General features: G+C 38.7%; 2 protein-coding genes across 7 annotated transcripts in view; both read left to right on the top strand.

The window, feature by feature from the left end:
* The first annotated feature begins 4,091 nt into the window (after positions 1-4,091).
* On the top strand, positions 4,092-116,819 carry LOC136865935 (alpha-N-acetylgalactosaminidase). 5 transcript variants are annotated; one of them, XM_067142485.2, is made up of 10 exons: positions 4,092-4,369; positions 4,709-4,871; positions 32,668-32,842; positions 58,327-58,501; positions 73,434-73,528; positions 96,668-96,829; positions 104,469-104,666; positions 105,165-105,329; positions 114,257-114,329; positions 115,091-116,819. In XM_067142485.2, exons 2-10 carry the CDS (start codon positions 4,714-4,716, stop codon positions 115,213-115,215), a joined length of 1,326 nt encoding a protein of 441 aa, XP_066998586.1. In that variant the 5' UTR covers positions 4,092-4,369; positions 4,709-4,713; the 3' UTR covers positions 115,216-116,819. The 5 variants fall into 5 exon arrangements, with proteins under 5 accessions (XP_066998586.1, XP_066998587.1, XP_066998588.1 ...); XM_067142486.2 differs by having other exon boundaries at positions 4,092-4,331; XM_067142487.2 differs by having other exon boundaries at positions 4,092-4,304.
* Positions 116,820-139,328: 22,509 nt separating this feature from the next.
* LOC136866961 (alpha-N-acetylgalactosaminidase) overlaps positions 139,329-144,179 on the top strand; it is a 98,365-nt gene continuing 93,514 nt past the window's right edge. Inside the window, exon 1 of one of the 2 annotated variants that reach the window (XM_067144051.2) lies at positions 139,329-139,376. In XM_067144051.2, the coding sequence (XP_067000152.2) occupies positions 139,364-139,376 (13 nt within the window). In that variant the 5' untranslated portion in view covers positions 139,329-139,363. The remainder of the gene's footprint in view (positions 139,377-144,179) is intronic. The other variant, XM_067144050.2, reaches the window with a different exon arrangement.

Here is a 144,179-nt window from a genome sequence, read left to right on the forward strand (position 1 = left end):
TAATGAGTATCTAGGAGTTGGCAACCCTGCACCACACACAGGTTCAGTTGATTGCGAGCACTTTTCTCTATAGTACATTTTTCTTGCGATCTAGGATACATATCAAAGTGCCCTGTGGATTCTTTCTTGCTATTTAAGCAGTGACAATGTTCTCAAAACCGAAATATTCTTCAAGTTTCAAATCAGGAGAGAAACGTAAGCACGTAACTCTGGCCATCAACCAGAAACTGGAAATCATCAAACGCCTGGAGAAAGGTGAGAATAGAAATATTTTGTTGAATGAATTTAATAATGGCTCGTCAAAAATTTATTACATTAAAAAACAAAAAGATTTTACTGAAAAACGCCGTGTTACAGCTGTTTTCGCTGTACGCCTTAACCTATATCGTAGTAAGAGGTACCGCCCGATAGTCCGGCATTTTCGGTAATGCGACACTGGGCCGGTCCCGAACGTGCCGGACTATCGGACTTCTACTGTAGACAACAAAAAGTACCCGGGTCCAATGGATATAGCCGGGGCGGGGATTAGATATCAAAATTGAAAAAAAAAAAGTTTTTGCTGCTCTCTGAGCGAATTTCGATAGAGGCGTAAAAGTTGACAGTCTATTAACTAAAGTGCGGTAATAAAAGTACAATACAATAAAACGTTCACCACAGGAACAATACTTACGCATGTATTAAATGAGAGAGAGATTTAATGAAATAAATCGTCCTTCCTCCAATGAGGGTGACCATTTGGATCCGGAATACAATTTCAATTTCAATGGAGTTTAAAAATATCAATTTTATCGTTGAAGCTGTTATCTTCTTTTTTCCCAGGGTTAGTGGGGGAGGAATGTCAATCACGTTCTCAGGTGCAGATGGAAGTGAATGATTTGCAGAGAGTCCCTCAGTATCTATATTACTATTTTTTCTAACTCGCAGAATGGAACTTTCAAGTTTTGTAGGAAGTTCGATGTCTGACTAGGGAGGGCGCCTCTTGCTCCGAATAGCAGGCCTCTGACAATCCACCGATCGATAGGTATTTTATACTTAGATGAAAGGTAAAACAAGCATGGAACATAAATAGCTTGCTTTTCTAGGTCCACATCCCGAGCCTAATCCAGGTCCCTTTCAAAGCGAATGGTGGGATCTAAGACCATCGCTTTGTTGTCCTCTCTGTTGATGGCTACGATGTCCGCCCTCCGATTATAGAGACGCAGTAAACCTCCTCGTGCACCTCCCATCCACGGCGTGAATATACGATTAAAAGTATTTAGTACTGTATGTGGCTACACAGTAACAAAGTAACAGTTACTAGTAGAACTGAATAGACACATTGACTGAGTGAGAGTGTCAGACTGATGAAAGCGGGTAATTTTGCTAAAAATATACCCCTACTACTTTCATGCTACGCATTGCTCCGCGGTCTCCACTACTTGCTGTAGTGCTGTACAATTCGGTTAGCCGCGACGAACGACATTTTGTGCCCGTTTCCGCTAAATATTTTTCTTAATAAATTAAAGGAAAGAGCTGAAAAGACAACATGTTTTTGCACATTAAAAAATCCCAGTTTCAGGCGGCTAAAATGGAATAAAACTTTAATGTTTGTTCCACAAAGTGGGGGGCAACAGCCCCACTCACCCCCCTCCCAATCACCGCTACTGCTTTCTACGATTACGCCAGTGTTACATATTCCTGTCGGAACACTTACCAGCCATGTTGATTGTTATTATTTACCTATTAATTTTCATCAACAATACACTTCCAATGTCCATCATTTGTTGTCACTTATCTCCTCAGCTCGCCTGGTGACATGATCGTTAAGGCGTGAATTCTATATGGTCAAATGCACTATAGACAATACTGGACACTTCCGTATTCTCCCGTACCGTATCACTTTTAATTCATTCTGATTCGGAGACTGGGTGTTTGTGTTTGTGCTAACACGTTTTTCTTCATATTCAGACAACGTATTACACATTCTCCACAGAGACATGCAATAGTCATTAGTAGACCTCGGATTTTTAGGTGCTTAAATGTTACTTTAGCTATCTAAAACAGACTCACAAATAGGTTCCAAAATATTTTTAGGCAACTTCAATTGTACGTATTTTATTACGCATCAATTTACAGTCATGTTTATTTTGCTAAATCGACAATAACTCGTTAGGGGTAAATATAAAACAAGTTTCACTCACCTCTGCCGCAAACGTCACAGAATATAATTTTGACATCCAGTGTGAAATAGGGAAAATCCTGTAACCGCTTTTTAATTAAATACAACTTGGAACCTGATATTTTCGGTATAATTCATAGTGTATAGTGCACTACCACACCAGAATGTTGACCGACAGGGTAGATGTGGTGGTATACAATTTCTAATCACCAGATTACGTGCCAAGAGTCGGGATTCAATTCCAACACCTCTTTAATGATATGGGTTGAGGGGATATTACGCTGTTGATAGCTATTCACCTGTCGGATGGCGACGTTAACCCTTGAGCCTTGGTGCTATTCGACAGGAGTGGGCTATGTTCCCGCACCAGGTTTCACGCTCTCTCTTCCTACTATTCGGACACATCCTGGCACTGAAAGCCATACGCCATTCCATTTCATTTCTTCCTACTATCATATATCTCGTCATTCATTTTATGTGAATAATTCCTCTGATGAGTAACGCCAGGAAGGGCATGCGGCCGTACAACATTACTCGAAGATTCATCTCACTTCATATTTGACCCCGTAAAGAAAAGAGGATAAAGGTTAGATATACGCACTTATCGCTTCCTGTGTTATTACACTGTCTTCTGCTTCTTGATGTTCTTAAATAGCTTCCATTCTGATTCTTCCGCTAGAACGGTACCGGTACCTCACATACTTAAAATTTACTACGTCATACTAACATCTAATAAGGATTGCGGCTGGGCGAGGGTCAGACCCACTCTCAAACACGCAGGTCACACACACACACGCGCGCGCGCGCGCGCGGGAGATTATAACCTGCCGGATAGCGATAGTGCAGAGATAACAGTATAAAAGTGAAAGGTTCCATTTCAGTAAATTATATTTTGTTTGGTATCATTTTTCTTGTAATGATGAGTAGAACCGATATTTTTAAAATGTTAAGATAAAATGTTAAATAAAATAAATCAAGGTTCGAACTGTGGTCTACTAGGTGACTAATAGAACGAGAGTCCGGCCGGTCCAATCCTCTACGCTTATGTGTGTGCTAGTTGCGTGTTTGTGATTAGACCTGACCCTCGCCCAGCCGCACTCCCCTTGACAATACGGCAGTATAGTTACAGTTCACAGCTGTTACATACTATAAAACCAAAAGGTTTAAGAAGTTATGGCGTCGGCGGTTGCAGAGTAGGCTTCGGTCTACAAGTCGCCATGGTGGTACGTGGTCCGACAGCTCTGCACTCCGACCGACCAACCGAATAGAGGAGGTGCGGCCACGGCTCTGTCTCTGCATTCGGGAGACGGAGAGGAGCTGATCCCCACCGTCAGCTGCTCTGAGAATGGTCTTCCATAGTTCAGAGAGTATGAGTGCCGTAATTTCCCATTCTCCTGCACTAAAGCGAATGCCGGGACAGTTCCTATAGGCCACGGCCGCCAACCCCTTTACCTTCTTCGAACATCTTCACCGTATCACATCCCCTGGCCTGAGAGACGCCGTTACCGTCTAGGAGGCCCGCCGTCCCCTTCAGGGACGGAATGAAAACGTTTTAGTAGTAGCAGTAGCAATAGTAGTAATAAGTAGTTTATAGACCAGAGAAAGTAAAGTGGGAGTACACAATTTGGTGCAAAGAATTTAGGTAGTGTAGTACCTACTATCGCTGTTCAGCTGATTCTCGATACGAAATGGCAACTTGACAATGAACTCTTGCTAAGTGGTCCAAAATGCTACTGACATCAGCTGTGTTCCAAGGAGAGAGTTTTTTATCATTTGGAGGCATACCATTTGTACGTATCTATTAGAGCTCAAGTTCTAGGATGATTGATCAATGTTATTCAGCCACTGAAACCTGAAATTTACCGGCAGAAATGGTTGAATCCGTTATTAATTAATACAATATTGGCAGCACTCGTTTCGAGTTAGTGTTTTCACGGTGTTAGCTGTAAACGTCAGATTATTTCACGTGGCTGTTAAATTATATTATTTTTATTCATTTTGAGTAAAATTTTATAATTTAGATCGGATGTTAATCAGAACAAACGATGCATACTTTTTTATGTTATTTATGACAATCTGACATCTTTCTTCTCGTAACGTACATTTTTCAGGAATCGGAGTATATGTAAATCGTTGTTATTTGTCGGTAATTCATCCGTAACTTAAAGAACATGTAATATCGGAAGCAATAATGTTTTTTGAGTCTGCCTAGTATGTAAACGATAAATGATAATTTGGTCATGAACTTTGATATTAACCAAGTTATTCCTTCCATTGCCATATGTTACTTAAGTTAATTTCACTTTCAGTTACAGGAAGAATTCCTATATTTAATATGTCATTTCTTGTGCCTCTAGTTACATTTTCCTTGTGAAACTGGGGCGTTGGGTGAAAGTGAGGTTGAGGTGGGACTGTGGGAGGTGGCTTAAGGCTGCATGCTAGCAGCAGCAGTCAGCCAGCCAGCTAATAGCTCTCAGTCCTCATCTGGTTACATAAAGTTCAGTGTGGTGTGTGTTGTGCTTGTGATGAGTGCTCGTGTCTTGGTTGCAGGCAACATGAATTGTGCAGTGTGTCTTGTGGTGTGTGCAGTGTTACTGACAGTTACTGAAGGATTAGAAAATGGATTGGCACGTACTCCACCCATGGGATGGTTGTCATGGGAAAGATTTAGATGTAATACAGACTGTAAAAATGATCCTGAAAATTGTATAAGGTAGGTCCTTAAATAGACATATTTGTTAGATGTTAACTGGCTTCAGGGTCTGTTTCTTGCAGTCAGGGTGCTTGGTACTTTATGACTTTGAAGTCTATTGTAATTATATTTTTATTTTAAAATTGTTCTCTACGAAATTTCCTCCTCAAATTAGGCTTATCTTTTCTAGCATTATTTCCTGGTCTCAGCTTGTAAGACTTGCCCATCTAAAGTTATTTAGTATGGTTGTTTAACAAGTTTACAATTCAGGTTATTGATCTACTTGACTGGTGCATAACTTAGTTTTCAGAAAATGTTTAGGCTAAGATTTCTTTGGTAGATCTATGAATGCTGAAGACGTGCTGTTATAAGTTTTCTGTCAAAATGCTCCATATTCTCACTCAAGGGGTAGTAGTTTACATCAGTTAAAAGCATTAAATTTGAATTTCCAAGTTTCTCTTTGATGCTGACCTAAGTCTTCGATGAAGTTTGGATTCAAGGGATTTCATGGTCACATTCCAAAAACTGTAAAATGCAGAGACCTTGTGAGTCGTTATATGTTCTCTCCAGTTTAATATACCGGTAATGTGAGTTTTGAGCTTAAAATTTTGACCTGTGTAGGAAATTTTATTTTATAATGACTAGTGTATATTAATGGATGGGAGTCATTCAATCATGAAGAAAACATTAGGGACTGATGTTTCTGAGACAACATAACTTAGTAAAGAGTCCTAGCATAATGTACTGTTTGAAAGTGTTCCTTTCTCATTTTTCATTTGAATTTATCCAAAACATTTTTAAAGTGTCCAACTCGTTGGCTGAACGGTCAGCATACTGGCCTTCGGTTCAGAGGGTCCCGGGTTCGATTCCTGGCCGGGTCGGGGATTTTAACCTTAATTGGTTAAGTCCAATGGCACGGGGGCTGGGTATATGTGTTGTCTTAATCATCATTTCATCCTCATCACGACGCGCAGGTCGCCTAAGGACGTCACATTGAAAGACCTGCACCTGGCGAGCCCATCCTGGGATATCCCGGCACTAAAAGCCATACAACATTTCATTTCATTTCTAAAGTTTTCTGTAACTTGGTGCCTTTTTTGGTAAGACCTAATGTTTACAGTACACTATGTCTTCTGGTATTTGTTACTTTCATTGACTTCTCTGAGGCTCATTCTTGGCGTTGATGATATGAAAATGCTGGAGGTATGAGCGATGCAGCCAGTCCCTGTTATGAATGATGTGAAAATGTCACTTGTAGGGTGGGTTGGTATGTGCATTTCAGTGGGCTTGATAGCCTAATATGTAATAGCAATTTCTGACTTGGTGAAGAAAACAACAGCAAAGTACATACCTTGCTCTTCATTTACATAGTAGGTATGGCTCTTCAGTGATACCTAGGTCACTATGACAGCTGATTGCAGAGCTAAATTGAGGATCAGGCCAGTTTTCAGGCTGAATTCTCAACACCTGCAACTTGAAGTCAAGAGATGTGTGATGATTCGGGCCTTTATCTTCAGGTTTTAATACAAGCAATTTTAACTTTTTATCATCACAGATTAGCCTTTTTTAGGTTTCTAAAAATTGTTTTAGTCTTTTATAGAAGTAATGTAATAAATTCACTATTGAGACTTATGCAGGCAAAAAAATTAGGATGATATGTAAAGTCAGATAGATAATGCATTAGTGAAATTGGCATCGTCCCCAATCCACAGCCATATCAGCCTTTAGGCCTATTTTGGACAGTACTTTTGCAAGCCAAATATCCTGTAAATTCCACACACACTAGCTGAAGTAAAATGCTAGACAGACCCAAAAAGTGATATTTGGCCTAATGTGATTTTAATTTTTTTCAGAGAATACAGTAATGCATTTCATTCCTTTGTGATCTGTCAGTAGCTCCAAGAAGGTTGTGAACAGTAGGTACTATAGCTTTTATGCAACTGTGTAAAAATCAAAATAACTCTGTATAAAATCAAGAAAAGATTAGGATTTACATAACAAATTTTAACTGACCGTTTTAGTCTTTTTTTCTATTATTTTTTTATTTTATTTTCATAAGATTCTCACATTAGAATCTTATGGATATAGAACACAAGAGTGGGCCTACAGTGAAAATTCCTAAATACGTTGCAAGGAAAAGAAATACATTAAACCCTAAGATTCCAGACCTTAGTGCTGATTATAGACTTAAGTTCCCATTAACTGCAATAATTCAAACTGACAACAAATTAATGTGGTGTTTTTTTGTTTTTTTTTTTGTTTTTTGTTTTTTTTGGGCATCAGTAATGTAGGCTTAATGATGCTTAGATTTTTATCGTAACCAATATAACTTAAATCAAAGTTTATAATTTTCATGTTCCGTATTGATGACAGTATAATTATTGTAGACAAATGGGATGATCCATCTAGTCAATACAATATAAAATTAGTACGTTACTGTACTTCAATTTATTTTAATAATGGTACTAGTTTTGGCCTATTGATATTAGGCCATCATCAGCCATAAGGTAGGTATTAAAACACTTAAAAAGCTAATTGGCCATAGGCCCTACATATAATAAAAATTTATAGCATAACACTTGAAAATAGTTTGATCTAATATTCAATATACACTAAAATAAGTCACTGTCTTGAGGAGTAACACAACACTTCAAGAAGTCTCATGATCTGTTGGTATACTTCAGTAAATATAAACCACTGTCTTGAAGATATATATATATATATATATATATATATATTTAATATTTCCCTAAGTGATTCTAAAGAAGTTGGGACCGAGCTCGATAGCCGCAGTCGCTTAAGTGCGGCCAGTATCCAGTATTCGGGAGATAGTAGGTTCGAACCCCACTGTCGGCAGCCCTGAAAATGGTTTTCCGTGGTTTCCCATTTTCGCACCAGGCAAATGCTGGGGCTGTACCTTAATTAAGGCCACGGCCGCTTCCTTCCCACTCCTAGCCCTTCCCTGTCCCATCGTCGCCAAAAGACCTATCTGTGTCGGTGCGACGTAAAGCAAAAAAAAAAAAAAAAAAGTTGGAAATAAATCTAACATATCCGTTGGTACTTTATTCCATTCCTAATTCAAATATTTGTCCCAGTTTGCCTTCTTGAATTCTATGAATTCCATTTTTTTCATATTCCCTACTTTTAAAAACTTATTTCAAGCTTATTTGTTTACTAATGTCATTCCTCGCTATCTCTCCACTGACAGCTTGGAACATATTTAGTCAACCAGCTAATCTCCTTACTCCAAAGTCTTTCCGACCCAATGTTCACAACATTTTCTTAACCCTTTAACCGCCAACGTCCGATTGATCGGACGTTCGAGGTTCAGTTCAAAAACGCCATGATTGGACGTTCTGGAAAAAAATATTTTCCAAGTTATTTATTCGTTTTAATAATATATAATACATGTTTTGTACTAGTATTGGATTAAATAAGACTATATACAACCAATTTAGTTGACGAACTTGCTGCCGAGTGGCTTGATGAACAAGCGGCAATTCAGCTCCCACGGGCAGGCAACAAACCACTCCCTTACTCTTTTACCACCGAGCTCGATAGCTGCAGTCGCTTAAGTGCAGCCAGTATCCAGTAATCAGGAGAAAAATAAAGAATGCAACTGTTCCGTATGAAAAAAGATTAGTACTAGCCAATGTGGTAAATGGAAAAAGACCAGATACATTTGTAAACTGTGTAAGAAGGGTGTACACCCTTTGTGCCTCCTCAAGCACATTTGTTAGAACATGTCATAAACATTTTAAGGTAAAAAGTGAATTTTTCAGTGTTAAGTATGTGTGAAATAGACATTAGTTATCATGTTTTACTTAAAACGAACCAGGAACTGGAACATTTGCATATAATGTAAGATTAGAAAATTTCACGTTAATCGTATAATAATAATAATAATAATAATAATAATAATCAATATTGTAACTGTAATATTGTATATAAAGCTCTATTTTTTTATGTGGCATAGGAAAATCACTGCTCTAAAATAATGCAGTTTTTATAGTAAAAATCATTTTTCTTAGTGTTGTTTTTAATCATGAAATACTTTTTTCAAAGAAAGAAATTTTTTTTTTTTTTTGAATTATCACTTCATAAAATAGAAAATACAGCGTAATTGTAGAATTGACAAAACACAGTATCTTACCAATATCTGTAATGAAATAGACCACCATCACAAGTTAAATGAAACACGTGACCTTTACAAGAAGATAAATAGCATCACCCGAGAGTTCAAACCACGTACATGGGTGATTGAAGACACACAGGGAAATGTAATTGGTGACAAGAAAGAAGCATTATCCAGGTGGAAACAACATTGCGAAACCTTATACTGCAAAGGTAATAGCATAAGAGAAGAGAACAACTGCATGGAATGTGACATAGAGCCTGCTATCCTATTTAGTGAAATTGAGAACGCCATCAAACATTTGAAAAAAACAACAAAGCCCCAGGCATAGACGGTATTACTGGAGAAATGCTGAAAGTAATGGGAGAAGAAGGCCTCCATGCTTTACATTCAATATGTAATAAAGTGTGGAAAACTGGAGAATGGCCTAAAGACTGGACTACATCTGTTCTCATCCCCCTTCACAAAAAAGGGTCAGTTAAAGACTGTTCTAATTACCGCACCATAGCATTAATATCACATGCTAGCAAAGTTCTGCTCTACATAAGAACTTTCTTGCAATCTCAGATTTCTGCTGAACAAGCAGGTTTTGTGGCAGGTAAAGGTACACGAGAGTCAGTAACAAACATGAGGCAGATAATTGAGAAATGCCGCGAGTTCTGTGTCCCTGCGTATATTTGTTTCCTTGATTATAAAAAGGCCTTCGAACTGTGTCAAATGGGACAAGTTGTGGGAAGTATTCAATGAATGTGGAGTCCCAAAACACTTAACGTCATTATTGAAAGGTCTTTATAATAGTCATAATGCAACCATAAGAGTGGATGGTGAATGCTCAGAATTTTTCAATGTGACAAATGGAGTCAGACAAGGTTGCATAGTGTCACCCCAACTCTACAATATCTAAGCTGAGTATGTAATGAGAAGAGCACTGGATGGCTGGGATAGTGGAATTTCAGTCGGTGGTAGGAAAATCAACAATTTACGCTTTGCTGATGATACTACACTAATTGCAGGAAGTGGACAAGAACTTGATGAATTGCTCTCTAGAGTGACAATCATTAGTTCGGATTTTGGTCTAGAAATTAACATGAAAAAGACCAAACTAATGGTTATCAACCGACAAAGTCAAATCCCAATCCAAATAACAGGATGTCTGAAAGATCTGGAATTGGTGAATGATTGTGTATATCTGGGCTCCATAATCAGTAACACGGGAAATTGTGATAAAGAAATAAAACGACGGATTGTCCTCATAAAGATCTGGCAGAACCGGGCATTATCCAAAACAGTGAAAATAAGATTGGTGGAATCACTGGTGTTCTCTGTTTTCCTATACGGCTGTGAGACCTGGACTGTGAAGGCTAGTAACAAGAACTGAATAGATGCCTTTGAGATGTGGTGTTGGCGGAGAATGCTCCGTATACCATGGACAGAAAGAAGAACAAATGCCTCCATTATAGAAGAACTGAGCATCACAAAACATTTATCTTCCCGCATTAGTGAAAGTTACCTCCAGTTCCTGGGATACATTTTGAGGAGAGAAGGAGACAATTTAGAAAAGACCATTCTGCAAGGCAAAATTGAAGGCACCAGACCAAGAGGCACAACAACAAGTAGATGGATAGACCAAGCAAAGAAGATCACCAGTCTACCTCTTCACAATATCTTAAGAAGAGCTGAAGACCGCTGAGCATGGAAAAATCTCGTTAAGGATGCAGTTACTAACGAAGTGAAGAAATGAGGTCATGACACTCAGCAATGAGTAAACCGACTGATGATGATGAAAATAGAAAATTACAAAATAAAGGTGCATTAATTTACATCAATAAAATGGCCGAAGCATTACCTTCAAAACAAAAAATGCCCATCCAATTTACATAAATGGATCAGAAGTTATTACAAATAATTTACTGCAAGGTAAAAAGTACTCATTAGACCTTGGCGGTATAGGACATGGACACCGCGTATGAGGATGGTGGTCAAAGGGTTAATGCTACCTCTTGTCATAAATCACCCGGAACAAATCATACTCCTTTCCTTTGGATCAAGTTGTCAAGCTGACTGGCCTGTAATTAATTATCTGTTGCAGGCCTATGTTTTATTACCTTTTCCTTGTACACTGGGGGCTACTATATCAAACTATCTTTATATTCTGCTGACTAAATGGGCATACTTCAGCCTTTTATAAATCATCACAAACAACTTACTCTCTCCTCTTTCATTAATAATTCCTGGAATGTGTTGCAAAATTAGTAGTTAAATGATTACTAGATCTTCATTGTGGCTTATTTTAAAGTTGTATTTTAGAAAATAAAAAAGGAATTCAGTTCTTTATTATATGCATTTGTACCAAATTAAATTAGGAGGTCTAGATATTTGGTTATATCAAACTGCAATCTTATTTTATTTTGAATCACTTCATATCACTATAAAAAGGGAGATATTTCATAGCCAATGTAAAATTAGTATACAGTACAGATTAGTCACAGAATACAGTTGCAAAATGTTTGGTAATGACTGCCATTCCAGTGGAAAAAGAAGGCTTTGGACCATTTTTATCAAGTACCTAGCCCATCAACATTAGGTTCAGACATCAATGAACTGCATTTAAGGCAGTCACCCAGGTGGCAGATTCCCTATCAGTTATTTGCCTTATATTTATTTATAGTCTAATTGTTTACTTAGGTAGCTTTTTGTTAAATATTTTCAACAAACTTGGAAATGTATCGAACATTTCCCTTGATAATTTATTTCAATCTCTTATTCCTCAGTCTATAAATGAGTATTTACCCCAATCTGTCCTCTTGAATTCCAACTTTATCTTCATCTTTCCTGCTTTTAAAAGCTCCACTCAAGCTTATTCTTCTACTTATGTCATTCTACGCCAACTCACCACTAACAGCTCGAAACATACCACATAAATTAAGAACTAATGTTAGGTTTAATGGTCCACCCAATTTGTATTTTTATTTATTTTGTTATTATTATTATTATTATTATTATTATTATTATTATTATTATTTATTTATTTATTTATTTATTTATTTATTTATTTATTCAGGATCAGCAACAGCATAACGCCGAATTACAACGATCTGAGCTATGTACAATAGATATGAATCTAAAATGAAAGGTATATAAATACTTACAAAGGACATGAATATACACAATAAAAACTGTACAATCATATATAATACATATTTACATAAACAACGTTATTAACAAAGAAAAATTATTATTATTATTATTATTATGCCCTATTGATTGGGTGGACCATTAAACCTAACACTAGTTCTTAATTTAAGCTGTATCAGTACGGATCTAGGCCTATATGATGAAGTTCGTAAATTGTAACGCACCACATAGTCTAGCATCTCGTCTCCTTCCTCCCAAGTCTTCCCAGGTCAAAGTTTGCAACATTGTAGTAACACTACTTCTTTGTCGGAAATCGCCAGAACAAATCGTGCTGCTTTCCTTAGAATCTTGTCTAGTTCTCATATCAAGTAGTCCTGGTGAGGGTCCCATACACTGGTGCCATACTCTAACTGCAGTCTTAAGAGAGACTTATACACCCTCTGCTTTACATCTTTACTATAACCCCTAAATACTCTCATAACCATTTGAAGAGATCTGTAACCTTTCTTAACTAACTCGTTAATATGATTACCCCCATGAAGATCATTCTTTATATTAACACATAGGTAAATTTGTTAGATATCATGGAAGCCATCCTTTCAGTTTCGACCTAGTTAATCTATGACTGTGAGGTTTTTAGTCTGTTGAAACTAATGGATTTTAAATAAAATTAGATACAGTACCTGAAAAAGAAAACATATCATTTACTTTACAATGGCGAAAAATGAAAGTATCCTCCTATTCAATACATCATATATTCCGTCATTAGATGGAGTAAACAAGTTCAGACATGTTTCGGCTCGTTTGAGCCATCTTCAGTGAAAAAATTAGGGGGGTTGGAATAATTTACATAATATGAGTTGAAAAAATGCTAAAAAACATAATGAAAGCGCAAATGAAAAAACAAACAAAAGAGAGCCTAGGCTCAAACGAGCCGAAACATGTCTGAACTTGTTTACTCCGTCTAATGACGGAATATATGATGTATTGAATAGGAGGATACTTTCATTTTTCGCCATTGTAAAGTGAAAACCGTCAATACGGAATGATTCTAATATCTTGTAATAAACATATCATTTAATTAACAACAGAATGACATGTTTCTTTCTTGAAAGAACATCAGATCACACATTTTATTTTGTTGTTGTTGTTATTATTATTATTATTATTATTATTATTATTATTATTATTATTATTATTATTATTATGCCCTGTTTGGATGGCAAGAGAGGTGGTGGGAGACCAAAATAACAATGATTAGACTCTGTTTCTAATGATTTAGAGATCGAAGTATGGAACTAAACGAAGCCACAGAGTTAGATACACGTAGGAGATTGTTCCAGCATTTAGAAAATTTACAGAGGCAATAGGAAACCAAGTGAGCCTCCGTGGCTCAGGCGGCAGTGCGCCAGCTTCTCACCGCTGGGTTCCATGGTTCAAAATCCCGGTCACTCCATGTGAGATTTGTGCTGGACAACGCGGAGGCAGGACAGGTTTTTCTCCGGGTACTCCGGTTTTCCCTGTACTCTTTCATTCCAGCAACACACTCCAATATCATTTCATTTCACCTGCCATTCATTAATCATTGCCCCAGAGGAATGCGACAGGCTTCGGCAGCCGGCACAGTTCCTATCCTCGCCACAAGATGGGGGCTTCATTCCTTCCATTCCTGACCCAGTCGAATGACTGAAAACGGGCTGTGTATTTTCAGTGGGAAACTACCACTGAAATCATCCCAAGAAGTTCATGGCAATGGACCTTCATATAAAAGACTCCAGAGATAAAACTTCCCCTCAATCAGATCTCCGGGAGGGAAATACATCAAAGTTTTCTAATAGAGATGAGGGAAGGATGAGTAAAAGCCCTAGAAAAAATAAACAGATTTTGAGGATAGGTACATGGAATGTACAAACTTTATTACAGCAAGGAAAATTGGAAAATGCTAAACAAGAAATGGCTAAAAACAAACTTGACATACTACGCATGAGTGAAATGAGATGGGGAGGTAGTGGAGAACTGGATAGTGGAGGATGTTGTATGTATGTTGGGTATTCAGCCCGAAGGCTGATATTGCATATCAGTCTGCCAAGCCCACTGAAATGCGTGCACCAACCGACCCTATGAGCGACATTTTCACACCATTCATAGCAGGGACTGGCTGTATAAGGAATGGCATTACTAGCATCACTCATACCGAAGCCACTTTCATATTGTCAAAGCCAAGGATAAGACTGAGACAGGTCAATGAAAGTAACAAAATTTATTCTAGCCCATACCAGAAGACATAGTGCACTGTAAACACTACTTCTTGCCAGCACAATATTACTCAGGTGCCGGGCGTAATGGACAACATGGAGTAAGAATACTAATTAAGAAAGATATAAAGCCTAAAGTGTTGAAGATAGAATATGTAAATGAGAGAATAATTATGCTAAGATTGAAAGGCGATCAGAAAGATTTAGTAATAATTCAAGTTTATATGCCAACCAGTCAACACCCAGAAGGGGAAGTAGAGGAATGTTACGACCAAATAGAAGAGATTAGTAGAAGAGAAGTTAAGAATGCATGTGTGGTGATAATGGGAGATTGGAATGCCAAAGTTGGAGAAGGACATGAAGACAAAATAGTTGAGAAATATGGGCTCGGAGTTAGAAATGACAGAGGCCAGATATTAGTTAACTTCTGTAAAAGAAACAACATTGTTATTGGCAATACATTGTTTGAAAAGAGTAAAAGGCGGAGGTATACTTGGACATCTAGTATTAATAATGAAAGGTACCAAATAGACTATATTATGATACAGCAAAGATATAGGAATGGCTTAACAAATGCAAAATGTTATCCAGGAGCAGACATATGTTCTGATCACAACCTAGATGTTGCAGAAGTGTGCATTAAATTAAAAAGAGTTAGGATAAGTAAGAGCAATGAAGTGATATGCCTTGAAAATTTGAAAGAAAACTAAAATGTAGTAGAGTTTGAAGAGAGGCTTGTTGAAAGATTACAAACTGTGAATGAGGCTATGTTAATGAAAAATGGGAGAGATTTAGAAACCATCTTAAAGAGACAGGAAAAGAAGTTCTGGGAACAAAGCAGAGGAGAAAACTAAGAAAGGAATGGGTAACTGAAGAAATGTTGGACAAAATGGAAGAAAGGAGAAAATGGAAAAACATAAACACTCAAGAGGGAAGAAAGAAGTATAGAAAATTAAATAATGAATTAAGAAGGGAGACTGAACATGCTAAAGAAAAGTGGATCAGAGAAACATGCAGAAAAATAGAACGGTTGGAAAGTGAAGGTAAATATGACACAATGTACAAAGAAGCTATGGAATTAACATTCAAGGATAAAAGGAATGGAAGTGGAATGACTGAGATTAAAACATTGGATGGACAGTTAGTAAGTGAGCCTGAAAAAGTTAAAGGAACGCTGGAAAGAGTACATAAAATGGTTGTATGATGGGAACAGCAGACCAGATGTCCGACTCGTTGGCCGAATGGTCAGCGTACTGGCCTTCGGTTCAGAGGGTCCCGATTCCCGGCCAGGTCGGGGATTTTAACCTTCATTGGTTAATTCCAATGGCCCGGGGACTGGGTGTTTGTGCTGTCCCCAACATCCCTGCAACTCACACACCACACATAACACTATCCTCCACCACAATAACACGCAGTTACCTACACATGGCAGATGCCGCCCACCCTCATCGGAGGGTCTGCCTTACAAGGGCTACACTCGGCTAGAAATAGCCACACGAAATTTATTTAGCAGACCAGATGAGAGTAGTATAAATGAAGATCAGATTGGGTTCAGTATATAAGAAGGGGAAATAGAGGCAACTATTAGGGAAATGAAGAACGGTAAGGCAGTTGGTGTAGATGAAATACCAGTTGAACTTCTCAAAGTACTGCAGGGAAAAGGAAAGGATATATTTGTAAAACTTTGTCAAGAAATATATTTAAAAGGGAAATGGCCAAAAGATTTTCTGGAAAATATAATAATAATAATAGAAAAAAGGAAAAATAGTAAGAAATGTGAAGAACACAGGACACTAAGTTTAATTTCTCATGCAGCTAAAATACTATTAAGAGCAATAAACAGAAGAATTTACAGACAAATGGAGCATTATATTGGTGAAGAACAATTTGGATTTAGGCATGGAGTAGGCATAAGGGATGCCATTGGTTTACTGAAAGTCATAGGAGAAAGGTACATAGAGAAGAATAGAAAAGTATACACAGTCTTCGTAGACTTAGAGAAGGCATTTGACAACGTGAGGTGGGATAAGCTCTTGGAGATACTTAAAAAACATAGAGTGGAATGGAGAAAGAGAGAAGACTGATCAAGGAATTATATTACAACCAAACAGCAAGAGTGAGAATAAGAGGAGAATTAACAGAATAAATCAGATTGGGAAAAAGGTGTTAGACAGGGTTGCTGCTTATCACCAACTTTTAAAAATATTTACTTGGAGGAAATTATTTGTGAATGCTTGGATGGTAAGAGAGGTGTCAACATTGGAGGTAAGAGAATTGAATGTATAAGATTTGCTGATGATATGGCAGTAATAGCTGAAAATGTGAAGGACCTCCACAAAAAGTGTGAAGAGTATGGAATGAGGATAAACAAAAACAAAAAAAAATCATGATACTTGGAGGTAAAGGTGAAAAAGCGACAATCAAGATAGGGGGAGAAATTATTGAACATGTGAATAAGTTTAAGTATCTTGGAAGTATTGTGATTGAAGGCCTTCACTCTATAACAGACATAAAAGCTCGAATTGTCTTAGCCAAGGAAAGCTTCAACAAGAAGAAAAATCTGTTTTGTGGCCCGCTAGAGAAAGATCTGAGGAAGAGACTTGCAAGGTGTTACATATGGAGTGTAGCTCTATATGGCGCTGAAACATGGACATTAAGGAAGGAAGAACAGAGAAGAATAGAGGCATTTGAGATGTGGATTTGGCAAAGAATTGAAGGTGTAAAGTGGGAAGATAAAATATCAAATGAGGAAGTTCTAAAGAGAGTGGGAGAAGTAAGGAGCATGCTGACCGTAATCCAAAATAGGAAGAAAAATTGGATATGGCATAATCTAAGACACAACACTTTACTATGAGTAGCAATTGAAGGGATGATAAAAGGAAAATGAGGAAGAGGAAGGAGACGATATCAGTTATTAGACAGCATTAGAAAAAGAAAGGAAGATTATGCAGAAGTGAAGAAAAGGGCATAAGATCGAGAGATATGGAGGTCACAGCCATGATTGGACCTGCCGGAAGGCAGAACAACCTATGATAATGATGATGATATAGACGGAATGCTGAAAGGCATTATTGTTGTTATTTATTTTTCACAACGTTGTGCCCAATTAAGGAGCACAATTGAACTTATTTAGCAGATGAATTTGTTTTCTTTTCTTCACAGAATCTCATCGTCTCGCTGTGTTTTTTCTTCCATTGGTCCGTCCAGGCAGTGGTGGTTCTCGTCTTGGGTTTTTCAGCAAAATGATGTTTGTTCTCCAATGTTCTAAAACTAGGTCTGTCCCATATAATTTCACATTATTATTATTATTATTATTATTATTATTATTATTATTATTATTATTATTATGTTGAACCAGTGAGGAGAGATGAAGCACAGGAGGAGTAGGCTTATATCAAAGTTCAAACATTTCAACAATTGTTGTTAGTAAGGTGTATGCAGAATTTTAACATTTTAAAATGATTTTTACATCTGTTCATAACATCCATCAGTTCTTTAAAAAAAAATTAGGAAAGTGTGATTTGGTAGTCTGATGATGATCTTTCAAGAATGAAATAGGTCATTCTGCTTTTTAAGGAAGTTAGGCCAAACTGATATCTTTTTCAAGTATAATCTGTTATTAAATATTTTCTTTTTCAGGTATTTTCTAACTTGATTTAAACTGCATTAGTTTGAACAGACGGAAAAACCTTAGTTATAGGTCAAACGGTAAAAGTGCTAGCCTTCTGAGCCCAAGTTCGTTAGTTTGATCCTGGGTCAGTCCAGTGGTATTTGCTCAAATACATCAACCTCATGTTGTAGATTTACTAGCACGTAGAACAACTCCTACTGGACTATTATTATTATTATTATTATTATTATTATTATTATTATTATTATTATTATTATGTCGGTACAACACTCCCTGAATCACCATAATGAAAGAAAAGGAAAGCAAGCACATTAGTGAATGATACCAAATTAAGCAATGTAAATTGAGAATTTGACTGATGGCACAGCAAGGAAAACAGGAGTAATGAAAGAACACATGAATTCCCACCCAGGAGTCATTTTCAAAAAATACTGACAGATGTACAAAGGCCTTTAAAACATTGCCAGACCAGTCTCCATAGCATCTCTCTTTGCAGTCTATAGAGTTAGTTACTGGCTCTTGGATTTAACCTTTCATACGACTGCCACTGATATTTAATGTACTTTCTGGGTACTTTCTGACTAGCCTCCTAACTGTCTTAAGGGATTCAGCAGTGTTAGAAATATGGCCTGTAAGAAATCTTTAATGTGTCAGAACCCAAAGAATTTAAATTGCTTTAAATGCTATAATATTAGATCAAACCTACTATCTCGGTAAAGAAGAGGGCTGAGGGTCAACTGGAGCAAATATGGGACAGCAAAATGTTATTGTTAAAGTGGGACATCATCATAGCTCCTTACGAGTAAATTATCTCTAAGTTTGATTAGCAGCAAGAGATTATTTTGAGTTCATTGAATGTCAGACAGTGACTAATGACCAAAAAATACCATGTTATGAGCAGCAAAAATAATGAAAATCTAACCCTTATTTTCAGCATTAGGAAGTTTATTTTCTAGGTAGAAATATTTGTAATTTTAGAAAAAACTGTTGTAGACACAATTTCTTTTAATCGAAATTTAAAGAGAGCATTGCAGAAATTGTCTCTAAAGCCATGTATTTGTAGGATCAATATTAAGCAAGAAATTCTTCTTTTCATATTTGGGGCAATTGTGGGACATATGTTGGGGCAATTTGGGAACATTCATAGGGTAAAGACAGCTTTTGGTTTGGTGAAATTTGAAGTAGCAAGAAAGCAGAAAATCAATGAATTCAGGTATGCAAGTGTTGTGTTTGAATATTCAGGCCACATGAAGATGATGTGACATTAATTAGTCATGTGAATATTAAGAAACTGCCACAACCTAAATTTTTGTGTATTGGGGATCGTATCCGTTATGAATTTACTGAGGCCATAGATGTAATGGAGAAAAAGAGGTCATTGGATTACTGTGACATATTTTAGACGATAATGGTAGCCTATTCTTTTTGTCCAACTTATATTTTATTATTTGCCCTATGGCATTTCACATCGATGATGTGCAGTGAGTGAAGATTTTTATTTGAGAAGTATTTGATATCTACGTTATATATATGGACAGTGTTTATTATCCCAAGTTTTCTGTATTTTGGTAGTAAATAAGAGTGATTATTGTTGCCTCAAGTATCAGGTAATTTTTAACAGTAAAAAATCTGTTTAATTAATGAAAGTAGTTCAATATTATGCCAAAAAAGTTGTTTAAAAAAATATTACATAATATGAATAAGCTCTGTCCCACTGTTGCCTCTAACAAGCTTTCTCATTGAGTTAACAGTGTGTGCCTCTTTTGTCCCATACCTGTCCCAACATTGCCCCAAACCAAGGGGTAATTGTGGAACACAGTTTTTGCGAAATTGCTAAACAGTTTTAAGATTTTAATACAATTTCTTCCTGGAAATGAACCGGGTACCAAATTACAATAATTTAACATCATGCCAAATTTCCACTTTGAGATTTAGTGCCATAGAATTTGAAAGGTTTCATTTCTGTCCCATAATTACCCCAGGTGACCCTATAGCTAACTAACTGTCGTTAAGATCGACCTTAAAACTTAGATGTTGTCTGTGATGGAAAGAAAGGATAGACCTTGTGATTTTGTTTGTGGAGGCTGAGATATGAGTGTTGCTCTCTGTTAACCACTTACTAGCTGTAGTACCCGTCATTGACAGGACAATAATTACTTGGCATGTGCATGACTGTATTTTTGTCCACTCCTCATATTGTTCCCCCCCATTCTGAGGCGCATTAAGTGGGCATGCATCTTCCTGTCAGTGTCTTGTCATGATGTACTTGCTTCCTTCTTCTCTATGACTTTTTGCAGTTTCATATTGTTTTGTATTATTGCTAATCTTGATTTGATCTCTTCCTTCTGGTATAAAAGAAACCTGATATTGGGTTTGTTTTCAAAAAAGGCCTTTAAAACATTGCTGGCAACTCTCTTTACAGTCTGTAGAGTTAGTTACTGACTCGTGGATTTAACCTTTCATACGACTTCCACTGATATTTCCCTTATCTTTGGCTGTATTGGAGAAAGGTATAGAACAAACAATGCCGTGAGCTATTTTCTGCTAAGATCAACTGAAGGAGTGATACATCAATTTTTATGCTGTAAGCCCTTTCTGAAGTACCCTTCCTCCTGAAATTTTTTGAACAACTTATAGCTAAGATCAGATATGACCTTATTCTAAACTGAAATACCAAGTTTCATTAAAATCCACCTATTACAATGAAGTCAATATTCTTTTCAGAATACAATATTTACAGACTGGAATGTCACATTTAAGGTGACACTCCAGAGATAAAAATCAATATTTTGGTCATTTTGACAATATTTTTTAATGACTGAAAATGAAAGGATTGAGTTTCTTCTTTCTTGTCACAAAGTTATTTCGTTGAATTCAAACAATTTGTCACTTTAATAATTCTTTGTTTGCCAGTCTGCACACAGCAGAAATGAGTGTGGCATCTGCTGAACTGCTCTGTTAGGTAATGATGTCATTGTCATGTTTCGATTCAATCAGATATGCCTGTTCTTTGCAATTATGCATCCATGGGATGGGCCAAAAGCCCCCCCTCCTTCTCCTGATATATTTATACAGACTCAAGTGTAAGATCTACCATATTTCTGAATAAATTTATAAAGCCTGTTACGGACTAATATTTCAGCACTCGACTGTCATTGAGTAACATTTTATGCTTGTACTGGTATTCCTGACGGTACTACAATAGTGCCGACAACTATAAGTTCTGTTATTCTTGTATGTTTAATCAGTTCTGTTATTCTTGTATGTTTAATCATTTTTGTGAGTTCTGTGGTGGTAGCCAGTCTGTTTACTTTTGTGAAATACGCGCGCAAGTAACGTCTTGTAGTTGCGTATCAAGATACTGTTATTATTGAAAGACAGTGTGCTGTAATAATTGATAGCTTGTATTCAAGGGAATAAACAATATGTGTAACCATAAATCAGCCTTAGCAAGTGACAAATTGCTGAACTTTTGATAGGAAAGAGATGGGGATCAGCTATTACTGGACGGAAGTCTCCATTGAAGAAATCAGGGACAAAAGGTCATGAAATGTTATCAGAATCAGATTGTTCTCATCAGGAAAGTGTTGCATCAACTTCAAGCCATGTAAGTCCTGCACCTATACCCAACAATCATGACTTGACAGAAACTTCAATTCCCATAACTTCGACTCATGAAAGGTAGCATTGTGAAAAACAAAATGCAGGTGAATCATTTTCTGTTCTTTGGAGAAGGAGAAGAAGAAGAGACAAGCTTCCAGAGTTACCTGTATTCATACAGAAGCTGCTAAGAAAGGAAGGGAAGGAAAAACATACAGTTCTGGTGACTGTTAGGTAATGAATCAGGAAGAAAAAGTATCTTGAACTTTGATTTAATTTTCCCGCCAATTGTAATTTTTACACTTAAATCCCATTTTGCTTCCATAATATTCAGCCAGTTGTAACAAAATTTGCATGGTATATGTACCACAGCTATATTAAGAAACATGGAAAATTTGATTGCAGAATTTTTTCTAGTAGTAGAGATTTTTAAGTCCTAAATTTTAAAACGTAAAAATTACACAAACTTTAGTACGATATATCCTTATATAAATTATGTACAGAAAAATCGATACGTAGTGCTTTTAAGACGTATACATACATACATACATACATCACCATCATTATAGACTGTTATGCCTTTCAGCATTCAGTCTGCAAGCCTCTGTGAATTTACTAAACGTCGCTACAATCCTCTATTTGCAACTAAGTTAGTTCTGTGGCCTCATTTAATTCTATACCTCTTATCTTTAAATCGTTAAAAACTGAGTCTAACCATCGTCATCTTGGTCTCCCTCTTTCTCTTACCCTCCATAACAGAGTCCATTATTCTCTTAGGTAACCTATCGTCTTCCATTCGCCTCACATGACCCCACCACCGAAGCCGGTTTATGCTTGCAGGAGTCCACCCAGCTTTTGCTCCCGTAAAGCAAAGTTGGTCTGAAAAGAAACTGATATAAAGATAGTTTTGTCTGGGAGCTGACTTCCTTCTTACAGAATACTGTTGATCGCAATTACGAGGTCACTGCATTAGCTTAACTACACCTTGATTCAATCTCACTTACTATATTACCACCTTGGGAGAACACACAACCTAAATACTTGAAATTATCGACCTATTCTAGCTTTGTATCACTAATCTGACATTCAGTTCTGTTGAATTTCTTACCTACTGACACCAATTTAGTCTTCAAAAGGCTAATTTTCATACCATACTCATTGAACCTATTTTCAAGTTCCAAGATATTAGACTGCAGGCTTTTGGCACAATCTGCCATTAAGACCAAGTCGTCAGCATAGGGCAGACTGCTTACTATATTTCCACCTAACTGAATCCCTCCCTGCCATTTTACACCTTTCAGCAGTTGATCCATGTAAACTACGAACAGCAAAGGTGAAAGATTACAGCCTTGTCTAACCCCTGTAAGTACCCTGAACCTAGAACTCATTCTACCATCAATTCTATCCAACTCGTTAGCTGAATGGTCAGTGTACTGGCCTTCGGTTCAGAGGGTTTCGGGTTCAATTCCTGGCCGGGTCGGGGATTTTAACCTTAATTGGTTAATTCCAATGGCTCGGGGGCTGGGTGTTTGTGCTGTCCCCAACATCCCTGCAACTCACACACCACACATAACACTATCCTCCACCACAATAACACGCAGTTACCTACACATGGCAGATGCCGCCCACCCTCATCGGAGGGTCTGCCTTACAAAGGCTACACTCGGCTAGAAATAGCCACACGAAATTTATTTATTTATACCATCAATTCTCACTGAAGCCCAATTGTCAACATAAATGCCTTTGGTTGATTTTAACAATCTACCTTTAATTCCATAGTCCCCTAGCATGGCGAGCATCTTTTCTCTTTGTACCCTGTCATGTGCTTTCTCTAGATCTACGAAACATAAACACAACTGCCTATTCCGCTCGTAGCATTTTTCAGTTACCTGGCGCATACTGAAAATCTGATCCCGACAGCCTCTCTGTGGTCTGAAACCACACTGGTTTTCATTCAACTTCCTCTCAACCACTGATCACACCCTCCCTTCCAAGATGCCAGTGAATACTTTGCCCGGTATACTAATCAATGAGTTACTTCAATAGTTGTTGCAATCCTTCCTGTTCCCTTACTTATAGATAGGTGCATTTACTTATTATTCATTTATTTATCGTATGATGTACACAGAAAGATTATATAAATAAGTATGCAAATAAGTACACAATGTATACAAACAGAAGCCTATAGTTCCAAATCAAGTCCATTGATCCATTTTAAGGCCTCCTCAGTTGCGTTATGAATGTCCTCCAAAGGACCTTGAAATGCTCTCTGTGGACACTCGACAATTACATGGTAGATGGTCTGTGAGGTAGCTCCACAATCACACCCAGGAGACTTCTGCCAGCCCCATTTATAAAGAGTATAGCCGCATCTTCCTTGATTGACTCTAATCCTGTTTATAGTCCTCCATTGACGTCTGGGTAGATGGAATCCGGGAGGTTGAACATGAGGTAGGGTCACAAGATGTTGATTGGGAACAGAAGACTGTTGCCATTGATGTAACCAGGCGTTCGTGATGGAGAACCCAGATTCTTCCAGTGTAAGTGCAGCACGCCAGGATGGAGATCTAGACTTAAGTCGTGGAGGGGCAAATTGATTAATATCTTGATGAACGGGGAGGTTGGAGTCCTGGTTGATCTTCTTCCACAATTTTAGAAGAGCTTCAGACCTTCTTAAGCAAGGCGGTGGAATATTGCTGAGTGTAGGCAGCCAGGCCACGTTTGTAGAGCGAATGCAACCAGTTATAATGCGCATTGCTTGATTTAGTTGAGCATCTATCTTCGCAGTATGAGCACTGTTCAGCCAAGTTGAAGCGCAGTATTCGGCAACTGAATAGCAAAGGGCTAGAGCAGTAGATCTCAACACTTGGTTGTTTGCGCCCCAAGAGGTGCCGGCTAATTTTTGAAGGATATTATTCCGACTTTTAATCTTGGCGGCTGTGTTGTTAATATGTTGCTTATATGTTAGGGATCTGTCTAATGTGACTCCTAAATATTTTGGGAAGGGACAATGCTGTAAGGATTGATTTCTGATTGTTATTGAAGGCTTGTAGTTGGCAAATTTATTTCTGAGATGGAACACAGATACAACAGTCTTTTGGAGGTTTGGACGAAGACACCATTTTTGGAAATATGTGTCTAGCTTTTTTAGATCTGCTGTAAGTATTTGTTCAGCTTCTGGAAAGCTTGGTGTTTGACTAACCAGTAGTATATCATCTGCGTAAATAAATTTCCTGGACTTAGTTGCTGGTAAGTCAGCAGTATAGAGGTTGAAAAGTAAGGGTGCCAGAACAGATCCTTGTGGAAGTCCATCATTCAGTTTGTAAATTTTGCTTACTGCATCATCCGAGAAGATCTGAAAGTTTCTGTTGCTAATCATATTGCCAATGAGATTTGTAAGCTTGACACAGGGGATGGCAGAGATAAGTTTTAGCAGAAGCCCTTCTCGCCAAACAGTATCATAGGCTGCTGATAAGTCTAAGAAGACAGCCATACTAATCTTCCGATTCTCAAATCCATTTTCAATATGAGAAGTCAAAGCAAAAATTTGGTCATCGCAATTTCTTCCAGGTCTGAAGCCAGCTTGTTCTGTGGGAAGGAGATTATTGATGGTTTCTGAAATCCTATTGTATATTAGTCTTTCCAGGAGCTTTAGAGTAACACTTAGCAGTGCAATGGGTCTGTAGCTTTCCACTCTCAGAGGGTCCTTGTTGGGTTTCAAGATCGATATTACTTTGGTCTTCTTGAATAATGAAGGAAGGTTACCTGTCTCCAAAATATTGGAGAAGAATTTGGTGAGCCAAGAGATTGTTGCAGGTCCAAGATGTTGTAGGAATTCTGGGTAGATGCCGTCTATACCGGCTGCTTTCCCGGATTTTATGTTCTTTATGCCTTCTAGGGTTTCCTCTCTTGAGAAAGGGTAAGAGAATTGGGATGATTGTTGTTTTGCTAATTGCTTTTTATGTTTCAGTGCTGACCGGATTTCCCTTACAACTTGTTTATCTCTATTGATCTTTGAGATAGAGATCATGTGTTTGGCTAGATCGTTTATGTTAGCACTCAGCTTCTGTCCACCAGCTGGCTTTGATGAGTCAAGCTTTCTAATGAGAGACCAGGCCTTTCTACTTGAGTGGGTAAAATCAAGAGATGACACAGTGTCGATCCAGATTTGTTTTCTATTGTCATTCAGTGATTGAATAAGTTTTGTGGCTGTTTCATTGTTGCCATTTTCCTCAAATTCTTTAAGAAGGCTCTCGCTCTCTGCAGTCCATCCAGGAATATATTCTTTACGGCATCCTCTTGGAATGCAGCGCCGAGCAGCACCTTTTATAACTCCAACAAATCTGTCATAATTATTAAAGGTTGGCTTAATCCATCTTATATTTGCATCAGTTTGTTCTGTAAATTTTTTCCAATTAGCTTTTTTAAAGTTCCATCTAGGTTTCGGATAAGATCGAATGACAGGAATATACATGCCAATTCGGAGTATGACAGGCCGGTGTTGACTATGAGGGAAATTGTTGAGAACTGAGCGAAGTATCTGGTTTGGAGAGTTTTGGGATTGGGTTATGAAGGAAAGATCTGGAGTATATTCCTTACCCCATCGGGCAGAGAAGAAGGTTCCTTTTTCTTTAGCATCGTAGATTAGTTTAAGATTTTCCATATCCATCCAGTCAACAATTGCCTCCCCATTTAGATCACTTTGTTGATAGCCCCAACATGTGTGATGACTGTTGAAGTCTCCTATGATTACGGTTGGGTGTTGTAAGGATGGTAGGGGAGGAGTGGGCCACTTTGTGTTTGGTGGCTTATATACGTTCATTATTGTTAGATTATTAATTTTAATTGTGACAGTGAAAATGTCATCACTTGAGCTACAGTCGACTACTGCGTAGTTGGTAATATTGTTTCTCACATAGGTAGCTAAGCCATACATCTCGTGATTATTGTGAGCCACTAACTTGAAGCCTGGGATCTTGCCTCTTGTTCTTAGCTGCATTTCATTGGCTGTATGAGTTTCTTGTAGCGCAATGACATCAATCTGTTGATCTTTCAGAATTTTAGCTAGACATTCACATTTTGCTCTACTGATGCCTTCGATGTTAAGATGGCATATTCGAATTGAAGGTCCGATTTTTCGGCTATAGACTTCCGGGTCCTGATAAGGACCGGTTTCTTTATTACTCTGTGCATTATGACCGAGAGGTCTTTTCAGACAGTTCGATCGCATCTCTTCGCCGTTGCTTTCTTAGCACCACCCGGGGGACACGTGTAGGGTAATTTAAGGTTTCACCTACGGACGTGAAGCAACGCTCGTCCCCCGTGCATTTACTGCCTTTGTCCAATCTGAAGGTACCTTACCAACACTCCACGCTAATTTTACTACTCTATGAAGCCATTTCATCCCTGCCTTCCCACTATACTTCACCATTTCAGGTCTAATTTCATCTATTCCTGCTGCTTTATGACAATGGAGTTTATTTACCATCCTTTCCACTTCATCAAGCATAATTTCACCAACATCATTTTCCTCCTCCCCATGAGCTTGGCTGTTCGCAACACCACCAGGAAGATTTCCTTTTACATTGAGAAGAAAATGTACAATATATAACTCGGAATTACTGAATGAAAACATTCAATCACTATAAAAATCTTGCCTTCCTTACAAGGCACGTGATGGTCTATACGACTGACCCTGTGTTTATCAACACTTCACTCAGAAACAGAAGCTGCAATGGGAAACAACACTGTAGGAGACTTGAACCAGTATTATCACTCGGTTAAGGAAAAACGGCAGCGAAGGGACCAACACACAACCGAGAGTAATTCATAATCATTTTCATAGTCATCATTTCTTAAATCCCAGTCAGTGGATAATTTTACATTTCTAATTATAATTTAATTTTGTCTTATCGTGTACAATTAGGGGCCTGTACCTAGATGTTAGACCCCTTTGAACAACAAGCATCATCATCATCATCATCATCATCATCATCATCATCATCATCAGTACTTTATCAAGGCAGCTGTAATTGGCCCAGTGGCCTATATGTTAGGCCTCTTTAAACATCAGCTAACATCATTGCAGCCGAGATTCATATCTGGGTCAATGCAACTGTTACTTTTAAATTGAAGTGTGATGTCCCAGTGCATTGGATTCCATTTAAAAATTCTAGGTCCCTGGCTTTATGACTTAAAATTAATAAGAACTTAATTCTTCATTTGTATACTGGATGACTAACTTGCAACTACAGCCCTTCTGCGTATAACCTGCTTCTATCCATAGATGACCATTCACTTCTACAACAGGATCATAGTTATAATTATTATATTTAATTGGGGGATCTGCAGATTATGGTAGGGAACCATATGTTAGATTGGCTTGTTTGTAAAGTCTTTATGAAGTACTACAATAATTGCAGTTATTGCCAGTTGCAATAACTTATGTTCTAAAATAAAATTGAGATACTATACTATAGTAACTTGGATATCTGCTGTTCATATTCCAACTATGATGAGACTGGGTTTTCTTTTTTCCCACTTTCACTCCAGGTTTTGCTGGAATAACATTTAAATTTTACTTCCAGGACTCCTTTCCCAACCGTTGGCTTGAATGATTAAGTTAGTTCCACTTCTGGATAGCAACACAGGTTATCTAATAGTTCCTTCTCACGTTAGTACTTTGATAAAGATTGGATAATGTAGTGTGGAAGAAGAAAAGGGAATGTGTTTGTTTAACTGGCAGATCATACTGGATCTTGAATGCACAGGTGAAAATAATTAATCTTAAAAGGTACTCAAATGGATCATTTTATAATTATATTTTCAGATTCAGAGGATGAAGGTAAGAATGGGAACAAAGTAATACAGTAGTTTAAGTTTGTACCTACCAAATGCCATTGAAGCAATAGGGTTAGGTGAAATTAGATTTTTTAACTCATCGAGTAATTTGGGCATGGGGTTAGGGGCGTGCAGCTGTGAGCTTGCATTCGGGGAACAGTGGGTTCGAACCCACCGTCGGCAGCCCTGAAGATGGTTTTCTGTGGTTTCCCATTTTTCACACCAGGCAAATGCTGGGGGCTGTACCTTAATTAAAGCCACGGCCACTTCCTTTCCATTCCTAGACCTTCCCTATCCCATCATCGCCATAAGACCTGTCTGTGTCGGTGCGATGTAAAGCAACGTTTTTTAAACAATTTCTTAATGTTTGGTGTAGTCATAATGCAGGAATAAAATTATTTGCAGAATGAATGATTTAGCTCTGGGCATGGGTGCAAATGGAAGTAGTAATTGCATCAATATAGAAGCAACAATTTTAATGAACGTTTCTTGCGTGTATCCCAATTATTTCTGGCCCAAGCTCATTTTAGTTTTGAATGTGAGTTTAAGTATGTGCTTCCTCAAACCTCACTTTGTCTTCATGCCATATCACTAATCATGCCTTCCTGTCCGGATATTTCTCTAATGTATATATTTATTATTTACCATAAAATCAGTACGGTACCTACAGAAATTTTGGAAGGCCAGAAGAATAGGCAAGCCTGATACACAAATTATGTATCTAGTTGAAAAGAATCAAACCAAGCGGTATGAATCTTATAGTTGCAAGCTTGCGTTTGGCAGATGGTGGGTTGAAACCTCTGCCACAGGGGCTCTCAACTGGGGAGATGCTTGGTGACCATTGGGCTCTCGCCGAGTCTTACATTATTGCCACATAATTGTCAGTTTCCTCTTTCCTATTGTACCTAACATTGGTCAATTCTTGTTCTCTTCTAACCCCAACAGTATTGGATTTGTGAGGCCTAGAGTTTCTTTCATTTCATGCCATTTGTGATCCTTCCCTTTCTTTTGCCATTTACCTTTGTTCTCCAAAATGCTTGATGTGTTCCATTTTTCCTCTGCTTACTGTTAAGGGAGGATAGTTGCCCTGTTGTACTTCCTCTTAATTCAGTAACCACCACTTCCACCAAGCGTCTGGCAGCAGCCCTGAAGGTAGTTTTCTGTAGTTTTTCATTTGTACACCAGGCCAGAGATATGCCGTGGCTGTATCTTGATTAAGGCCATGGCTGCTATTTACTCACTCCTAGCTCTTTTTCATCCCACCATTGCTGGACATCTGCATGTGTTGTGGTTTCAAACAACTACAGTAGCAAAAATAGAAAATTCAACAGAAAAAAAGAACACCTAGCATGAACGTTTGTTAATTATTATTCCTGACTCTCTGACACTTGTTGCTAAGGATTTCAAGAATGAGACATGGAATAGCCTTTCTTCTTTTTCCTCCTATGACTTTGGCATAGCCTCCTAATCTTTCTCTCTTAGCTATGTTTATGCTGAGTCACTTATTCTTTGGAGGTTTGTTGTTGTTGTTAGTCGTTTAGTCGCTTTTGACTCTCCGTGACCCCATAGACCAAAGTGCGCCATTTCTTCCTGTCGTATACTATTTTCCGAAGTCTTTCTAAATTGAGAGCTGTGGCTTCCTTGATGCCATCAGTCCACCTCATCTGTTGTCTCCCTTTTCTCCTGTTACCATCAGTCTTCCCCAGCATTAAGGTCTTTTCCAGTGAATCATGTTTTCTCATAATATGACCGAAGTACTTTAGTTTTTGTCTGAGTATTTGACCTTCCAGTGAACAGCCTGGGTTGATTTCCTGTAATATGGACTTATTAGATCTCTTTGCAGTCCATGGAACTCTGAGGAGTTTTCTCCAACACCATAGTTCAAATGCGTCTATTCTTCGACGCTCAGCCTTTCTTACTGTCCAGGTTTCGCTTCCTTACATTGCTACTGGGAAGACCATAGCCTTCACTATACGAATCTTCGTTCTTAAAGTTATGTTATCAAGGTTGGCCATGGCCTTCCTCCCAAGGAGCAAGCATCTCTTAATTTCATGGCTGCAATCGCTGTCAGCAGTTATTTTGGAGCTCAGGTAGATGAAACTAGGAACAACTTCCATTGTTTCACCATTTATATGCCAGGAGGTGATAGGTTTAGTTGCCATGATCTTTGTTTTCTTGACATTCAAACTTAGTCCAGTAGCTAAGATTCTCTCTTGTTGGGCTGACTGTGTGACACAGCTAGTTAGGCAGTTCCCTACTTTGCCTTTAGGTTCTGGGTTTAGATTGTGGCATATCCTGCTTGAATATAGGAAACCCATCTTGTAAGATTTAATAGCACATTAAACAACCCTTAATCAAAGAAAACTCTAGCATACTCACATCACTGTATATCATCTGCTGTGTGTAGGTTGTTAAACAACAACAACTACTACTGCTGCTACTACTATGTTGAAATCACAAAAACAGCCTGCAAGACGACTATAAAACTTACTTCAATTCTGTTTGACCCCCAAAATATAAGGAAGAATGAGTGGTCTAAATCTCCACTTCGGGGTCTGATTGAAATCCATGACCCCACCATAAAACTAAATGGATTTCATCTCCCTCAGGCTATCTGGTCACGACTGAATAGAATTTGTTGTGGCACTCCCTAACTGGTGTAGTGGGGCTGGATAGACTCACCTCGTTATGACTATGGATATGTAGTACAAACCATCAAGCATATGGTACAGGAGTGCCCTCTACATAGCACTCCTGGGTCCTTGGAAAATCGTCATGCAGCCAATCCAGAAGCAATTGAATGGATTAAATATCTACCAATCCGTATTTAAAGTTATTTTCCTTTTGGTCCTAATACTGTAAATTGTATATATTTTACCAGTACATATTCTTTTAGTCTTACTGTCTTGTATGCATCATTTGCTAATAATATTATTATAATATAACTGGGTCTGCTTTTAGGGCTGTCACTGAGGTGGCAGATTCCCTATCATATGTTTACCTAGTCTTTTCTTAAATGCCAGGCGAGTTGGCCGTGCGGTTAGGGGCGTGCAGCTGTGAGCTTGCATCTGGGAGATAGGCCTAATGGGTTTGAACCCCACTGTCAGCAGCCCTGAAGATGTTTTTCTGTGGTTTCCCATTTTCACACCAGGCAAATGCTGGGGCTGTACCTTAATTAAGGCTACAGCCGCTTCCTTCCCATTCCTAGGCCTCTCCTGTCCCATCGTCGCCATAAGACCTGTCTGTGTCGGTGCAATGTAAAGCAAATAGCTTTTCTTAAATGGTTTTTCAGAAGTTATTGAGGATCTCCCTTTGTAAATTATTCCAGTCTCTTATTCCTCTTCCTCTAAATTAATATTTGCCCCAACTTGTCAAGTTCCAACTTTAACTTCATATTTTATGATCTTTCTTACTTTTAAAAATTCTACTCAAGCTTATTTTTCTACTAATGTCATTCCTCACCAACTCTCCACTGACAACTCGGAACATACTGGTTAGTTAAGGAACTCATCTCCTTACTCTAAGCCTTCTCAATCCAAAGTTTGCAATATTTTCATAACACTACTCTTTTGTTGGAAATGACCCAGAACAAATTATTCTGTTTTCCTTGGGATCTTTTCCAGTTCTTGAATTAAGTAATCTTGGCAAGGGTTCCATTCACTGGAACCATACTCTAATTGTTGTCTTAACAGTGACTTATACATCCTCTCCTTTATAGCCTTAATACAGCCCCACAATATCCTCTTACCCATATGAAAAGATATGTAACCTTCGTTCACAACCTTGTTAATGTGATTACCCTATTGAAGATATTTCCTTATCTTAATACCTAGGCACTAACAGTGATCCCTGTGAGGTACTCTGACACCATCAACACGAGATTAAAAGTGTGAGGACTTTCTCTGACTTTTCACCCCATTTACCGTTATACCAATGTATTACCATTGTAGGTTGCCAAAAAATAAAATATATAGTGATAAGTCGTCATTGTTATTGATACAGTATCTTTTTCCATAACAGTGTTATGTCAATGATCTTGAGCTCTTTTTAATTTTACATTATTATTTTTTATGTAAAATATGGTGAAAAAAGGCTTTGATTTTATTCTGTGTGAATATATTGTTATATCTTGTTATTTTCCTTCAGTATTGGAATGTTTTTCTTGAAATCTCTTTTGTGTGTCAGATGTAAAAGTTTTACTTCTGAATCTGTTTTTTGCAGTGAGAGCTTGTTCCGCACGATGGCGGATCTTGTAGTCTCGGAAGGTTATGCAGCAGTTGGTTACGAATATATTAACATTGATGACTGCTGGATGGAGAAAGAGCGTGGTTTTACTGGAGAGCTGGTACCTGATAGAGAGCGCTTTCCTCGTGGACTCGTTGATCTCTCTAATTTTGTAAGTACATGTGACACACTATGTCTTGATTTGATTGAGTTTTCTGTAAAGTGGTCACTTCAGTTGGCTGGCATATAGCACAGTTTCCTTTCACTAATCAGTTTGTTACCAAGCTCGATAGCTGCAGTCGCTTAAGTGCGGCCAGTATCCAGTATTCGGGAGATAGCAGGTTCGAACCCCACTGTCGGCAGCCCTGAAAATGGTTTTCCGTGGTTTCCCATTTTCACACCAGGCAAATGCTGGGGCTGTACGTTAATTAAGGCCACAGCCGCTTCCTTCCCACTCCTAGCCCTTTCCTGTCCCATCGTCGCCGTAAGACCTATCCGTATATACTTTTTTAATTATACTCATGTTTATATTCAATACTATCAATGTAATATTACTGTAGGAGTCACGATTAATGTAATATATCTTTGTATAGTGTCCTGGCTGATGATGACATCAAGCATTGTCGAAACCGGTACCAAATGTAAATAAGCGTGATGTTTTAAATGTAAACCTTCACGTAATATATTGTATTGAAAAGGTGGATATTAACTTTCCCATTTCTCTATTGTGCAACGTAAAACAACTAGCAAAAAAAAAAATCCGTTTGTTGAAACTCTATTGGTACAGTCTGTGGTAATTTTAACATATTGTTCAGCATCTTAAGACACCCAGGACTTGTTCAATTAGTTTTCAAGGGAAGTGCAGGCATTAGGAACGGCAGGGTAGACCACGGTATGGATACGACAAACATACTAGAGCAGATGTAGGATGTAGCTGTTACATAGAAAAGAAAATGTTAGCACAGGATAAGATAGCATGGAGAGCTACATCAAATCAGTCTATGGACTGATGACTCAAACAACATCTTTTTATATCAGTAGTTCTTTTCTGTGGGAAAACTCATGTTTAATTAATTATAAACCATCACCACATTAATATAGTACTACGATAACACTTCACTGACAGCTTGTAAAGTTTTTCACTCCAGAGTGACTGTGGCACCAGTGGCGTATCCTGGAATCTCCACTGAGGCATGCAACTAGTAACCATGCAGTTAACACAACGTATTAAGTAAATTTCAATTCTACTCACCCTAATTACATGTAGGTGAACTCGAGCCAAACAGTTTTACTGTAAGTTTCTGGATTGAACGTGCGTACACAATTCTTGTTTTCTGTTTTTAAATTTACGAGGGTCCGCCTCTGTGGTGTAGTGGTTAGTGTAATTAGCTGCCACCCCCGGAGGCCCGGGTTCGATTCCCGGGTCTGCCACGAAATTTGAAAAGTGGTACGAGGGCTGGAACGGAGACCACTCAGCCTCCCGAGGTCAACTGAGTAGAGGTGGGTTCGATTCCCACCTCAGCCATCCTCGAAGTGGTTTTCCGTGGTTTCCCACTTCTCCTCCAGGCAAATGTCGGGATGGTACCTAACTTCAGGCCACGGCCGCTTCCTTCCCTCTTCCTTGTCTATCCCTTCCAATCTTCCCATCCCCCGCAAGGCCCCTGTTCAGCACAGCAGGTGAGGCGACGTACTGGTCATCCTCCCCAGTTGTATCCCCCGACCCAGAGTCTGAAGCTCCAGTACACTGCCCTTGAGGAGGTAGAGGAGGGATCCCTCACTGAGTCCGAGGGAAAAGCCAAGGGTCTCCCGGCTTTTCAAACTGATTTACATTTATATACGTTTTAGACTCATCCATCGTTAATACCACATCTGCGCAAGATATAATAAAACACCGAAAATACAATGAATTAACTCACTAGTTAGCCACAACTCGAGCACTGGAGGTAAGTCACCCCAGTGGCATTGGTCAGTTTCGTCACGTTGGGTTCTCGCTGGGGGGTAATCTGTGGGTCCCGTTCGCTGTAAAGATGCCGACTTTCTCCAAGTTGCTAACAGATGGCAGAGGGTAGCACGGATATAGGGTGACAAATTCTGACCAAGTTTCAATTGCAGCGACATCGTTCGGAGGGTTTCAGAACTACGTCTGCCACCGAATGCAATTTTAAGATTGGATGCCTTTCTTCCTGAACTCGTCCATTCGCTGTCTCTTTCTTCCTAGAGTGGTGTAGACGGCGAGACTACACCAGCACCACACGTAGTCAAGCAACGGAACCAGTACAGTTGCGCGGACCTTTTGAACTTCTGAGAGATGAAGTCGTTAATATTCGACTTGAAACAACCTAAAATCGTACACCAGACAGTTCTTTGTGTTATCATAACGCATGCAATGAATGCCTTACATTCAAGGAGAATACGCCCCTGTGTGGCACCAAGATCCAGCCCATAAGTTACAATGCATTGTGTAAAACTGCAAGCTGAAGACTAATGAGGGAAATCCTAGTGAATTTCATGCTGCCACATGGATAAAGGCACTGAGCATTAAAAATCTGGTGTTGGTTTAAATACCTGTGTGTAGCCTTCATATGGTATTTACTTGTACATGTCTCACTATCATGTATACCACACACTCTATTTTCTCTTGTGGAAATAAGGGCAAAAAATAGTCCCAACATATCTCTGGTATAGGCTGGTCTTCAGGCATCAATATGTGTGTGTGTGTGTGTGTGTATATATATGGCAAGAATACACTACGTGGCATGCATACTCCCACACAGTTCAAAATCTAGTCCTCATTTGAATGAGAGTCAGGTACAGTTGGTATTTATAGCATTGCATGATCCGTCGGTATTCCCTGACTAGAATGTTTCACTATTGGACTCCCTCTTCAATCACCATGAGTCACCACTGATCTACAGTTAGGGCTGTTACCAAGGTGGCTGATTCCCTAGGGCTGTTATCCAGGTGGCTGATCCCCTATCAGTTGTTTACCTAGTCTTTAATTAAATTATTTGAAAGAAGTTGGAAATTTATTGAACATCTCCCTTGGTAGAAATTATTCCAATCCCTAACTCCTCTTCCTATAAGCGAATATTTGCCCCAATTTGTTCTCTTGAATTCCAGCTTAGTCTTTCATATTGTGATCTTTTCTACTTTTAAAACCTATTACTGCACTAGTTCTTAATCAAGCTGTAACAGTACAGATCTATATGATGAAGTTTGTAAATTGCAACATACCACTTAGTCAAGCAGATCGTCTTCTTTCTCTCAAGTCTTACCAGCCCAAACTTTGCAGTAACACTACTCTAGTTGGAGTTGTATGTGTGACTTGTATGACCTGCTGTGGATGGAGACAGTAGAATACACCCACAGTATCCCCTGCCTGTTGTAAAAAAGAAACTGAAAGGGAATCCAGGGCCTTTCATTTTGGGAGCATGGGTTGGTGTCCCTGGGTCCCATAGCTTTCACTTACTTGTGCCAGGCTCCTCACTTTCATGTTTCCTCTTGTTCTTTTCCAACCCGACAATATTAGGTTTACAAGGCGTAAGGATTCTTTCATTTTCACGTCCCTCGTGGCCCTTTCCTTTCTTTTGCCGGTACCTTCATGTTGAACCTCTTCCTTTTTCACTCTGATTAGTCTTAATAGAAGATGGTTGCTCAGTTGTACTTCTTAAAACAATAATCATCACCACCACCTCATCAGGGGGAAACAATTAATGCCACCTACAAGTAAATCTTAGGGCTATCACCTCAATGCAGTCTTTTTCCAAGGCCCTTTCAGTGCCTGCCTATTAGCTCACTCCTTTCTCCCACTGTGATTTAAATTAAACCATTTGTGTACTTAAACTACGTCCATTGTTGCCGACTTAGCAGATTTCCCGCTAAATCTGGCGAATTCTAAATTCCTTCTAGTGGCGAAAAAATTCATTTAGCGGCTAGCGTAATTTTTGGTGGAATTTTGATGGGTCAGAGGATTTTCTAGTGGCTTTGTAAAATGCAAACATAATGTCGCTCATTTATGGCATAAATATCATCGAGTCAAATTAATGGGTAAACTTGGAATGTACCTAGTTTCCGGTTGAACCTTTGCAGTAAATCACGTTCATCTAATCGGGAAGTGACTTTTTTACTGGATGAGATCTGTTTTATTTTGTGCGTGTGTATATCAGTTCAGTTCTTCGCTGGTGTGTGGAACTGAGTCATCCTACTGCAGCACCACAGGAGTCCTTTATTTTAAGTATTCAATATTTTAGTGACTTTGATCAGCGTGTTGTGCAACCATTTTGTGTTTTTTTTTATATGTTTAAACGACTTAGCCTGCTTTATCAATTTATATTACCTATGCGTTAATGACTCATTTGTACTTACTGTGTCCGTATGTTTAAATATCAAGAGTGTATCTATTCCGGAACACTAATTTATTAACTACTAATCACTTTGCCGAAGTTTGCAAGACAATGTTTACAGACTCGATTGTTTCCAGAGATTTTCAGATGCATGGAATGAAGTGTACTGCAATAATTAAACACACACTTGGCCCTCATTTCATACATAAGTTGAAAAAAACATATAGGTGACAGACAGCCTTTGTAGTAACGTCGTTGACGAATCAACAGATAAAATAAGATGTACAATATTATAGGTTAGGATCCACCTTTCAATACTCCGTAATAAGATGGTAAAAAGTAGTTACAACCTGTTTAATGGGACCGGTTTCAACACATTTTAAGTGTCATCATCAGCCAATTTGCGAAGATCTTAAAACAACTAGCACATTGAATACAGGCAAAAAATTAACATTGTATCATAACGTAACAATTCAGTAAATGTTCAAAACACAATAATCACAGTCAAGAGAGTAAAAAGAACATCACTATCTTGCGCCGAAAACAAATATAGCTGAAGTTCATAAGCAGGTCAAATATTCGTTTATGTAAAGTCGTTGCTAGGCAGGTCTTGTAGGCATTTGTTTCTCCGGCCGAAGAGCAAAAGGTGACGTGAATGAAGACCTAGGAAAACAGTGTAGGATTTAATTTCGTCAAATTTCAAAGTGGATATATAGGTTTTATAAAATAATTTAAAACGTTAAAAAAGAATAAAGCCAAATAAAAAATATATTTAAAAAATAGGAAGAAATAATGAAAGAAATACGAGGTTCAACTCGAAACAACTTGCCGTAGTAATTGATAAAGAAATGATAAATAGAGAAAGGGGGGGACGTTAATTAGAGGGTGGTGATGGTGGTGGTGGTTATTGTTATTAGAGGAAATACAATTGGGCAACAATCCTTAATATAATACTAATTCGAATTAGTTACGAACATTTGAACATTTACTGAATTGTTACGTTATGATACAATGTTAATTTTTTGCCTGTATTCAATGTGCTAGTTGTTTTAAGATCTTTGCAAATTGGCTGATGATGACACTTAAAATGTGTTGAAACCGGTCCCATTAAACAGGTTGTAACTACTTTTTACCATCTTATTACGGAGTATTGAAAGGTGGATCCTAACCTATAATATTGTACATCTTACTTCTCTATTCAATACGGAACAATAATGAAGTTTTTAACTTTAAATGAATCAACAGATGTTGACGTCTTGTAATTCCGTGGAGCATTTACAGTGGAAGAGCATCCTAATGCCTGGTGATTGTAATACCGTATTTATATTGCGTTGATTAAGAGCGTAGGGCTTGTCAATAATCAGTAAGCAGTTAATCACTAGATTATCTTAAACTTGTCTGACTCGTTGGCTGAATGGTCAGCGTACTGGCCTTCGGTTCAGAGGGTCCCGGGTTCGATTCCCGGCCGGGTTGGGGATTTTAACCTTTATTGGTTAATTCCAATGGCCCGGGGCTGGGTGTTTGTGCTGTCCCCAACATCCCTGCAACTCACACACCACACATAACACTATCCTCCACCACAATAACACGCAGTTACCTACACATGGCAGATGCCGCCCACCCTCATCGGAGGGTCTGCCTTACAAGGGCTGCACTCGGCTAGAAATAGCCACACAAAATTTTATCTTAAACTTAAGCTTCATTGCAACTCGGGAAACAAATATGCAATATTGCACATTTTATTTATGTATTTAATTATTAAATTAAATGCTGAAGAATCTAGCGGGTTTCTAGTGGATATGGTACAGTCACTTTGCGGATTTCACTCTTATAGTATTGGCAACACTGACTACATCTCGTATGTGCATGTTACATACTGTAAAGGGTATTTTCATGATTGTGGTGGAAAAAAAAATTCTGATGAGGATTAGGTGACTAATCTCAAAACATATTCCTAATTTTAAGGTTGATTATTTTCTCTAAACTATAACATACCATGCTTATAGACGGCTATCTTTTACTACTCTGGACCTTTCTGTTGAGCTCTTTTCGCTCAACGATTCTTCCACGCATACTTCAAATATATTGTTGATGGTATAAGCACAGTAAGCGTAGAAAACACTTGGATGGCCGTTGTTCTACGACTTCACTAAAATCACCACTACTCAGTTCCGCTTTTTTCATGGGTTAATATTTCATACTCCAAAACCTTCCTTGATAAATACTCTTTACATGGTGAAAACAACATCAAAATCCATTGGGTGTTCTCAAGATTAGCCTGTACGGATGCAGATAGAAACCTGCTGAGGACTTCATTTTATACTGCCAGGCTGGGTAGCTCAGGCTGTCACTGGCCTTCTGAACTCAAGTTGACAGGTTCAGTCCCAGCTCAGTCCAGTGATAATTGAAGGGTCTCATATACCGGTATGTCAGCCTCGTGTCAGTAGATTTCTTGACACATTAAAGAACTCTTTCAGGACAAAATTCTGGCACCTCAGAGTCTCCAAAAACTGTAGTTAGTGGGATGCGACCCCAATATTATTATTATTTTGTAATATGTATGGATGTGTAGTAACTCACTGGAAAGTCATAGTAGGAGCAAGAATGGATAAACTTTACCATGTGAACTTTCTAATTTGATGAGAAGTTTATTGTACATCTATAGTGAGTGATTGTAAAATAAAAGGCTGAAGAATGGAGGCATTTGTCTGATATATTAATGTGTTTAAAAGTGAAAGTTTAAAGTCTTTTACATAAACCTTGCTGCTCTCTCTTCCTCCAGACAGCTAACCATGACCTTTATGGCTTTGTTTTGAAACATCACCAAATTTACAGTTTTATGATGGTAGTGAAATTCATGGAATTGAAGGACACTGGTTGTTAGTGTGTGTGAGTGTGTGTAAACATGTTGATTTCTTTTTTCTTCTCTTTGTTGTTCACTTGTCTCCTTCATGCTGAGAAATGAGAGAATTGCTTTATGACATCTTTCTCTCTTCCTGACATGCTACTGTTTATTACAAACGTCCCTGACCTTGCTGGATGTTAAAACATTTGTTGTAGTTCCTTTGCTTAATTTATTCTTTGCTTAGAATGCCTTTTGTGATATCGAACATGATCAGACAGGGAACCTTTTCTTCTCTTCTATAATCTCAGTTGTGACAATACAGGTTTATCAACACAAGGAAAATGCTTGGATTTTACTTTAGTTCAACTTTTATTGCACCCTCATTAATCCTAACTTCAAAACATTTACAGTAACATATACTTGTATGTACATAACATATTAATACAGGGAGAGTCCTGCATGGGTTGCCCTCTTTCCTGCATTTTGCACGTTGGTAAAGAAGTGGATGTTCGTATCACACCATTCCCGTATGCCTGTAGAAAACCCATCAACTTCAATGAATGGATAATCAGCTTGATAAACAGTAAGACTTATCTTTTTACAGTGAGTGTTGAAAATGCTGCCCCTATCCAACAGACGAATCACCAACAGTACGAAGATACGAGGGGCGTTTGAAAAGTCCGTGGAAAAATTAAAACTACTTACGTGTTTGGGGTAAACCTTTTTTATTTTTTGACATAGTCTCCTTTTAGGCTTATACACTTTGTCCAATGATGTTCTAGTTTGTTGATCTTTTCCGAATAATAGGATTTGTCCAAGTCTGCAAAATATCCATTAGTGTTAGCAACCACCTCCTTGTTTGAATAAAATCTTTGTCCCGCCATCCATTTCTTCAAATTGGGGAACAAATAGTAGTCCGAGGGAGCCAAGTCTGGAGAATAGGGGGGGGGGGGGTTGGAATCCTATTTCCATTAATTTTACGACCACAACTGCTGAGGTGTGTGCTGGTGCGTTGTCGTGATGGAAAAGGAATTTTTTGTGGGCCAATCGCGGGCGTTTTTCTTGCAGCTCGGTTTTCAAATGGTCCAATAACGATGAATAATATGCATCTGTAATAGTTTTACCCTTTTCCAGATAGTTGACGAGGATTATCCCTTGCGAATCCCAAAAGACAGTCGCCATAAACTTTCCGGCCGAAGGAACAGTCTTCGCCTTTTTTGGTGCAGATTCCCCTATGGTAACCCATTGTTTAGATTGTTGTTTGGTCTCAGGAATATAGTATTGTATCCATGTTTCATCCACAGTGACAAAACGATGCTTAAAGTCCTCCGGATTCTTCTGGAACAGCTGCAAACCATCCTTGCAACACTTCACACGATTCCGTTTTTGGTCAAGCATGAGCAATCGCGGCACCCATCTTGCGGATAGCTTTCTCATGTTCAAATGTTTATGCAAAATATTATGTACCCATTCAGTCGAGATGCCCACAGCACTAGCAATCTCACACACCTTAACTCTTCTGTCATCCATCACCATATCATGGATTTGATCAGTGATTTCTGGATTTGTAACCTCCACAGGCCGTCCGTAATGTTCAGCGTCTCTTGTGCCCATATGGCCAGTCCGAAAATTTTGAAACCACATATAAACTGTTCTAATCGAAGGTGCAGAGTCACCACAATATTTATCAAGCTTCTCTTTAGTCTCCTGAGGCATTTTGCCTTTCATAAAGTAATGTTTAATCACCACACGAAATTCTTTTTCGTCCATTTCTTGAAAATCACTGGACTTCCTTGATTCACACGAATGCCAAACACAAGGAAATAGACCAATATGGCTGAAACTTGGTGTGCGTTCATTCAAGAGATGCTACTAACTAAACATGACCTCGATATTCACCGGTGGTGCCATCTCTCGGACTTTGCACGGATTTTTCAAACCACCTTTGTATGTACTCACTATGTGAACACTATGGAGAGGTTTGGAATTGAACCCAGGCTTTTGGCATGCAATCTAGTTGTTAGCAATTGTATACCACCACCTCTCGTACCCTGCTGTCCAACGTTGTATTGGTGAACATTTTTTCAGCCAACGTGACATGGACTTGCTAACCAGTGTCAGACCATAAAGACTAAGTAAAAGTGCTTTCACTTTCCGTGGTAGAGTGTCGGCCTCTGGATCCCAAGATAGCAGGTTCAAACCCGGCAGAGGTAGTCGGATTTTTGAAGGGCGGAAAAAGTCCATTCGACACTCCATGTCGTACGATGTCGGCATGTAAAAGATCTCTGGTGATACATTTGGTATTTACCCGACAAAATTAATTAAATCTCAGCCATAGACGCCCAAGAACGGAACGTTGAAATTGACGAGCAGACAGCCAAATGGCGTCAAATCGAAATGTCTGCACACGGTAGCTGAGACCATACGATTATTATTATTATTATTATTATTATTATTATTATTATTATTATTATTATTATTATTATTATTATTATTACTTTGAAGAGAAGTGGGTGGTAATAATATTCCCTGTAATATGGAAAGAATTGCGGCTTTAGATATTTTGGCCGACTCCTTACCAGATTTGTGTAGAGGGAGCGGGTAAGCAATGGGAATGATTTCATGGACTGTAATTGAGTATCTCTAAATTGTACGAAGTGTTCAAACCAGCCTACTGTTAAATTGATGTGAATTTGCTAGTCTGGCAACTGTATCACCTAATTGCCATACAGTTCAGTAGATAGTTCATTTATTTATTTTATCGGGCAGAAGGATACAAGTTTACAAACAGTGATTTTTTTTAAAAAAATTTGCAGCTACTGTATATACATATTTAAGTAGTCTTAAAACATACAGAATGAGACTTAGATCACATGATGTAGTAGTGCCAGAGTTGCTTAACCATTTTTCAGCTTCATCAGTGGCCTCATGGCTGTCCTGCGTTGTTCTGTTGAACTTCCTGCATGGGCAATCCATAGCAATATGTTGGAGAGTCTGGGGAATGCCTGCACAGTCACAGGAAGGGTTCTCACTTACCTTCCACTATTGCTTCCAGTTTTGACGTCTCCCATATTGGGTTCTTATTCGATTTAATGACATCCAGATTTTTCTGGGTAGGTTGAAACCAGGAGGATCCAGGATTAAGCCTAGTTTGTCTGGGCTTGAAGAGAACCACATATTGTGCCATGTTTTATTCTTAGATCAGTCTCTCACCAAGTACCCATGATGGTTTCCTTGAATTTAACCTCAGGCATTGATGTGAGCAGGTCTGATGCATTGGCAGGAGAGAATTTTCATGGCATTTAAGTGCCATTTCTCTTCTAAGATAAGAGAGGGAGGAATGTTGGAAAGGTGTAGGCTGGATGGTTCCTCATATAGTCATTGTGTCATTCAACTGTGTAGCTAGTTTCTTTGTGATATGATATGATACTTTATTATTTTCTCTAGATCTACAGTAATAATACCCATTTGATCCTTTAAATGAGAAAAATAACTTGTTCAGCCCATGCCAAAATTCACTCTTTCAAACTCTACATACTGTACAGAAAAAAGAAAAGAAAAATAAAACATGCAGAGAACAAAAATGAGCAAACAAAACAAAAAAAGAAAAAATCAAACGTACTCCATGGACATGCCATGAAATTCCTCAGATACTCCGGAAACGTAACCCCCAAAGTGAGGGTCACCACGGTAGTCATCCTCGGCCCTTTCATGCCACGTCCAACGTCTTTGCTGAATATTCCTGTTGTCTTCCCAGAATGTGTAGTTTCAATAAACATAATTAAAGGACATAATAAAGTTGAAATAAAATCAGCAGTATTAAGAATGTCAAAGACCTTCATGCCTCTCTTAACTAGACACGCAAACCCTTGCACATTCCATTCCTCCTACCTTATTTTACTTGACCTACTCTAGGTTGCTGAATCCAGACTTACGTTACATTCTGCCATTGCGTATTCATGCTCACGTATGCTCACGTTGCAACTTTATCCTTGTCAGCCATGCTTAATCGATTTAAATACCAAGCCACACTCCACCTGAAATTTGTCATCACGTCCACCAAACCAGAGTTTACAAACAAACACCACTTCTCAGTTCTCATCCCTCTCAACACTTAAAATCTGCCATTGAAAAGTACCACCACTTCTCCGTCTCCAATTTTCATATCACATTGAATACCAAACCACCTTCATTTACAACTTACTCATGAGTGCACCACTACTTCTCATACCTTTCCAACACCACATTTCAACATATACCGCCTCTATTTCCAACACCACCTTTCATCTCTAGCACACACTCATCTACCATACTCAATTTACCATACACTCATACTCATCCTATTACCCATCATAATTACCTACCGAAAACTCCATCTTCCACCAAACCAAAAATTTACAAATAGCCAAATTACGTTACTACATCTTCCAACACCACATTTCAACATATACCACCTCTACTTCCAACACCACATTTCAGCCCTAGCACACACTCGTCTACCATCAAATAAATCTCCATCTACAAATACCACATACTCATACACCATCACAACCTTCAAAATATCACTTCATCTTCACCTACAAATACCAAACACTCATTCCTCAACACTACATTCTTACATCTAACAATCTTTATTTTCACTACTCCCTATACTATTGTTCTTTTTACTTCTAGTGACTACACCCTTCTCATTTCTACCTGAATCCCACATGTCTGTCAGTTTTCTATACTTTCCTGTTTCTCTGCCACCTCTTTTGGCCGCCACTTCATCACCATCTTCACTCTGTTGTGTTCTTTTGCCTCCACCTTCAGCTCGCATCATCTCTGTTAATCTTCTGCCATTGCCTCTTTCCCAACTCCTATTGAGACATCCTCCGGTTGCCTCTGACGTCACCTTTTTACCCATCACTTCCCTTACTTCACTGCTTTCACTCCCCTGCCTTTCTTCTTCACTGCTTATGGTCACCCTTTCACTTGTCGCCTCTTCCTGAACTTCTTCACTGTTAATGGTTACATTTTCACTTGGCGCCTCTCTCTGACCCTCTTCACACATTACACTGTTACTGTTATCTCTCCTCACTTCCCCACCTCTCGTTGCACTGCTCATTTTTTCTTCGTCTTTTTTAATCTTCATTTGTAAGTCCAGCGGTCTATTCACAGACCAGTTCCTCTTCCAATTTCTGCCTGATACCACTAGCTCTTATCCTTTAATAGTAGCTCTCAGTCCTTGATTTATCGCACGTGTCTTGTGTTTTCTGAGTATTTTCTCATTCCTAATAGCCTCCCATCCCATGTCTCTCTTGTTCCATATTTTTTCTCTCTGCATGTTACTCGCATTGCCTATCACAGCATCAGCCATCAACGTAGAAAACAGTTCTACTTTGATAGGCCTGTTGCCCCTAGTTCTTCCCACTCTCTGTACGTCATCTATGTCCACTTCGCTAAAGTTAAGTTTCAATTTCCCCTGTATTAAGTCGACTACTTTGTAAATTGTATGTACTTTGTCTTCTCTCACCTCCTCAGGCACCCCATAAATAAATAAGCACTTCTTCCTGCGATTCAATGTATTGGCCTTCACTTCCGCTTTCAATTTCAACGTCTCCTCTTCCAGTCGTCCTATTCTTTCTCTTAATATTGCCACTTCCTCGTCATTCTTTCTCACTTGTGATGTTATATCGTCCGTCATTTCTCGCAGCCATAACTTCATTTTTCCAAACTCCCTGGTTTGTTCTTGGATCATATTCTTAATTTGCTCAAAGGGGCACACTTCTACCACCGTCTCTTGTACCCATTTTTTGAATTCTTCTATGTCTTCCCATCCCTCATTTCCACTAGATGTCGGGCCTGGGTTCAGCTCTACACCTCCAATCAGTAGCAACATTATAACCACCGCCGCTGTTAACACTACTTCTCCTTTGATTACCAAATCCACTTTACACCCACCTGATTTTACTTCTTCTTTCTTGATTCTCCTCTGCCATCCTCCAATAGCCGCCCTGTATTGATCTACTCCAGTCATTGTTGTCAAACTCCTCACAAGCTTCCTGCACTCAGCACTCACTCCTTACTCCCACTCCTGAGCGCTCTACTCATGCGTCCGCTCTCCTTCGTGGCTTAAGCTGAACTCTAGTTTCTTTGTGTGAGCACTATTAACCGGGCTGCAATATTCAGCTGCTGGGTGATCTAAAGCTAGAGCTGTTGTTCTTAACCCATTGACATATTAATTTTAATGTACTGAGCGTGCACACGTGTACCATTTTTTCATGCATAAGATACAGTTTTACACTACTAAGATTTATACATGTAATCTGCAACATACTGAATTTTTATCATGCCCTTGTTTTATATGATGAAGTGCAGCACCCAGCAGAACAATTTGTAAGTTTTAATGGTGTGAAACACCCTAAAACACTCCTGAAAATGCAAAACCACTAAATACATTCACAGTCGTATCTCATTACACTTTTTTTTAACTGATCAGCAAAACTGTTTCTTTCAGTAGCTATCTCATCCTATAAAGAGTTGTGAATCACATGTGGAGAAATGTGTACAGGGGAGGTATCTGGAGGGAGAGTCCTGTTTATGATGGATTTTATTCCAGAATTTCATATAAAATCATAATTGGATGGTTTATCACCTGTTTTACTCCATTCCCAGCCACCTTCCTTTGTCTTTTTATAGGCAGGATGGACTTCATTATCATCATCACTTTCAAATGCATCATTACTGTCACATGAAATTTTTTGTTATGCTGCTATAATTTTCACTGCTAGTAAGTAAAATTGATCAATTTTCTAAAACTACCCAATTAACTTGGATTATCCCTTAATATATGTTCGATTTTATTCCTTGTAATACAATGTTTACTACGGCCAGCCATTTCTGCTGATTATTTATCAAGCGGGTAATCACCCTACTTGGAGAGCGATTGCCTGTTGTGTGATGCAATCTGTGATGTTCATTCCAGCTTCAAGAGATACTCGATACTCAGCTTACAGACGGTATACTGCATGTCATGCCATCTATGGATAGAAGGCGTGAACTAGTTGCAGAAAGCTTACCTCTCAGCAGACCGCCTGCCAGGCGTCTGTGTATGAATGGTCACTGCACGCGCGGCCGCCTGACAGGTGGCAAAGTATGCCAGTGAGTTAAGGTAGATGCACTTGTACCCCAGCCTGTTCCTGAGAGTTTGTGTAGGATGTTGTTACGGGTTTTGACCTTTGCAGATGTTCTGTTGAGATGTTCTCTATAGATCAGTGATCAATCTAATACAATGCCTAGATATTTTGGATGTGGATTAACTTCAGTAGCTGTCCATTGAATTGTACTTTAGGAGTGTAAACTTAAGCTGCTTGCTTATCGTTTCAAGTGAAAGCAGCTGACCTCAGTTTTGGGTATGTTTAGTTTCATTCACCAAGTATTGAAGAACTTAAGTTTGAGGAGATTATCTGTACTAAAATCACGAGACTGTACAGTTACAGCAAGGTTGTCGGCATATATAAACTTTCTAGCATTTGTAGAAGGTGGGTCTGCCATGTATAAGTTGAAGAGCAATGGAGCAAGGACTGAGCCCTGCACTAATCCACTGTATAGTCTATAAGACCTACTTATATTACCATTTAAATACACTTCAGACATTCTGTTGGATAGCATGTTGTTCAGTAGTGTGGTGAAGGTCTTGCAAGGAATTATTTTCAGGAATTTCAGGATCATTGCCTCACTTCAAACAGTATCATATGCTGATGTTAGATCCCCAAACACAGCAACAGTCTTCTTCTGGTCTTCAGATCCTTTCTCACTGTGGGTGGTAAGAAGCATCACCTGATCGGAGCAACTGCGGTTTGGTCTAAAGCCAACTTGTTCTATTGATGTTTGCTATAAGATCTTGAGTGAGATTCTGTTGTTCAGGATTCTCTCAAACAGTTTGTAACACCGAGTTCAATAGCTGCAGTCACTTAAGTGCGGCCTGTATCCAGTAATCGGGAGATAGTGGGTTCGAACCCCACTGTCGGCAGCTCTGAAGATGGTTTTCTGTGGTTTCCCATCTTCACACCAGGCAAATGCTGGGGTTGTACCTTACTTAAGGCAACGGCTGCTTCCTTCCCATTCCTAGGCCTTTCCTGTCCCATCTCTCACCAAAAGACCTACCTGTGTCGTGCGACGTAAAGCAAATAGCAAAAAAAAACAACAAAAAAACAAGTTTATGGTAACATACACTCAGAAAAGTGCTTGGTCTGTAATCTTCTGCACTGTGTCCACTTTTCCCTGGCTAGTGTATTGCTACTATTTTGGTTCTTTTTGAGTTCAGATGGGAGTCTTCCATCCTGTAATATGTTGCTTTGAAATATGGCAAGTCATTTAATTGTACATGGGCCAAAATGCATTAGAAATTCTGGATATATTCCATCTAGCCTAGCTGCTTTCCCTGGCTTAATTCCTTTTAATGCAGTTGAGATCTCATTGGCTGGGAATTCCTATGAGAATTGAGGGGCTGTTTCAACATGAGACAACCTTGACTTCAGTTCCAGCTGTATTTTCTTATCTTCTTTCTTATCATTATCAGCAGATTTTCTTGTCAGGCCAACTAACCTGTTTGCCACCTCGTCTGCCTTTATCTTGAAGCCCTTGTTGCTGAATTTTGGTGTGCTGCTACCTAGTTTTCTTAAAAGTGACCATGCTTTTCTGCTTGAATATTAGAAGTTTGTATTTTCCATGAGATCATTCCATTTCTTTTTTCTGGCTGTACCCAGTGATTGTAATAATTCAGCAACAATCTCCTGGTCATCACTGAGTTTATAAGCTAGTTCATTACATTTGGGGTTCCATCCAGGAATGTGTTCCTTCCTGTATTCTCTTTGCTATGGCACATGTTAGTTTTACAAAGCGCTCATAGTTTTCTATTTTAGGGTTATAGTTCTTATCTCACCTATCAGAATGGAAAGTACCTTTTCTTTAGCATCATATATGAGGAAAAGATCTTCAATATCTGCCCATTGAGATACAAGTTGGCCATCTCTGTTAGTGGATTTGTAACCCCAGTTGGTGTTCTGGCTGTTAAAATCACCATGAATAACTGCTGGATGTTTTGGATGGTCTCATTTGAGGTCTGTGGTTGACAGGGTGGTTTGTAGAGGTTTAAGATTTCTAGATTAGCAATCTTCACTTTGGAGGCAAACATGTTATTGTCGGTATTTTGTGCTTATTATTTCAACCTGTTCAATGTTGTTCCTTACATATGTTGCATATCTTTTATGGAATGTGGCATTAAGTAGAATAAATCATGGGATCTTGCAGCAATACTACATCCACACCATAATATGTCAGTGTGTTTGTTAGGTAATAACTAGAGCCCAGATTTCCATGCACTATCAAATCTCAAAATATGCATGCATTCATGCACTATCATATGGCAAAACATGCACAATAAACTGGAAAATAGGCACTATCAAAATTCAGTTCCTTTTGAAACATGAACAAAAACTACCCTAATTTCTCCAAATTATCTTGATTTAAGCTCATCCGTTTATCATTCAGCACATACTTAAGCACAGAAAATTATCCTTTTACGTCACGAGAAGTGATAGATGCATAATTCAATGAAGACATTTGGACGAAGGGAGGTCAAATTGTACGTCTCTTGCATTTTCACTACAATACGTCTTTTAGAAGCTTGACGAATTCAAAATCAGGATTTGAACGAATTAGTTTGTTCAACTTATCTCTATCTGCGGCAGCTGCTTCTCCATGCGATGATTGCAGACACATTTGAATGTCCTCAATAAGTGGTAACGATTGCTTGCTGCGATAACACAGACGTGTGACGATTGAGAGTTCCGGGTAGGACATTCCAGAATAACGACGGTAGGGGGTTCAATGAAAAACCAGAATTTGTAAGCTGCTCTCCCAGTAACGCGGCACCACAGAAGTGCGATACAAGGTTTCTTTTGTTCGTCTAACAGACGAAAAATGAATCGTCAATGATTAATGCACAATTTACAGTTCAATTTATAGCAATGTACAACTGTAAAACTGGGACACCTTATTCCTAAGAATTAGATTTCGACGTGGGGCCTTCCGACTTACGTCATTGTTTACTCAAGCAACAGATAAGAAAGTGGTTAATGCATTATACTGTACCTGTACCGTATGTAGGCTACTAACTATGCTTGTCACATAGGATGCCAGGATTACATTCTCTCCATCTCTCAGTAATAGATATACTGTGGCCTACAATGTGAAAAATTGTCCCAAATTCTGCAAACTAACATTCAGAAAATGCACTATAATGCAAGTTAACAATATATATGCGTCAAAGTCAGAATAAAAGTCATATTATGCAGTATTAAACGTCCAAATATGCGCTATTAAATCCAAAATCTTCCAAATATGCATTATGCATGAATTTTCTCCGAAAGATGCCAAAACATGCAAACATGCACGAAAAAAGAACGGTTATTTGGTATTGTTAAGCCGCAAAACGAATATTTGCAAAGTTTGAGAAGTGTAGCTAGCTTATTTAAAAACATGCATTTGCATGGAAATCTGGGCTCTAGTAATAACATTTTGATCTGCTAGCTCCTTCAGTGTTAAGTTGGAGAATTTGTAGAGTGTGATCAAAGTTTACACATGTAGAACACTAAGAAGAGCTATTTCTTGATTGAGTGACTCTCATAGTAGTGTATCCTCTAATTGCTGGGGTATCCAAAAGCAGAGCTTTAGGTCCAGCAGCCAATGTTGTTGCTTTCTTAGCACCACCCGGAGATCACGTGTAGGGTACTTTAAGGTTGAACCTACAGACGTGAAGCAGTGGCAATCACCAGATAGTTTAAAGACTGAATGTAAACTGAGTGAGTTTAAAGTTGTCTAGCTTTCAAGTTTCATTCAGGAGATATAGGTTCAAACCCCACTGCTAGTAGCCCTGAAGATAGTTTTCTGTCATTCCTCATTTTTACACCACACAAATGTTAGGACTGTATCTTAACTAAAGCCATGATCACTACCTTCAAAGTATCTCAATAGTGCTGAAAATCTACCTGTGTTAAACAATAAACAGTTATCAAACATCATCATCATCATCTGTTTACCCTCCAGGTTCGGTTTTGCCCTCGGACTTAGCGAGGGATCCCACCTCTACCGCCTCAAGGGCAGTGTCCTGGAGCTTCAGACTCTTGGTCGGGGGATACAACTGGGGAGTATGACCAGTACCTCGCCCAGGCGGCCTCACCTGCTATGCTGAACAGGGGCCTTGTGGAGGGATGGGAAGATTGGAAGGGATAGGCAAGGAAGAGGGAAGGAAGCGGCCGTGGCCTTAAGTTAGGTACCATCCCGGCATTCGCCTGGAGGAGAAGTGGGAAACCACGGAAAACCACTTCCAGGATGGCTGAGGTGGGAATCGAACCCACCTCTACTCAGTTGACCTCCCGAGGCTGAGTGGACCCCGTTCCAGCCCTCGTACCACTTTTCAAATTTCGTGGCAGAGCCGGGAATCGAACCCGGGCCTCCGGGGGTGGCAGCTAATCACGCTAACCACTACACCACAGAGGCGGAACAGTTATCAAACAAAAGAGAAAAGAGGTTGTCTAATAGTTGGCCTCTAACTTCAGAATAATTGATTTTATCAACTTCTCTGCTATCTACTGTTTAGTTAATTTCTAGATAATTTCATTCCTGCTGGGCTGCGTGGCTCAGGCGGTTGAAGTGCTGGCCTTCTGACCCCTACTTGGCGGGTTTGATCCAGACTCTGTCCTTTGGTATTTGAAGGTGCTCAGATACATCAGGCTCATGTTGGTAGATTTACTAGCGCATAAAAGATCTGCAGGACTGAATTCTGGCATTTCTGAAAACTACACAGAAGTTAGTAGGACAAAAAACTAATTATATATATATATTTTTTTTTTACATCGTTATGCCCTACTCAGGAGCATGGTTGAACTTGCTTAGCTGATGTGTTGGCCTTCTCTTCCTCCAAAAATCTCTTCATCCTCTCGCTGAGCTTCTTCCTTCGTTCTTCTGTCTTAGTTATAGTAGCTCTGGTGTTGGGTTTGTCTTCAAAGTGGTGATTGTCGATTTTGGTTCTGAATTTACATCTGTCCTGTACAATGTCTTCTGAGATGTTGATTTCCTGGAGATCTGTTTCAATTTCACGAAGCCAGCTGTTCTTGGTTTTTAATGAAAGGGCCAGGTTGAGAATTCTTTTAGTCATTCTGATAATGTGTCCATAAAATTTCAATCGTCTTTTCCAAAAAGTGTGAGAAATTTTTTCAGAATGACAATATATCTCCTGGGATGATTTTTTCCTCCACATTCCATCTATACAAACTGGGCCAAAAGTTTTTCGTAAAATTTTCCTTTCTTGTTTCTCGATGTCTTTGGTTAAAGATCCGCCACCAATGATTAAGGTTTCTGAGGCATATAATGCTTCAGGTTTGATTACTGTATTATAGTGTCTAAGTTTTGCATTCCGATATATTGATTTTTTATTATACCTCTTCCAAGTGATCCTGTATGCTTTCTGTAATTTGGAAATTCTTTCTTTATTTGCTTCGCGGTTTAAACCAGAGGGCTGAATAATTTCTCCCAAATATTTAAATTGGTTCAGTTGAACAATTTTGCCGAATTTAGTTATCATAGGTTGTCCATCTAAGTATTGTGAGGCTCCTTCCATGTACTGAGTTTTCTCATACGAAATTTGAAGTCCTGTTTTGATGGCAATTTCATGTAATTTTTCAATGGAATGAATTGCTTCATGCCTATTATTGGAAAGGATTGCTATGTCATCAGCAAAGGCCAGACACTGCACATGAATTCTGTCTTTACGTAGTCTTCCAAGGGTTATTCCTTTAGTTTCCTTTTCCCAGGTCCTGATTACTTTCTCAAGTACCAAGTTGAACAGTAACGGCGATAAACCATCCCCTTGACGCACCCTGGTGTTAACAGGAAAAGGCTCAGATATTTCGCCTAGGAATTTAACTTTTGAAGTAGTGCCAGTTAATGTTTGTTTGATTAATTCTCTTGTTTTTTTATCCACTTGAAATTCTTCTAGAGTATTGAAAAGTGTTTGACAGTCTATAGAGTCATATGCTTTTCTGAAATCTACAAAAGTAATGAATGTTTGTCTGGTTTTGCGCATTTGGAGGATAGTTTTGAGATTAAGGATTTGTTCTGTACAAGATCTTCCTTTCTGTAAACCTGCCTGGTATTCACCAATTAGATGGTCTGTTTGTTTCTCGAGTCTAGTGAGCAGGGCTTTGGAAAAATTTTGTAAGCAACTGGTATCAAGCTAAATCCTCTATAATTTTTGATAGTCGTTTTATCCCCTTTCTTGTGTAGTGGATGGATTAGCGCACATTTCCAATCTTCCGGGATTTCTTCAGTGATCCAGATGTTCTCAAGAATCGAGTGGATTTTCCGGGCTATGCTGTTACCTCCTATCTTCAGCATTTCGGCAGTTATACCATCTTCCCCCAGAACTTTGTTATTTTTGAGTCCATGGATTATTTCTTTGACTTCTTCCAGTGTTGGGGGTTCTGAATCTTGATTAGATAAGGGTTTTTCAAAGGTGAGTTATTCTTTAGGGGATTCACAGTTTGAAAGATCCTGGAAATAAACTGCTAGAAGTTTGCAGTTCTCATGATTATTCCTTTCCAATGTCCCATCTGGGCGTTTGAAGCAAAGACCAGGTGCCTGATAATTTGATAATTCTTCTCTGAAAGTTTTGTAGAAGTTTCATGTATTTTTTTTTAATCTTGTTCAATTTCTGCCAATCTGTAGTGTTCGTATTTGCGTTTTTCAGACCTGATAATTTTTTATTTTTGTTTCTGTATTTTGGTGAATTTCTGCCAGGTTTGTTCAGTTTTATGAGAATTCCAATTCTGCCAGGCTTTAGTTCGAAAGTTTATGTCCTTGTCGCAGGTTTTATTCCACCACCTATGTATGCGTTTCCTGGGTGGTGTGCCAACATTTCGAGAAGCCTTCAAAAGTATGTCTTTGAGTTCTAACCAGTACGAAGGATTGTGAGTATTAATACTTTGAAGGAAAGTACTAGTGTTCTGTTTAAGAAATTCCAGATCGACACGCAGGTTTTTTGTTATTCTGGGTTTGGACCTGTTTGGTTGAAATTTGACCTTGATCAAGGATAGATGGTGGTCAGAGTCAATGATCCCTTTTTTAACTTTAACATTCATAATTCCTTTTTGATTTTTCTTGGAAATAGCCACATGATCTAGTTGAAATTCTCCCAAATGAAAATTTGGGTATCTCCAGGTTGTTTTCTTGTGTAGAAACGCCCAGAAATGTATTGACATTCATTTGAGATCAAAATTTTTTTCAAAATTCAAATAATCTTTCTCCATTTTTATTAGTTCTATTGTGTGCTGGGTATAGTCCTACAATGGTCCTGAATTTCTTTTCTCTACCAATTTGGGCATTGAAATCTCCTAATAGAATTTTTATGTGATCATTTAGAATTGTGGCTGTAGTTTCTTCTAGCAGTTCCCAGAAGTCTTCCACCATTTGTGGATCGTTTTGATTGTAGTTATTGGTGGGTGCATGCGCATTAAGTAATGTATAAGCTTTGTTTCCTGATTTAATGGATAGTGTTGAAATTCTTTCAGAAGGCGAAGCAAAGTTAAGTACTGACTTTACAATGTTTCTTCTTACAGCAAATCCTGTGCCAAATTGTAATGGTCTCTTATGAAGGGAGATTGCTGGCTTGCCTTTGTAAATTCTATAATTTCCTGAGTCAAAATGATTTTCATCCGTGTATCTAGTTTCCTGAAGTGCTAAAATTTGGATGTTTAAGTTATCTAACATGTCTCTTAATTGTTTTAACTTTCCAGTTTTCCGAAGTGTGTTGATGTTTAGACAGCCAAAGAAAGTTTCGCATTTAGGGCGAAGAGATTTGGGAAGCTCTGATACATTCCCGCATGATGTTCTCGGTCCCCCAGAATCCGATGACCGAGAAAAACTAGTATGTCTACTAGGGCCCGGGGTAGTTATATTGTAGGTTGATTCCATCATGCTATCAAGTTAAAAGTATTGGGGACATCGATCTATGTCAGTATCATGGTTACAACTGAAGTAGTGAGCTTCAGAGGTTGCTGAAGATGTTGGCAAGCTAGGCCTGTTTTTGGTCCGTGAGAGGTATTTTATTTCCCTCAAACCCTTCGGACAAGTCCGGCGAGCCTCCCGATCCGCCACCTGGGACGCGCCTGATAGGGGAACAGGCTGAAACCCCCACGGGATTATTATTATTATTATTATTATTATTATTATTATTATTATTATTATTATTATTATTATTATTATTATTATTATTATTATTATTATTATTATTATTATTGTCATACCTTTTTGTTGCTTGTGTTGTGATAGCCAAATTGGAATTGTCACTGACATACCACCAAGGTGGCTGTGACTTAAATCACAGTCAATGCCTGTAGGACTTCTTAAATACTTGTTTAGTGTCCACATAAATCTGGAAGTCCTGTTGCCATGCCCATGATATTGACATTCACATAAAGCTATTAGCTCACTCTTTTTCTTTGTCCTCTGTTGAGCCGATGACCTTCGATGTTAGGCCCCTTAAAACAAGCATCATTGTCCTCTGTTTGTACCAAGGAACCTTTGTGGCTCAATAATTTGTACATTTTGTTAATGTTCTTTATTTTGAGGACTAGAACCATTATGAGGATTTATAATCCCATCTGTTTTGCTGTTAAAAAAAACCATCACCACTGGGGAAATAGTAATCATCATTCATTTATTTATCTTCCTCTTCCTCTTTGCCCTAACAATCCTCATATACAGGGATTGATGAGCACCATGTTATGCGATTATAGGCAATGTTTGCTTTAAATAGAACCATTTTCATTGCCACCATTGTAGTGGTCATCCATGGAGGTGCTTGCCCTCAACAGTGTGCACTGCACTGTATATTATCTGATTAGTATACTGTGGCATAGCTATATTATGGGGACCAAAAAAGAAAATGTCAATATTCTTTCTTAATACTATCAGCATCGAAAAATAAATGTTATGCAAAATATAATTTTTGATCTTTTCCGTTTGGTGTCTTCTTATCACTCAAAGAATATTAACAGAGATGTTTGTGATTATTACATTTTTTCACAATGCAAGAAAAAATTCACTTATGTATAAGTAAACAGGTTGAAAGAAATAGTGTGTCTAAGTCAGTAAGGAATTGTTCTAATAATAATGTTATTTGTTTTACGTCCCACTAACTACTCTTTTACGGTTTTCGGAGATGCTGAGGTGCCGGAATTTAGTCCCGTAGAAGTTCTTTTACATGCCAGTAAATCTACTGACACAAGGCTGACGTATTTGAGCACCTTCAAATACCACCGGACTGAGCCAGGATCGAACCTGCCAAGTTGGGGTCAGAAGGCCAGCGCCTTAACCGTCTGAGCCCAGCTGGAATTGTTCTATTAAGGTCCAGAAGTATGATTCCTAAATATATAAATAGAACCAATGAGTGCAGTTAAAGCTACTGATGTAAGGAAGGTTTGATGTTTTAGTCATGGGAACGAACTAGATGACGATGGTAAAGTACTTTTTAAGCGGCAAAATGTATGGTCAGGAAGATAATGGAGACGACTATTGAAATGAGAAGAAAAGGTGAGGGAATAAGTAATGAGAGGGGGAAGAGATGGTCAAAAGCCTAAGCCTCTAATGTCCTAATATCATCGTCCTGGTAAAAACAAAATGTGGTGTCCTTAGTCCTTAACAATTCACTGTGCTTTGTCTCTTCTAATGTTGCTCATCTCCGCTAGATGGCAAGTACGACAGCTAGTAATCTGTAACACCAAGGCTGAGAACTGGATATAACATGTTCAACTTTTAACAAAATCTATATCTTTGCCTTATTTCCTAATTTTAATTTTTAAGCCCATATATTGTTGGGCTTAAACACAAGTTTAATGGAATAAATCGGGACTTAACGATATTGGACACGTTGAGTAAAGGCTCCTTGCTAGATAACATGGAAGTCTGCTGCATACATTTAGACCAATATATCAACCCGAATTTGAACTTGAATGGCATTTCCGGAAAGCCCAGAATCTTATTTGATGTCCTTATTTCAGTTTTCAATAGTGTTAAACTTCCAAAAAACAGTTTGTTCTTTCAGATTATACGTAACACATTGTCTCATTATCCTTCCCTACAACGCCTGCCTGACTCCACCCCATCCATTACCCCTCTTCCCCTCCCTCCTGACCCACCCCTTCCCCTCCTTTAACCTTGCTCCATGTTGTTAGCAAGCCCAGCACTCAGTTCCTCTCTAGACTCCGTATTCACAACAGGCCGTTGGAGGTGAGTCCCCTACTAAAGCTTTTAATTTCTTACTCTGTTGTCTTATTCTAATCTAAAAGCTTTTCCTTTTCACACTTCAGGTCCCGCGTTCGATAGAGAACTTTCTGGTTTTTTAACGACTTTAATATCCATGTCTGTATCAAGATCCACTGGCTTAATTACATCATGGCTTAGTGTTTCACCTTACAAAAACTTATGCTACAAGTCACTACTAAGTTTACATATTTTATCTTATCGTCAACGTTCTACAGAGGAACAACATTTTCCATCAGATTTTAGATGACAACATTCAAAATCTACAGAGGAACAACATTTTACGTCAGTTTTTAGAAGGCATCATTCAAAACTATTTCTGTAGTTAACAGCACCACACTTAAGACTCAGAACTTTAAAAAGTGATCAAGACTCATTCAAATATTTGTTAATATTTTTCACCTTTGTTTTACAACCTGACCAACAAGTTTTTAACTTGTAAATATTTTAGGAATGATTTTGTCTTTAAGGACCATCACATTTTGTATTTTATCTAGAGAGAGAGATTTATTAAAGAAATAAATCATCCGTCCTCCAATGAGGGTGACCATTTATATCCGGAATACAGTTTCAATTTCAATGTGTATATCTTTATTAATTTGTCCTATTTTGGCTGATGATGGTGTCCAAGGCATCGAAACTGCTACCAAATAAATAATGTTGTGATTTTGAATTAGAAAAATACTTTGTATTAAAAAAAGGTGGATCAATTGCACTCTTCTTTATTGTATGTTAATCTCCATTCAGTACAGACCAAATATGAAATTTTTAATATGAAATGATTCGCCCCACCAGGCAAAATCTAAAGCCCAAAAAATTAACATGTTCAAAACAATGTGTGAACTGTTGGAAGGCAAGATTGTATCCTTACGAGTTCCTCCCCACCCCTCGCCCGTGTAAACTATTGATAATTCCGCTAATAATAAATAAAGTTAATTTCAGGCTACAGCTCCTATAATTTTTTCTACATCTTATTAATTTTATATGAAAGCATCAGTCTACATATTCATTTTATTGGCAGTAAACACAACCATCCAGACCCTTGACTTGATACAGAAATGAGAGCAGCATTATTGTGTTAATCACAGTTAAATCCTGTTTCAGATTCATTCCAAAGGCCTCAAGTTTGGAATATATGAAGACTATGGAAACTACACCTGTGCTGGTTACCCAGGAGTATTGGGTTTTCTAGAGTCAGATGCCCAGACATTTGCTGACTGGAATGTTGATTATGTAAAGCTGGATGGCTGTTATTCACACCCAAGAGATATGGATAGAGGTGAGATCTTGTTCTTTGCATAATTGTTTTTATAAGCTATTTATAAAGTATGAACATTATACCGTAGATGTTCTGGGTTATATACCCACATCAGCTAGAGTTCCTGTGTTTTAAAGGCTTCTATTGAGTGAATGTTGTTATTGTTAGGGTTATCAGTCCAGAGGCTAGTGTGATCCGTTTACCCTCCATCACCTTTTTTTCCTCTTTGCACAGGCGCTGACTTTCAGAAAACTTAAGATTTTTAAAAACATCATTATTCTGTTAGTTGATAAGGCCTTAAACAGAAATAGCTACTATTTCTACTTAAAAGGATTTAATATGGAAAGTACATAAGAATTCGTTACAGTGAAACCTCGTTAATGCGTTCCTCATTAACATGTTTTCCTACTTAGCACATCGTAAATTCAAAGTCCCAATACTCCTCGTATTAAATCTATATAAAAATACCTCACTTATCGGGTCACAAATTGTCGCTATTACCACTTAGTACGATCACATTTTTCCTAGCCTTGAAAATGATATTTGCCATCCTTTGTGAAACAAACGTGATTTCCAACTTGGGTAACATCCGTCACCACAGTTGCGTGATTACAAACAAAGGCCTTAAATTCCTGAACTTTACAGGATAAGTTTGGGGAGCAAGCCGTTAGCCTTGGGAATGTTCAGTTTTGTTTGCGGTTAGCAGCGAGATTGCTGAATAACACGATGAGTCTGTTTGAGCTTGTATTTCGCATTCCATTGAGAAGTTAGAAATTTAGAAACTTTTGTTGAGTGGTACAGTGAAGTGTAGCAAATATTTGTCACATGATACGGTAGCCTATATCTGAATTAGGAGCATATAAACTTACCTATCGCAGCACGAATTTTCGTTATTACCACTTACTACGAGTACGATCACATTTTTTCCTTGTCCTGAAAATGTTATTTGTCATCCTTGTGAAAGAAACGTGATTTACAACTCGGATAAGAGCTGTCACCACAGTTGCCTGGTTACGTAAAAAGTGATCCTATTTGTATTTGTATTTCGCATTACATTCAGAAGTTAGAAATTAATTTTGTGTTGAGTGGTTCAGCAAAGTTTTGTCGCGTGATACAGTAACCTATATCTGGATTAGGAACATAATTGTGTGAAATTGACTAGCGTGGTGCATATTTGTCTTGTGATTGTCTAGTTATGGATACAGAAAAAGTCTTGAAATTCCGTACTGATAAAGACAAATGAAAACCTTTCAGAAAGTGGACTGGCCTCCACATCTTTAAGTGTGCAGAGGTCACGAATGTTGAACTCGCACCTTCGAGTTTCGACACCATCATTTGACTTGGTCGAAGATTTTCAAAATGGCGATCAAAGTCATTCCTCCTGATTCATCCCAGTCGCATATGGTCGAGTGTAACCTGCAATTCATCATCTAAGAGTGTGACCAGAAAATAATGTTTAATAACCCAATGCTCTGAAATAAAAGGCTTTTACTAACATTTGTTTTAGAAAGAGTGTAATCTGCCATAATACTTGGATATTTTTTATTGGCCCCCGTGCATATATTTTCATATTATTGTTGTCTGGCATTTTTCCCACATTTTAATACTTTCCTCTCATCTTTAGAAATGTTAGATATAGTTTTCACTGTACCCGCAGATACGGTACACGACATAAAATGCCCTTATTACATGTTATAATTCTCATATTTTGGTCCGTATTGAAATGTACAATGAAGTCAAATAAATAATCAAGGTTAATTATTCCACCTATTCAGTACATAAAAAGAGATGTTAATGAATAATTAAATCTGTAAATAAAATTATAGGGACTTGTTTTGCCCTTTAATTAAGGGCATGTTCAGCCTAATCTCAATCTGAAAGTTAATTAATCAAGTACCTGATTGTAATTAAATTACATATGAATATGAAGATGATGTTGGAAATGTGTTTCAAATGGTGAGCGAAATGGTGGACAATAGTTATGATATTCTTAAAGTGAAACCTTAATAAAGTCTAATGTACAAATAGTCGTAAATTTATGAATGTCCTTGTTTAAAAATTGGTAACAAATTGTATACTGGTAGTTTTTGTTAAGAATGTAAATTTTGTAAAGAGACGTTTCCATTGCTCACTTCAAGTGAGGTTTTGAGATAAATTGTTACGTTGAAACAAGTAATGCGAGGCCTTTTTGATGGTTGATGGTGTTGGAGAAAATTTATCGGGTATTAAACAGTTCAGACGTCAGCATAAAAATTGTAGCTACTTACTATCAAGTACTCTTCTTCACTCGTGCTTCTAGAAGACTGCAGTTTCATCTCTTCACATGAGAGTTTCAACAGTCTAACAATTTTTATGCTGACGTTTGAACTGTTTAATACCCGATAAATTTTTTCCAACACCCTCAACCATCAAAAGGCCCCGCTTTACTTGTTTCAACGTAACAATTTATTTCAAACCTCACTTGAAGTGAGCAACGGAAGCGTCTCTTTACAAAATTTACATTCTTAAAAAAACTACCAGTATACAATTTGTTACCAATTTTTAAACAAGGACATTCATAAATTTACGACTATTTGTATATTAGACTTTATTAAGGTTTCACTTTAAGAATACCAAAACTATTGTCAACCATTTCGCTCACCATTTGAAACACATTTCCAACATCATCTTCATATTCATATGTAATTTAATACAATCAGGTACCTGATTAATTAACTTTCAGATCGAGATTAGGCTGAAGATGCCCTTAATTAAAGGGCGAAACATGTCCGTATAATTTTATTTATAGATTTAATTCTTTGTTCATCTCTTTTTATGTATTGAATAGATGAAATAATTAAACTTGAGTATTTATTTGTCTTCAAATGCCCTCATGTCAGAAAAAATCATATCTAGTGTTTCCATATCCCTGTTGGATAGTTTTTATTTGTATATTCAGTAGTACATTTTCTCGCTTAACATGTTCATTTTTGTTGTCCCCTGCAGAAACGTCTTAACGAGGTTTTACTGTATTTCAGTTTGACATATTCCACAACGTACACAATGTTATTGTCATTTAAAATGAAAGAACAATAATAATTCTTCATTGCCATTGTTGTTGTTGTTGTTGTTGTTATTATTATTATTATTATTATTATTATTATTATTATTATTATTAGTAATCGATACAGCCACCTGTGGGCCACGTTTACACAGTCTTCCTCCTGTCACGCAGACTGATACCCTTCTCTTTACACTTTCGCCAAAGATTCTTCAGTCTTTGACTTCTTCTTGCTCGTTCTTCCACCGAGATGTTCCGTGGCTTCACATGTTGCTCTTCAGACGTATCCCTCAATCCCGCAACCTTCTTCCTAAATGATGTCCTTTCTTTTATATCCTCCTCCTTGATACCTATTTCTGCCAAGTCATTGTGCACGTGTGTAAGCCATCCCGGTTGTTTTTTCCACCTTTCCTGCAGAAGAAGTATCCTGTTGGCCAATCTCTCAGGGTGCATTCTTTTGATATGTCCATAAAAGGTCAGTCTCCTTTTTCTCATCACAGTTGTGATTCTTTCTACTGTCTTGTAGAGCTCCAAATTCGATCTTAACCGGAATGTGTTTGGGTCACTCGTCGACTTTCTTGGGCCTAAGATTTTTTGCAAGAATCTTCTTTCTCTTATTTCAAGGACTGGGTCAGCCATCCTAGTCAAGGTTTCTGCTCCATAAAGGTACTCTGTTCTAACCACTGTGCAGTAATGTTTTAACTTGGCCTGAATTGAGAGAGACTTGGACTTACAGGTGTCATGACATAGTCTGAATGCCAACTCCATCCTTCTCACCCTCTCCTTTAATCCCTCCTTTTCATCTCCATTTGGGGTGAGTATTTCTCCCAGGTATTTAAATTTTTGCACACGCTGGATATCCCCATACAATGTAACAAGTCTGTCCGTGTCGCCTTTTTTTATAGAATCCATGAATGCTGTTTTTTCGAAAGAGATTCTTAACCCTGTTTTGACTGCAACATTTTGTAGTTCTTTGACTTGTTTCTTGGCTGTTTGACGGTTGTCTGTAATAAGAACGACATCGTCTGCAAAGGCAAGGCAATCCAACATCATCGCATTTTTTCCACAACCTATCTTTACCCCATTCTTCATTCCATTTTCAGTCATTCTCAGCCTCCATTCCCTAATAACTTTTTCTAAAATGCAATTAAAGAGTAGTGGAGAAAGGCTGTCTCCTTGCCTCAAACCCGTTTTTATCTCAAATGGATTTGAGAGCTCGCCCATAAATTTGACTTGAGAAAAAGTGTTTGTAAGAGATTGCTGAATTATGGCCAGAGATTTCTCATCCACTCCAAACTCCTGCAGAACGTTCATGAGCACTCCACGATCTACGGAATCATACGCCTTTTTGAAATCAACGAAGGTTATGATTGTCCTCTTCTGATTTCTCATTGATCTTATTTTTATAAGTGATTTTAGAATATAAATCTGCTCAGCACATGAACGCCCTTTCCTGAACCCTGCCTGGCATTCACCAATTTGTTTATCTAGATGTGTTTCAAGCCTCCGCTGCAATGCTTTGGATAGAATTTTGTATGCTATAGGAAGAAGAGAGATACCTCTGTAGTTGTTGACGTTAGTTTGGTCCCCTTTTTTGTGTAAAGGATGAATGAGTGCATTTTTCCAATCACTTGGTATTTCTTCTTTTTCCCAAATAAAAGCAAATAATTCCTCTAGTTTTTCCACTGTATTTTCACCTGCAAATTTTAATAACTCTGCAGTAATTGAATCTTTCCCAGGAGCTTTGTTGTTTTTTAGTTGCTTAATGATGTCCCTAATTTCTTCCTTATTTGGTGGTAATGAATCCTTCAACTTGAATTGAGGCTCTCCAAACAGCAATCCATCTTCAGGAGGTTCACAGTTCAGAAGATTCTGGAAATAGTTGGCCAGATACTCGCAATTCTTCTTGTCACCAATAATGAGTTTCCCTTGTTATTATTATTATTATTATTATTATTATTATTATTATTATTATTATTATTATTATTATTATTATTATTAATGTGCTTGGCGAGTTGGCCATGTGGTTAGGGGCGCGCAGCTGTGAGCTTGCATCCGGAAGTAGTGGGTTCGAACCCCACTGTTGGCAGCGCTCAAGATGGTTTTCTATTTTTTCTGATTTTCACACTAGAAAATGCTGGGGCTTTACCTGCATTAAGGCCACAGCTGCTTCCTTCCCACTCCTAGGCCTTTCCTATTCATCGTTGCCATAAGACCTATCTGTGTCAGTGTGATTATAAAGCAAATTATTTTTTTAAAATATTATTTGTATTTATTGAAGTTAATAAAACAGTCAGCTTCCGTTAATCAAAACAACTGGAAAATGCTCTACTGACTGCCTCCTTGTTGATAAATTAATCATTGATGAGTAGATCAATGTTTAATTGTTGAGCTAGATCAGAATGTACATTGAGCAAACAACATGATTCAGGTGATTGTGATTTATTGTAGACCAAGCGAGTGGCGCTGCAGTTTTAGTCACATAGCTGTCAACCTGCATTCGGAAGATAGGGGATTCGAACCCCACTGTTGGCAGCCCTGAAGATGATTTTCTGTGATTTCCCATTTTCACTCTAGGCTATACACTAAGGCCACATTTGCTTCCTTCCCACTCCTTGCCATTTCCCATTCCATCACCACCTTAAGACCTAGCTGTCGGTGCAACTAAAGCAAATTATTATTTTTAAATCATTGTAGACCTGATATATATTTTGAGTCATCTGAAACCCAAAAATGACCACTCCCAGTTACATTTTATACAGGAATAGTCACGATTAGACACACTAACTTAACAAATGCATCTCGAAATACATAATTCTTTGTCAGTGTAACAATGCAGTGGGTGATGTCATGATTAGAAGATAGACTTTTAATTTAGAATGGAAGAAATATATGATACAGTGAAACCTTGTTGAGATGTTTCTGCAGGGGACAAGGAAAAAGAATGTATTAAGCAAGAAAACGTACTAATGAATATATGAATAAAAAACTATCCAACAGGGATATGGAAACACTAGATATGGTTTTTTTTTCTGACATGGGGGCATTTTACGTTGTGTATTCGCAGGTACAGTGAAAACTATAGCCCTATCTACCATTTCTAAAAATGAGGAAAGTATTAAAATGTGTGAAAATCACGAGAGAACATATATAAAAAACATTTTCTGTTAAAGATTATAAAATAACAAGTACCGGTACACTGAAAGGTGTGAAAACCACCAGACAACAAATATGAAAACATGTGCACAGGGGCCACAAAAATATTGAAAACTCTTAGACAATGTTGGAGGCTACAATTGACCATGTGCAACTGCGAGGAATGACTTTGGCCGCCATTTTGAATTAAACAAAACTTCGACCAACTGGAGTGACCTCTGCGCGCTTATGCCAGTCCACTTTCTGACAGATTTTAATTTTGTCTTCATTATTAAGGAATTTTGCAACATTTTCCATGTCCATAACTAGGCTATCACAAGACAAATATGCACCACACTAATTAATTTCACATGGTTATGTTCCTAATCTAGATATAGGCTACTGTATCACGCTACAGTAGAACCTCGATAATTCAAAATCGGTTAATTCAAAATCCCGCCTAATTCGAAGAAGCTCTCGTTCCTGGCAACATGAGATACAGTTTTGCATGTTATTTCAATTCTTTAATTCGAAATAGGATAATTCGTAATTCGAAGTACAATGTCGGCCCCATTACCGAAATTCAGACTTTTAATTCGAAACTGCCTTTACATTTTAAAACAATAGTATGTTACAGACTAATTTCAACTCGAAATTTATCCGCTCCGCATCATAATAGAACGCGCGTTCCGGAACGTGGAGGGGTAGCTTTCCGCACTTGCACTCACTTTGGTGGGTCTACAGTGCGCGTCATGATTGCTTAGTTGAATTAAATCGGAATTATTTTGTATTCAACCTTTTAAGGCATGCCATAATATCACGCAAAGGCAATGTGCGGGAAAACAGAATCCGCGAACACTGTCGATGCCGACAGTTGACGAAAAAACGTGGCTCATATAATAAATTCGTAGGCACCGAACAACATTCTCATTGCCGGTGAAACTGCATTGCTTTATTTCAATGCGAGCCCAAACGGTCTTATGGTTTTAAAGGAGAAATTGCCAGCTGGGAAATCGTACAAGGGTGAGGGATAGGGGTCGTAGTAGTGCGTTGCAATGCACATGGAAGTAAGATAGTTTATCCCCTCATTATAGGAAAGTTCGATAAACCACAATGTTTTAAGGGCGTCGGGCACTTTCCATGCCAGTACAAAGCATCTAAAAATGCAAACAGTACAGAAATCCAAAAAAATAATGCATTTGCACAGGACAACCGGCATCATTTATCCTCGTCTTTGAATTATGCGATTTTTTTCTTTCGTTGCGTGAGGTTATGTTTGTCAGTGATTTATCGAAGTGCATTATTTGAACATTGTAAATGCACCTTGTTGAATACATTTCGGAAATAGTTTTTTCCATGGCGTTTGAAAGGTTTAAACCGTGAATTGAGGTGATTGGATGTATTAATGGGTCTTAGAATACTTTATGACGCGGCAAGTGTTTACATTTCTGAAGTACGAGAGAAGTGCCATGGAGGGAAATCGTACAAGGATAGAGTCATGGGAAAGCTCGATTTTACGGGCATCGGGTACTTTCTGTGTAAATACAAGGCATCTAAAATGCATACAGTATAGTAATCCAATTAATAAAGCACTTGCACATGGGAGCCAGCATAGATTTCTCCTCGTCTTTGAATCGTGCTGTTTTTTTCTTTCTTTCGTTGCGTGAGGTTATGTTTACCAGTGGGATATCCGATTGCATTATTTGAATACTGTAAATGTACCTTCTTGGATACATTTTGGAATTAGTTTTTTTTTCATGGCATTTGAAATTTATAAACTGTGAATCAAGGTTAACTGCATGCAGTAACGGGCCTTAGAATATTTTATAACGCTGCAAGGGTTGGTACTTCTGAATTGCGAATTGGCGGTTAATTCGAAATCACGTAATTCAAAGTCCGATTTTTTAGTCCCAATGACTTTGAATTAATGGGGTTTTACTGTACTAATATTATCTACGCTTCACTATACCACTCAACACTAAATTCATTTCTACCTTCTGAATGGAATGCAAAATACAAGTACAAACAGGTTCGCTCTGCTATTCAGCAATCTCACTGCTAACCGGCAAGCAAAACTGAACATTCCTTAGGCTAACGGCTTGCTCTCCGAAAGTGCAACTTATCCTTTGAAGTTCAGGAAAACCTTTTCTCGTAATCATGCAACTCTGGCGACGGCTCTTACTCGACTTGGAAACCACGTTTCTTTCAAAGGGATGACAAATACAGTAACATTTTCAGGTGTAGGACAAATGTGATCGTACTAAGCGGTAATAGTGAAAATTCGTGATGTGATAACTGAGGTATTTTTTATATAGATTTAATACGATGAGAATCGGGACTTGGTCTCTGCACACGTGTATTCTTGTGCCATCAGATAGAACCGTGGTCAAACTCAGTGATATGTAGCAGTTTTCTTTTCTTCTTCACTGCTATGGATGGATTTTTAACATTTGATTTGTGCTCAGTCATACAATTGATCATGTTACTTGGCTTGTTGAAGATAGTCCATACATAGACATATTCAAAATCTTGGAACAGCAAGATGAATATGAGTGCTAAACTATAATTTTCTAACTAAAATATGTAACCATGTTTTACCGAATGAGCTACCTGAACAGCAAGTTGTTGACGATAATGGTTACCAGGTTGTACCAGATGTAAAACCCATCACTGTTCTTGGCTTTGTAGATGATACTGTTGTAGTTGCCAAAGATAGTACATCTGCTGCAGAATTAACAAGAATAGCAGTTCTTGGTTTCAGAGAGATTGGCCTTGAAATTAATTTTAGTATCTCCAAAGCTAAATTGAAAGCTAGTATCTTAAAGTTTTTTATGATACTATGATTGTTGTTGTTCAGGTCATCAGTTTAATGCAGCTCTCCATGCCATGTGCTAACCTTTTCATTTCTATTTCACTGCTATATCCTACATCTGCTCTAATCTGCTCGTCATACTCATACCTTGGTCTAATCCTATTGTTCTTACCGCCTACACTTTTCTCAGAAACCAACTGAACAAGTCCCGGATGTCTTAAGAGGTGTCCTACCATTCTATCTCTTCTTCTCGTCACATTTAGCCAAATCGATCTCCTCTCACTAATTCGATTCAGTATTTCTTCATTCATGATTCAATCTATCCATCTCGCCTTCAACATTCTTCTGTAACACCACATTTCAAAAGCTTCTGTTCTCTTTCTTTCTGAGATAGTTATCATCCATTTTTCATGTCCATACAATGCCACGCTCCATACACAAGTCTTCATAAAACAACTTTCTAATTCCTGTATCAATGTTCGAAGTGAGCAAATTTATTTTCTTAAGAAAGACCTTCCTTGCTTTTGCTAGTCTGCATTTTATGTCCTCCTTACTTCGTTAGTTATTCTGCTTATATTTCCGGCATCATCTGATTTTGTTTGATTGCACTCCATTATTTTTGTTTTGGACTTATGTTCATCTTGTACTCCTTCCCCAAGACTGTGTTCATACCATTCAGCAATTTTTCTTGATCTTCTGCAGTCTCAGATCAAATAACAATATCATCAGTAAAACTCAGGGTTTTAATTTCCTCTCCTTGTGATTCCCTTTCCAAATCCTTCTTTGATATCCTTTACTGCCTGTTCTCTCCATGGCTAAATGGTTAGTGTGCTGGCCTTTGGTTACAGGGGTCCCGGGTTCAATTCCCGGCAGGGTCAAGAATTTTAACTATCATTGGTTAATTTCTCTGGCAAGGGGGCCGGGTGTATGTGTCGCCCTCGTCATCATTTCGTCCTCCTCATAATGCGCAGGTCGCCTACGGGAGTCAAATCGAAAGACCTGCACCTGGCTAGCTGAACATGTCCTCAGGCACTCCCGGCACTAAAAGCCATACGCCATTTCATTTCATTACTGCCTGTTCTGTATGAATATTGAAAAGGAGGGGGAAAACTGCAGCCTTGCCTCACTCCTTTCTGGATTGCTGCTTCTTTTTCAAGCCTTCGATTTTTATCACTGCAGACTGATTTTTCTAGATAATGTGATATGTCCCATATTTTCTCATCAATACCTCTGTTATCTCTGTGTTACTTTTGCCGACTCCCATGTCTTTGACCCTAAAACTGCTCTAACTGCAGTAAAGGATAAGGACAACCAGTTGACATCTTCACTGCTTTTTCATCCTGACCAGAAATTTAATTTACAGTTGATAAATTTCATTTTTTGGTTCTGTTCTGACTTAAATGAGAAGTTAATGTGGATAAATACAACATTCCTTTCTTCCTTCCTTCCTTCCTTCCTTCCTTCCTTCCTTCCTTCCTTCCTTCCTTCCTTCCTTCCTTCCTTCCTTCCTTATTTTTTTATTTATTTATTTATTTATTTATTTATTTATTTATTTATTTATTTATTTATTTATTTATTTATTTATTTATTAAAATGTTTTAGCCAACATAGGACTACTTTAGTCAGGTTTATGGAGGTTTTTCTTCTTTTTGTCAGCCCCATATTCTTTCATCCTTTCTGTACATCATTTTTTTTTTTGCTTCTGGAATCAATCTTCCTATTCTCTGCTTGTTGGTTTTTGTCTGGAGTCTAGTGTGTGTATCTTTCAATATCTTGAGTGAATTTGTTTTGTATTTTAAATCTTCTATTGTAATATGTAACTCTCTCATATCTTCTTTAAAGTTTCAGTGATCCATCTAATATTATTCCTTATATAGGAATAAATTTAATTTGTCAGAAATTTAATATCATGAAGTCTTCCATTTGTCCATAACTACCAATTGACTGTGCAGTTAGGATCGTGTAGCTGTGAGCTTGCATTCGAGAGATGGTGGGTTCAAATCCCACCATCAGAAACCTTGTAAATGGTTTTCTGCATTTTACCCATTTTTACACCATGCAAATGAGAGGATGTAACTTAATTAAGGTTATGGCCACTACCTTGCCAATCCTAGCCCTTTCTGTCACCGGAAACCATCTCTGTGTTAATGTGACATTAAACCACTAAAATGTTGTCCATCACTTATTTATGCATTCCAAACAACACCACTGAAGAAACTACCTTGTAAATTCCTCATTGATGCACACAGAATGATAAAGGGAGCTTTATAAGAAATTTTGCAACTACCATTCGATATACCAGACTCCATGATTTACACTCACTGAATGTACAAAGGTCTAGGACTGAATGGGAGGCCATTCTCCAGCAACTAAATGGATTTAGATTCTTATTAAAGTCAGAAACCCCTTACATAAAAAAAACTCTTGATGTAGGTAAAATGAGTGTCATCTGTCTGGGATACTTGAAAATAGAGCCATCTGAAAGATTTATCAACAAAAGAGATAAAGCCATTTGAAGTTCGTAAGGTACGGATGGAGCTCAGGGCCATGGAATACAAGATGTGGTGTGAGCTTCCACATAAGGTAATGGTGCAATCCTTTATAAAGAGTTTATACCTGCAAATAAATGGATCTGGCACCACGATGGTCAATCCAGCTCTGAATGGAAAGATGCTCCTAAAATGACGTGCACTGTGGCTGTAGTGCGAGCTGTACTGGGTAGAAACCAGGACGGGAGCCACTGTCATCTTTGCCACAGCGAGATCAAAACCCTACCTTACACCGTCAGTTTCTGCCCATGTGGTGAAGCCCTATGGAATATTTGTCAGCACACGGTCTGCCACATTCTATCTGTCTCTCTTCGGAACGCTGGGTACATCACCTATGAGGAAGTAACAGCAATTAGTGTGTAAGAAAGTGATGTATTCAAAAAGATGCACACAAAATGCTATCAGTTGTGTACATTAATTTATTTTCAACTTAACTTTACATTAAACACACACATCAACAAACCACCATTTTTAACAACTGCCTATCACGAAGCACAAGGAGACTAAGACTGCCATCTTGAGGCAGTTGACTGCTGACTGCCACTTACCTTGTCGGGATAAACACAACACAGGAACAACTAATGCAAGATGGCGGCAAGCAGCTCTGTAGTGATACGAGTTCTCCGAGTTTGTGTTGTGTTTTTAATGGTAAAAAGTGTAATAACTTCTGTGAAAATAGTACCGAAGCACTCCTTGACAAACCGAGAATTGTACACGGATTTAGAAATTGAAGAACGCTTCTTAGTGGCATCTAAATGTGAAATTAATTATTGGACGTGGTGTGGAAGTGAAGGTCTACGGCCTACCACAGCAATGGGTAGGGGGCGCCTGGCAGGGAGCAAGGTTGCCAAACCACCCGCATCATTACTCCACCTTGTGATACTTTCCGTTGCCCTTAGTGGAGATGTGGAATTGAACCCAGGACCAAACTCAGGAGTCTCATTCAACCGCCTGTGTAATATGTGTAATTCTAAAGGTCATGTGAATCAGTTATTTGTGACATGTACATCTTGTCGCTCACCAGTTCACAGAACATGTGCAAAAATTAATACATCGCTACTGAGGGAAATTAATTCAGGGGTACAGACATGGTCATGTTGAAATGTAGGTTTTCTCGATTCTCAGAATCTTTTTTTTAACACGACATCAAGCAGTGTAAATAGTGATTTCGGCAATTCAGAACATTGGACTGCAGGTAACAGGACAGTTACGGTGTTCTCATTTAATGCTCGTAGCATGAAATGTGCGAAGCAAAAACAGGCAATCCAAGCCACTTTTGCCTCTATAGACCCATCAGTTGTGTGCATTAGTGAGTCCTGGCTAAATTCGTCAATATGACACAGAAGTGATACCTCAGTCATACACTGTATTTAGGAAAGATCGACCATAGACCTCAAGTGTAGGGACACTTATTGCAGTGAAACCCAAATTCAACCCTGTGCACCTCGAGGAGCTGGAAACAAAGGCGGAAGTTGTGCACTGGAAGCAAGTTTCTTTTGGGTTCCGTGTACCAATCTCCGAAGTCCCCCAAGTGACATCAGTGAGGAATTACTACTGTCTCTTAAGCCGTGTACAAAATATCCAACCCCAATATACAGATATATACATAACTGGGGATTTAAACTTGGATGTTGAGTAGCAGCACAGTCGTCCTCACCTCCCGCCTATTCCCATCAATCCATTAGCAGAAACTTTCCTTACAACTTTCTACAACCCGTTCCTTGACCAATTAATTACTGAACCAACCTGTATAACGAAAACTTCTAGCTCTACACTAGATTTATTCCTTACTATCCTCAGTATTGAAGACACAAGTCATCCGCGCCTTTTCTGACCACCTAGTAGTTACAGCCACCCTAAAATACAAGAAACCACCAGTAAAAAGGTGTGACTATAGCTACAAAAAAGCTGACTGGGAACTACTATCACATCTTCTCAGAAAACATATACGCACCGCATTATCTTCAAACACTGTGGACATCAATTTGGTGTGGTCTAGATGGCAAGGAAGTTTCTTCACTGTGTTGACAAAGCAGTGCCTAAAGTATAAATCGGTACGAAGGAAAACTCTCCATGGATCACGAAAGAAATCATCAAAATGATACGCAAAAGGAACGTTCTTTACAGGAAATGGAAACAGGATACAAGCAATCTTATGTGGGACAAATATAAATGCATGAGGAACACAACCAAGCAACTCATCCGCGAAGAATACAAAAAATACATAAACAAGATAAGTGGCAACAGCAAAGACATGTGGACATTCCTGGATAGAAAATATGGCAACTCAGCACAAGTGCATTCTACTAACAGAACAACTGTTACCTCCCCAGAGGCCATCGCCACAACGTTCAAGGAGAAATTTAAAGGGAACTTTAATGAGCCAGGGAAAAGTACCCGAACACAACTCAGCCATCGCCCCTCTCACTCTCCAACCTTTACTTCACAGAGTACAAGGTAATTAACAGCCTCCGAAAGACTCAACCACATGCTGCTTCCGGGCCGGTCAACATACCTGCAATTATTTTAGTGCAGTGCGCTGAAGCATTAGCACCCTCCTTGTGCGCCCTGTTCAACTTATCAATTAACAGTGGCTGTGTACCCAGTGAATGGAAGTGTGCAAACTTGGTACCAATTTTCAAAAGTGAAGGAAGAGATTACATTGATAATTATGGGCCGGTGGCAATAACATCACTAATTTGTAAGAGTATGGAGTGATTAGTAGCAAGGAACGTGTTTGAATTCTTACAGGAAGGAGACCTGATCGACAATACTCAGCATAGATTCCTCCCGGTAAGTTCTTGTGCAACCTTCTTAACGAAAGTTGTTGATGACTGGCAGTGTTACTTGGATCAACCGGTTGTGATCCAGGTAGACTGCCTGTCACTTATTGGAGCAAAGTCTTCGACCAGGTGCCGCATGAACGACTTCTGTTAACGCCGATAAAACTGGGCTGTTTTCAAACTCAGTCATTAAATTACTTTTGTTTATTACCTATTTAACAATTTGAAGGTCTTGATCAATTGTAGTGAAGTTGTGCCCGGTATCCCTCGTGTGAACGCTCATGACAGAGTGTTTTCTGTGTTTTGATGCATTGTAATGCTCTAGGTACCTAGTTCTGAAACTTTGACCAGTTTTTCCCACATGAGAAAAACTTAGACATGCCAACAAGCGACAGCCTTTATGTATGTAAATCATGAAAAAAATAATTATATTCCTTCTGTCATTCAGCCTTTAAGTTAGGAAGCAGTTCAGATCATCATTGTCCAGTATCAAATACAGTGTACAACATTTTCTTTTCTAGTACTAGATTTTTATTTAATTTTTTTTTGGTATGGCAAAAACCAAAAAGTACAACTATTAAAATTCAGCCTTTTTAATGATTTTTTTTTTTTTTTTTTTTTTTTTTTTTTGCAGGTTATCCTGAATTTGGGTACTACCTTAACAGGACGGGAAGACCAATGATCTATTCCTGCAGTTGGCCTGTTTATCAAATTTATGCTGGCATGTCGGTAAGTTCTGAGTATAACATGAACGTAACCTTACTTTGACTGTAGGTTGAACTGCATTTCGTTCAAGTAAGGTTCTATGAAAGAGTTTCAAGTGGGGTTTGTTCACCTTACATTACTTTCCATTGCCGAAAATTCTTCATGGCTTATACGAGGCGTGTTGACTATGCAGTTTGGTTCACATAGCTGTCAGCATGTATTCAGGAGATAGTGGGTTCAAACTCCACTGTCTACTACTCTGAAGATGGTTTTCCATGGCTTCCCATTTTCAGACCAGGCAGATGCTGGGGTTATACCTTAAGGCCACAGTCCTAGCCTTGTCCTATCCCATCATCACCACAAGATCTATATGTTTCTGGGCATCATACAACAAGTAGCAAAAGAATTAGCTCTTACCATATAGTTAAATTCATCCACCCTACTTCATAGCATCATCATAATAATAACAATGAAGATCCACTATAGTTCTTTCTTTATGAATGTTCATAGGCAATTCTGAACGGAACAGATGTTGAAAGGAACATGGCTTTTATACACACATCATCAGTGTTTAATCAAAATTTCAATTACAAGCAGGTCTTTCTTCCTCTTCAGAATGTGTCCGTTTTCCATATTTTATTTAACGGATGAGGGGAAACTTCCAGACCTCACGATGACAATTATCACAAAACTTCCTGGAGTGAACAAGCAAGAAACCAAAGTAACTGGTGTCAAGTGCAACATTTCACAATCATCTGCAGTCCCTAAATCATGTTCACAAAGAAATATTTTAAAAATATTTTAAAAATTTACATCTGAAGTGTGATATATATAGACACTGAAAGCCACAGTAAAGGGTCTTTGAAGACTTTCTGAAATTGGGATTGAGGAAGCTGGAGAGAGTATGTTATACTTGAATTGGTGATTTCCAGAAACCCACATATCTACTTTTGTTAATAACTGAGTTATCAGTGGATTCTGGTACTGTTAGGCAAAGCAAAGCAGAACATGGAGTCTGTTCATGATTAACTATAGATTTTAGAGTTTTCTTATCTGATGGTGTGTAGATGTTGTTGCTTAGACATGAGGGTGGGGTGGGGTGGGGTGGGGTGGGGTGGGGTGGGGTGGGGTGGGGTGGGGTGGGGTGGGGTGGGGTGGGGTGGGGTTTCTCAAATGATTTGTCAGTCTTCAAATGAGAACTGTTCCCAAGCTGAAAATCAGATCATGATAAAAGTGAGGTTGGAAATGTATCCTCCTTGCCGTCTGCCAGTGCTAAAATATTCTGGTTGTTTGAAGCTATGGAGGAGAGACATTGCATGGAGTTCGTCCAGTTAATCAAGGCTTCCCCTTTCTAGTCATCATCATTGCTATGCCTTAATTAAGGACATGGCCGCTTCCTTCCCACTCCTAGCCCTTTCCTATCCCATCTTTGCCATAAGACGTAGGGGAATGTCTGGAGGTACCGGACAGTTTAACTTTTCTTCCATAATTTTTTTATGTTTAATAGTTTAGTGTCCGATACCACCCGAATGACTCCCTTAAGAAACAACTGGAACTGAACAAGAACGTTTGGAAAGAAACCAATTCTAAACTCACAGTTACCCAAAAGGAGGGAGTATTTTCTTGCGCATATGCTGATGACATTGTAATTGGCTCAAAAGACATAACAAAACTACAGGAAACTGTAAATGACGTGCAAAATTGGTGCTCTGAAAACAAGCTGTTCATAAACATCTCAAAAATAGACACCACGATCTTCAGGAAAGGAGGGAGAGTACCCACCTCAGCAGAGATCTTCATTCGGGATAAAAAATTAAAGATAGTACCAGACATCAAATATTTAGGCATCACCCTGCAATTGAGCGCATATTGTTTCACAAAACATGTCACAGAGAAGGCAACTCAAGCAATGATGGCAATGCATGAAATAAAAGACATTAGATCACTCAGTCTGGAGACAGCAATGTTGCTATTCAGAGTAAAAATTCTTCCAATAATGACTTATGGCATTGAAATTATCTGATCACATTTAACAGTGAGGAACCTATCAACCTTGGAATGGGTGAAAGCGAACTATATAAAGAAGGTGATAGGTTTATCAAAAAAGACAAAATCTACACTTGTATATCTCCTGGCAAGGCAATCATTTCTCATAGAAGATCTCAGGACAAGTATGCCCCTACCGAACACCGGTGCATCAGAGAAACTGCTGGCAAAACTGACGGAGAAGAGAGAAGTAGTCCAATCAGACTTCTATGGCACAGGAGCAATGATAGATCGCTCGTGGACAAATGCTAATTTTGAATTAAGACATGTCATTACAAGATTAGCAGTTCACGGTTTACATCACCTACTCTGCAAATCAAAACACTTCCATGACCCACGTATAGACTGCGAGTGCACATTATGTGGAAAAACGTGTGAACAGTACCTCATTGAATTCTGTACAAGAAGAATAATGTCTATAAGTGATTATGCAAATATATAACCCATCAATGTAATCTATATTCTCAGTTATGGCTATTTAGCTGCATTAAATATATTATTAAACCCACGATATTGCACAGAAAGGAATACTGTTTCTGATAATGTACTTAAAATTCAATACAACTTATCCTTGTTCCTGCTACTTCTGGTAAAAATAGTCCGTGCTGGCCGAAAATCACACAAAGGACAAAAATACACCACTATTCATGAATGACTCTGCCTCTCAACCGAATAGGATGTTCCCTCCCTTCAAACATGCAGGTGGACTTGTGAGTAACTAAACAGGTTCTGCCTCATGCTGCTAACAAAGACGTCTGTGATTGTCCGACATCAGCTGCCGTCCGATACCTCCCGATCCTCCCCTATCTGTATTCGCAAATATAAAGACAGGAACTTTCCACCTAATCAGTACATTTAATCTATACTAATATTATAAAGAGGAAAAATTTGTATGTTTGTTTGTAACTATATATATATATATATGTATTTTTAAAATATTTCTTTGTGAACATGATTTATACCTTAATTATACCTTAATTAAGGCCACAGTCCTAGCCTTGTCCTATCCCATCATCACCACAAGATCTATATGTTTCTGGGCATCATACAACAAGTAGCAAAAGAATTAGCTCTTACCATATAGTTAAATTATTTTATTTTATTTTCAAAACAATTCGAAGGGGGGGGGGGGGGCGATGGGGGGAGATATACAAATATTAAAATAATAGACTAATATAGGCGAAATCAAATTTGTCGTACAAGGACGAGACAAAGCTCAATTTAATCCTCTTGACGCAAAGAACAAAACTCGGTAAGCCCTACGGGCCCTAAAACCAACCGTTACAGAGATATTGGCACCACACTACCCCTGCTCTAGGAATCAGATAAAGTAATGAACTGCCATAACCAAGGCAGCGTCAGCTCCAGGATTCTACAGCAGCGAAATTTTCTACAATAAATCACAAAAACTTAACATGTTATAGACATGAAAGTTAATATTTGGAATCCCATTTAAAAATAAAAGAACACAAATATTTGTTTTCAGAAAACCCACTTGGGGGGGGGGGGGTGAAAAGAAGTGAGAAAGGAGTTGAATTATTTATGTGAGGATACATATATCTCAAAAAATGAAGATGTTACAGACTTTAAAATTGGTACTTGGAATCTCCTTTAAAAATGAACACACTCTTTTTGGAAAATCCAGTTAAGGAGGTGAAAAGAATAAAAAAGCGGGTGAATTTCTAAAATGAGTATCTTCTTCTTCTATCGCTTTACGCACACATGTGGGGTTGTGGGTGCGAACTGTGTCACATATGTGGATTTGACCATGTTTTACGGCTGGATGCCCTTCCTGATGGTAACCGTATGTTTAGGGATGTACTCTATACTTCTAATATTATAAAGAGGAAAAATTTGTATATTTGTTTGTAACAGATAGACTCAAAAACTACTGAACCGATTTTAAAAATTACTTCACCTGTAGAAAGTTACATTGCCAGCGAGTAACATGGGCTGTATTTTATTTTCAAAACAATTCGAAGGGGGGGGGGGGGTGCGATGGGGTGAGATATACAAATATTAAAATAATAGGCTAATATAGGCGAAATCAAATTTGTTGTACAAGGACAAGACAAAGCTCATTTTAAGCCCCTTGACGCAAAGAACAAAACTCGGTAAACCGTTTGGGCCCGAAAACATGTTTTAAGGCCCTGAAACCAACCGTTATGGAGATATTGGAACCACACTACCCCTGCTCTAGGAATCGGATAAAGAAACGAACGGCCTTAACCAAGGCAGCGTCATTTCTAGGATTCTACAGCAGCTAGATTATGCATGTACGTTTGGGCATAGCTACCAACCAAAATTGATATGCAAATGACTTACTATCTGGAAAAAATAAACTGTTGTGTAAGACGCTCATAGCACTCCTTTGGGCAGGGATGGAAAGGGAGTGAAGTATAAAAATATTAGCCCCGGAGATTTCCATAGTACAGTGACAGCGGTTGCCGACGGGCCTCTATTTTTATGTACTGGCTTAGGTTTCAGCATTTTGCAGAGTCTGTTACCTATAGTTTAAACTATTTTCTATCAAATCCTGGAGTAGTAGGATCACTGTTGTTATTAGTGCCGATATTTTGGTCCACTTTTACAATCATTGTAACCATGAAAACAACCTATATACTGCACACAATTGTCAAGCCCATGACTTGAAAAAAATTCTCAACATTTATACTCAGATTCATTATATGATGTGCGACATGAGTGACAAGCCCTGAGAATTATAATTCTCGATAATTATAGTAATTTCTTTCATGCATCGCGTATTTCCTTGATCATTTGTAATAGTTACAAAATGTCGGATCAAACAAATACATTCAGTAATATTTATATTTGTGGTACTGTCTAGCAGAAGTATACTTACACTAAACCTGCAGGTTTCTGAAGGGAGCAGGTATATCTAGGTGGGAATGAAGGAAAAACATGGTAACAAAATATCTTAGAGATCAACGCTAATTAGGAACTAATATTTAGAGGCCCCATGAAGAAAAGAAGAAGATACACTATAATTCCAAACATGACAAATAATTTCTATGTACTTCAGTAAATACACCAGTGATATAAATATCTAATAAAGTCAGTCACACCGATAGTATGAGTAACTAAAGCCAGTTTCTGATAACCCGTATGAACAACGGGTACTTCTGTTAGTCTATTATAAAGTACTTAAAACATCCTAATATATCAGTACCGAGCTCGATAGCTGCAGTCGCTTAAATGCGGCCAGTATTCAGTATTCGGGAGATAGTAGGTTGAACCCCACTGTCGGCAGCCCTGAAGATGGTTTTCCGTGGTTTCCCATTTTCACACCAGGCAAATGCTAGGGCTGAACCTTAATTAAGGCCACGGCCGCTTCCTTCCCACTCATAGCCCTTTCCTGTCCCATCGTCGCCGTAAGACTTGTCGGTGCGACGTAAAGGAAATAGCAAAAATATATATATATATATATATCAGTACCAGTTTCGACCCTTTTAGTGGGTTATCTTCAGCTGAAGAACCTATCGTCTTGATAATAACAACTTATAATGCTAAAACACAGCTTGTCCTAATTATGAATGACTCATGCTAACTTAAGGTGATGTATTGTGGTAATAAAATATTATTGGAAAAATTGTTTTTAAAAGTCTGCAAAGTTCACAAGTTCGTTTCGATGCTGATCTTGATGTTCACTCATTTAAACCAGTGTTGCGTTGTTGACACACTGATTTGAAAATGTTTCAATGTTGAGCTGGCTAATGACTAATGTTAAAATAATGATATGCTAATACTTGAAGGAGTAACTTTGACAGTCTAGAAAGTTCACCAGTCCGTTAAAACACTGTTCTTGATGTTTTTACATATTCTCACTCATTCAATCCATTGTTTCAATGTTATTCACCTATTTTAAAATGTAAAATCTCTTATTGCTAAGTTATGTAGTGCTGTATTTATAAATTCCGCGTTAGTAGGAGATTTATTATTGCATGATGTATGTTGATGAGCTTGTATAAGGTCTTCATAAGCTCTGAGCTTACTGACGTATTTTCATGTTTTAAGTACTTTATAATAGAATAAATGTATTGATTAGGTGGAAAGTTCCCGTCTTTATATTTGTGAATACTTTAACCATCAATACGGACAATGAAGTTAATAGATTATAATATCCCCTATCTGTGTCAGTGTGAAGTGAAGCAAGTGGAGGCAAGGAGTGATTATTCCACTATTTAAGAAAGGTGACCGAAAGAAGTGTAACAACTATAGTCTGTCTCATGGATTAAATATATATGAGACTATCCTGGAGAGAAAAATCAGAAGATTTGTTGAACCTGAACTTGAGGAAGAACAACATGGATTTAGAGGGAACAGACCAACGCTAGACGTTAATTTTTCAACAAGAAATAATTTGGTGTGTATACACTGATTAATTGATTAATTTCGAAAATACTGGGATAAGAATAGAACGGTTATAGTTGTATTCTTGGATATTGAGGAGGCATATGATCATGTACCATGTAAACACATATGGGATTGCCTGAGACATAAAGAAGTGCCAGATGAGATTATAGCTCGAGTAAAACAGTTATATCGAGAGACAAAGAGCTGTGTGCAAATTCAAGGAGACAGGTCAAACTGTTTTGAAACCAAGAGCGGAGTCCAACAAGGAAATTGTCTATCACCACTTCTCTTCATTACTATAATGGATGAAGTTATAAAAGTAATGAAAATTAAGGATCAGACAACAAATGCACTTTTATTTGCTGATGAGGTTATGCTATGGGGTGAGACAGAAGCAGAAGTTCAAGCTAAACTAGATCTTTGGCAAGAAGAATTTGAAAAAATGGGAATGATCATCATCCAAACTAAAACCATCGGTTTAGTGATGAGTCGAAATCCTGAAGCAGTCCACCTGCAAGTGAAAAATGAAGAAGTAGACATTATCAATAACTTCAAATACTTAGGGAGCTTCGTTTCTTCTGGCAATATAATGAAGAATGTCAAGGAAAAGTTAGGTGAACTGAATGCAGTGGACTTTGCTGATGATATCATGATTTGGGGTGAAACAGAATAGAAAGTACAGACCAGACTCAACGTATGGAAATTCCATTCCAGGAATATAACCTCAACATCAGCAAGACCAAGACAATGGTGATGGCAGTCATCAGAGAAAAGCGTCCAGCAAGTGTGAAATCTCTCTCTCTCTCTCTCTCTCTCTCTCTTTTTTTTTTTTTTTTTTTTTTTTTTTTTTTTTTTTTTTTTTTGCAAGTTGCTTTACATCGCACCAACACAGATAGGTCTTATGGCGACAATGGCAGAGGGAAGGGCTAGGAATGGGGAGGAAGTGGCCGTGGCCTTAATTAGGGTACAGCCCCGACATTTGCCTGGTGTGAAAATGGGAAACCACGAAAAACCATGAAAACCATCATCAGGCCTGCCGACAAAGAGGTTCGAACTCACTATCTCCCGAATACTGGATACTGGCCGCACTTAAGTGACTGCAGCTATCGAGCTCAGTAAGTGTAAAACTAGGAGACCACCAGCTAGAGTATGTGGATAGTTTTCCTTACCTTGGAAGTGTAATCTCCAGTGATAATTTGGTCAGAAAGGAAATTACAAACAGAGTGCAAAAGGGATCAGAATTCTACCAACAAGTAAGAACACTTTTATGGGATGACATGATTCCAAAACCGGCCAAATTGATGATGTTTAACAGATATTTCATACCAGTATTGACCTATAGTATTGAAGCGTGCAACTTCACAAAAAGAGATTCATCAAGACTGCAAGCATCAGAGATGAAATTTCTTAGATCCACCATCCAGAAGACCAAGGTGGACAAGTTAAGAAATGAGGAGGTGAGGAAAGAAGCCGGAATAAAGACATCCCTATTAGACAGAATCGGCACATCTAGACTACGGTGGTATGGGCTTATGATGAAGATGGAGCCTACAAGAACAGCCAGAATAAATTTGGAAAGACAGGTGGAGGGGAAAAGACCTGCAGGAAGATCTAAAACTTGATAGATGGACATGATCAAGGTTGATCTAGTTGCCAGAGGATGGACAGTGGATGATGTTCTCCATGACAAGTTGTATATGGACAGGAAGAAATGGAAGAGGCTCATTAACAGTGACAAGGAAACTGGAACTGTACAATGATGATGATGTTTCTTCTTACAATACCATAAACCAAGAAATAGGCAATGGAATACAAGCTGCATCAAAATTCTACCACTCTGTCAATTACTTTGGGATGACTAATTTTCCCAAGCTTGCAAGTTCACGCTGTACAAAACATATCTTGTACCAATTCTAATATACGAACTGGAAGCAGCATCGTTGACTAGATCTGCACAAAGTCGCCTACAAGCCACTGAAATGAAGTTCCTTTGGTCATGTCTCCAAAAGACAAGGAGAGACAATAAAGGGATGAAAGTATTCAGCAACAACTTGGATTGGACAGGAACCTGTTGGAAAATTTAGAATAAAGCAGAAGACAGTGGTATGGACATATGAGAAGGATGGATGCAATAGTTGGAGATGTGTGGGATCTGGTAAATGCAGCACTGGTGAAGTTTAAGAAAGCGGAGAATGTTATCAGTGGAATACTGTGTAGGAGGGATACTGACTGGAGGATGATTGTGGATTTAAATGAGACTATGGAGTGGGTCTGTGGGAAACTGGGAGTGAAATTTCTAGATCCTAATGGGTGGGTAGGAGATAGGGATCTGTGCTCAGATGGCCTTCACTTAAACCGCAGTGGTACATATAAGTTAGGAAATTTGTTTGGAAGTGTTATAGGGAGGTACATTCAGGGAAACGGGATGGTCTAGGGAGCGGTGATAAAAAAACAGGGAACTGGAAATAAAGTAGAGATGACTTTTTTTTCCTTTTTTTTCTGCTAGGGGCTTTAAGTCGCACCGACACAGATAGGTCTTATGGCGACGATGGGATAGGAAAGGACTAGGAGTTGGAAGGAAGCGGCCGTGGCCTTAATTAAGGTACAGCCCCAGCATTTGGCTGGTGTGAAAATGGGAAACCACGGAAAACCATCTTCAGGGCTGCCGATAGTGGGATTCGAACCTACTATCTCCCGGATGCAAGCTCACGGCCGCGCGCCTCTACGCGCACGGCCAACTCGCCCGGTCATAAAAATGTTAGTGTTGAACTGTAGAGGTATTGTAAAGAAAGGAATAGAATTAAGTAATTTAATAGATATATACTTACCGGATATTGTAATAGGAGTTGAATCACGGCTGAGAAATTATATTATGAATGCAGAAATTTTCTCACGGAACTAGAGTGTGTTACATGTGATGAATATCATTTATGTGTGTATCGTAGAGAGAGGATAGGAATGGTGGGTGGGGGAGTATTCATTCTGGTGAAAGAAGAATTTGTAAGCTACAAAAAAGTTAAAGAAGAAAAAACATGAAATTTTAGGTGTAAGGCTCATTTCTAAAGATAATAGGCAACTTGATATCTTTGGAGTGTACAGACCTGGAAAGGGTAGCGCTGACATGGATTCAGAGGTAATTGATAAGATAATCAGCTATGTGGAAAACGGCATGGAATGGGATGTGATTGTAGCGGGAAATCTAAATTTACCAGGTCTCAATTGGGAAGGAAATGCGAACAAAAGGAAACACGACCAACAAATGGTAAGTAAGTTAATATGGGAAGGACAGCTGATTCAAAAAGTGATGGAACCAACTAGAGGGAAAAATATCCTGGATGTGGTGCTGGTAAAACCAGATAAGCTTTATAGGGAAACTGAAGTAATAGATCGTATTATTGATCATGAAGCTGTTTTTGTCGTAGTTAAAAATAAATGTGACAAAGGAAGGTCTTAAAAGTAGGACTTTTAGGCAGTACCATATGGCTGATAAAGCAGGCACGAGGCAGTTTCTAAAACGTAACCATGACCGGTGGATAACGGTAAATAAAAATGTAAACGGACTCTGGGATGGGTTTAAAGCAATTGTTGAGGAATGTGAAAACAAGTTTGTACCTTTAAAGGTGGTAAGGAATGGTAAGGACCCACCTTATTATGATAGAGGAATAAAGTGATTAAGAAGGAGGTGCAGATTGGAAAGAAATAGTTAGAAATGGTTGTGGAAGTAAGGAGAAATTGAAGGAACTTCCTAGGAAATTGAATCTAGCTAAGAAGGCAGCCAAGGATAACGTGATGGCAAGCATAATTGGCAAGCATAAATTTCCAATTTCTTTGAAATCATTGAAGAAAAGGCTAGGAAAACAACAGATAGGGAATCTGCCACCTGGGTGACTGCCCTAAATGCAGATCAGTATTGATTGATTGATTGATTGATTGATTGATTGATTGATTGATTGATTGATTGATTGATTGATTGATTGATTGAAACTCCAAGAGCATACTATGAAAGGAATGTTGTTGGTAAGAGACCCAGAGGGAGACCTGTGATAGTTGGGAAAAGCAAATTTTCAAAGACCTTGCCAAACGTGATGTAAATTGGCAGCAAAAGGTAGAACATCAGCTGTGGATGGAGCAGGATGAACTGGAAGTGGCTGGTAAACACCCGGACCCGGCTTGCTGGAGCAGAAAATCGATGATGATGATGATGATGTGGAATGGGTAGAACAGCTTCTACTCTACACAACTGAAGATGATCAGGTTCTCCTTTTGACTGTGGTGGGGTTCAGCAAACAGTAAGGCACATAGTACAGGAATGCCCACTTTGAGCGTTCTCAGGCAACATAGCAGACCTCAACTTAGCAACACCCAAGGCAGTGGAGTGGATAAATGGATTGTAGTTCAGCATGCAGTGCACATACTCACTATGCAAATACATTTCTATATGATTTGTTTAAATTGATTAATTTGTATTTAACTTTCAAGTTGTTGTTGTTGTTGTTGCGTTTCATATTAGTTGTTTAATTAGTTTGTAAGAGGATTTCATGTATACGTCATATACCAAATAAATAACTTCCATTTGACTGAGGGACTCCTAGGAAACAACTTGGTAACAGAATGGGATTCAATGGGGTGCTATCAATATTAATGGGATTTTATAAGAAAGAAAATTGAACTGGCCAAGATATCAAAGAGGATGCATCTGGATGTGTTACGAGTTCATGATATTGGGCTAATGGGAGATAACAAGGAGAGATTGGAGATTTTAAGGTGTTCTAACGTGTTGAAAATGGAAGGACAGAGTGTTCATCAGAAACACCCTAGTTTCTGCTAGGCAACAAATGATGTGGGTAGATTTAGCTGTTGGAGGAATTAGAACAAGAATTGTTGTCACAGTGTATCCACCTTGTGAGGGAGCAGATGAGCACGGAGTAGACTAGTTTTATGAAGCACTGAGTGACATCATAGCTAAGGTCAACAACAATGACAGTATAACACTAACACATGAGAATTGGGAACAGAACTGAAGGATATGAGAAGGTGATGGATAAACATGGGGAAGGTATGGAAGCAAACAAGAACGGGAAGCATTTACTGAACTTCTGTGCTAGTATGAGTTTAGCAGTTGTGAATCCATTCTTCAAGCATTGTACATGGGAGGAGTACAATGTGTTGTTAACAGGGGTCACTGTCGACTGATTTGGATGGTAAGAGGAAATAGACAAGTCATAGAGAAACATGCTATGCGCAGATTCAGTAGTGAATAACAATGGCGTGTGAGCGGCCATACCATCTAGGACTATCTTCTCGCAATGCGGTACAGAAGCCACCGTCCCACTTGGACACCACAGCTCAAGGCACAAAGAATGACATTGGCACAGGAATACCACTATTGAACACTCAGAGCATAGAGAAAGATCGCCTGGACAAATGAGTCGTGATACCAGTTTGTACACAGCAATCACAGGGAGCGATTGCATCAGCAAACACTCGAGGCAGTTGATTCTCTCATCAGCTGGGTACAGTTCAGGCCAAAGATGATTGTATCAGCATATGGGGACTGTTCACGTGAGATGAAATGGGACCCTTGGTACTGGAACTGTTCGGGACCTTCGTATCGGGACACTGCCCAAATGGGACCTTTTCGGTCAGGAGTCAGATGCCATCTCATCTGAAAGAACCTAAGAATCATGACTGATGGGTGAGCACCTGCCCTAAAAGCCATGCCAGGATCGATCGCACACCCCTCCGCTCCATGGTTTTGACTTCCCGGCTTCTCAGGGCAATAGTACTACACTAAATCTAGCTTACAGGCATACAAAAACAGAGGAAAACAAGGAATGCTTATGCTATGGCAAATGAAAATTGGCATAAATGCAGAATAAATTTAATTAATCTTGGTAAAGCAAACAAAAATGTTTGAAAAAAAACTAAATATCGTGAAACACTATAAACATGTACATGTGGCCAATAGAGGTAAAACTCTGTTCAAATTTCTTAAGAACTCTCATCGGATGATTTTTCATTTCTTCGGATGAGTACACCTCATTAAAGCGTCTCCTCTGGTCAATCGCACTACTGGCACATCATCGATACAGGAGTACTGTTTATAGATTTAAAACTCCGCACTTCTTTTATCTAGCCTTATTAGCTTAATGGGGCTAAGGTTGTTTCTCCCCTTTGCTATTAAACGCACATAACTCTTCAGCCGTTAGTGCATTAGGGTATTTTATTTTCTTGCTCAATATATTGACGAAACGAAGCACCCAAGCTGTGACATGCAGCAATCTCCAGTATGAGCTATACCTCGAAATATAGCTGTTATTTTTAAAAGAAGTACCATATATGTCTCTTTTTTATGACTGGGCTGCTACTATTCTTACTATCATTTACATGATGTACTTTCTCAGTTGAAAGACTTAGGTCATCTAGACTTAAATGGTTTGGGCATGTTGAACGAATGAATAGCACAAGGTTACCATGTGCTTATTTGGAAAAGAGAATAACAGGTAGAAGACCAGCTTGAAGACCAAGAAGAAGATGGATGGACCAACTGAGGGAAGACGTGGAGAGAAGAGGATGGAATTGGGAATCTGTCTTGGACAACTAAATGTTTTTGAATAGGCAACTCTGGAAGACGCTCGTTTTCAAACACCCTACCCGGCTCGCTGGAAGGGCAAACCGATAATGATGATGATGATGACTTTCTCAGTTCTGTCCTTACTTCACGTCAATATCACATAGTCTCCTAGGGATGATGATGATCATCATCATCATAATAATAATCCATACAACTGTTTTGAAAACGTTCTCAAAATACATTTGCAAGCCACGCACTTTCAGTACGGGAATATTGTGAGTACTCATAATCCATCAAAAACACAATTCCCTTGATTTACATCATAGTTATTTCATTTTAAACTTCACTTCACTACCACACAAAGGCAAATACATTCACACGAAGCGTGGCAACTTCTGATCTCAGAGTCATATGACACACCTGATATGATCAACATGTAGCTAACAATTTCCAGTGACGATTTATACCATGTAGAGTCGAATTCGCTTGTTAATTACTTCAAAAATCCATCGCATCTTTGGCCATCCTATGGGAATTCCCCATCCGTTGATGACTGGCTATGCGGCTAGTGTCTGTTTTGTGGAAACTTTCCACCCGCAATTCTGCACAGTTTCACTGAAATGAAAACATTATTACTACCATGTATGGTTCCATATTCTGAATACATTTTATACGTTTTCATTGCTTTGTTCTTACTGTTACATTTGATGTCAAAATTCTCAAAATATTATTTATGTCTAGTCATATTCTGAAGTTGGCTCTTCCTGATTTGGTAATCCGAGAGGCGTGGTTATGAAGATTTCTGCATTCTCTCTCTCTCTCTGCTTTGAAACTGGAAAAATCTGGTTTGAAATGCTAAATGGGGATTTTCTTCTGGTCTCACACCCTTAGCTTCACTGGGCTAGCCTCATGAACTGGCAGGACCTCGAAGCTGTTGCACACATCTTGGACTGTTAATTCAGTACACGTATGGTTTCAGTTCATCTATCAGTGTCCCTCACTGACAAACAATTCAAGAATCTGCCACCTTATTGTTTACCTCCAGCACAAGCAAAGAACTGTTCATACAGTACCAGTCGCTCCTGAATTGTGGCTTGATTGGTTTGATGAACACTCCATGGACATGAGGATGCTTGCCTGGTCTAAAAGGGATATCAAGGGAGAAATAGAAAGAAAACACAAAAAGACGACAATTTCCACATTACATGTAATAAATATCATTTTTGGTCCGTATTGATGATATTTGATTGAAATAATAACATTAAGTTATTTATTAGACCACCTAATCAATACAAAATCGTCTTGGATGATTTACATAGATTTGTTAGCTAATAGTGGTACATGTTTCGCCTTCCCTGAAGGCATCATCAGCCATAGTTTTAACCTTAAATTAAAAATAAGCGTCTAAATAACATGTAGTAATGAAATGAATTTTAAAATCTTGAAGAGATTTGAAGTAAAATAACATCAAAAATAACAATGATGGTTTGAAAATACAATGTGATGAGATATAATAGTGGAAGTATTGACAAAATTAACTTAGAAGGCTGCTAAAATAAGTACAATGGATAAAACAACAGATTGTTATACAACAAGTAGTAAGATTGCATAAAAGTAAAGTTGATAGTCTGGCAGTTATAATTAGACGATGGCGAAAAATCGTATATAATCAAAGTAAAGAAGAGAGAATAAAAGTCAAAGTTAGTTGAGAGATCCGGAGTTGATCATGATCTTGAAGATAAAAGACGAAAGTCAGATGCATATGGTGAAGTTGTAGAACACGTTGAGCATATGAAGTTGGTGAATAGAAGTTGAAGAACAGTTTCAAATAGGATCACTATGGACCATCTCAAAATTTGAAGTGATGTTCAAATGTTGTAAATTGTGAGTTTGTAGATATTCTAGTTGAAAAACCATATAAAAGTGGAATCATTTGACGGTGACAAAGATAGCTTGTAACATTATGAGTTAGAAGTATTTGCATCAGTAGACTTCTTGCTACATGTGTTATAACTGAAGGTTTGAGCACAAACCTTCAGTTATAACACACGTAGCAAGAATTGAGCACAAACCTTCAGTTATAACACACGTAGCAAGAAGTCTACTGATGCAAATACTTCTAACTCATAATGTTACAAGCTATCTTTGTCACCATCAAATGATTCCACTTTTATATGGTTTTTCAACTAGAATATCTACAAACTCACAATTTACAACATTTGAACATCACTTCAAATTTTGAGATGGTCCATAGTGATCCTATTTGAAACTGTTCTTCAACTTCTATTCACCAACTTCATATGCTCAACGTGTTCTACAACTTCACCATATGCATCTGACTTTCGTCTTTTATCTTCAAGATCATGATCAACTCTGGATCTCTCGACTAACTTTGACTTTTATTCTCTCTTCTTTACTTTGATTATATACGATTTTTTGCCATCGTCTAATTATAACCGCCAGACTATCAACTTTACTTTTATGCAATCTTACTACTTGTTGTATAACAATCTGTTGTTTTATCCATTGTACTTATTTTAGCAGCCTTCTAAGTTAATTTTGTCAATACTTCCACTATTATATCTCATCACATTGTATTTTCAAACCATCATTGTTATTTTTGATGTTATTTTACTTCAAATCTCTTCAAGATTTTAACATTCATTTCATTACTACATGTTATTTAGACGCTTATTTTTAATTTAAGGTTAAGACTATGGCTGATGATGCCTTCAGGGAAGGCAAAACATGTACCACTATTAGCTAACAAATCTATGTAAATCATCCAAGACGATTTTGTATTGATTAGGTGGTCTAAAATGTTATTATTTCAATCAATTTCCACATTTCCACATTTTCATATACTGTCGTAATCAAACAGATAGGATTTCTCATCAATCCCAGTTGTTCTACTTCCATTTCTTCATCATGAGGGCGGGCATTAGCACTCATTGGATCTTCACTCTTGATGAGGGAGAAGTGTTGTTGGAAATTGATAGACACTATCGATAACCTTCTTTGGACTGTGCTATGTGTTGTATCTTTGTTTAATATCATTGTGTCCCAAGTGTTGTATGTTAGGTTCTTAGATTTTTTGATAATAAGAAAAGGAACCAGTTACTAGTTATGTTTTCTTGATTGCTCTCCCAATATCACGACATAAAATGGTGCCAGAAACACGGGATGAACTACACTCCAGCACCAATGGGCAATATACATCGTGGACTAGAAACTAAATAATAATTGGTTTACTACACGTTCCGTAAAGAGACTGCGGGAAAATTGTTGCCATGGGGATAAAACCTATCACGCCAAGCCATCAATGTATGGTAACATTTGTCAGATGAGTATTTATGTTCCCGTTAAATTCTGAGATACTTAAGGAACTTGCAAATACCATATAAGGCATGGTAAGACAAAAAAGGGGCATAGTTATTACGTGTAGTGTAAATGCATAGATGGTTTATTGGTTAAGCTCGAAGGGTAGCCATCTTGTTTATTTATGTCACTTGGAGGAGACTTCATGCACGACTGAGTGACCAGTGCTGCCATCTCCTGGCTTTCCTTGAACTATGTCACAACACGCCAGAGTATGATTAATAATAGATCAAGGAACAAAATGTTTCCTATGCTATTACAAAGTCCCCATCAATTACACTATTTTACTGCAGCAAATTCACGTCTAGAGGCCCAGTATGGAAGGCGGTAACGTGAACACACGACTACACCAGTTGAAAAGAAGACGTGCTAGGGAAAGGGCAAACATCACACGTCTCGTGGAGAAAGCACGAGAGTTTACTGAGTCTACCTGTCCCAAGGATTATGAGTACTGTAAGGATAGGTTACAAGAGACTTTGGATAAATTAAGGGCCCTGGATGATGAGGTTCACGACCTCCTGGATGACACTGTGTATGCTGATGACATAAGTACATGTGAGGAATACATAGAGAACGCCAAGCGCACTATCATTCGCATTTCACATGGGATAGAGAAAAAACTTGAAAGCGCAATGTCGAATAGACTCACGAATACACAGACGGTACCAACACTTGCCTCAACCACATTAAGATTCCCCCCAATAAAACTGGAACCCTTCTCAGGTAATGTAGAAACATAAGCACGTTTCTGGGAACAGTTCGAACAGTTAGTCGATAAGGACACATCACTCTCTACTATTAATAAACATATATTTCTGCGGGGTTATTTAGAGAGGGAACCGAAGCACTTGCTTGAGGGCATCGCCGTGATGGCTGAGACATATGAAGGGACTAAGAAAATTCTTTAAGCTCGCTACGGCGGCAAGAATAGAATCATACAGGCCCACTTGGACTACATAGAATGTATTAAGCCCATCCAGTTTGCCACACCGAACCCACTTAATTCTACATTTATTGACTGCAATCGCCACATTCAAGCTCTGCGCGCTCTCGGGGAAGATGTGAACGCCTATGGCCGAGTACTTGCACCGAAGATTCTCCAAGCATTTCCAAAAGATATATGCCGTCACTGGACCATTCACGCCAAGCGAGAAGACCTTTCGGAGGGTAACATCCTCAGACTAATGGAGTTTCTCGGTGAGGAAGTTGACGGAGCGCTTACTACACAAAAGATTCACGGTGAAACCTCCATATCATCAAGTTACCCCCCTACGGCGGCAGTTGTTCACATCCGTGCCGATCCTAAAGGCTTAGCAGGAAAAGAGGTTAAGGGGCCGGAACCATTTTGCATCTTTTGTGAATCAAGAGGTCACTGGGTTCAGGACTGTAAGAAAATCACAAACGTTACGGAGCGAAAGGAGAGGCTGAAGAGCGCTCACCGGCTTCCTGTGCCTCAATCGAGGGCATACAGCATTCAGTTGTCGAAAGAAAGGAAAGGCACAGTGTGCTAATTGCAAGAAGTTGCACCATAAGTCCATTTGCGACAACGGAAGGAGTCACAAGACCTCAGAAGATCAGGCCAACACAGCTTCTGTAGGAAAAATAGATATCACCACACCAGGTTTTACATTCTTGCAGACAGCTCAAGTAAGAATCACTGGACCTCCAGGGCTAAGCCGACTTACTCGATGTATACTAGACAGTGGAAGTCAGGCAACATTTATATCAAGATCACTGATAGACGACCACCGACAACTGGCTGTTTTGCCATTTGAGTCCCAGACTAACCCATCATGTCAGCGTAGAGTCGTCAGGTTCAGTATGAAGGGAGTTTACACCAACTTTACTACGGTTTCCATCAACGCTTACGGAAGTGCACACTCACTCTCACCTCTACCAGCAGCTCCACAAGATATCAAAACTTGGGTGCACATACGCAAATTGCAGTTAGCAGACCCTAGGCCTGATTCGAAAGAAAACCTACCCGTGGAGATCTTAATTGGCAGTGACCAGTACCGGCAAATAGTGAAAGACGGTTGACCAATTCGAATATCTGAATCGATCGTTCTGATTCCGACAATTTTTGGGTGGATCTTAAATGGAAGCCGATCAGGGACTTGTGTGAATTCTGCTGTTGTGAACTTCATTCAACAAGCTTGCTCATGTTTGGATGATGAACTAAGAAAATTCTGGGATCTAGAGACAATGGGAATAGTTGCAAATCAAAATCGAGACATAACTGAGGAAGACTCTGCTATTTTTCAAGAATTCAAGGCAACCTATCGCATTGATGGTCCCCGGATAGTGGTCTGCCTACCAAGAAAGCAGGATGTTCTTCCATCAAATAACAAGATAAATGCGGAACTTCGATTTGATACCTTGATCAAAAGACTTCAAAACAATAGTGCTCTAAAGGAGGTGTACTACAACCAAATGCTGGACCATATCATGAAAGGACAAATAGAAGTCACACCTACTGGAGATCCAAAGAACACCACATTTTATCTCCCGCACCTAGCTGTAAAGAAGGAGAAACTGGGAAAAATAAAATGGAGAATAGTTTTTGACGCATCTTCTCACGAAACCAACTCTCCATCTCTCAACAATGCTTTAGAGGCAGGTCCAAATCTGCTACCGGAGACATTGGCTATTCTACTACGATTCAGGCTACATACCATGTCCATCATAACTGATATTATACAGGCATTTCTTCAGCTGGTCTTGCACGAGGATGACAGGGACTTGACCAGGTTCTTGTGGTACAGGGTCACCCAGGACAGTAACGGAAGTTACCACAAGACGGACGAGATAGTGACCTATCACTTCACTAGGCTCCTATTCGGCCTCACTTGCAGTCCGTTCTTGCTTTCAGCAACACTGAGGGAACTTGCCGACAGATACAAGATGACATTTCCTATTGCAGCACCCCTCATAGATGACAATACCTTTATGGACGACTTCGCATCCGGCGCAGAGAATGACAATGGTGTGCTTGCCCTGTATTACGAACTTACTGCACTGATGAAACTGATGAACTTCCACCTAGTGAAAGGGGCCACTAATTCAGACTCGCTAAAGGCCATCTGGAGAGCCGAAGGTCAAGAGGTCAACGTAGAGATGCAGGTACTAGGCATTTACTGGAATACAGAAACGAATAACCTTTACATTAACCCAGAGGAGATCACCAAGGCTTTACCCGAAGGACCAATCACCAAGAGGAAGTTATTACAGATTACAGCTAGATTCTATGATCCACTCGGACTGTTATCTCCCGTATCCCTTCTCGGTGAGCTGTTATTCCATGATACGTGGAGCAGGGGAATTGACTGGGACGAGTTGCTACCTCTTGATATCGGAGCATCATGGAACACTTGGGCATCCTCCTTATCCTCTCTTTCACGGGTACAAATTCCTCGGTGGCTAGCTACTTCAACGGAGCGTAAGGTTCAGATCCACGTATTTTGTGATGCTTCAGAAAGGGCATATGGGACGGTTTTGTACATTCGCACGAACGCGGGAAGCAACGTACTCGTCCATCTGGCCTGCAGCAAGAACAGGCTCACACCCATCAAGAAGGTAACAATGCCATGGATCGAACTACTAGCAGCGCTAGTGGGAGCGCGATTGCTGTCCTATTTCTGCGCAGCCACAGGCCACGATATCACTCAGGCAATACTATGGACGGATTCTACAGTCACCTTGGGTTGGATACACAATGACCAAAACAGATGGAAAACTTTTGTCTGCAACAGAGTAACGGAGATTCAATCGAGCTCAGCTCCAAGTCAGTGGAGACATTGCCCTGGACATTGAGAACCTGGCTGACCACCTTGTACGAGGACTTCGTGGTGACCAGATACGGAATGAGCACAAGTGGTGGAATGGACCCACATGGCTTGCACATCATGAGGAATATTGGCCATATGGTGCTCAAACTCCAAGCGAGCAACTTCCCGAGGAGAAGAAGAGAAACATAAAACATGTAATGACAACGACCACATATTCCAGTGTTATCGACAGTTCCAAATTCAGTTCCTACTGGAAACTGATGCGTATTACTGGTTGGATTCTTCGATTTACACACAACACTCGCCATCGAGAGAAGCTTACAGGAGAACTAATAGCAGTGGAGCTCGCTAAGGCACGTACATACTGGATAGGAGCTGTTCAAAGAGAATGTTTTGCACTAGAATTTCAAGCACTCGAACACGGTTGACCAATTCCTAAAGAATCCAAAATAGGACCCTTAAACCCTTCATTGAAGGCGGACTCCTCTGCCTCGGGGGTCAATTGCACTGTGCAGACCTCACTAAGGAGCGACGGCACCCAATACTGCTACATGGCTCTCATCGATTCACGTATCTACTCATTCGGCAAACACATTTCAGATTACATCATTTTGGTGTTCGGGTAATATTGTCGGAGCTCCGGAAAGAGTTCTGGATCCTTAGGGCTCGTCAAACTGTTAAGAGGGTCTTGCACACCTGCCTCCCATGCAGAATCATGAAGAACCCTAGAGGCCAGCAAATTGAAGCTCCACTACCTGCGGATAGGGTGAGACCGTCCAAACCCTTTGCAGTTACCGGGATAGACTTCGCCGGTCCCCTCTACATCAAAATAGGCATGACGATGGAAAAGACTTACACAGCGCTATTCACTTGTGCTGTTACACGTGCGGTGCATTTAGAGTTATGCTCCAGTATGACCACTGACACATTCCTTATGGCCCTTCAAAGGTTTTCTTGTAGGCGTAGACTGCCACATACCACATACACGGACAACGCAAGGACATTTCAGGCCACCAGTGCAGAACTGTCGGAACTTTGGAAGGCACTGTCATCCTCGGAGACCCATCGATTCCTTGCCAAAGACGGTATAACTTGGAAGTTCATTGCCCCACGGGCAGCTTGGTGGGGAGGATGGTGGGAGAGACTGGTAGGCACAGTTAAGCGATGCCTAAGAAAGGTGCTGGGACTATCAAGACTTACAGAAGAACACCTTAACACCATTCTAGTCAACATTGAAGCTGCAGTAAATTCAAGACCGATCTCCCATGGAGATGACGCTGAACCCCTGACGCCGACACACTTGCTTGTTGGTGAAGGACTCATGACCGTGCCAACAAGACCAGAACCTGACAAAAGCTGTCAGACGACTTCTGGAGAAGATGGACCAAGGAGTACCTCTTAAAACTCGAGCTTTCATGAAGCTCGAGGTGTGTCTGGGAGATCCATTGAGTTCCGACCCGGAGATCTGGCGTTGGTTCAAGAAGATGGACGACCACGCCAATTATGGAAAAGAGCAACAATAGAGAGGTTATTAGCAGGAAGGGACCAGAAGATAAGCACTGTGATTCTTCGAACCCCACAGGGACACAAAATAGCCAAACCAATTCAGCTGGTCATCCCCCCTAGAGGTTGACCAGGGTGGGGAGAATGTTGGAAATTGATAGACACTACTCGAGAACCTTCTTTGGACTGTGCTATGTGTTATATCTTTGTTTAATATCATTGTGTCACAAGTGCTGTATCTTAGGTTCTTAGATTTTTTTGATGATAATAATAATAATAAGAAGAAGAAAAGGAACAAGTTACTAGTTATGTTTTCTTGATTGTTCTCCCAATATCACAACAAGTGTAGTACACAAGAACCTCGTTTATCCGGCCCTCATTAACCTGGATCTCCGGTTTATCCGGATCAAAAATTATAAAAATGTATTTTTACTCGTAGGCTTACAGTATTTCTTTTACGGCGTCGACTCTTCTTGAATGTCTTTTCCGCCAAGGATAGTTACAGACAGGAATTGGAAATAATTCGGCCATGGTCTATCAAAGGTACTGTTCCAGCATTTGCCTGGAATTGAGAATGGGAAACCGTGGAAAACCATTCCCAGGACAGCCAAGGAAGTATTCAAACCCACGCTCTTCTGAATGCAATGCACTATTAATTCACTGATGGTGAATTTGAAAATGAAACCAGTGTTCCATCAGAAGAAACAATGACTCATGGAAAGGCAACAATGCAGCTGGACAAACTGATGGCCTATTTAGAATCCTTGACTGAAATCACACTGGCAGAACTGTTGTTAGTAAAATGGCATAGTGAACATGCTGTGCGCAAACGCTATACAAATGTAAAACAGTAAAAACTCACATATTATTTTAGTGCATACAGTAGAGTCCTAAATGTACAAAAAGTGTTCTTATATTTTTTTGTACAATTCAAAAAAGGTATTACTGTACAACTTATGTTAACAGATTATCTAACATGTACTGTATTTGTTTCTTTTTTTGGTATTTTCTGGATTATCCAGATTTTTGATAATCTGGATCAGTTCTGGTCCCACTTAATCTGGATAAACGAGGTTCTAGTGTATAAGAAGAAAGCTGGGGAAAAAACAGGAAAAGGAAAAACACAAAAGGTTGTAAAAGACTAAGAACACAGTACAGACACAAAAAAGGAAACAAACCCAACAGGTCAATAAAGTTCTGAACAAACAAAGCCTTTTCAGTGCTAGAGGCAGCATGTCGAAGTTTGTGTCTTGAATCCTGTTAGAACTGGCTTTCTCAGTGGACTTCCTGCACGATATTGTCCTGACCTTGATGAAGGACTCTAACCAGTTTGCATCATCATTTATATTTCTAAATGTAAAGAATCAATTTTAAACATTTTCATTCAGATTTTTTTTCTGTAACTTAAAATTATTGAAATAACATGTTAATATTTCTGGATCCATGTGGTCAGCTGTATAACACACCTTGTTAATTCTCTGTCAAATGATTTGTTTGCAGCCAAACTACACATCAATTATCGAGCACTGCAACTTGTGGCGAAACTTTGATGACATCCAGGACTCGTGGGCCAGTTTAGAAAGTATAATTGATTATTATGGCAACAACCAAGATGTAATTATTCCAAATGCTGGTCCAGGGCATTGGAATGACCCTGATATGGTGAGTTATTGTCATTTATTTATTGACTGACAAATATTCAGAAAAATGTATCACATTTTAAGCTTTACTTATCTCATATCTATATATATAAAATAGCGTGGACTGACTGACTGACCGACCGACCATCGCCGAGCCAAAAGTACTGGACATAATGAAATTAAATTTTGGGGATACATTCATATTAAGATGTAGGTGCTCGCTAAGAGAGGATATTTGGATATTCCGTTGCTAAGGGGATGAAAAGGAGGGTGAAATTTTAAAATGAGTGTATCTATATCTCAAAACTTTAAAAGTTTACAAATGTAAAAATTGGTATTTAGAGTCCTCTTTGAAAATAAGGAAACACGTATTTTTTGGTTTTCAGAAAATCTCAATAAGACGGGTGAAAAAGGGGTAGAATGCCTTTCATCAGGATACCGGTACTTATATCTCAGAAACTGTAGATATTACAGACCTGAAAATTGGTACTTTAGATCTCTTTTAAAAATAAAGAAACACGTATTTTTTTGTTTTTGGAAAATCCAATTAATGGGAGGGAGAAAAGGGGGGTGAATTTTTAAAATGAGTGTTTCTATATCTCAAAACTTTGAAAGTTTACAGATGTAAAAACTGGTATTTAGAATCTTCATTAAGAATAAACAAACACGTATTTTTTTGTTTTTGGAAAATCCCAATAGGAGGGGTGAAAAAGGTGTTGAATGCATTTAATGAGGATACTTATATCTCAGAAACTGAAGATATTATAAACTTACAAATTGGTGTTTTGGATCTCCTTTAAAAATAAAGGAACACGTATTTTTTGTTTTCTGTAAATCTGAATAGGAGGGGTGTAAAAGGGTGAATAATGGGTTGAATGCCTTTAATGAGGATACATATATCTCAGAAACTGAAGATATTACAGAACTGAAAATTTGTATATGGGATCTCCTTTGAAAATAAAGAAACACTTTTTTTTTAAATTCCAATTAATGGGGGTTAAACAGGAGTGACATATTGGGGTGAATTTTTTGAAAGACTATATCTACAGAATATCTGAGAAACATAGAATGATACAGACGTAAAAAGTGCCATAGAATGATACAGACGTAAAAAGTGGTATTTGGAATCTCCTGTAAATGTAAAGAAACATAGGTGATTTGTTTTTTGAAACTCCTCTTAAGGGGAACTAAAAAGGGGGTGAAATTTTAAAATGAGAATTTATACAGTATATCTCAAAAAAAATCTGAACATGTTACAGAAGTGAAAAATGGTATTTTTTATCTGTATAAAAAATAAAGGAATGTGTATTTTTAGTTTTCAGAAATAACCCTTGGGTGGAGGGGGGGGGGTAAAGCGACTGAAAAGGGTGTTGAATTCTGTTAATTAGGCCACTGTTATCTCAAAAATGAAGATGTTACAGACGTGAAATTTGATAATTGGAATCTGCTTTAAAAGTAAAGAAACACGTATTCTCAGAAAATCCAATGAAGGGGGGGTTGGGCAGGTGAAAGAATTGAAAAATTAATTGAATTGTATGAGAATACTTACATCTATTAAAAACTAAAGTTGTTAGGGCCTACAGACGTGAAAATTGGTATTTGGATCTCCTTTAAAAACAAAGAAAAACGCATTTTGGGGGGCAAATCATCTTGGGGGCGGGAGTGAAAAGGAGATGATTTCCTTTCATGAGGACACATAAATAAAAAACTGAAGAAGTTACAGTCATGATAATTGGTATTTAGAAGATCCATTACTATTAAAGAAACAAGTACTTTTTGCCGGAAACTTACTTGGGTGGGGGGGAGTAGTGAAAAAAAATTATTTTAATCTCAAAACTGAAGGTAATAGACGTGAACATTAGTGTTTGGAATCTCCTTTAACATAAAGAAACACGCCTTCTTTTAGTTTTTTTTTTTGGGGGGGGGGGGGTGTTGGCTAAATAAACTTAACGGCGGTGGGGTGTAAAAGGAGGTGAGACCAATTGATTTTACTGTTTATAATGTATTTGTAAGGAGCCTCCGTTGCTCAGGCGGCAGCGCGCCGGCCTCTCACAGCTGGGTTCCGTGGTTCAAATCCCGGTCTCTCTATGTGACATTCGTGCTGGACAAAACAAAGGCGGGACAGGTTTTTTTCCGGATACTCCGGTTTTCCCTGTCATCATTCACTCCAACAACACTGTCCAATATAATTTCATTTCATTTGTCATCCAATAATCATTGCCCCAGAGGAGTGCGACAGGTTTCGGCTGCCGGCACAATTCCTATTTTCGCCGCTATATGGAGGCTTTATTCATTCCATTCCTGACCCTGTCGAGTGACTGGAAACAGGCTGTAGATTTTTGATGTACTTATTCTGATCATAAACCGATCATTTTTAATCTTTCCTGGGTTCGTTTTCAACAGCCATCTTTTCCTTCGGAGAACGTTCTTAGATTACAGTAGATTCTCCTGGCATATAAATAAAAATTTAAACACATTTGAAATAAACGGTAGAAACAAGATTGACCGTCCAATTTTTCACCTCCATAATAAGGTCAATAATGCACGGAAGTATGTCATTCGTATGGCCAGAAATCCAGCACACTTGCCTACGCGTGACAATGGTGTTGGTCACGTTTTCAACAATGACAATGGCAGCAGATGTAATTTACCGCCAAGTAGCGGTCTTGCATCTTGTTGTGGGATCCAGAACATCTATAATAATAATAATAATAATAATAATAATAATGTTCTGGACCGTCGTCAAATGTGCGGACCGCGCTGAAAACGGTTCCTGGACGGGTAATGACTAAGAATGCAGTCTGGCCGCGGGTTCAGTGTCGCCAAGGCACCCAAGACGAGACCACGCTGGATCTCCTGAAGGATTTGACCCATATTAAAAATGCTTATAGGAAAAGATGGCAAAGATTATGGACCCAACTGACCGGGTGGATTACCTGGACCTAGCACGGGAAGTACGAAATCGATTGCTGGAAAGAAAGATTGAAAAATGGGAGGAAACTTTCCATAATCTATTAGAAAACGAGTTAGATCACGAATTTTTGCGGATTCTCTCAGAAAACGAGTCAGATTGCGAATTTCGGCGGATTATATATAAAACAATAAGCATTCAATTCTGAATTTCAGTATAATACCGTAGCGAAGCATGGGTATCTTGCTAGTAATCTCATATGAATATTTGCATTTTGCAGACCAAAATGGAGGAGAGCATGTCTTGTAGCCAAGTTTATACGAAGTTTCTATCACTGAATTAAATTTATTGGTACTACTTAATAAACATTATTATTAATATTATTATTATTATTTTCTATTATTATTATTATTATTATTATTATTATTATTATTATTATTATTATTATTATTATTATTAGCCAATGCCGCAGTCTAGGGGTAGTGAGAGTACCTCTTACCTGGAGGTCCCAGGTTTGATTTCCGGTCAGTTCAGGGATTTTTATCTGTATCTGAAGACTAGTTTGAAATCCAGCCAGCCTACGTGAGAACAGCAATTGATGAGCTGTCTGCCTGTGAGATGATGATCCCAATCTAGAAAGCCAAGAATAACAACCGAGTCAAGCTTCAAATTCTATGGCCACGAACCTGCTACGCTGGCGTAGCAGGGGGAGAGGTGATACTCCCATGTGGCGAGTCCCAGGTGGCGGATAGGGGTGTCCTAACCGGCTTGCCGGTGGACTTGAGGGAAATAAAATACCTCTCGCGGACCAAACACACAACCCCCTGTGGGTGGGGGATGCCGACGAAGAATACACCCACGGTATCCCCTGCCTGTCGTAAGAGGCGACTAAAAGGGGCGACCAAGGGATGATTGTCTTCGAACCATGAAACTACTTGTGATTACTACCACCACACGGAGAGCATCATGGGTCGCTTTTACTTGCGCGTAGTACCACTATATTAGGTACCAAATAGGTTTGTGATTAGTAGCACATAGGAGCACCGTGCGCTCGGCTTTTGCAGTACCCGTGATTAGTACCACCATATGAGCAGGACCATGGGATGATAGCTACCATGGTTCTGCCTTGCCTGTGATTAGTACCCACTATATGAAGAACACCATGGGATAGAGGAAGGTCCCTGTGGTTAGTACTATTATGTGATGAACACCATAGGTTTTCGTTGCCTGTAAATGGCGCCGCAAAGTGAGAAAAACATAGGTCTGTATTATATGTCGAATTTCATAACCTGTGAGTAGTACAATAATGTGTGGAATACCGCAAGTCTCTGCTACTTTTGATTAGTACCGCAATATGACAAATGCTATGGTTCTACTTTCCTAGCAATCAGTACCATTATGAGGGGCTGATAACTTGGATTTTGGACCCCCTTTAGACTACAAGCATCATCGTTTCTGTGTTATGCTATAGCGGCAGTCCCTTGGTCAGTAATCCTGTTCTTTTACGTCAGTTTGTGTGAATGTAAAGCGTTGTGGGTCGCATCCACTGATTGTTTTAAATTCATGTCCATCCATTCATTCTTCATTCTCACGCTTTGAATTCTGTTCATTGGAGAATTTTAGACTTTTAATTTGTCGTTCCATTTCGTCTCATTTCATACCATTAGGGGCCGATGACCTGGATGTTAGGCCCTTTTAAACAACAGTCATCATCATCAAATTCTATGGAAAGTCTCTTAGTTGTTTCAAGTATGATACCCAATGGTAGGACCCTCATGCCAGGAAGTACCGAATATGCTATTGGGGAAGAGCAACAGTCACTTACAAGTAATCTCGGTTTGAATGATATGAATGGTGTAAATCCTTCTGGAGGCCCACTTGCCAATGTTGTCCCTGATGAAAGGAAGGATCTGCGCTGTATGACAACCCATCATATTGCAATATGGAATGTTCAGTGATCAGCGGTACAAGAAGACCAGATCACCAAAGGACTCGTTGGTTAGACACCACTGAAACAGACACCACCCTTACCCTGTAGCAACTAAAGGAGGTAGTGTGGAACAGTACGACTTGAACGGATGATATCATCACTGTCGTCATCAAGTTTCAGTGAACCATGAGAGGGGAAAACCAGCCACCCAGATGATACTCGGGTCATCATGCAACAGAGGGGAAGAGATAAGATTCTCTTGCTCTCTGCTTGCAAAGTTGTTTTGTAATGTTTAATTTAAGGTGGCTTGAAGTATTTTAAATATGTAATGGCTAAGAAAGCTGATAATTGAAGATAATCACTGTTACAGTGTTACTACCGGTGATAAACGTAAAAGTATTTGTCCAAGTTTTAAATTAAATGTTCTTACATTTGCCAATAATTATGGCCTGTGGACTGCCTGCTGTGAATTCACTGTTTAACCAAATAAGACATTAGAAAACTCAGAAAGAAAACTAATGGCCATGAAAAATGTCAGATCTTTCCTCGGGCCAAAAACAGGTCAGTATCTGGAAGAGGATAAGGAAATGTTGGTGTGAGTGCAGGAAACCATGAACAATGGCAACAGTGTGTCTCATGAAGGGCTACAAATGAAGGTGTGTGAAATCGTAAAGAATGAAGGAATTGGTGGAAATGAGTTTAAAGCAAACGGAGGTTGGGATGTGCACTTCATGGAAAGAATCAACCTTAGTTTATGGATGCATATGTCAGTGTGTCAGCTGTTGCCAGATAATATACAGATATACATTTCATAGGTCCATCTCTCAACAGTGGCATGAACACCAATATCTCATATCACAGATAGCAAACATGGATCAGACTCCAGTTTATTTTGTAGGCCAAAACGTTTGACTGTTTATGCTAAAGGAGCTTGAAAACTCTGGGGGCTCAAAAATGATGGTGGTATGGTAATACTCGTATTTACAGATGATTGTAAGAAACTTCCTCCCTCCACTATCTTCAAAAGGAAAACCTTGCCCAAAGGCAACTCTGCCAAAGGGATTGTTGTTCGTGTTCAAGAGAAAGGGTGGATGATGGCAGATCTGATGACTGTCTGGTTGGACACAGTGTGGAGTTGTTGCCCTAGAGCCTTGCTGGGAAACAATGCACTGCTGGTGCTAGACAGTTTCGTGGTCACTTTGTCGACACTGTGATCAGGTTACTCGAAATGAATGCCCACGCTGCAAAAATTCCAGGAGGGCTAACTTCCATCTTTGTCACTTGATGTCTCTGTAAATAAGCCATTCAAAGAATACATGAAGACATTTTTATGTAGACTGGATGGCAACTAGAAATGTAACACTGACAAAAGGTGGAATTTTTTTTTAAAATACCCATTGAAAAAAATGAGCCTGGAGACTTTTACGCCACAAATGTTTTAGGGAAGTTTCAAGAAAACTGGAATTTCATGTTCACTGGATGGATCGGACGATGTTGCCATATGGAAAACTGACGATTCTACAAAAGACAGCTCGGAAGGCAGTTATCAGAAACCATGATGACAGTGATGATGACTGAAACATAACAATAGGTAAATTCAGTTTAGTTTGTAAGAGTCTCTTCTAAGAATAGTGTAAGAATAGACTTTAAACTTAAAATGTAGAATATCTCTAATGTTATTTTTCATTCATTTCAGATGTTGAACATTATATTAGGGCTGCTCTGTAACCATGAATGCCCCAAACCACAAGTATGGCAGATTTGTGTCACAAAAAATATTTTAACTCAGATAATAAATTTACTGTTCTGCAATATATTTTTGAGGTGGTTGAACTTCTATTGACTGGGATAATTTGTGGTTTTCTACCCTACTAATTCTGCTTATAGGAACCTCCTCAATTTTTTCAGTATTTACTGACAGGTTCTGATCACCTCATGGAGAACTCCTATTTATCACCTTCAAGAAATGTATGGTACTGCTTTAAAAGTAGTAGTACAGATGATTTTACAGCCAAGAGCACAGCAATGTTTTCATGCACAAAATAAAAAAAATCTACAAGTTTGTAGGTGAAAAGAGAATAAAATGTATGAAAGGTCAACCGGACTTCTTCACGGACTCTAATAATGAACTGACCTACGTCTCTTCACAGTATTCCTATGACTTCTTCTATGTATGCAATAATCATCTCAAAAATGCTGATTTAATGAGCATAACTTTTTAATGAATATTTTCCATTTTCACTCCAACCAAATGCTAGGGCTGTACCTTAATTAAGGCCATTTCCTTCCAATCAAAGGCCCTCCCTATCCCACTATCAACAAAGACCACCAAGCTTTAGTGCAGTGTGAGGTGAACTGCAAATATCCGTATTGGTCAGATTTTATACAATTTCAACATACCTCTACTAACCTAATTTTTCATAATAAAAGTGCAGGCCTAAGATCATAGACCTTTTCTATTATTGAAGAACAGCTACCTTTCTAATGTGGATGCTACAAGTATGTGAAACGTAAATCACTCTAAGCAGCTGGCAGCTGTTTTCAACAAACAATTTGGTCTTTTGACCAATATTTCTGTACTTATCATTTCTTGCGTACCGTCATACAAATTGTAAATATAATTATCATGCAAGTTAATCAAATATGTTATGTTAATGTTTCCTGGATAGAAAAATAGTTAAAGGAATAGTTTGGAGGTGGAATAATCTTCAGTACTTCTCAAAGTTAACAATCTCAGTTACTTATTCAGTCCATTTGTCTCGAGTCTTATTGTTGATTTGTGTTATGTTTCTGATGAAATAACTCTTGCTTACCTTCCAGTTAATCATTGGTAATTTTGGATTGAGTTATGAACAAAGCAAGACTCAGATGGCTCTTTGGGCTATCCTCGCTGCTCCTTTGCTTATGTCTGTTGATTTACGTACCATTCGTCCGGAATACAAAGCTATCCTACAGAATCGTAAGATCATAGCAGTTGATCAAGATCCTTTGGGATATCAAGGACGAAGGATTTATAAGGTGAGTTTTTGTGATTTTTTTTTTTTTTTTTTTTTTTTTTTTTAATAGGCAATAAACTGATGAGGAAAAAAATGAGAATACAAAGTCTGTTGCATTTGAATTTTGCTCTTACTGCTGCTGAGTTTTATATTAAACTTTATCAGCTTGTTGATAAATAATTTTGGGTTTTCATGTTCAAAAGTGAGATCTGAAAACTCTTTTTCATTGTGAGAGTCATGTGTTTTTCTCTTCACTGTTGTGCGAGGTATAGGATTGTACATACAAAACAGAAACAGATAGGGAGAGGGCATGTTTGACTCAGATTCTAGCTTTTGTGATGTAAGGATTTTTGATTTAGTAATTTTTCTTGAAAGTATTAGATCATCATAATATACTTATTTGTTCCCATTTATTATGTGTGCGTCTATACTATTGATGTATTTCTTATTAATTTTACCATGTGTTCTGCATTTTGATTTATCTGAATATTTATTTTTATTTTTCACTTACTATTTACAGCACAATGGTATTGAAATATGGTCCCGTCCTATCACCCCTGTCTACCAGACATACTTTTCATATGCTGTGGCATTTATAAATAGACGAACTGATGGAACACCATCTGATGTGGCTGTTACCCTTAGAGAGCTTGGCCTTTCTTACCCCAACGGTTACAGTGTTGAGGTAAGTAAACAGTTTGTCTCCCTACTATGTATGCCATGTCCTCAAAGCAAAGGTATGGAATTTCATGAAACAGAAAGGATGTGGAAAACAAAAGATTCAATACATGCAAGCCATGTACAACAAATGTTGCAGCGGTGTCCAGACTCTTATGGGTGGGACAGAATTGTTTTAAAATGTATTGGACTACTAGATGGTTCATGTTTGTGCGTTACTGTAATCACGTCCTACTTCGTGAACCATGGGCAACGGCTGAGTGGCCTAGTAAGTGGTCCTGAGAGTCGGGATACCAGTTGCTATGGAATGGGAGTGGGCATCTCGGACATATTCTGAGTCATGGCCCTCCTTGTGCTCAGGCAGCTTGGACTATGTGCAAGTAGGGTAGCATCCTGCTTCATGAATATACCGAGCTCAGAACATTTTAAGCAAGCCTCGGACCTATGGGAGTAATGGAGTCCCACTCCTATTTGACAGGCGAGGGACTCCTTGGAAACAAGTTGGCAAACAAAATGGAATTCGATGGGGAGCTATCAATATTAATGCGGCTTATGGAAGAAAGAAGGTAGAACTGGCTGAGTCAGCAAAGAGAATGCATCTGGATGTGCTAGGAGTAAGTGATATTCGGGTAAGGGGAGATAATGAGGAAGAGATAGGAGATTATAAAGTGTACTTGACGGGTGTTAGAAAGGGAAGGGCAGAGTCTGAGGTAGGGCTCTTTATCAGGAACACCATTGCACGCAACATAGTTTCTGGTAGGCACGTAAATGAGCAAATGATGTGGGTAGATTTGTCAGTTGGAGGAATTAGGTCAAGAATTGTGTCCGTGTATTCACCATGTGAGGGTGCAGATGAGGATGAAGTTGACAAGTTTTATGAAGCATTGAGTGACATCGTGGTCAGGGTCAACAGCAAGGATAGAATAGTGCTAATGGGCGATTTCAATCCGAGAGTTGGGAATAGAACTGAAGGATATGAAAGGGTGATTGGTAAATGTGGGGAAGATATGGAAGCTAATGGGAATGGGAAGCATTTGCTGGACTTCTATGCTAGTATGGGTTTAGCTGTTAGGAATACATTCTTCAAGCATAAGGCTATTCACCGCTACACATGGGAGGTTAGGGGTACCAGATCCATAATAGACTATATCTTAACAGACTTTGAATTCAGGAAATCTGTTTGGAATGTACGAGTTTTTTGCGGATTTTTCGATGATACAGACCACTATCTGATCTGTAGTGAACTAAGTATCTCTAGGCCTAGGGTAGAGAAAGTGAAATCTGTCTACAAACGAATAAGGGTAGAAAATCTCCAGGACGAGGAAATTAGAAGTACATGGATATGATTGGTGAGAAGTTTCGAACAGTAGACAGTAAGCAGGTTCAAGATATAGAAAGTGAATGGGTGGCATACAGGGATGCTGTAGTAGAAACAGCAAGGGAATGCCTAGGAACAACTGTGTGTAAAGATAGGAATAGGTGAACATCTTGGTGGAATGATGAAGTGAGAGCAGCCTGTAAACGTAAAAAGGAAGCTTATCAAAAATGGCTCCAAACAAGGGCTGAGGCAGACAAGGATTTGTGCATAGATGAAAGAAACAGAGCGAAACAAATAGTTGTTGAATCCAAAAAGAAGTCATGGGAAGATTTTGGTAATAACGTGGAAAGGCTAGGTCAAGCAGCAGGGAAACCTTTCTGGACAGTAATAAAGAATCTTAGGAAGGGAGGGAAAAAGGAAATGAACAGTGTTTTGAATAATTCAGGTGAACTCATAATAGATCACTGGAGAGGTGGAGGGAATATTTTGAACATCTTCTCAATTTAAAAGGAAATCATCCTGGTGGTATTGCAAACAGCCAAGCTCATGGGGAGGAGGAAAATGATGTTGGTGAAATTATACTTGAGGAAGTGGAAAGGGTGGTAAATAAACTCCATTGTCATAAGGCAGTAGGAATAGATGAAATTAGACCTGAAATGGTTCATCAATCATCAATCAATACTGATCTGCATTTAGGGCAGTCACCCAGGTGGCATATTCCCTATCTGTTGCTTTCCTAGCCTTTTTCTAAATGATTTCAAAGAAATTGGAAATTTATTGAACATCTCCCTTGGTAAGTTATTCCATTCCCTAACTCCCCTTCCTATAAATGAATATGTGCCCCAGTTTGTCCTCTTGAATTCCAACTTTATCTTCATATTGTGATCTTTCCTACTTTTATAAACGCCATTCAAACTTATTTGTCTACTAATGTCATTCCACGCCATCTCTCCGCTGACAGCTCGGAACATACCACTTATCAGATCAAAAATTAGATGGAATGGAATTAATGGATTAAATGGAATTCCATTTGGAATTGCTAGGCGGGCATTAATTCCATTGTGGAGTTTTATCTCCCGTATGCAGTTATCAGACTGTGCTTCATAAATAAGCTTCTGATAAGTTCACCTGCATACACCCCAGCGTCAGTGGGTAGGGTCTGACACATCCCACTCTGAAGAGTCTAGTGTCAGACCTAAGACGAAACGCTGGTTAATAGAGCAAACGCCGGAAAAGCCATCCATCTAATTTTTTATCTGATTTTTGATATGCTCTATTGGTGGAAAAGAATCTAATTCCCTCCATGGGAACTTAGAATTTCCACATACCACTTAGTCGAGCAGCTCTTCTTCTTTCTCTCAAGTGAAGTATAGTGGGAAGGCAGGGATGAAATGGCTTCATAGAGTAGTAAAATTAGCGTGGAGTGTTGGTAAGGTACGTTGAGATTGGATAAAAGCAGTAACTGAACCTATCTATAAGCAAGGGAACAGGAAGGATTGCAACAACTATCGAGGTATCTCATTGATTAGTATACCAGGCAAAGTATTCACTGGCATCTTGGAAGGGAGGGTGCGGTCAGTTGTTGAGAGGAAGTTGGATGAAAACCAGTGTGGTTTCAGACCACAGAGAGGCTGTCAGGATCAGATTTTCAGTATGTGCCAGGTAATTGAAAAATGCTCCGAGAGGAATAGGCAGTTGTGTTTATGTTTCGTAGATCTAGAGAAAGCATATGACAGGGTACCGAGGGAAAAGATGTTCACTATACTGGGGGACTATGGAATTAAAGGTAGATTATTAAAATCAATCAAAGGCATTTATGTTGTTAATTGGGCTTCAGTGAGAATTGATGGTAGAATGAGTTCTTGGTTCAGGGTACTTACAGAGGTTAGACAAGGCTGTAATCTTTCACCTTTGCTGTTCGTAGTTTACATGGATCATCTGCTGAAAGGTATAAAGTGGCAGGGAGGGATTCAGTTAGGTGGAAATATAGTAAGCAGTTTGGCCTTTGCCGACGACTTGGTCTTAATGGCACATTGTGCCGAAAGCCTGCAGTCTAATATCTTGGAACTTGAAAATAGGTGCAATGAGTATGGTATGAAAATTAGCCTCTCGAAGACTAAATTGATGTCAGTAGGTAAGAAATTCAACAGAATTGAATGTCAGATTGTGATACAAAGCTAGAACAGGTCAATAATTTCAAGTATTTAGATTGTGTGTTCTCCCAGGATGGTAATATAGTGAGATTGAATCAAGGTGTAGTAAAGCTAATGCAGTGAGCTCGCAGTTGTGATCAGCAGTATTCTGTAAGAAGGAAATCAGCTCCCAGACGAAACTATCTTTACATCGGTCTGTTTTCAGACCAACTTTGCTTTACGGGAGCGAAAGCTGGGTGGACTCAGGATATCTTATTCATAAGTTAGAAGTAACAGACATGAAAGTAGAAAGAATGATTGCTGGTACAAACAGGTGGGAACAATGGCATGAGGGTACTTGAAATGAGGAGATCTGATTTAGGAATGAACTCGATTGATGAAGCCGTACGCATAAACCGGCTTCGGTGGTGGGGTCATGTGAGGCGAATGGAGGAGGATAGGTTACCTAGGAGAATAATGGACTCTGCTATGGAGGGTAAGAGAAGTAGAGGTAGACCAAGATGACGATGGTTAGACTCAATTTATAACGATTTAAAGATAAGAGTATAGAACTAAATGAGGCCACAACACTAGTTGCAAATCGAGGATTGTGGTGACGTTTAGTAAATTCTCAGAGGCTTGCAGACTGAATGCTGAAAGGCATAACAGTCTATAATGATAATGTATGTATGGATGTTTGTATTGGCCTAAGAAAGGGGAGTGTGCTGTTGTTCCTAATGTAATGGATGAAATTGTGGAAGAGATAACGGATAAATACTGGGATAGGTAGCTGACGGTGATGATATTATAGTATGGGTAGCAAATGGAGAGGACGTACTATCTGTGTGTTCTGTTGGTGCTCCAGGATGTGTTCAGTCCAAGTAAAAACAACTAAAAGAAATAACATAGAGCTAGTTCAGTGGTAAAATTAAACATTTATGATATTATAAAATGCCTGTCTTCTATCTCTCTAGTGATTATGATAATGATTGCTACCTACTTACTTCCTGACATTGAAATGTCAAGAATAAGATCTAAAAAATGTCAACAAAGAATTTAAGCAAACAGATGGGGTTAATGTCATCCTCCTCCTCCTCCTTTTCCCTTATCCAGCTCTTGGCAGGTTAAGTCATGTATGGCACCTCTCCATCTTTCTCTCTCCTCATCATTTTGTCCCAGTCCAGGTTTCTTCGTCTTGTACTTCTCTTTATTGAATCCACCTTGTTTTAGGTTTCCCTGGAACTTCATCTACATCATCTGTTTTGGTATTCTTTTCCCTCCATCCTCTTTACACTGTCCGAACCATCTTAGTTTATTCCCATCAGTTCTCTCATTTAAGGTTTTCTATTCAGTCTTCCTTTCTATCATCCTCATTTCTCACTCTGTATTTCCGTTTTCCTATCATAGTGCTTAGGTATTTAATTTTACTGACTTGAATTCTACTCTCCTCCCTACTGATCATTGTCCAGGTCTCTGCTGCGTAAGTCAATATGGGTACATTATACATTTTGTACATTATCTCTTTACACTTCCTTGATACTTCTTTTTTCCAGACAAGGTTTCTTACACTCTGCCCTCTTCCACCCTCTTGCTAATTTCCACATCCAGCCTGCATTAATTCACTCCTTAGGTATTTGAAACTGTCCACTATTTCAAGGTTTTTACCACCACTTTTCACAATGCTTTCCCTTGTCTTTCTTCTCTTGATATAACCATGATCTTGTGATTTTCATACCATTCTTTTTTAATTTTCTCGTTCAGTGCATCTAGTTGTCCTTGTACTTTTTTGGTTTATTTCCTAGACCACAATATTGTCTGCAAATAGTAATAACTTCATTTCCCTATTTTCATATGCTTCCTTTGTCTCCTTTACAATTTTGTCCATTAGAAACCAAAGGGGGTACCAGCACACTACCCTCTCTTAGTCCAGTTCTTCACGTTCTTTTCTCAACTAGGTATTCACTCTACTGTGTCCATAAATAAACAGTGATGAATTGTATGATTTAACACCTTTCAGACAATGGCTATGCATGTTATAGGAAATAAATAGATGGAGCGTGATAAAATTCACTTGAATAATCAACCAATTGTCTCTTGTGACCATAAACAAAAGATTATCTTGACATGAGTATGAGAGGATTTATACTCATTGATTGCTGTCAAATACAAATCAAACTGCAGGAGCAAGATTTATTCTGAACTATTTTCATGTTAGATTCCTGTCACAGACAACAAAACCACTTCCAAGGTCGTTCAATTATTTCTGTCTTCTGACCTTTAGACAGGCTATATTCTTGGTGAATTCAGAATCTGCACAAACTATCACATCAAACATAAGTCGGTGAAAAAAGATTAGATTAAATTTTTTTCTGGTAGGATTAGGGTTATTTGGCCCTCTCTTCCATATAGCCTGGTTTTGGGATACAGTGTATGGACAGTAACAATCAGAAATCAAAATTACAACTATTAACTTAATAAAATACCAATACGATGATGATAAGAAAGAAGACAACCATTAAGCAGTAAAAATATCTGCAAAATAATTATTCATGTATACAGCTGAATCCTTACTGCACGGTAGCTACATAACTACTCGTACTTAGAATCGCCACTACTAAATATTTACAATTTAGCAAATTCATTTGTTGTTGAGTTTCCAAAATTGTCGTCGGATGAGAACCAGTTAAACTGAGAATGAATGGAGGTGGAGAGGATATAGAGAGAATTTGGTGAAGAAGGCATAGGGCATGAAGGTTACAGCTTTGTTTCGGTCTTAATCAGCCAAGTTAGTTATAGGCTGAAGCGATAAGGTCATATGTGGCGCGCACAAGCCTTTTGAGCACATTGTAATATATCAGTAAGAATGGCAGTCAGTTCACAGTAAACTACATCGCAATAGTGACATGAGGGGAATGATAAACCTTCCTAGTGGCATTGTTACTAGCTTTTCTCAAAGGTGGCTGTGGGTGGGTTGACATCTTACCAGTGCACGTGGAATTTTTGAAATAAAAAATCACATCTTTGTGGTTCAGTATTCATGCAGAATTACAAATCCCATGACTGTGGTCACAATATTAACTTACAGTTAAAATTACAGGCTTCCTTCTGTGCCTTCTTAGTACATAAAAGAAGAAGACAGTAGTTTACAAGTAGGGATAAATAGAAATGAAATGGCTAACCTTACAAAAAAGTAAGTAAGAACAGTCTAAAGACTTGTTAAAAAGTTTGCTGTTGTACCCATTTTTGATGGGAAAATCACTTTGCATATATATTATATGATTACATTGTTAATGTTTATTTACTGATCATTTTATACAGCTCTGGGAATTTGGTTTGTCTGGATAGTGTTTTATTTCCAAGTTTCATTTTTGTTGTCATATCTGAATTCAGGACACCATATACAATAGAGTAAAACCTGGATTATACATTCCCGGAAACTACGTTTTCCCATATTATTCATTCAAATTATGTGGTCCCGCGAGCATCCTAATTAAATCACGTTGTAAAAATCCTGCATTATCTGTTCCTCGAAGGAACGATTTCCCGGATCAACCGTCCAGAAATGTCAGCCCCATCAACGCTAAATCCTCGATTACACGTTTTTCAAGAAACTGTATCTCATGAAAGAATGGCTACGGCATACTTACAGATCTTGGTGTTAACATCCCGTCTTGTGGTTATTAGAGGAAGTACGATACTGTACTGGAAAAGCGATTGTCATTGAACTTGCATAAGGGACCATCTTAGCACCACATTCGGGTGCTATTGTTTAGAGAATCCTCGGAAATCATAAAGCAGATTGTCCACAACAATTGGAAGGAGACAGAGCACATTTCGACAGCTCTACTTGAAGATGGAACGAGTTTCGTCAAATGTTCGTACTTGTAAAACGTCTACATTACGTCCAGGGTTAGATGTTTGTTTATTATTTCGAGTGTATCCCCGAGCAGGTTTTTAGCATTTCCCTCATGGCACTGTATAGCCACTGGACTTTCAGGCAGGAATCGAAACTACTTCTTAAGTAACACAAATTTAGTATTTTAATATTATTGTATACGATTATGTTATCGAAACCAGAACAGATGTTGCACCTTACATACATAAAGCCATTGGAGGTTTTAGGATTGCCTATAACTGTTTTGGCCCTAATATAAGACTGAGAATTTTACGTTTTTGTTTTAAAAAGTTATAAAAACCACAGTCGTTTTATTTGCGAACGTTACATTTTAAAAGCTTGTATAATTTTACACTTGTACCGACTTGTACAGCAAGCACGCATTCCAGCTGAGTTCAAGGTCACAAATAACCATAATTTCCGAAGTTTTGATTATATTTTTTCACTTTCCAACTTGATTGTGATTAGTGAAGGGCAGAATTGAATATAGCGCATTCAAGAACTTGAGAATCGATACTTATATTTGAAACCATATTCTCGAATTCCACATAACCTTTAAAAGTCGATGCAGGCCTAATTTATGCGCTATAAGATTTCCATAAACTGACTATGAACACTACACCGGTGACCAAATTACAATAGAAGATTTTTAAAAAATAGGATTTCGCTATCATGTTGGGCGCTTATGTATCTAATGTGCTTTATTTTATTAGATTAGAGAATTAAAAACTACTTGTGGTCGAATATAGTTTAGCTTGGCATTACGGGTATTACATTTTTCGAAGAGTTTGGCTGATCAAAGTTGCTGAACTGAAAGAAGTTTTCAGATGAAACTGATGAAGTTTCCCCGGTAAAACTGAATGTAAAGTTTTGAGATTTTTAATTCGCATACCGGTAATTAATGTTTGAAGCCGGCCCCGCGGTCTAATTTGCCTGCCTCTCACCCAAAAGGCCCGGGTTCGATTCCCGGCCAGGTCAGACATTTTTACCTGGATATGAGGGCTGGTTCCAGGTTCACTCATTCTGCGATTGCCTTTAATTGAGGAACTATCGAATGGTGAGATGGCAACCACGGTCTAGAGAGCCAGGAATAACGGCCGAGAGGATTCATCACACTGACCATGCGTCATCTCGTAATTTGCAGGCCTTTGGACCGAGCAGCAGTCGCTTGGTAGGTGGACGTTCCATTGGGGCTGTAGTTTGGTTTGGTTTAGGGGTGTTTGTAAGATTATAATTACACATGGTATTTCATTTTTGTGATGTTTAGTCAAATTATTGATGGTTCATTCGTTCCTGGATTTTCCGTTTCCCCATGTTGTACTTTTTCTTTTGTTCCGAGGTCCCTCCAAAAACAGAGAATTGAGGTTCCACTGAACTACATGTAGATTCTTGTAAAGTTAAATTAGTGTTATCAAGAAATCAATATGGAATAACTTTCTTTGGCTTATTTTCTTAAAATTCATATATTTAATTCAATATTCCACTTTGCTTGCTCCATTTTTTAAAATTTACTTTATACTCGAAATTTAATTTAGATATCTGTTAAGATTAAGTTGTTATTTGATATGTTTTTATTATATTTTTTCTAGGATCTGTATGAAGATGTTAACTACGGAATATTGACCCCCCAGACCAAAATAAAAGTCAAAGTAAATCCATCAGGTGAGTGTTCTATTCTGACCAGTTATACACAAATTGTAGGAAGTAAGTTGTAAAGCTTTTGCTATGTTGTGGAAATGTTAAAGCCAGCTTAGGTGAGGCTGTTGGTTAGTCACTGGCTTTCTATTGCCAAGGTTGCTGTTTGGTACATGCTTAGGTCCTTGGCATTTATGGGTGTTTGAATGGGGCATCTCCATATTGGTTTCCAGCAGGTTACAGAGTTGTAGGAAAAAATTCCTGCATGCTCAAAACTTTGTAGCTGTTTGGGAGTCAGAGAAAAAGAAAGATCTAACAGTACTTCTTTGTAATGGTTCTATGAATTTCCTTTTTTGTCTATTTATAAATAGCATTTCAATACATTTTTTTCTGACAAGTACTATTTAAAGAAATTTTCCAGTAAAAAAAAAAAAAGTATCAGGGTGAAAGAAGGTAGGTCAATTATAGTATCAGAGTTGTGAACACATGTTTAAAATCTTCACTGAAGTAAGATTTTTCACTAAGAAGAATCAAAGAAAACTTAAATTATAAGCAGTTCTGAGTTATAACTAGTTCAAAAATTTTCCCCTTGAATTATGTGTGAACTAGCATACAGGCCAACAAGAAAAGAAGGCAAAACACTACATATTTGGTAGATTTACTGGGGTAAAGGAATTCATGCAGGACTAAATTCTGGCACTCAGCATCTCCAGAAACCATAAAAGTAATTAGTGGAACATAAAGCCAATTAAATTATTAACAAATTGTAATGCAAGTTTCTTTTCTAGGTGTCGTTATTCTCCGTGCTGATATTCAACCCTCGTACGAGCCAGCATCACGGTTTGCAGCACCTTTAAGAACATCGTTCAGTCCATTGAATGACATTTTCCAAGTGAGACCGAACTTGTTTTAATGATGAAACCTGTTTCATAGAGACTTTATTGAATGTTACGGAACATGAATGAATGGAGGAAGTCAGGCAAGTAATGCAGTAATGATCTCTGAATGGAAGGTAAGATCGGGTGACATGCTTAATGTGTTCCTAATCATATTTAATGCATTTCACCATAAAATGTTGAGCTTCAACATTTTAAGCCTGATATAATTCAGTGATCATTGAGAAAAAGGTGTTACTTGAACTTACATTAGACTGAGGCTGATGCACCACTTGTTGTGTGCATTTTCCTGGTTCAGAAGTCAGATCAGGGCATTGCTTTTAAGATCTAAAGCTAAAGGTTGTTAGGTTTGCTAACAACGTCGATTTCTTCTTTATTTTTGTTTTAAATATTGGGTACTATTTTAAAAACATATAAAATGAATACAAGTGTGATACATTCTAAAAGGAACATCAAGCCAAACACACTTGTTGGATAGTGATTGCTGAGAGAGAAACTAATAGTTTTTCACAGTATGTTAATTAGTAAATATATTTATGATCACTGCTAAGTGACTGATATGCCATAGATATATATATTTGTATGTGATAATTTGTTTATAATATGGCGGCTCTTTCATTTGAGAAAGTGAAGCCTTTCTCTGTACAAATACAATGTTAATTAAATATTGTATATAAGAATTGAAACTAAGATGTTTCATAGGAAGTTTAATTTTTTTAAAAGGAAACATTATTATTGATCAGAAACTCTTCTGAGATAATAGTTACTGTATTTATTTGAATATCAAAAATGGATGCTCTTTTGTATATCAGGGATAAACATAGTTCAAAAAAATAATATATGGTATATATTTCATGTTTCTCTAAATGACTCGTGTATCATTTCATGGGATCATATTTTCTTTCTTTTCTAACAAGTGGTACTTTCAATGGCCTTACGTTCATAGGTGAATTTGTGTATTTGAGATCATTATTCTATTGAAGATTGTTTTTGAATATGTAAGAGAGGTTATTTTGGTGGGGTTGTGGCAGGTTTCTTTTTCATTATTTTCACTTCAGAATGTGCATGGACTTTTGATTGCAAGTCAGTTTTTTCTGCCGACTATTGCTTAGACTTCTTTTAAGCTGTAAGAGAACTCTTATATTTCTAAATTGAGTTGTTTTGGTGTTATGTGTCATATCTTGTAATACCCACATGTTTCAGTCAAAACTCACCCTCAGGTGATGGCTGGAAATTGGATGTTCTTATAATTACAGTATTTGGGGTTCTTTCATGTGTGATAACTATTTAATATTCAAATTAATATAGTAACTAGAAAATAATTTCTGCCAGTCCCGAAGCTTTGTATACATCGTGCGTGTTGGAAAACAGAAAATTATTGAGTATCAGTTGGGTTGATATTTTCTCCATAAAGAAAAAATGAATGACAATTGTGACAACTATTTATTTTTTCCAATATTAAGGCAATAAAGATACATCGCTTCTTTTCCCACCAGTATGTATGGTTTGTCATTCATAGTTTCTTACCTGATTTAATTATTTATATGCATTTAGTGTGTTAAATTTTTGATGTTTGAAGTCACACACATGTGCAATGAATAAATGATCTGTCTCATTTATATACCTTTTGTTGTGTTTAAGTTTTTTGAAACAACTGAAAAAGCAATGTAAGGTACATGATATTCTCCTTGGAAACAAATGATTTCACAGCCATTGGACCACTGCCATTCACAAGATTTTCAGTTGCAAGCAATGTTTTAAATCTACATCTTAACCCTTTGACATGTGATTATTTCACTTGGAAAGGCAGGAGGGAGTGTTGTTATTTATTTACATGTTAAGTTATTGAATTGGCAACCAACAACATTTAGTAACATTTTAGATTCCTACCTTTTCACTCATGTTCTAATGGTATGAAAGATATTTTCCTGCTGACGATCCTTTGGAGGAGAATTCATGTTTGAAGCCTGAAAACAACTTCAGTTTTTTTAAAACTCTTTTGCTGTATACGGACGTAGAATTGTCGCAAGTGCTCAACATGATATTAGATGTCTCTGAATCTGACATCTTGCCTGCTATCAGTATCAGATTGGAAAATTATTACTTCTTTCTCACTAAGAAAAGGCATCTCTATTATTATTTATTTGTTCATTTATTCATTCATTGATACGGCCAACTGTGGGCCATGTTTACACACTCTACCTGCCCTTCTGTTGCACAGACTAATGCCTTTTTCTTTGCACTCTTGCCAAAGATCTACATTATTATTTTAGCCCACCTTGGCCATGATCTTTAAGGTGTCAAATGTTTAATAGTATAACACCACAGCACAGAGTGAATTGGTTGTGCTGTTAGGTTCGCACAGTTGTGAGCTTGCATTCGGGAAATAGTAGGCTCAAACCCTACTCTCAGCAGCCGAGGGTGGTTTTCCGTTATTTGTTTTTTTGATTTGCTAACCTGGTTGTCTGTGGGGTGCTAGCAGAGGTGGAAAGGTAATTTTTTTGTCCAGTGGAGACATGGGGAATGCTACCTCATCGTGGCTTATTTGTCTTGACTGTAACAGAATGAATGCATGACAGAGATTTTTGAAGAAATAAATGTGTGGTTATGAATTAGAGAGTACCTTGTATTTTTAGTGATACCATAAATAACCCACAGAACGGTCTTGAGTGGCAATGTGCTGTCTAAATTCATAGAATTTAGTCCAGATAAGAATAATCTGACCCACATACCAGACATACTTTGATTCAGAGTTACCTCCAATAGAATTTATTAAGAGTTAACAAAAATTAACGTGAAATGATGTTTTACTATATTAATTCCAATAGCGTGAAGAGGGCTGTATTATTTTTTACTTGTGTGCATTTGTTGAGTTAGGTTTGGTTGGTATATTTTGTGATGTGTGATTGAAAGCTTCTATATGTTTAAGGATTTTGTTATGTGAAATAATTTAGTAGTGCAAAGAGGAGGGGAAATGTTCAGATGTGTCAGGTTGGTTTTGTTGGGTCTCTTTGATTTGTTTGTGATATGAATTTCTATCGCTTCATTAATATTTAATTGAAAATTAAAACCTACAACCTGTTTTCCAGTCATTGACCGGGTCAGGGATGTAATGGATGAATCAGATATAGGCTATTAGTACGATGGGGTCGCCACTCCCAAAGTGATTTATTAATGACTGGTAGATGATATGAAATGAAAATGGAGAGTGTTGCTGGAATGAAAGATGACAGGGAAAACCGGAGTACCCGGAGAAAAACCTGCCCCGCCTCTGCTTTGTCCAGCACAAATCTCACATGGAGTGACCGAGATTTGAACCACGGTATCCAGAGGTGAGAGGCCGGCGCACTGCCGTCTGAGCCACGGAGGCTTAATATTTAATTATTTGCTTTTATTTTTTATGTGGAAAATTTTTAGATTTGTGTTTATGTATGTAAAGTTGTGCAAGCTGTTATATACATGCTCTCCGAATGTTGAATATCGATTGTATTTAATAGTGTTTTTGTGTTCCATGTATCCACTGTGGAAATAGCATTTTGTTTAATCTTTATACGTGGCATGTGGTTCGACATTTTAGTTCATAAACCTCTGATATGGAGAAGTATTTTTTGTTCAGGTTGCATTTGCTGACATGAGACACATCACACACCAAGGCAAATAAGCCACGATCAGATAGCATTCCCCGTGCTTCCGCTGAACAAAGTGATTACCTTTCCAACTCCCCTTGCACCCCACAGACAAGCAGGTTAGCAAATCACAAAAAGGAGCAACTAACCTGACTCACTCCAAGAAAGCTCGTCACAGATAAGTACATAAACTGTCTCAAAATTACTTAAAAGCCAACAAAAGAGATACATTCATAATATCTCATTTGTTTCATATCACCAATTCACAATCGCTGACAAGTTTTTGCAACGTAAACAGTTTTGTACATAATATACATACATTGCTTAAGTGATTTGTTAGAATCGGAGGATGTTCTTGTAGAATGAAACATGTCACTCCACTAACAATTGTTCACTTTTTATAGGTAGTTTATAGTGTTCTAGGTGTTGTATTCATGTTTGAAAGAATGAAAAGCTTGTGAGTTATATTATAGATCCTAACAGGTAAATAATGGTGAAGGTTTCTGAGCTGCTTCAGTTTGCAGCTGAATAGAGCCTAAGATATTATACTGTAAATAATATATGTTCAGGAATCCGATGACAAACAGTGATGAATAAGTTTAAGATAATGTCATTAAACAGGTTTTATCTATGGTAAGTGAAACGTTTTTGCAACGCATCATTAAATAGGTTTAACTTACAGTATGTGAAAAACCAATTGAGAATCTTTACGAAGATTTGAAAACTAAGCCATGCAAGACCGATTACCTTCACTCTCTGAGTAAGTCTTGGATTGGTCAGGTTGTATGCAAGTAAGGTGGTCAGCAAAATCCCCTTTCATATTTGTCACCTCATAATACAGGTAAGAAATATTTTTATTAATATTTTATATAACTGGACAGTCAAAAAAAGAAGAGGTGGCGATTTATTAATCCTGGGAATGTTAATAAAGTATTCATTTCTGTACTCTTACCCAATCCTAACCTAATACACTATTGCTAGTAACAACTACTATACACTTAAATAATGTAAATAATAACAACAATTGTATGAAATACACTTTTGACTTATTATAGGGCATACATGCCGAAGAGATTTAAGTACAGAGAAAAATGGCCAACCAAACCCACAAACATCCAATTTCATATCAGATGCTCTACTGATTGAACTACCATAGCGTCGAGCACATTTGATCCGTTGGAAGGAATCTGTAGAGTGCAGGATATTTGGCTTTCATGACCATTTTGTTCTTGAAATAGACTTTCAGCTACTAATGATGGGCAGTCTGAGATGTGACCTCGAGATTTCTTGAAATTTCTCAAGACTAGCGCAAGAACTGTTTCTCGCGAGAAATGTTCCTGCATTGTGTGGCGAGCAGCATGTCGTAGGCCTCCATTCCAGAAATACGTGTCAACAAGCAACTAGGCTGTTCATTTCTACCGAGATCTATTATTGTCGCAGTATAACATAATTATAAAGGTATTGTATGGAGTGGTAAGTACATGAATGAGTAGACTACTGTAGGTGTAGATCCCACATTCAACATTCATTTGATCAGTGCTTGTGTTCACCAACATTATGGTGACAAAGGAAATAATTCCCTACAATGTTATTGAATATTCACATCATAATTAGGTACTTCGGTATATGACAGTGCAATGTTTGTGTCTAAATTGCACGCAACAACTTTAAGACGATGTCTGAAACGCATCGTAAGTCATGAATGTGGGATTATTTTGAAGAGATGCCACGCAGCACAGTCCGCTATGTTGTTTGTTCAAAAGAAGTAAAATACATCTGCAGAAATACTTCTAGTATGATCCAGCACTTAAAAACACATAATATCACTGAAGGGGAATCATCACAGAGAACACCTCCAGATCGGTCTCCATCACAAGAAGCTACCCTGTCGACAACAATTGCAAGGTTTCCAGGTAGGTGTAGATCCTATCTATTGCTATTCAAAAATTACACAGGGTTATTCAGTTAAGATGTCCACCTCAAATAACTCTCGAACTGTTTAAGATCGTGTCATTCTGTTTTCACTTTCGTTAATGGTATTAAGGGGCTCATAGTTGAACATGCAGTACTTTTCCAGGCTTTTGACAAAATTTATCGGCACACATTTCCATGCAAGAACATTATTTCACACAGTAACCGCTGATGATATACTATCAAGCTTATGCTCATAGTTACTGGGACATCGCACAGATCGCAGCTCAGGAGAATCGGTCTCCAGATTCTAGCACAACCTTCCAAGACACTGGTGGCTAGTGCGCAGTGGTGACACCACTTCAAACCACCTATATAGGACAATACAGTGGAAAGGAGTGGTAATCCAACTGATGAAATCATTGCCACACTGGGGTGAAACGCTGGTAATTTCACGATTCTTCATCATCATCATCATCATCTGCAGTTTCCAGCTGTTGGCCGGGTCTGGTTGGAACATAAGCCTCTCCATCTCCTCTTGTCTTCCCACCACTTCTCCCTAGTCACTCTTGCCCAGTCCTCCCCTCTTCTCTCTACACACTCTTCCACTCCTTTTATCCACCTGTCTCTTGGTCGTTTACCTGTTATCTCCATTTCGTGCATCATCCTTGGTATCCTTTCCTCTGTCCTTCTCTTCATGTATCCATACCATCTATTGTCGCAGCCACCAAATTAGGCGGGTCAGAGAAATTGCGCTGTTGCCAAGTGTATGTAGCAACTGGCGAAGAAATGTCTAACTGAACACATTATTTTGGAACGCGAGGCAAGTTGTTATCTCTCAAGCTCCTGATGTTATTTCATACAATGTTTCAAAACAAATTATACTACAAGCTTCAGAAAAGACTGCTGATTTCAGTGGTATAACTATTTTCCATATAAACCACTTCAAATAATTATTAAAAATAAAATCTCGAGCGAGTAAATTTGAATCCGTAAAATCATGTATTGAAAATTTCAGTGAGCGGCCAAGTTTTTATGTTTTCAGCCAATAAAATTTTGTCTGTGGGAAAAATGTAAAAAGTTGCCTGACTTACATTTTTTATCTGAAACATATTTCCGTGAGTCTTGTAATTTTCCTAGAAAATGGCCCGGAAAGCGATCATCTAAATGTCGCTGGCTGAGGCAGTTCGGGGCGCGCGCACCAACACAGGCTGCAGGACGCCGTAAATACTTTCGGATTACATATTAATCCGTATCAGTTTTATTACATTATAACTTTAAATATTTGAATACTGTATATTGTACTGAGTAATATGGAAAAAGAACTACTTTAAAGAATAGGTTAACATTAATTTACAATGAATTAAGAATCGGGTTCTAGCTTCAAGGCAGTCTAAGATTTCTTAGTCACTGTCATCACACATCTCACTATCTGTTGAGTCGTCATTTACACTGATGATGAATGGCTCCATTCTTTCGTGCATTACTATTTCCTTGGCCCAATCGTCTGATGAAGATTTTCCGCACAATTGAAGCACTTTTCCCAATTTGCAGCAGGCTTCTGACGTGAGTTTTTCTACGTCCTTTATTTTGAATGTCTTGGTCCTGTCTGCCACTTCTCTCTTGACTTGAGCCCAAATCAATTCACATTCACTATCCATTTTAACTGCACCGTAGGTAGAGCTGCATGACAGGGAATGACATGGGTAAGGTGGCCTGGAGCGGATGGGCTTCAACTAGACAGCACTGCACGATCAGCGTTGCCAATCTGTGCTCGGAGATAAGCGACTCTCAACTATCTGTCGCTTTGCCGTTCCCCTATCTGACGACAGCGCAGTTTTCCTCACCCGCCTAATTTGGTGGCCGCGACAATAAGTCTAGATGCCTCTATCCTATTATGTAGTGGCTCTTCTTTTACTATATCTCGAACCTTCTCATTTCTCATCTTATCCCATCTTGTCACTCCTATCCTGCTTCTCAGGAATTTCATTTCACTTCCCTGTATTCTATTCACGGCTCACTGCCTCATTACCCAAGTCTCAGCTGCATACGTCAGAATAGGTATATAGTACATCTTGTATATCACCCTTTTGCTTCTCTGAGGGACATCCTTGCTCCAAACCATGCTTCTGACGTTTTTCAGGTATGCTCCTCCTTGTCTTCCACGCTCAATTATTTCCTTATCATTTCTTCCACTTTCCTCTATGGTACTTCTTAAGTACTTGAAACTCTCTACCTACCGAAGCTGTTCCCCTTGACACGCCCCCTCTACAAGTGATATTAAAATGGTGTCCGCCTAGTGACACCATGGGGTAAGCGTATCACAACAAGGAAGCAACAAAATCAAAATGCAACCAAAACACAAAATAAAATTAAAATAAATGTGGAAGAGTGAATATTTAACACAAGGGACCCATTTCCCAAGGAACAAAGGGCGGGATCAACAAGGGGAACCAGAACAAGCATCTACAAGAAAACTTTGTACACCCTTTTCAAAAAACAATACTATAATTAATTCAAACATTACTACAACTATTACATCTTTAGCACCAAATAACTGGATGAAAAGAATAAATTTTCCTAGTTAAAAAAAAATATCTTAAGTTTCAAGTAAATGAAAATAAATACATACGGCTAAGTCATATCTACAATTTTTTTTTCTTTTAAATAATTTTTGGTAAATTTTTGCTTTGTAAATAAGAAAAATATAATTTATAAATACTAAGGTGAGGTTTTTAACAATAAATATACTATCTCTTAATATGAATAAATAAGTCAATAAATAACTAATTTAAGTAAATAGTTCGAAATCTACGAAAACATTAAAATATTCTAGAACTAGCTGATGTACACGTGCTTTGCTACGGGATTCTCAGAAAGACTGTCCTTGTGGTTTACCTACCTGAAGAGGTCAGAAGGACTGTAGTGATTAAAAGCAATATTATATAAAATATTCAATCAAATTAATAAACGCACATTTTCTCACTTTTAACGAACAGTACTATGGTGCCGATCTAACAGTCCAAAGTTCCAGTGCTGCAATGACCAGACCGCAGACAACCGTGAACACTTCTCTGCCATTATTCCGTTAAATATACAAACTGCTCATTCCAATCAGTGCCTCAGAGTAGGAATTGAATAGCTCGAACGCTATGATGAACCAGTTTGTTACGTATCAGTAGTATCAGAAATTTATCTAACTCCCCAGCTACTTCCCGCCAGTTTTCAGGCAGGCTGTTATACTCAGTTCGACCGGTGAGTTGGCTGTGCGGTTAGGGGCACATAGCTTTGAGCTTGGATCCGGGAGGTAGTGGGTTCGAACTCCACTGTCAACAGCCCTGAAGATACTTTTCCGTGGTCTCCAATTTTCACACCAGGAAAATGCTGGGGCTGTAACGTAATTAACGTAGGGGCTGCTTCCTTCCCACTCCTAGCCCTTTCGTATCCCATCGTTGCCATGAGTCCTATCTGTGTCGGCGCGACATAGAGCAAATTTTAAAAAATCGGTATACAGCAGTAATCCCATCTATCGGAGATGAATGGCAACAGAGACACAAAGAAAATCACAGCAAACAATGGTCAATGTAATGTTATTGTTGATAAATGTTATGAGCTTTCTGTATTGTAGACCTTCACATTCAGTTTTCTTTTGACTCTGTAATATAAGGCCGTCTATAAAATTAATTATAACGTAGACTGTAGTTCCTTATTCCCCGAATTTACATACCGATTTTCATTAAATTCTGTTTACCCATTTTCTCGTGACGGGCTGATATGATCTTAGCAACAAAAATCCATATTCATGAATATCTCCGTTATCATAGCCGGCACGGTCAAAATGTATAAGACATAAATGATCGGAAATTTAATACTATGTAGCTTTATTTATATAGTAAGTGTCAATAAGACCACTAATAACACAAATATTCGAGAATTAAATTTTGGGCCTTCCCCTAAACTACCATTTCGCTCAGCGTGAATAAAGTTATTTATGGCCTAGATTGTAGCAACTTATTCCCCGACTTTGCATACCGATTTTATTTGCGATGGGACAACTAATCACAAATATTTGAGAATTAAATTTTAGGCCTTCCCCTAAACTACCATTTTTCTCAGCGTGAATAAGATTATTTATGGTGTAGATTGTAGGGACTTATTCGCCGGTTTTGTATACCTATTTTAATTAAGATAGGACCCCTAATAAAATAAATATTTGCGAATAAAATGTTAGGCCTTCCCCTAAACTACCATTTCTTTCACAGTGAATAATATTATTTATAGTTTATGTTGTAGCAACTTATTTTAGAACTTTACATACCGGTTTTCATTAAGATAGGACCACTAATGATATAAATATTTGAGAGTTAAATTTTAGGCCTTCTCTCAGCGTGAAAAAGATTATTTATGGCCTAGATTGTAGCGACTTATTCCCGGACTTTACATACCGATTTTCATTAAATTCTCTTCAGCCGTTTTCACGTGATGTGTGTACATACATACAGACAGACAGACAGAAATTACGGAAAATTAAAAAATGCATTTCCTTGTTACTATGGACATGACTGATACAGAAATACCATCCTTTTCAAATTTTGAGCAATGTACAGACAAAACACTTATTTTATATATATAGATGAAATACCTCCTCTGCGAACCATGTGACCTTGCCGCGGTGGGGAGGCTTGTGTGTCCCAATGATGCAGATAGCCGAGCCTCAGGTGCAACCATATCAGATGGGTATCTGTTGAGAGACCAGACTAACGAATGGTTCATCGAAAAGGGGGTAGCAGCCTTTCGGTAGTTGCAAGGGCGGCAGTCTAGATGATTGACTGATACGGCCTTGTAATAATACTCTCAACATGGCTTAGCTGTGTTGATACTGCTACACGGCTGAAAGCAACAGGAAACTACAGCCGTAACTACCTCCCGAGGACATGCAGCTCTCTCTGTATGAATGATGTACTGATGATGGCTTCCTCCCGGGTAAAATATTCCGGAGGTAAACTAGTCCCCCATTCGGATCTCCGGGTGGGGACTACATGAGAGGGGGCGATCATCAGGAAGATGGATACTGACATTCTGCGAGTCGGAGCGTGGAATGTTAGAAGTTTGAATCGTTGTGGTAGGTTAGAGAATCTGAAAAGGGAGCTGGATAGGCTAAAGTTAGATGTAGTTAGTATAAGTGAAGTACGTTGGCAGGAAGAAAAAGATTTTTGGTCAGGCGACTACCGAATTATCAACACTAAATCAAACAGGGGAAATGCAGGAGTTGGTTTAATAATGAATAAGAAAATAGGGCAGCGGGTAAGCTACTACGACCAGCATAGTGAAAGAATTATTGTCGTCAAGATAGACACCAAACCAATGCCCACCACAATAGTGCAGGTCTATATGCCTACTAGTTCAGCGGATGATGAAGAAATTGAAAGAATATATGAGGAGATAGAAGATGTAATACAATATGTAAAAGGTAATGAGAATCTAATTGTGATGGGAGACTGGAATGCAGTGGTAGGCCAAGGAAGAGAAGGTAATACAGTAGGAGAATTTGGATTGGGACAAAGGAACGAAAGAGGAAGTCGGCTGGTTGAATTCTTCACTGATCATAATTTAGTCCTTGCCAATACTTGGTTCAAACACCACAAACGACGGCTGTATACGTGGACGAGACCTGGAGACACTGGAAGGTATCAAATAGACTTCATTATGATTAGGCAGAGATTCAGAAACCAGGTGTTGGATTGTAAAACTTTCCCAGGAGCAGACGTGGACTCTGACCACAACTTGTTGGTCATGAAATGCCATCTGAAGTTGAAGAAAGGAAAGAATGCAAAAAGATGGGATGTAGACAAGTTGAAAGAAAAGAGTGTGAGGGATTGTTTCAAGGAACATGCTGCACAAGGACTAAATGAAAAGGCTGAAGGAAACACTATAGAGGAAGAGTGGAGAGTCATGAAAAATGAAGTCAGTAGGGCTGCTGAAGCAATGTTAGGAAGGAAGAAAAGATCAACTAAGAATCAGTGGATAACTCAGGAGATACTAGACCTGATCGATGAACGACGAAAATACAAGAATGCTAGAAATGAAGAGGGCAGAAAAGAATACAGGCGATTAAAGAATGAAGTGGATAGAATGTGCAAGGTAGCTAAGGAAGAATGGCTGAAGGATAAGTGCAAGGATGTCGAAGGCCGTATGATCCTGGGAAAGGTAGATGCTGCATACAGGAAAATCAAGGAAATCTTTGGAGAAAGGAAATATAGGTGTATGAATATTAAGAGCTCAGATGGAAAGCCACTTCTAGGGAAAGAAGACAAAGCAGAAAGATGGCAGGAGCATATCCAACAGTTGTATCAAGGTAAAGATGTAGATAATTTGGTTCTGGAACAAGAAGAGGCTGTTGATGCTGATGAAATGGGAGACCCAATTTTGAGGTCAGAGTTTGACAGAGCTGTGAGTGACCTCGATAGGAACAAGGCACCTGGAATTGATGATATTCCCTCTGAACTACTGATTGCCTTAGGAGAAACCAGCATGGCAAGGTTATTTCATTTAGTGTGCAAGATGTATGAGACAGGAGAAGTCCCATACGATTTTTGGCAGAATGTTGTTATACCTATTCCCAAGAAAGCCGGTGCTGACAGGTGTGAAAGTTACCGCACCATTAGTTTAGTATCTCATGCCTGCAAAATTTTAACACGTATTATTTACAGAAGAATGGAAAAACAAGTTGAAGCTGAGTTGGGAGAAGATCAATTTGGCTTCAGAAGAAATGTAGGAACACGTGAAGCAATCCTGACTCTACGTCTGATCTTAGAGGATCGAATCAAGAAGGACAAGCCCACTTACATGGTATTCGTAGATCTAGAAAAGACATTCGATAATGTTGATTGGACCAAGCTATTTATGATTCTGAAGATGATAGGGATCAGATACCGAGAACGAAGAATTATCTACAATCTGTATAAAAATCAGTCTGCAGTGATAAGAATTGAGGGTTTTGAAAAAGAAGCCGCAATCCAGAAAGGAGTGAGGCAAGGCTGCAGTTTGTCCCCTCTCCTTTTCAATGTTTACATAGAATAGGCAGTAAAGGAAATCAAAGAGAAATTTGGAAAGGGAATCACAGTCCAAGGAGAGGAAATCAAAACCTTGAGATTTGCCGATGATATTGTTATTTTATCTGAGACTGCAGAAGATCTCGAGAAGTTGCTGAATGGTATGGATGAAGTCTTGGGTAAGGAGTACAAGATGAAAATAAATAAGTCCAAAACAAAAGTAATGGAGTGCAGTCGAACGAAGGCAGGTGATGTAGGAAATATTAGATTAGGAAACGAAGTCTTAAAGGAAGTAGATGAATATTGTTACTTGGGTAGTAAAATAACTAACGATGGCAGAAGTAAGGAGGACATAAAATGCAGACTAGCACAAGCCAGGAAGAGCTTTCTTAAGAAAAGAAATTTGCTCACTTCAAACATTGATATCGGAATTAGAAAGATGTTTTTGAAGACTTTCGTGTGGAGCGTGGCATTGTATGGAAGTGAAACCTGGACGATAACTAGCTCAGAAAGAAAGAGAATAGAAGCTTTTGAAATGTGGTGTTACAGAAGAATGCTGAAGGTGAGATGGATAGATCGAATCACTAATGAAGAGATACTGAATTGAATTGGTGAGAGGAGATCGATTTGGCTCAATTTAACGAGAAGAGATAGAATGATAGGACACATCTTAAGACACCCAGAACTTGTTCAGTTGGTTTTTGAAGGAAGTGTAGGTGGTAAGAACGGTAGGGGTAGACCAAGGTATGAATATGACAAGCAGATGTAGGATGCCGTAGTTATGTAGAAATGAAAAGGTTAGCACAGGATAGGGTGACATGGACTGCTGCATCAAACCAGTCTATGGACTGATGACTCAAACAACACAGATGAAGTACTAACCCAAGCGACCTAACTGATAAAGGAGCTCCTTAAATAAACCTAAATATATCATTTTACCTGATATCTACATTTAAAATACACTGACTGACAGAGCAAATGCAACACCAAGAAGGAGTGGTCAGAACTTTATGCCAGTTGCAGGGTAGACTGACGTCACTGAGGTATGCTCATGATGTGAAATGCGCGCTGTGCTACGCACGTAGCGAACGACAAATGGGACACGGCGTTGGCGAATGCCCCACTTCGTACCGTGATTTCTCAGCCGACAGTCATTGTAGAACGTGTTGTCGTGTGCCACAGGACACGTGTATAGCTAAGAATGCCAGGCCGCCGTCAACGGAGGCATTTCCAGCAGACAGACGACTTTACGAGGGGTATGGTGATCGGGCTTAGAAGGACAGGTTGGTCGCTTCGTCAAATCGCAGCCGATACCCATAGGGATGTGTCCATGGTGCAGCGCCTGTGGCGAAGATGGTTGGCGCAGGGACATGTGGCACGTGCGAGGGGTCCAGGCGCAGCCCGACTGACGTCAGCACGCGAGGATCGGCGCATCCGCCGCCAAGCGGTGGCAGCCCCGCACGCCACGTCAACCGCCATTCTTCAGCATGTGCAAGACACCCTGGCTGTTCCAATATCGACCAGAACAATTTCCCGTCGATTGGTTGAAGGAGGCCTGCACTCCCGGCGTCCGCTCAGAAGACTACCATTGACTCCACAGCATAGACGTGCATGCCTGGCACGGTGCCGGGCTAGAGCGACTTGGATGAGGGAATGGCAGAACGTCGTGTTCTCCGATGAGTCACGCTTCTGTTCTGTCAGTGATAGTCACCGCAGACGAGTGTGGCGTCGGCGTGGAGAAAGGTCAAATCCGGCAGTAACTGTGGAGCGCCCTACCGCTAGACAACGCGGCATCATGGTTTGGGGCGCTATTGCGTATGATTCCACGTCACCTCTAGTGTGTATTCAAGGCACGTTAAATTCCCACCGCTACGTGCAGCATGTGCTGCGGCCGGTGGCACTCCCGTACCTTCAGGGGCTACCCAATGCTCTGTTTCAGCAGGATAATGCCCGCCCACACACTGCTCGCATCTCCCAACAGGCTCTACGCGGTGTACAGATGCTTCCGTGGCCAGCGTACTCTCCGGATCTCTCGCCAATTGAACACGTGTGGGATCTCATTGGATGCCGTTTGCAAACTCTGCCCCAGCCTCGTACAGACGACCAACTGTGGCCCCACCTTAAGCCCTCTTCCTAAGCCATATATAATTTTATATATGTCATTTCAATACAAGAACTTACTGATTTCCATGATTATAATTTTTACAACACCCCATTTATACTTTATTCTTTGTTAAAAACCTCTTAGTATGTATATTCCTTGTATTATTAACTATTACCATGATAACATCTCATTTCACTTGTTATTCTTTAAAATAACATTTTCTTAGGATTTCGCCAAAAGTGATCTTTGCTCCAATACGGCTGATGATGACCCCTAGATGGGTCAAAACTAGTACCGTGTAATTTATAATTTTGTGAATATATTTTAGTATTGAAAAGGTGGAAACGTTCACGTTGTTATTATTATTACTTATATATTATTCTCAGTTCAATACGGACCAAAAACATGAAATTCTGCCGTACACTTCGAGAGAGAACCGGTCAGGTAATACAAATATTAGTAATCACATACTCAAATACACACACGTAAGAGAGCAATAACAATAGGTCCAAACACAACGGCATTCAGAAATAGACTCTCATGCGATAAGATAGTAATAATAACAATAATACAACGGTTACGTAACGACCGGACAAAGATAAGAACAGATAACCAACAATGACAACAGACACGGATTGAGGAGATAAGAGGACTCAACAAAGCAAGAATGATGAACGAATTAAGCCTTCCATTAACAATGTCCTTACATACTGCAGACACACTACTCGTAAAATGAATAATAAGGAAATTAGTACCATAGAGCTTGCTCGGTACACAATTCAAAACATTCCCTTACTGAGGAGAAACGAACCCGTAATAACACAATGAAAATAAATAGAACAAGAAGTCACAATAAAACATAACGTCACATACCGGCAGAATTTACAAGAACGGGTAGCAATAATTCAAATGAAAACACCATCATGAAGGGAACGTCACGAGAAACACACAAAAAATTTAGCAGAAATAAAATTAATAAAATGCAAAATAAAATGGAAAAGACCCAAACACACACAGGGTTTAACGGACATCACAATCCACATACTACGGCTCCAAAAATACAAGTGCACATGACGAAAAGAACAGACATAATTTACGCCTCGCAAAAATAAGAACTTGCCGCTAAAATAATAATAATAATAATCATATGGCCTCAGCTACCGTGTGCAGACATTTCAATTTGACGCCATCTGGCTGTCTGCTCGTCAATTTCGACACTCCGTTTTACTCTAGGCCCCCACTAGATGGCAGACCGAGTAAACCGAAACTCTCTTGGGCGTCTATGGCTGAGATTTAATTAATTTTGTCGGGTAAACACCAAATGTGTCACCAGAGATCTTTTACATGCCGACATCGTACGACATGGAGTGTCGAATGGACTTTTTTCCGCCCTTCAAAAATCCGACTACCTCTGCCGGGTTTGAAACCGCTATCTTGGGATCCGGAGGCCGACACTCTACCGCTGATCCACTACGAGGCGCCTACAAAATTTGCAAAACATATCCACAAAATAAAGAGAGGTGGTACTTACAGAAATGAAGAAACTTACATACCAAATAATCCATAATGAATTGAGCAACCGAACAATCACTATCAACCACCACACAACATTACACTTTAAAACAAATACCTCACCATATTCATCTTATACACTAATTCTATATACATTATTTACAATTCCCCATCCCTGAAAGGGATACAGGATGTTTTTCACCCAATGCCCGAAGTAGGCATGTTCAATACGCCAGCTGGCCTGATAGACCCAGTTCTCCGCATCATGCTCTCGCGAGTTCGAAATGCAGACACCCGTTTCCAAGCGCCCAGCACACACCACAGTTTAGCGAGTTACGCGCTATCTGTCTAACAGTGTTCAAACTCACCGCAAGTTCCACAGCGCGCTGATAGGTAGCGTTAATGTACACTTATCCGGCAGTTGAATGCACTACGTTACCAACCTAGGAGTGTCAAATATGCCGTGCCAGTGGCCCAACAACACATACCAAAGGTCCAGATATATTATACAGGAATACGAAGACGTACACCGACAGATTTCAAGTTTATTTATTAATTGTAACGCCACACTCTCCAAGCATTATCCTCCTTGTAGGTCTCTCCTTCTTTCTAGTTGTGATCACTATTTTGCTCTTTTAAGCATTAAATTTCATTCCATATTGTTCCACCTCATCTACCCAAGCATCTAACTGTTCCTGGATACCCTCTTCCTTTTCTCCCCAGACCAACAGGTCATCTGCAAACATCATCACTTTCATTTTTACTTCTCCAATTTTCCTTGCCACTTTTGTCATTATCTCATCCATTGTTACTACAAAGAGCAAAGGTGACAGAGCACTTCCTTGTTTTAATCCACCTTTTTGCTTAAACCAGCCTGTTCTCTCTCCTCCTATTTTCACATATCTGACACTCCCATTGTACATCTCCTTCACTCTTTCTACAGTCTGTTCTTCAACACCTTTTCTCTGTAAGGCTTCCCATACCTTGTTTCTACACACACAGTCGTAAGCTTTCTCAAAAGTCCACGAAGGCCATCATAAGATCCTTACCCCATTCATAATGACGCTCTAATAGTTGTCTTACTGCAAATATAAAGTCCACTGTGGATCTTCCTGATCTGAAACCATACTGCTCTTCTCTTAACTTTTCTTCCACCCTCTTTCTGATTCTATTCTCCAGAATCTTCCCAAACAACTTTGCACAGTGGCATATCAATGTGACTCCCCTATAGTTCTTAAACACTTTTCTATTCCCCTTCTTGAAAATGGGTATGATTACCCCCTTCTTCCAAACTTCAGGGGTCTTCCTTTCCTTCCTTACTACTTTCAACACACAATAAAGCCACTGTTTCCCTATCTCTCCTACTTCCTTCACCATCTCAATACTCACTTCATCTAACCCTGGGCCTTTCCCACCTTCCACCTTGTCCAGTGCTAGCTCCACTTCTGCCCATGTTAAGTCTTTTTTCTTCTTCCATATTTCTTACTTGCTCCCTGCTTCTACTTTCCTCCTCAGTGCATTTTTCTGGGTGTAGTAAACCTTCAAAATACTCCTTCCACATTCCTTTGAGTTTCTCCATTTCTTGCACTTCATTTCCATTTTTGTCTATCATTATAACATCTTCCCTTATGCATTTCCTCTTACTGTTGACCATTCCATACAGTACTTTTTTATTTCCTTTGCTATCCTCTTCCATCATGTTTGTCCACTTTTCCATCCATTTTTTTTCTTCTATGTTACAACCTTTTTAGCTTCTTCTTTTTCGTCTTATATTCTTGTCTCCGTTGTCCTGTGTTGAAGCCACACTCTCAAAGCTTTATTCTTCTCCCTAACCGCCGCTTTGACTGTCGTTCCACCATGGATCTCCTTGCATCTTTTCCTGGCACTAGTTCTCCCACAAACTTCCTCTGCAGTGTTTACTTGTGTCCTCTTGAACCTTTCCCATTCCTCCTCTCCTATTTTTGTATCATCTGTTGGTACGTTCAATCTTATTGTTCTTTGGTTTCCTTTTCCTTCAGTTTCCATGTTTTGATATGTCTTTCTTGCATCTCTGTTCTCTTCCTTCTGTCATTGTTCTCAATTTCATTACCAGTAGTCTGTGGTCACTGTTTAGGTCCTCTGATGGTATTACCCTTACATCTATAACATTCATCTTCATTTCCCAGTTGTAGATCGTGTAATCTACAATGGATTTCCTTGACCAGTCACTGCTGTACCACGTTATCTTATGGCTTTCTCTCTTTTTGAACCACAAGTTCCTGACCATTATGCCATTTCTTTTGCACAAATCCAGTAGTCTTTCTCCTTCCTTATTCCTATTTCCCCATCCTTCCGCTCCAAGCACGTTCTCATAACCCTTCCTTTCCATGCTTACATGGGCATTCAAGTCCCCCATTACCACGTTATTTTGTCCATTCAATTGCCTCTCCAATTTTTCCTCAAAGTTGTGTGCATCCTGCTTGTGGAGCATACACTTGTACAATTTCTCAGGTTTTTCCTTTGACTGTTATTTTGACTTTTATCAACCTGTCACTTATCCCTTTTACTTCCTCTTTCAATCCATTTCTTACTACCACTCCTACTCCATTTTGCTTTCCGTCATCATTTCCTATCCAGTACAACCAAAAACCATTCCGCAGCTCTCTCCTACCCTCACCCCTCCTCTTAGTCTCTGCCAGCCCTAGTACATCCAATTTTCTTCTTTCCGTCATGTCTACAACCTCTTTTACTTTTTCCGGTCAATGTTTGTATATTCAGTGTGCCAATTCGTAATCCTGTTCCTTGCCAGGGTCGTCGTCTGTTACATCCGTCCAGCTTATCGTTCCTCATTTCCTTGAAAGCGGGTTAATATGCATCACCGGCTTTCTAGGCCTGTCGTGACTTCACCAGAGCCCCATTAGCCATCTTTTTCAGGATTCCTGTAGAGCCTTCACAGCTACCGTAGCGGTCTCGGGGCCCATACAGTACCCACTGTACTTCACCCCCACAGGCTATTCCGTACTTGATGACGTTGCCCATCTCCCACGATGCGGACAAGGGGTTGGACTTGTGGGAGATTTCATGATTGAAAAGGTTTAAAGAGCTCAAATATTTTTAACATTTGCAATCAACAAAATTAAATTATGGTTTCCTTCTGGGAACTTAATTTTTGAGATAAAGAGTAGCTAGGAATGAACTCATTGGATGATGCATCATGTACATGTATGAAATGGCTCCATTTGAGACAAATAGAGGAGGATAAATATCTGGGAGAATAATGGACTAAAACATTGAAATATTTTTAAAAGCAGAGACAGACTTGGGCCTAAGTTTGCAATGATCTAAAGGTAAGACTGATAGAATTACAGAAGGCGACAGTGAAAATGAAAATCCACAGCCTGTTTCCAGTCATTTGACCAGGTCAAGAATGGAATAAATGAAGCCCCCATTTAGCGGCAAGGATAGGAATTGTGCCGGCTGCTGAAACCTGTTGCACTCGTCTGGGGCAATGATCAATGACTGACAGATGAAATGAAATGATACTGGAGAGCGTTGCTGCAATGAAAGATGACAGGGGAAAACCAGAGTACCCAGAGAAAAATCTGTCCCGCCTGTTTTCCAGCACAAATCTCATATGGAGCGACCGGAGTTTTAACCACAGAACCAGCTGTAAGAGGCTGGTACGCTGCCACCTCAGGCAGGGGGGCTGTACAGAAATCCACAGTACTAGTTGCAAATAGACTTGCAGACTGAATACTGAAAGACTGACTCTACTTTGCAGACATAGCTTGTGTGCATAAGATTTAGAATCCCAGCTTACTTTGTACCTATCTGTGTGTTTTGACATCATTTTTCTATTGAACATACTTAGCTACAAACTCTCAACTTTTCCTTTCAATTGAGATAGGCTGTTATTAGATCAAAAGGTTTGTTGATAAAGCATCAGTATGCCCTTCAAGGACAATAATGTACTTTGTTCTTCTTGAGTATAAAAAAAAAATTTTAAAAAACATGTGAAGTAGTTTACTGATAAGTTATCAGATCAAAGGGTATCTGTCAAGCACTCTTATTACCCTTTATTAAATACATTGCAGGGAATAATTTTGAAACATGACTCAGAGATATGATAATTTCTACATGAGTACTTTGTTGTGTGGGTGTGTCGGCAAGTTTTCCACATATTCACATCTAAAATTATGTCTGTTCAAGTAGGCAGTGAAATCATCACCATGAGACCTCTGTGTCAGTACGACATAAAGCAAATTATAAACACACAAAAAGTGCATTGAAATTCTGTAGCAGAGCAGTTAATGCTATTAGTATCCATCCACAGAGGTCTGGGTTCAATTCCCAGTCCTATCATAGATTTGAGACGAACACGTTCTTCAGTTCCCATTGACATCGTGTTGAAGATGGGAAGCAGAAATGAGCTCATCAGGGCCTGAGAAGAAATGATGCGAGAGCTCACTGTCCTTGTCCTTTTGTGTTTTCATGTGTTTCCTTGTCTCCTCTCACACTGACCTGCCACTGTGCGTTGTGTGTTCTTGTCTCTGAATACAAAATAATGTCAACTGCAGTTGAAATCATTTATTGCGGCATCGCTTTTAATGACGTATTGGATATAACGGCAAAATCTAACAGTCCCGTATAAATCCTATTACAAACACTGTATTTTAAAAATTGGTTATTACAAGTTATCGGATATAACGACATATTTTTATAACATTTTCAAAGAAATCTATCAACTATAATGTCCAATGTTTATTTTGTTTTTAAGTATCTGGGGATTGTGGAGAACAATGTAAAGATAATTTTCAAACTCTTGTTTTCAGTAGATTGTAGATTTCAAATCAGTCTGTCTGCTAAATAGTCAAGGCAAACATCGCTGTGAAGATGTCGCAGAAGAAAGGAGAAGTGTTTAATATTGGAAAAAGAAAAAAAAGAGTTACACATGAAATGGCAATGAAAAAAATGAAATGGCGTATGACTTTTAGTGCCGGGAGTGTCCGAGGACAGGTTCGGCTCGCCAAGTGCAGGTCTTTTGATTTGACTCCCATAGGCGACCTGCGCGTCGTGATGAGGATGAAATAATGATGATGACACATACACCCAGTCCCCGTGCCAGCGAAATTAACCAATGATGGTTAAAATTCCCGACCCTGCCAGGAATCGAACCCGGGACCCCTGTGACCAAAGGTCAGCATGCTAACCATTTAGCCATGGAGCTGGACATACGGCAATTAGAGAATGATGAAACAAATGTCGGCTTCCCAAAGAAATTGGGTACATCACATTTAACGATTTCTACAATTTGGAAGAGAACATGTAATATATTAGTCAAGACCGTGTGTGACATTATTGATACATCTACATTGTCGCTACTTCTTTCCTCATGTATTATATTATATTTTGCTGGTATATTATTGCTGTACTTACTGTGTAAACATTAGAAAAGAATTCCTGTCAGTCCCACTCCACAACGACTGTTCTTATTTCACTTATGCTTTTTGAAGTTTTAATTTTATTCTGTTAATTAACTATGTAAGTGTACAGAATAAACTTAGAGTTTAACATTTTTAGCAATAAAAAACTACCCGATTATACGACTATCACCTATAACGACCGTTAATTGGTGGTCCCTTCTGAGTCGTTATAACTGGTTTCGACTGTATATTCAATAGGGAACCTGAAATATTTGTCCCGAATGAATAATTTTTTGGTAGTAAGGACTTTTTTTTTGTCTACATGGGTACTTAGTCCTTAGCAATCAGTCAATCACCACTGATCTGAATTTAGGACAGTCACCCAAGTGGCAGATTTCCTATTGGTTGTTCACCTAGTCTTATCTTAAATAATTTCAAAGAATTTGGTAATTTATTGAACATCTCCCATGATAAATTATTCCAATCCCTAACTCCTCTTCATATAAGTGAATATTTAACCCAATATAACCTCTTGATCTCCAACTTTATCTTCATATTGTGGTCTTTTCTAGTTCTAAAAACACCACCCATACTTATTTGTCTACTTATGTCATTCCACACCATCTCTCCATTGACAGCTCGGAACATACCACTTATGATAAATGTAAAAAATGTATTTCTTTTCCACTTATTCAATACAAGTCAGTATGTTCAATCAATCAATCAATCAATCAATCAATCAATCACTATTGATCACCCAGGTGACAGATTCCCTATCTGTTGTTTTCCTAGCCTTTTCTTAAATGATTGCAAAGAAATTGGAAATTTATTGAACATCTCCCTTGTAAGTTATTCCAATCCCTAACTCCCTTTCCTATAAACGAATATTTGTCCAAATTTGTCCTCTTGAATTCCAACTTTATCTTCATATTGTGATCTTTCCTACTTTTAAAGACACCATCCAAACTTGTTCGTCTACTAGAGTTAAATCCTCATTAAAATAAGAATTGATACATGTTTCGCCCTTTCCTATGGAGCATCATCAGCTGTATCATTACCTCAAACCTTAACAGGTACCTGGTTAAAATTGAGGATTTAACTCCTTTAACATATTGAGTTGTATTGAATAAGTGGAAAAGAAATAAATTTCTTACATTTATCATAAAATTACTTTCAATACGGATTTGCAATGATTTTCATTACTTGTAACATACCACTTAGTAGACCAGCTCGTCTCCTTTCTTCCAAATCTTCCCAGTCCAAAACTTTGCGACATTTTTGTAACGTTACTCTTGTGCCAGAAATCACCCAGAACGAATCGAGCTGCTTTTCTTTGGATTATTTCAGTTCTCAAATCAAGTAATCCTGGTGAGGGTCCCATACACTGGAATCCTACTCTAGTTGGGGTCTTACCAGAGACTTATATGCCCTCTCCTTTACATCCTTACTACAACCCCTAAATACCCACATAACCATGTGCCAAGATCTGTACCCTATGTTTACAATCTCACAACATTTTCGAGATCACGTTGCAGTTGCTCACAATCTTGTAACTTATTTACTACTCTATACAGTATAACATCAGCTGCAGAAAGCCTTACGCCTGATTCCAGTTCTTTACTCATATATATACAGGATGGTCGGGCCAAGAAATGAGCATCAAACACTAATACACCATGAGTTTCAGCCAATGCTTGCTATGGGCCGAGCCTATCAGCAGGGAGGTCCTTGTTCAAGTCCCTCCGCTGGACAAGTTTATTTTTTTCTATTGGTGCTCTCAAGTCGGTTATAAGCCATGTACAGATGTAGCAACACCGCCTCGCAAAGCATATCTGAAGTCGCCCGTGAAACGATCTGATTGGTTAACTTTAACAGCTGATAAAATGACAACGGCCTGAAATATCGACGTAATTTTTACAAATCCCTTATCAGTATGACCAATACTTGAACATTCATATGTATTATATATATGAAAACATAAAGGTCCAAAAATATTGCCTTGAAGAATTTGCCTCTTCATGATTACAGGATCAGATAATGTTTCACCTACTCTAATTCTGTGAATTCTATTTTCTACAAATATAGCCACTCATTCAGTCACTGCTTTGTGTAGTACAGTTGCACTCATTTATTCCAGTAGTCTCCCATGACCTACCCTATTAAATGCCTGAGATAGGTCACTCACAATACAGACCATTTGATCTCCTGAATCTAAGATATCTGCTATATCGTGCTCGAATCCCACAAGTTGAATTCTACAAGTGGAATAACCTTTCCTAAACACAAACTGCCTTCGAACAAACCAGTTAATAATTTAGCAAACATTGTTCATAGTAACTTTTTTCTTTTAAAAAATGTAGTTCAGTCGTAGATATGCCAAAATCCGTGAAAATCCATCAGAACTGCTCCAACATTGATTACTGTACCATCACTGGCATTATATTATCATATTTCATTAGATGATTGTGTGATAACATCATCAGATAAGCAATTCTGCTATATAAGTATCAGAAAGTAGCATTGATTGTTTATAGTGATCCTTACATTTTGCCAGCAAGATGATCAGCACAGGTGAGGAATGCTCTTTGACCATATTAGAATTTTCTTTTATCCAGATATTGTCCTGTTCCGTGGTTGAGTGTTCAATGACTTCACCTTCGGCCCGCAGTTCAGCCAACATTCTTACACCACATTCAACACTATCCTCCACCAAACTAAGAAACAGTCACCTAAATAATAATAATAAAAATAATAATAATAATAGTAATAATAATTCGTGGTGTGGGTCACTGTAGTCACGTCCTAGTAAGCGGGATACAAGTTGCTATGGAACGGGATTGGGCATTTCGGACGTGTTCTGAGTCATGGCCATCCTCAATGGGACTATGTATAAGTAAGGGTAGCATCCTGCTTCACAAAATTTTCACTGAGCACACTCAGAACAATTTAAGCAAGCTCAGACCTAGGGGACTAACGGAATCCCACTCCCATTTGACAGGCGAGAGACTCCTTGGAAACGACTTAGCAAACAAAATGGAATTCAATGATGAGCCACAAATATTAATGGGGCTTATGGAAGAAAGAAAGTAGAACTGGCTGAGTTAGCAAAGAGGATGCGTTTGGATGTATTAGGAGCTAATGATATTCGGGTAAGGGGAGATAATGAGGAAGAGATAGTAGATTATAAAGTGAACTTAATGGGTGTTAAAAAGGAAAGGGCAGAGTGTGGGGTAGGACTGTTTATCAGGAATACTATTGCCATGCAACATAGTTTCTTTTAGGCACATAAAAGAGCGAATGATGTGGGTAGATTTAGCTGTTGAAAGAATTAGAACCAGAATTGTCTAGAATTGTCTCAGTGTATTCAGCATATGAGGTTGCAGATGAGATGAAATTGACGAGCTTTACGAAGCATTGAGTGACATCATAGCAAGGATAGGATAGGATAGTGCTAATGGGTGATTTCAATGTGAAAGTTGGAAATGGAACTGAAGGATAGGAAAGGGTGTTTGATAAATGTGGGTAAGATATGGAAGCTAATAGGAATGGGAATGGGAAGCATCTGCTGGACTTCTGAGCTAGTATGGGTTTAGCAGTTACGAATTCATTCTTCAAGCATAAGGCTCTTCACTGCTACACATGGGAGAATCGGGGGACCAGATCCATAATAGGTTGTATAATAACCGACTTTGAATTCTGGAAATCTGTTAGTAATTTGCGGATATTCCAGGGATTTTTCAATGATACAGACCACTATCTGATCTGTAGTGAACTAAGTATCTCTAGGTCTGGGATAGTGAAAGTGAAATCTGTCTGCTGACGAATAAGGGTAGAAAAGCTCCGGGATAAGGAAATTAGACAGAAGTACATGGATATGATTACTAAAAGTTCAAAACAGTGGACAGTTAGCAGGTTCAGGAGTATCAGAAATGGCTGCAAACAAGGACTGATGTAGACAGGGATTTGTACGTAGATGAAAGAAACAGAGCGAAACAAATAGTTGTTGAATATAAGAGGAAGTCATGGGAAGATTTGGTAATAAATAACTTGGAAAGGCTAGGTCAAGCAGCAGGGAAACCTTTCTGGACAGTAATAAGGAATCTTAGGAAGAGAGGGAAAAAGGAAATCAATAGTGTTTTGGGTAATTCAGGTGAATTCATATTAGATCCCAGGGAATTACTGGAGAGGTGGAAGGAATATTTTGAAAATCTTTGCAACATAAAAGGAAATCTTGCTGGTGACATCCCTAACAACTGAACTCTTGGGGAGGAGGACAATAATATTGGTGAAATTACACTTGAAGTGGAAAGGATGGTAAATAAACTCCATTGTCATAATGCAGCAGGAATAGATGAAATTAGACCTGAAATGTCGAAGTATACTGTGAAGGCAGAGATGAAATGGCTTTATAGAGTAGTAAGATTAGCATGGACTTTTGGTAAGGTACCTGCAGTTTAAACTAAAGCCATAATTTCACCTATCTATAAACAAGGGAACAGGAAAGATTGCAACAACTATTGAGGTATCTTGTTGATCAGTATACTAAGCAAGGTGTTCACTGGCATCTTGGAAGGGAGGGTGTGACAGAGATTGAAAGGAAACTGGATGAAAACCAATGTGGTTTCAGACCATAGAGGGGCTGTCAGGATCTGATTTTCAGTATGTGCCAGGTAATTGAAAAATGCTACAAGTGGAATAGTTATGTTTGTTTTGTAGATCAAGAGAAGGTATATGACAGAGTACCAATGGAAAAGATGTTCGCCGCGATGGGGTATTATGGGAGAAAGGATTCATTATTAAAATCAATCAAAGACATTTATGTTGACAGTTGGCTTGCAGTGAGAATTAGTAGTAAAATGAGTCTTTTGTTCATTAAAAAAAGTCTATATCAGCACACTAATGGCAAGAAATTTGAAATGGAGGGGTTATACAAGGCTGTAATATTTCACCTTTGTTGTTCATGGTTTACATGGATCATTTACTGAAAGGTATTAAACTTAAGTGGCAGGGAGAGATTCACTTAGGTAAAAATGTAGTAAACAGTTCCTGACGACCTGGTCTTGATGGCCTATTGTGCTAAAAGCCTGCAATCTAATATTGTATCTTGAAACTTGAAAATAGGTGCAATGAATATGGTATGAAAATTAGCCTTTCTAAAACTAAAATGATATCAGTAGGTTAAAACTCCAAGAGAATTTAATGTCAGATTGGGGATACTAAGCTGGAACAGGCAGATAATTTCAAGTATTTAGGATGTGTGTTCTCCCATGGAAGTAGTATAGTAGTGTAAGTGAGATTGAATCAAGGTGTAGCAAAGCTAATGCAGTGAGCTCACAGTTGCGATCAACAGTATTATGTTAGAAGGAAGTCAGCTCCTAGAAGAAACTATCTTTACATCGGTCTGTTTTCAGAACATCTTTGCTTTATTGGAGTGAAAGCTGGGTGGACTTAGGATGTCTTATTCATAAGCTAGAAGTGACAGACTTGAAAGTAGCAAGAATGATTGCTGGTACAAACAGGTGGGAACAATGGCAGGAACGTACCCGTAACAAGGAAATAAAGGCTAAGATAGGAATGAACTCAATGGATGAAGCAGTACGCATAAACCGGTTTCAGTGGTGGAGTCATGTGAGGTGAATGCTACCTAGGAGAATAATGGTCTCTGTTGTGGAGGGTAAGATAAGTAGAGGGAGGCCAAAACAATGAAAGACTCAGTTTCTAACAGTTTAAGAGATATAGAACTAAATGAGGCCACAGTACTAGTTGCAAAGTGAGGAATGTGGCAGCAGTTAGTAAATTCACAGAGGATTGCAGACTGAATGCTGAAAGGCATAACAGTTTATAATGATGATGTATGTATGAATAATTATAATAATAAAAAGGGTGGCAAAGGTGGAAATGGCTTTCAGACTGTGTCAAGTAACTTATAAATCCAAGTCCGTATCCATCCAAGCAAAATTAAAACATTATTGTACGGTGGTCAGAGCACAGTGTCTAGATGCGGCGGAAGCATGACAAGAATAATGGACCTAGTCATTGAAAATAGAGAAAGAAGATTCCTTAGGAAAATCTTAGGTCCATAGAAGTCACTACATTCACAACCCATGTTCCGATTGAGACTGAATTGAGAACTTTATGAAAAAGTTGAGAATATAACAACTGCTTTGAGGAAAAGACCATCATTTTATGGGCACATTATGAGGGTGAATCCAAAGAGACAGACACACAGGATACTTAGTCTACAAGAAAATTGGAAGGCACAACCTTTATGGCTTAAGGAGATTCACAAGGACTTAGAAGAAGTGGGAATCTAGGAGGGAGATACACAGGAAAGAACAACCTTTGGGAATGAGTCATGCAACATCTCACTTGAAGAGCAACAAAGGAGTGCAAAGGAAAGGGACTAAGTTTGAGAGATAGAAGATCTGATGGATTGTGTCCACAAGTAACCATAATGAAGGAAATAAATAATAATAATAGCATTCTCAGTGGAAGAACGAGCATGGGTAAACCAATGGATGAAGGAGTACTGGCAAAAGAGGAGAGAGACAGAGGACTTGAGAAAAATTACGGAAGTTGTGTAATTATTATTATTATAGCAGTCGTGAGTGAGACAGTGGAGTGAGCGGATGTGCTGAGTAGAGTGCTGAACATGGGCGATTCACTAGTGCAGTACAGGGCAGCTATAGGAAGGTGGAATGGAGGAGTGAAATGTGAAAAAATGAGAGGAGAGATGAAAAATGTGCAGAAAATGGGTGTGTTGGTAGCCGCAGTAATAGCAACCTTATTGGAAATTGGTGGAGTGGAGCTGAACCCGGGGCCTGGACCAGTTGGTGCAATCGGATGGGAAGAATTCGAAATTATTAAGGAACTGATCAAAGAAGCATGTCTGGATGATCAAACAAGAGACCTAATTAGAGAACAAGCTAAGGAAATAAATAAGGAAATACAAGAGTTAAAGCAGTGTGTTAAAGAGGAGATGAATGTGATAAAAGAGAGAGTGGCTCATAACACGGAGGAAGTCGAACGACTGAAGACCAAAGTCAGGGATTTAGAGAAGGAACTGAGTCAAGTAAAGTGGTCTGAAAACAGGAGTAACCAAGAGCTCAGGAGGAAAAACCTTTTTATTTATGGTGTGCTGGAAGGAGACAACGAAAGCAAGGTGGAAATAGTATTTAAAGTGGTAGAAGTAATACAAAGTAAAATGAAGGTAAACTTTAGTGAGGTGGACATAGACAATGCATATAGAGTGGGGAAAGTAAAGGGTAGGAGACCAATCAAGGTTAAGTTAATATCAATCCTGATGGCGGAAATAGTGCTGACGAATACCAGCAACTTAAAAGGTGAGAAAATTTGGATGAGGAGGGACATGGA

Source organism: Anabrus simplex, chromosome 3 (genome assembly GCF_040414725.1).
Source record: "Anabrus simplex isolate iqAnaSimp1 chromosome 3, ASM4041472v1, whole genome shotgun sequence".
Classification (NCBI taxonomy): Eukaryota; Metazoa; Arthropoda; class Insecta; order Orthoptera; family Tettigoniidae; genus Anabrus; species Anabrus simplex.

What these genes read in the sequence shown, in the direction of transcription:
- LOC136865935 (XM_067142484.2), top strand. Translation starts at nt 4,594, where the DNA reads ATGCTAGCAGCAGCAGTCAGCCAGCCAGCTAATAGCTCTCAGTCCTCA. An exon ending in GATCCTGAAAATTGTATAAG is followed by an intron (nt 4,872 to 32,667) that starts GTAGGTCCTTAA and finishes TGTTTTTTGCAG; the next exon opens with TGAGAGCTTGTTCCGCACGA. An exon ending in TCGTTGATCTCTCTAATTTT is followed by an intron (nt 32,843 to 58,326) that starts GTAAGTACATGT and finishes ATCCTGTTTCAG; the next exon opens with ATTCATTCCAAAGGCCTCAA.